At 31.0% G+C, this 115,693-nt stretch overlaps 2 protein-coding genes across 4 annotated transcripts; one reads left to right on the forward strand and one right to left on the reverse strand.

Moving 5' to 3' along the window:
- Positions 1–16,108: 16,108 nt before the first annotated feature.
- LOC148309123 (uncharacterized) lies at positions 16,109–73,620 on the reverse strand. The gene is made up of 4 exons (XM_088260591.1): positions 73,205–73,620; positions 27,897–28,035; positions 21,540–21,597; positions 16,109–18,881 (listed from the first exon to the last, which is right to left on the reverse strand). The coding sequence occupies exons 1-4, from the start codon at positions 73,284–73,286 to the stop codon at positions 17,052–17,054; spliced, it is 2,109 nt and encodes a 702-aa protein (XP_088116717.1). The 5' UTR covers positions 73,287–73,620; the 3' UTR covers positions 16,109–17,051.
- Positions 73,621–101,650: 28,030 nt separating this feature from the next.
- On the forward strand, positions 101,651–112,519 carry LOC148309124 (torsin-like protein). 3 transcript variants are annotated; one of them, XM_088260600.1, is made up of 6 exons: positions 101,651–101,964; positions 103,297–103,568; positions 104,922–105,076; positions 107,940–108,079; positions 109,849–109,996; positions 111,458–112,519. In XM_088260600.1, exons 1-6 carry the CDS (start codon positions 101,784–101,786, stop codon positions 111,579–111,581), a joined length of 1,020 nt encoding a protein of 339 aa, XP_088116726.1. In that variant the 5' UTR covers positions 101,651–101,783; the 3' UTR covers positions 111,582–112,519. The 3 variants fall into 3 exon arrangements, with proteins under 3 accessions (XP_088116726.1, XP_088116727.1, XP_088116728.1); XM_088260602.1 differs by having other exon boundaries at positions 101,850–101,964; positions 103,490–103,568; XM_088260601.1 differs by lacking the exon at positions 109,849–109,996 and having other exon boundaries at positions 111,458–111,587.
- Positions 112,520–115,693: the final 3,174 nt, after the last annotated feature.

Below are 115,693 nucleotides of genomic sequence, written 5' to 3' on the forward strand. Positions count from 1 at the left end.
ATATAACTATATAATTTGTGCGGTAGGTATCATTTTTTAAGTAATATTTTTTTCATTCTGTTGAAAATAGCCACTTACAAATTTCTCTCCGGTATGCGGATGTTATTTTTCAAAACCAATCACGATTACATCGAAATATATTAGAAGGTATTCGTACAAAAATATTTAGGTACCACGATTTTTCCATGAAATATTTTATTCTTATTAATCGTTTAATTTTTACGACTGGTATTCTTAGTGATGAAATATTATCGTATCGATATCATGTAGTGGTGTATTACTTATATACATACTTCTTATTACAACGTTCATGCATTACATCTTCCATATTCTTCCTTATCTACATATGTTGAGTACATTTCATATAATGGTTAGCGTGTTTTGACACCGTGCTAAGTCCCGGGATCGATTCCCAGGGAGGGGGTTGAAAATAAATATTAGTAATATTATACTCTAATATTTATTCAATATCACCCTGGATTGGTCTATGGAGCTCAGGAGTGATCACATTGCCTTCATTAAAGTAACGATTTTTTATGAATTTGTATGAATTTTATTATGAATGGAAATGAGATACTTACGTGAAAATTTTATGATCAATGAAGGTTTACAACATTTTAAGTGTGTCCAAATACTTGTTCACAAAATCTGGATTATCTCCAATTACAGGAGTTATCTTCATATTATTTTTGACATCTCATCAAAAATGAAGAAGAATATGGTCTAAGTCTGAGCATTTACGGGGCTGAGAACCGTCATAAGCTGGTTTAAGTGATCACTTTACACACGTGTAACATTCACCAATTCTACCCATTACTGACAACCACACTACTCAAATTCTTGGAAGTCGTATATATAAAAACCAATTTTGAAACATTATTCTTGAATCACTAGAACTTCACTAAAGACATCTATTGGTGAGATGAAAAGATGCTTTTTATAGAGCAGAAACTCTTTTATTCGTATATAAGATCTAAACCCTGGATTATAATGACACACATGAGAAACGCCAGAAAATGTCATTTTCATTTTCATTTTTTAAGCCTAAAATTTAACCAGATAATTTCTGTACAGCATTTTGAGTGTGTCCAAATACTTGTTCACAAAATCTGGATTATCACCAATTACAGGAGTCAGCCCCGTAAATGCCCGGACTGTTTTTATTTTTCTTCATCTTTGATAAAATGTCAAAAAATAATATCAATTGAGGTAAGATAGTTAATTTTTAACCACCCTTTACATTAATATAAATTAATACTGTATAAAATATCCAATTAGTGAATAAATTTGGTAGCATATTTCCTAGTAATATGCAACTAAATCTATAAAGTATCTCTATATCCATATATTATATATTTAAAATTTTGATCTTCAAATACTTTAAATTTAATATAAATTATACTCAGTAAGTACCACCTTTTCTAAAAATCTTTTGGAACACATGTTTCCATGCATTCAGCATCATTTTCAAACATTATATGAAAATGGATAGATTTTACCGTGAAGTGACTGGTGAATCGATTAATTAAATTAAATTTCATGCAATAATTGTTTTTTTTTTAACGAGAAAAAGTAATATACATTTGTATACTATCTTATGGGGTAACCAATAAAGTAACCGTTAGTTTTTAGTCACATCTAATCTGCCAACCCTGGTGATCAATGCTTGATGTGAAAGACATCTAATACCAACTTTTGGGGGGTCGAGGTTGTTCGACGAACGAGGCGGTAAGTCGGATGAAACGCCTAAGACGTCCAAGGCCTCTTCTACTTACCATACATGGCACTAGCAGCGAGAGGCCCTGAAAGTTCCTGAAAAACCTGAAAATATAGTAGCGCTTATTTCCAATTCCAGATCATGAAAATTTTAATTGTAAGAGTTTTTTCTTCGTTTTAATATGTTGGCATGAAATTACATGAATGTTTAACCTTGTGTTTGGATGTGTGCGTAACTATAATTTCACTTTAGTTATTACTATTAGAATTCTGTTACATTAAATATTTTTTATTTTTATTTTATGACATCTCATCAAAGATGAAGAAGAATATGGAAGTCTGGGCATTTGCGGGGCTGATTTCTTCATCTTTGATGAGATGTCATAAAATAATATGAAAATAACTCCTGTAATTGGAGATAATCCAGATTTTGTGAACAAGTATTTGGACACACTCAAAATGTTGTAAATAGATTATCTGGTCAAATTATAAGCTTAATAATAAAAATGGAAATGGTATTTTCTGGCGTTTCTCATGTGTGTGATTATAATCCAGGATTCGGATCTCATGTACTAATATAAGAGTTTCCGCTTAATAAAAAGCTTCTTTTCATCTCACAAATAGATGTCTCTAGTGAAGTTCTAGTGATTCAAGAACAAGGTTTCTAAATTGGTTCATATATATAGAACTTCCAAGAATTTGAGTAGTGTGGTTGTCAATAATGGGTAGAATTGGTGAATGTTACACGTGTGTAAAGTGATCACTTAAACCAGCCTATGACGGTCGTCAGCCCCGTAAATGCCCAGACTTCCATATTCTTCTTCATCTTTGATGAGATGTCATAAAATCATATGAAAATAACTCCTGTAATTGGAGATAATCCAGATTTTGTGAACAAGTATTTGGACACACTCAAAATGTTGTACATTAAATATTTATTTGCTTTCAATTTCACTTTCATTAAATAACCTTTCTATTCTATTTCTATTCATACCAGGGCGCCAAAAGGGAAAAGGTAGCTTTAAGCTGGAGATTAACTCATAAAAAAGCTACAGAAATCTTTCTCCGATATATTGAAACATACTCGTATTACGAAGTCATCGTACTTCTGTCACTGGCTGACCTACACTTAACTGAATCAGTATTTTGTCACATCAACAAGTAACTGTTCTTGTCGATTATTATAACGTTTGAACACACATAATATCACGCGTCAGTATCAGGGTCATACCGTCTAGTTGCGCTGACATCCGCCCAAAGCGGTAATGCATTATGACATGTACACCTTTTGCTTAGAAATACAAGTATTAAAATATTTATTTAATTGATCCAACCAACAGTTTATCAGAGGGAACAGACAATTGTATTAATTTTATTCTGTAAAAATTGGTAAAACATTTGTATAAGACCACTTTTAAGATCAATTAAAACAGTACAAAAATTTGAGTGTCAAAATATTTGTTCACAAATGTGGATTAACTCCTATAATTGGAGATAATCCAGAAGTGAAAAAGTATTTGGTGACACTTAAAATGTTGTAAATAAATCTAATGGTCAAATAATAAGCTAAAATAATAAACTTATAAGGATATTTTCTATCATTTCTCGTGTATGTGATTATAATCCAGGATTCGGACCTCACATACTAATAAAAGAGTTTCTGCTCGATTAAAAGCTTCTTTTCATCTCACCAATCATTGTATCTAGTAAAGTTCTAGTGATTCAAGAACAACGTTTTGAAATTGGTTCATATATATATAGAACTTCCATAAATTTGAGTAGTATGGTTGTCAATAATGGGTAGAATTGGTGAATGTTACACGTGTGTAAAGTGATCACTTAAACCAGCTTATGACGGTCGTCAGCCCCGTAAATGCCCAGACTTCCATATTCTTCTTCATCTTTGATGAGATGTCAAAAAATAATATGAAAATAACTCCTGTAATTGGAGATAATCCAGATTTTGTGAACAAGTATTTGGACACACTCAAAATGTTCTTAATTTTCACTAAATCCTATAGATCCTATAGATATTTTTGTCAACTGAATACCTTTTTTTTAAAAATAAATACCTTATAAATAAGCAAAACAATAAAATAAATACTCAGTGATATGAAGATCTAACTTTTATTGAAGTTTTTTCGTAATAATAGTTTATATTTACAGTACAACAAAATATAAAAAGAAAAGCTGAAGTACAAATATTTACACAAAAAGATAATTATTACATTGTATTACATTTTTAATTTGTATACAAAACATCCAAAAGCTGTTTACATTTTAGCTACTTTCACATATCGCTCACTCCTTTCAAGAACGTCATAAATCAAAAATCGTCAATTTTCATCTGTGCATGTGTTTGGAATGCCCAGAAAATGTACTATATCCCAGCAAAAGCGGCATATTTTTAAATTAATATTTACCCGCTACAGGGCAGAAAGTGTCGTTTTTACATTTTGAAGAAAAGGTATTGTTTAATTATTTTTTTAAATATGTTAAATATTTTTTAAATGGAGAAAAAACCTTCAGGTTTTACCTAAAAAGATCTGTTGCACAGTAAAAAGTTCAATAAGTGGCTTGATATTTATTTTTGATAGATTGTATTATATTTTTAAACATCAAAAACGTTCTCCTGAGAAATCAAGTTTTTTGATTTATGACGTTCTTGAAAGGAGTGAGCGATATGGCTATATTTTCATTACGTTTTTTGACACAATTTTTCATTTAAATATCTTTAGAATTATACGCATTAGCTTTTTAACACATTTTTACAGAATTTATATAATTTTAAATATTTAGCGATACTTTATATTATTTAAAAATAAGGTGTATAAATGTTTTACATATTTTGTAATTGTTTTAAGGAATAAATCGCAAACCTTCTACTTTTAAAGTCTTGTCTGCAGGTAGGAAAGTAAGGATGGGGAAGGCTAATGAGAAAAATATATCAAAACACCAAGACCAATTGGATTATAAATCTTTCTTGAATTTATTTTGCGTTTGCTTGAATTGGTGGGAAGAGAACCCACGTCGCCAGTTTCGCAGTCGAGCGTCTATCTAACTACACCACGGCGTCAGTTGATACAATTAATGTATCAAATATGGAATAATTCAATAATGTATGTTTTGTACCGACATTTCATCATGGAACTACATTTTATATATTTTAATAAAACAACCACTATTTAGATTTTTCCACTTTCATTTTATTTGAACTATTGGTCCAACTTTTACCCAAATTTGACAAACTGATGAAGTGAAATCAAGGTGGAAAAGACTGATCAATTTCTGACAAATATTGATGGAAAAAAATTACACTCCATTAGTTCATAAAATAACTCACAAAATATTTTCATTTTGGGGTCATTATTTCGCTAATTCTTCCCCCAAACGCATCAGGATTCGCTATTGATAGATCTTATTTTGTCAAGGTAAGCGATGAATAAAGTACCGTTCGCATCACAAAATACAGAGATCTTGCAAGTTGACTTGTGCTGTATACAACATTGCCCATCTACAGTGCCTTAAGCACCATTGAGATAAGAGTTAGAAGAAGGAAGATAATAAATATCTGTAAGCATAATATTAGAATGCCATGGTTGCATATTCTTCTCTGCCTCATTAAAAAAAATGTAAAATTGTTATGTTATTCAGTTACGACTATTTGTAAACAAAAAGAAAGAAATATTACTTTTGTTCAAACATATTCACACCTTATTGATAATAGTAGATAAATTTAATTCATTGATTTGACTGTACAAAATTATATATATATATATATATATATATATATATATATATATATATATATATATATATATATATATATATATATATATATATATATATATATATATATATATATATATATATATATATATATATATATATATATATATATATATATATATATATATATATATATATATATATATATATATATATATATATATATATATATATATATATATATATATATATATATATATATATATATATATATATATATATATATATATATATATATATATATATATATATATATATATATATATATATATATATATATATATATATATATATATATATATATATATATATATATATATATATTTATATAACTATATATATATATATATATATATATATATATATATATATATATATATAATTTTGTAGTCAATTGATTTTTTAAATAAATTTAATTAAAATTATCAACTACATATAAATATTTTACACATAAATAAGTATTCATGTACCCATTTTATCGCTTTTAAATGTTTTTACTTTTATATATTTCAATTTATTTACTTTTTTCTCTTCATTATCAATAATATTTTACATAATGCATTACTTTTTTGCTCAGGTATTTTTAAATATAAAAAAAAGATAATTTCATAACACATCCCCTTATCAGCGTTGAATAATAAAATAAATAATTTAACGTAGGTAAGAATCTAATAATTAAAATATTCCAATGGTTCGAATACTGAATAACTGATTATTTTGATTAGAACAGTGATTGTTACACATGTATAAAGTGATCACTCAGACCAGTCTATTACATGCCTTGTAAATATTTAGACTTCCAAATTCTTCTTCGTCTATGTTGAGTGTCAATATAAATAACTCCTTAGTGGAGAAACCCAGATATGTGAACAAGATATTAGACACAAAATGTTGTGAATAAAATAACTGGTCAAATTATAAATGATATGAAAATGGAAAATTATGTTTTTTGCCTCTGTCAGCATGTAAAATAATTCGTGAATAATATCAGATACATTTCACAAAGGTCTCTGTTAAATAAAAAGCTTACTGAACTCAACCATAGTTGTTCTTGTAGTTTTATTCTTATGACCCTACATTTTTAAGGAATGTGATATTCACGACAGCATTGTTGAAATTTGTATGGACTTCATTATTGACAATATTGGATGAAAAATGCCAATGAAATATATGTAAACGGTTACTTACCTTTTACAAGGTAAGAACATATATTTTTTATTTGTTAGTAGTTTCGTTTTAAAGCGGGATGTAAAAAATAAACAGTTAAATAACACATAATTATTGGAATGGCTGATGGGTGATCAAAATGGCTCTTTCGACTACTGACAGATGTTCAATGCCCCTAAAATGATTGATGACAAATGTCCCTTTCAAGCTACCCAGAGTCTGTAGCGAAAACTTTTAAAAATCAGCTTGGAAAACTATTATATAACGCATTGAATATGTCAAATGTTGAAAGTACTAGGAATAAATCAAAATTCACCATGTTTTAGTTAACAGTAGTGACATCTGTTGATGAATGATTTGACTAAGATCATTGGAAGTGCGGAAATTATTTGGTAAAATGATTGTAAGGGTTATATTTGAATATTATTATAAATTATTATAGTATTTTATTTTGTAATTTTTTTATTTTGGTGTTTTGTACATCAAATCCGTTAATTTTTTGTTAAACAAAACACTGCATTAACCTTCTTTGTAAACCTTTTTGACAGAGGTAATAACTGTAAATGGCAGTGTGTTTTCACATTGTCATGTCCTCTGTTAACGATGTACATTATATTTCTTTACGTTCTTTCTCGTCAAATAAAACAAATATTCTTATTTTTTGTATATTCATCAGCTAAAAGGTGATTTGATTCTCCTTTTTTATTACAGAAGTACATTTATGAAAATATAAAAAATATCTGATAATGTTCTTTTTAAAGGAATTGAAAATCTTGCCAATAGATGGCAGTATGTTGAACTGTCACATTGCACTTGACTGTACATAATATTATCTTTGTACTAAATGTATTCCTTTACAAATACTTATGGTGAATTCGGAATGAAAAAAAAAAATTTCTGAAATAAATAAACAAATAATTTAAAGTAAAACTTATATTTCAAAAAATGACAAGATGCAGTCAAAATAATATCATTATTCATCCAATATTGTCAAATTATACAGGTAAATTTTGTGATATTTATGGACTGCATTATTGATATTTACATAGCAATAAATTAACTCATTGACGGAGACATTTCACATTGTATTAAAAAGATAACAAAACACTTTAATATTAGTAACAGTCTCTAATAAAGGTTATAGGAATTTCCAGTCATAATCTACATAAAAAGGTACATCCATTATTACTTTACATAGATACATTTGTTTTTACATATAAATATAAAAGTTTTGATATCTAAAACAGCACTCACTACATCTACAGATATATTTTAGGGTATACAAATTAATTTGAGATTAAAATAGCTCACGGTGGGGTAAAGAATAGCATTTAAGTAATATTTATCCTATTATTATACAATTTCAAAGACGAAAGGAGGAATGTAACATAGTAAAAATATTTTTGTTTGAAATGAATATCTAAGGATATATTTTTCACTTGTATTCAGGTATCCGTAAACAACATTTGAATTATCTAAAGACAGTTAAAATAACGTCTTTATTAATTTAAGTTTTACTCAGTTACCATTTTTTTTTTAATCTACTGTGACGGGTGTTTCGGTGCATTCCGCATCATTTTCTGAAGATTTACCAAGTAAAACTTAAATTAAAAATGGATAGATTTTACCACAAAGTTACTGCCGAATCAATTAATGAAAATATAATTGTTTGCAGTAAATTGGACGAGCAGCTCATTTGGGCAATTTTTAAGAAACAGAAACCACACCGATACTTTTTCTCACTGTGCAACTCTACGCTGAAGGTTGGCATCATCTTTCGTTTTGTCTGCAGCCGCTCTAACCATCAATGTATGATACTCTCAAGTCTCAAGTTTTTAAGCAATTTTAAACTTAGATTTCGGGGCATACGTAAAATTTACGACGGATATCCAATCTGTGGGGAGGACCGAAGCAACATATGTAAAGAATGTAGCGACAACTAGAATGAATCTTAGTTTTGTATCAATATTTTTTGTTCCTATTTTATAAAGTTCTCAGAAAACATGTAGCACTTATTTTAAAATGTTTTTTAGTCAAACTTGAGTTATTCTTGGCGTTGTACATTTTACGACAGTCCTGTAGTAAGGTACATTTTTTTTTTAAGATAAATATTTGTTTTTTTATTATTTATACAAATATTTATATTTCATACTATTTCTATGAGCCTGAGCGGCTCATTATTAGAAATAGGTATCAAATTGTGGTAGAGTGGGTTCGAACCTAGTAACTCTGACTTAAGAGTCCGCGACACTAACCACGGGACCACAACCCGACACATAGAAACAAGTTTCACCCTAGGGTTCAGAGTACATCTCTACTTCTTATGCTGTGTTTATCTCGGACTTTCCCTTGTAGTATAATACATATCCCTTTGAAATAAGTACTCTAGCTTTCCTTTCTTTTAGTATCTTATCATTTTAGTATGGAATGTACTCCGCCATAATATTTTGAACATTCCTCCATAGCACCACATTTCTTCATGGTAGTACTGTTTTCAATTTATTTGCTTTTATTTATTATAACTATATTCTGCAGGTAGTTCATTAATAAAAAGTTCAACATAAAATGAATGCCATCTTTCTGCGTAGAGTGCGAAGAATGCGCTTGGATTTATAAGGAAACAATTGAGTTTTTAAATTTGAGTTTTCCTTTAAAGAAGTCTGGAAAGAATTATTAATATATGTATTTAGAAAACTCTTGAAGCTGATAAATTAATATAAGTAGTATTATAAATGGGAAAATATTTTTATTGAACGAGGAATAATTGAAAAGATTGGGAAGAGTTCTTTACGGTGGTATGGACATATGGAGCGAATGGATAGCAAGAGAATGACTAAGAAAATATATGTGGCGAATGTGAGAAGGAAAAGAGAACGAGGACAATTGAAAAAGACTTGGCACGATCAGATCAATCAGAACCTAAAATCTGGCGTTGTCAAAAGTCTGCGTAATCGGAGGGCATGTATGACTAGATGTATGGATGTGAAGGAGGCGAGGAGTGTATGTCAGGACCGAAGAGTGTGGTGTTCCATCCTCTCTGCCTACCCCTGCGGGGAAACGGCATGATGGTAGTAGTAGTAGTAGTAGTATTTTTATTCAAGATAATGAAAGTGGATGAATTTTAATACATAGTAATAATTTATTAATAATTTGGTCAAGGTATTGAAGGAATGATAAGAAATTAAGGTCATCAAATTGCCTAGCATATGTATGTACATATTCATTTATGTAATGTAAATATTCAAGCATTTGGAAGCCCTCTAAAAAACAGTAATCTAAATTAAATGTAAGGCTTCGTGTACATTTTCAATTGGAAAAGTAATACTTGTGTTTTTATAATATACACAAATATGACTATTTCTTTCAGGCCAGTCTAAGCAGATTAAGTTTGAAAACAGAAATCAAATTGTAGCATAGTGGAAGTCGAACTTACAGGCACTGACCATGAATAAGACAATGTGGCTCAAACACAATGCATTGTGAGTGTAAAATAATTTTTTGCGAAGAATAGAAGGAATGATAGAAGGTATTTATTTTGTAAATTTATATAAAAATTTTAACGTACATGCATTAAAAAACTTACTGCAAATTGTAATTTTAGTATTCATTTTATATTTCTTTTATAAAAATCTTATTTTTGATCTTTTTTAATGGTATTATAAAGCTGTTAACAATGTCGTGTAGATGAATTTAACATTAATTTGAGACGCTTATTTCCAATGATTTTTGCATTTTAAAACGGATTATCGTTTCATATTGTAAGATATTAAAGTCGGTATTTTTTTACAGAATGAAGTGATGTTAATTTTATCTACCCTTGAATTGATAATACTGTCATAATTCCATCCCTGGTACATGTATCATTGGCCTCTGAGGTAAGATATGAATATTTGTTAGGACTTTGGTATTTGGTGAGACTTTGTATCTTGATTTATAATTTATTGTGATTCTTCTTTGGGCCACTTAAGAATTATCTGGAAATATAACCTATAAATACAAATGTGACAAATGAATTACAGTATATAAAAGGAAAGATTACTGAAGTCAATCTTAGAAATGTAACAGCTGTGAACAATCATAATTACTATATGTTTCTATATGGGTACTTATATGAATTTAATATGTTAATATGCAAAACTTTGCAAAAATACAGCAGATATATGTAAATACATTTGCCTGCCATCTATGTAAAAATAGGTGTAATAATTATAGCAGCCATCTTTGTTTATATTGTGTCCAGTTCCATACTAACAAATATTGTATATTGTTTTGGTATTAGTGTCTCTTCAATGATTATCTTTTCTTAGATGTTTTTTGGCAGTTATTTAATATTTTCTGTCCTATGCGACTTTGAGACATAACACCTTATAAAAGGCCAGAGCAGCCGTATACTCAAACAGTTGCCTGCAAAGAATTTTAGTTATGTGGTGGTTCTATTTTGTGAAAAGTGAGAAAATACAGCGTAGAATGCAGCAACTTATATTAACAATAGTCTACAAGAAGCCAATTTAGTTAGCTAGGCCATGAACTCTGCATGCCTCCTGAGAGCCACCATATTAGCTTGCCTTTTTACAAGGCATGAGGTTCCTGTGCCTAGAACGTCTGCTGATACTATTTGTGAGCAGTTCTTGTCTGAACATAATGCGAAGGAGCTGACAGTTGGCAGAAGAGTCCCAGGTAGTTTGTGGACTTTATATACTACCCATAGGGAGAATATGTAGATAAGAAGTATCAGTATTATGGCACAGGGTTTATGACAACTTTGATAATGACCATCACATGTTCGGCACACAATTTGAGACAATGCAGTACCAAAGATAAAAACTTCAAATTGTCTAGACTGAGTATTCAGATCGAAATGATTTTTGGCTAAAATCATAACCTTTACCTACTAATGACATCTGTGAAAATTATCTCCAAGGAAAATGTCCTGTTTTGATTGGTGTAAATGTCACAGCTGGTCAAAATATTTACTAACACCTAACCAACAGATAGCGCTCTATGTGCAGCGCAGTCAAGGGATAACTGGAGAAGAGTCATTGCTTCTGGTCACAACCCTCAGCAATGAGGATTAAGACGGAGACGAAGAACCAACAGATGGCAATCTACCGTTGTCGCTCAGTACTCTGATACAAAATCGGACAAGTTTTGCATATTAACATAAGAAAGCATTTGGTATTATCATGACTTACATAATGTTATATTGTAACCTATAATTTACAGATTAATTAGAAACATATGTGTGTTTTTCATGGCTGGATGCTATACGTTGTCTTCCTTGAAGAAATCTCATCTTGTAACATTGATAACATTTTGAAATTCAAGACCTACATTGGTCAGTCAACTGAAATATTGAAATTGAGAATTTTTTAAATATATATTAGATATATATATATATATATTAGATATATTTGATGAGATAATTTTAAATGTAAATAACAGTTGTATAGTTTGTATACAAAAACATGGTAATTTTATTTATTATAATACCCTTTTTGCAACTAAAATTGTAGATCAAAGATTTTTATGTTGTTTTCATATTTTTGATTATTATATGGGATGAAGATCGTCAATAAAATTAAATATACGAAACTTGTGTGTGACCCATCATGACATGTGGGATCGAATGCAGAGTGGACACCGCAGTAACAAAAAACGCGCTTAGAGTGTCAGAAATAAAGACTTTAAGCAGCATATATGCAAGAGTCTACAAGATAGAATACAGAAAACCAGGATAAGAGAAATATGTGAGATGGAAGATGTTAGGTGGGGAAGGCAACGAAGAAGACAATGGTATGCGCGCATGTGAGGAGAATGGAATAATCCAGACTCCCCCACATTGCATTTCACAGCTAACCCTTAGGTACATGATTCCCGGGTAGACCACCAAAGAGACGGGTCGACAGCTGGGAATCGACATCGCAGGAGGTTTATCTCTATTAAAAAAAGACCACAATGCCTTTACCAAGAAGATGAAGAAGAGAGATTATTACACGGATATCTGCCTCTGTAATGATCAGCCAATTTGGCTACCACGCTGGACCATTTTATTTATTACTCAAAAGTGTTTTTTTCTTGTTGTTTTAGTTGAAAAAGTGAATTATAAGCCATGTTACTGTAAACTTACTGTAAAAATAAGATAAATAAATATGCATAGATGAACACAAGATTGGTAAACTAATTAAAATACATATTGGTGGGAAATTTACCACAACACATTGCGTAGTTATAATAATTTAAATGTTTTATTTTGGTACATGGGACCTGTAAAAAAAAATAGTACTTATTTATTTTTAAAGGATTATTTAATTCATTTCATAAAGTATGCAACGTGTATTGAAAATTTATGTACATCCACATTTGAAAAAAAACAATATTTAATAATTTAACTAATCTACATTTGAAGAGAGAAAAGCATCTCTTTCATACTGTTTACACAGGTTTTTATTTCATATTGAACGATTTACGAACCAAATTGGTTATCTTATGGTGGGGACTCACCGGAGCATTTCGATGTAACGTAATGTCGTAACATCGCTCACGGCGAGCGTCGGCGAGCATCCAAAACTATGGATGGAGCGCTCGGGTCACTGTACTGATTATAGAAATGCTCGCATCGTAACGTGTTACGTTACGACGAAATGGCTCCAGTCAGTCCCTACCATAACAGATCAAATTAGACGTTTAAATCAAATTAGATGCTACATTGTATTTTATAAAAAACAAATAAAAAATAAAATATTTAAAGTAGTAGGTACTCATGACTCAAAGCAGTATTGTAAATCTTGTCAGAAAACTTAAGTACACATGGCGCAGGCTTGCCAACTTGACGAGTAATGCACTTGCTAGTCTTAAGAATAAAAGATGTGGGCAGGTATTCACACTCACAGTATATGTAGTACAAATATGAATATATTTTTTTTTATTTAAATTTTTTTTATTAACTACAATATAACATCCAATTTGTTTTGTAAAACATCAGAATTGATTGGCTAAACATCCAATTTGATTTGTTAAATGTCCAAATTGATTTGTTAAACGTCAAATTGGATTTGTAAGGGTTAAAATTTGGTTTGTAAAATATCCAATATGAAGTGAAAAACCTGTATAATAATTATCAGAATTAGGACGCTTGTCCACCACCCGGAATTTTACCGTCCGGTTTTGAAAAATGAAAGCGACTACGACAGTTTAGCGTGATCGAATTTACGCGCAACGCGTTCACGCACCGATCAAGAGCTCCGATCCGAAGAAAGAGTTACCAAATCAGAAGCCAATCCAAACGTGCCGTACGGTAAAATTCCGTGTAGTGGACAAACGCCCTTAGTACCAAATAATAAATACTATAATTTAAACAAGCGTATATTGCAACAATGATTGATTTAAGATATAACATATGGTATATATGTAATTCACATTTAATTTTACTAATTTATGAATCCTAAATTATTCTATTTGTATACATTTATGACCAATATTATATATTTTTTGTCATTCAATTAGAGTCGGTGGAAATTGCAAAGCATTGAAAATAATGATTCTGAATTTGGCACAAACAAATCGATTATCACAAAAGCTTTTCATACTTGTAAAAAACTAACTAATGAACCATCACGCCACCTCTACGCAGGGGTAGGCAAAGAGAATAGAACGTCACACCAGTCAGTCTTTGCAACCAATCTTCACCTCTTCCACATACATGCATCTCCTCATACATACCGCCAATGATTCCGACTATTGACCTGACCACTTTCAAGTATTTGAAATACTTGATCATGCCAAATTTTCCTCGGTCTGTCTTTGCATGTATTTCTAACTACATTCGCCTCATAAATTTCCATTGGTTCCACATGTCCAAACCATCTCAACACACTTTTCTTAAATTTGTCGATAATGCGTATCTCACAGCCTTGCATTCTTTTCTTATATCACCATTCAAACATCTATCATACATCGTTTGCCGCACATTTATCTGAAAGGTCGTATTTAGACACCATTCACTCTAATTTCATTCTTCTTTTGCCAACACCATGCTTCACTTCCAAACATTACAATTGGAACCAGGACTCGGCTTAGCTTTCGCTGAACGATTTTTAAATTCATATTATTTTTTGACATCTCATCAAAGATGAAGAAGAATATGGAAGTCTGGGCATTTACGGGGCTGACGACCGTCATAGGCAATTTACACAAGTGATCACTTTACACACGTGTAACATTCACCAATTTCTACCCATCATTGACAACCACACTACTCAAATTCTTGGAAGTTCTATATATGTGAACCAATTTTGAAACATTATTCTTCAATCACTAGAACTTCACTAGAGACATCTATTGGTGAGATGAAAAGAAGAAATCCAGATTTTGTGAACAAGTATTTGGACACACCTAAAATGTTATAAAGATTTTAAAATTGCTACAACTGATTACAGTGCACTATTTACTCTGTTCCCAGCATTCACTGTCCTTCCTTTATGTATATCATTATCAATCTTTCCAACTATAGAAAACATGCTTCCCAAATATACATATCACCTCACAAAATTTCCCTATTTGCTACTATTTTACTTCCAGAACTACATTCGTCTCTTTCGAATACCATGACTTTAAATCTGTCAACATTCATTAGCAAATCACTTTCCTTATACACATTTTTTTTGCATACTTCTTTATGTATATTTTTTAACATAAATGGCACTTTTGGTTCTAAAAGTAACAGAAAAGAAAATATTATTATTATTTTGAATATCAATACAGCATTATAAATAATATGGCACAGATATCTTGACACAAGCATAAAGAAATAGTTAAATAATTGGAAATACATAAATCAATTTAGTATTATCGAATAAAAATAATTAGTTTGCATATTTCCACCTCCTAAAATCTAAGAAACTAAAGTCGTTGGGATCGTTCTGCCATATTTGGTTTGATCAATTAGTTTTAATGTTCAGATTGAGTAATTCCATAAAACTGTGGGAGTCCAAGATGGAGGGCTTTGTTCAGTACTGGACACAAAAGAAGGCTGAAGTAAGGAAGTAAGTAATTCCATGTTTTTGGCTTATTATTTGCATATTAACACATTGATAGCGGGCGGTTTTTTCATCAACCCCGATCCTAATTAGTAAACTTATTAGGATCGTATATGGTACTCATCACAAGTGACCGTAAACCCAACTCTGATCTATATAATGTTTTTTGGCATCTCTCGCACTCTAACCAATGTAAGCAAGTAGAACGCTTATAAGCGTCTCCCTCTCTCTACCAACAATATGTTAAAGATGCTATTAGCGTTTCCCGCAAACAGGGTGTTAATAATAATAATAATAAAACCCTTATCCGCACCCCAATGGTGAATAGGGCACTTTGTCATATAAACGCAGTGTTATCTTGATCGTTTAAATATGAAGGAAAGGTGATCAGCCCTCGCTTCAAGTACCAGTCCATGGTAATATTGAATAAATATTACAGTGAAAAAATCACATATATTTTATTTTACCCCCCTTGGGAATCGAACCCGGGACCTCCAGAACGATAGCCGAGCGTGCTGACCATTACACTACGGAGGCGGACAAGTTAATAATTTTAGGCAGATGTAAACTTTAACAGCATTATTGCATAAAGGTCTAGATACACATGCTCATTATTAGCACAAAAGCATGCTATTATTGAGCAGTTGCTACTTAGTAGCATGTGTGTATGTATTTTGCTAGAAATAAGCATGGTCATTTCAAGCATTCTTAAAAATCGACAGTCGTTAGATTTTTAGCATGCTACTGCTCTGACATGCTTATGAGCATGCTAGTATCGATGTTCGTAAACAAGCATGCTTATTTAAAGCAAATGTATACAGCTAGAGAGCATATTATATTATGCATGGTTTATTAGTAGCATGTGTACCTTTAATATTTTCTTTTACATTATTGTCTCATTGAAATTCATACAAATTACTTTCTTACTTTGGCCATATTGCCAGGATGAATCAAGAGAGTTGGCCAAGGAAGGATGAAAGTAGACAGAATGCAGTCGAAATGCGATCCCTCAAACGAATGTGCGGTAAAAGGGTGTATGATAGATGTTCGAATGACGAAATAATGAAAAATGGAAGGGCGATATAAGCATTATCTCAGCCTTGCATTTTTCAACCCTTTTTACCTTACCATTAGGGCGTCCAGTTAATACTATTAATTTTATTTATTATATCGGACACTGGATTATTCACCCTACGGATGAGATGAGAAGAGCGATACATGTTTCATATCAAGTTGTGACACATTTAAATTTACCCAGTTTATATATGTATGAATCTGTACAATCAAATGAAATGACAGACCTTTCCCAACAACTGATTACATTTCAATTTACTAAAACCAAGATCAAAGATATTCTGTGGAGTTTTCTAAAGAATTTTTATTTTGGACTGGCGGTCTTCCACCTTTCAAAACATTGTCACTAACACCTTTTTTCAAGGAGGAATCACCCGAGTTTACACTGTAGCTTGAAGAATTGGCGGATTTTTGTTCACTGGCCGACACCACTTGGCTGTAATACACTTGCCTGCCTACAATATTTGAACCTAAATGTTGTTTTGACACGGATTTCATTTCAGACATTGTCTGCCCACCCATTTGGCACATTTCCCCACTGGTGAAGAAGTTCTCTCTCCCCTTGCTGTCCTGTATTCCTTGTACTCCTTCATTGGCTACTGTACTATTACTTGGATTATTAACTCTCTGATCCACGGCTGCAGCAGCTCCGGTAAGGTTCTGGTAAATCACCAAGTCCTGATTACCTACGGGAACTATCTGGCCGACAGTCTTCTGGGTTACAATGTTCAAGCTTTGGCACAAGTTGTTTCGAATCGCAATGTTGTTTTGCGGATTGTTCACACTTGTTGCGGGGTTACATATTCCATATCTCTCGGCGGTCATGGTATCCTTCTGACTCAAAGACTGGTGTCTTCCTAATGAGGCAGTGCATCCTGGTTTATTTTGAAAGGCATTCGGGTTCGGGTTTCTTTGGATTATGTTTGCATATTGCTGCACGTTGGGCGTGACTCCGACGCTTTGTTGCAATTGAACTACACCTGGTGAAGGTTGATGTAGAGTCTGCGTTTGAAGAACGGCCTTTTGCGGTCTTCCGACTGTCATGAAGTTCAGAGAATAGCTCTCGTCCGTTCTCTCGTAGAGTTTTCTATTGTAATTTCCCGGTGATTCACTCGGCGATGGACAGTACTGACCAAAGTCATGGATAGTTTGTCCGCCGGGTATTCTCTGAGTGTATCCCATAGCCTGTTGGGCTTGCTTCATAGCGACATACTGCTGTAGGTGAAGAGCCGTTTGTTGCTTGGGAGTCAAAACCTGTTCTTGCATAGGTGGAACGATGGCAGTTGGAGCGATGTAATATATATTTGGTTGAGCTTGGGGAGGACCCGATTGAGCTCTTCCCGGATACCTCTGTGCTGGAACTGAAGGTCCCGGCTGTTGCTGATATGTCGGAGTCTGAGATATGTACTTTTGGGTTGCGTTCTGATAAGCCACTGCTTGTTGAGACATTGGATATGTTATGATCTGAGCAATATACGGTTGAGGATTCATCGGTTGCCCGACTGCAGACTTGTTTGGAACGTGCGAAGGGCTATGAGATTGGAATGTAGGGTTGTAAGTAATCTGAGATGTTTCTCTATTTTCTAAATACTCTTGCGAGACTCCGTACGACTGGTGTATCTCTCTTTGGGTTAGTAGATTCGGACTGTAGCACCTTTGGTCTTCGCACGGGTCCATCTTTGGTGTGAATTGAGGGATCTTTTGGTTGCCTTTCCAATTCGGAGCCGGTATTTGAGGTCGTTTGATGGGTGATCCCGTTCTGTTGTCATACTGGACCTTTTGATCTTGCTTGTCAGATTCTTGGCTAGACTGATAAGTCAGCTGTGGTCCGTGGCATCTTCTGGACGGTGGTGATGCTGGGGAAGTCGGTTGCGAAGGCCGGCCCGGTTGTCCTTTGATGTACCTCCTTAGATCCGGACTTCTTGGTTTTTCTAGAGATGACTGCTTTACGTTCTGCCTTCTCCGCGATGGTGTAGGAGGGGAGGAATGATTGCACTGGGATGAAGTCTGAGAGGCCGATTCCCAGTGCATGAGAAGTGATGAAATTCTTGCTTGCTCCATTTGTATTTCTGTCTCACTGGATGAGTCATAATCTCTTCCCTGAAATATGAGAAGACGAATAAGACAACAAAAAAACCAGGTAACAAATATTTATTGATATAAGATATTGAATTCATTCTATCTTTTGTATATTGTTATGGGATCAACCTTATTTATTTATTATTTACTATACATATTCATTATCATTTAATAGATTTATTGCTATGAATCCTTATATGCAATAGATAAAAATAATTTTCTTAGGCAACTAATAGATATTATGTTTAAAAAAACTCTGAAACCATCGTTACATTTTTTTTCTTTTGATTTTTGAAACATATTTTTTTCAAGGCATAAATTTATCAACTCAATAAGTTTACTGCTTATTCACCTATCTCGATGAGTCGAATGAACGTAGTGATCTCAAAAAACGTAACTATATATACTCTATAAAATAAACAAGTTTGTTTAAACCACTTTTTCAAAAAAAAATAAAAAATTACAAAAATGTTAATATTAACCACTCACCATTTTTTTTTATAAAAAGTGGTTAAAACAAAGTTGTTTTATTTTATAATGTTTATAAAATGTGCCACAAAGTATCTACGAAAAACATTCAAGAAAAAGTAATTATATATCATTTTAATCTGATTTCAGTTCGATGTAAATAAACAGTTTGTGTAACATGAAATTAAGTGATGAAACCTTTGAAAAGCACGGTTACACCACAGAACCCATACAAATACGGGATATTTAAAATGTAATTGAAGTCATATACAAACGAGAACCCAATATTGATCTATGACATGTAGTGTGGTCCAAAAGTTTCCGAAATGATGGTATTTAAAAAAATAATGTAATAACCCGCAATGCCTCTACTTTTAGAGGCTTATCTGCAGGGAGGATAGTAAAGATTTTTTAATTTTCATCATTTTATTTTTTTATTTATTTTTCAAAACAAATTACATACATAGATAAGTCATATATATAATGTTCTCGATGAGTAATTTCTATTTCTCATTTTGGGACATGGGATTAAGGTTAACAAGACTGGAACACTTCAGTTGTACATGTTTTCGGAATGCCCAGAAAATGTACTATATCCCAGCAAAAGCGGCATATTTTTAACTTAATATTTACCCGCTATAGGGCAGAAAGTGTTGTTTTTGCATTTTGAAGAAAAAATATTGTTTAATTGTTTTTTCAAATATACTAAATATTTTTCAAATGGAGAAAAAACCTTCAGCTTTTACCTAAAAAGATCTGTTGCACAGTAAAAAGTTCAAAAAGTGGCTTAACATTTATTTTTAATACATTGTATTATAATATTTAACTTTAAAAACGCTCTCCTGAAAAATCGAGTATTTTGATTTATGACGTTCTTGAAAGGAGTGAGCGACATGTAATAAAGTTACAAAAAAATATTTTTTTTTTAAATAACCAAAACTAATACATGGAAAAATTTAAAAACAATAAACAGGAGAAAAAGAAGCATATTTAACAGAAATAAATGAGAAAAACATAAGGTAAGAAGCAAATTTAAAATAAACAAATGAGAAAATATAAAAACATTTTTTGTTTTCTGTTAAAATCAAATATTTGCATATTTTGTATATTAAAAGCATTGTTAACTTTGTGGTACGGTAATATAACACTCTCCCTATCATTCATAATTCACTTTGCGGAATTCCACTTTTATAAACACATTTAACTTCGAGTCCACTTTTGAAAATATTCCCATTGTGATTCATTTGTCACCTTTCTCTCTTTCAATTTTTTATACAAATGAAAAACCGCAATTATTTTATTTTAATGACCTGATGTTGGAATGATTATTCCAAAATCGGTAATCATGAATAAGTGTTTATAAAAGTGGTATTACACAAAGTGAACGATGAATGATAAGGAGGTGTTCAAATATTTGTAGTTTATATTAGCACTTTTAATCTACATATTTATATTTCTGATATCCATTGTATTCTTTCCATTATCCTTTATTATAACCTAAAATAAAATGTATACCCACACACAGGCGATGCCTTTGTGGGATCTTTTTTGTTTGAATTCAATTTATTTTTTTGTTCTTATAATTATAATATATCGCTCACTCCTTTCAAGAAATGTCATAAATCAAAATTTGACAATTTTCAGTTGCCCAGAAAATGTACTTTATCCCAAAAAGAGGCATATTTGAAACATAATATTTACCCGCTACAGGGCAGAAAGTGTTGTTTTTGCTTTTGTTAAAAGGTTTTGTTTAATTATTTTTTTAAATACACCAATTATTTTTCAAATGAAGGAAAAACCTTCAGGTTTTACCTAAAAAGATCTACTGTACAGTAAAAAGTTCAATAAGTGGCTTGATATTTATTTTTATTACATTGTATTATATTTTTAAACTTTAAAAACGTTCTCCTGAAAAATCAAGTTTTTTGATTTATGACGTTCTTGAAAGGAGTGAGCAATATGAGAAGGGCAAAAAATTATAAAATAATGAAAAAAGGGTAGGGAACGTGAATGTGAAAAATACATCAAAAGTTTATATGAACTCTTTCCTGAATTTATTTTGCAATTGGTGAATCAAACTCATGATGTCTGTTTCACAGTCGAGCGTCTACCCAACTACGCCACGGCACCTGTCTTTATAAAAAAAAAATCTCACCAAAATGTGTGCCGTATGAATTATGTTTCTTAATTTAATTTAAATTCATAAATTACCTTCTCGATTTTTTCATCCAGCATCTTGAAAAAATCTTGTTGGCTTGCTGATATCTCCCTAGAAAGAGAAGAAGAAAATACTAGAATTTTATTTGTAAAATGTAATAATTATACACTAAAGATTTACATTGATACATATATACTCAGCTGTCTGGTTAAATAGAAAATAAATAAATGAGACAGCACAGTTGTTATATATTTGATTTCAATACTTATAGATTTACAATACTGTAGCAGCTGTCAAGAAGCAGGCTGTCAAGGCCATGAGCAATGTTTAGTATTGCGTGTATTGATGTTACCTTCAACTGCTATTATTTTTGAATTTCGGCATCTCGACAAAGATGAAGAAGATTATGGTAGTCTGGGTCCTGTCATGATAAGAGACAATTAGGAGACCTGTTATAGGCTGGTTAAAATAATTAAAAGTCTTGTTTTCAGGCGTCTCCCAGTAGGTAAAATAATTCGGTATGGTACATATAAAAGAGTCTCTTTAAAAACTAACCATAGATATTGCCGCAAACTCGCTCATAAAGCGACGTACGAATTAAATATGTAGATCTGAGTTTTTTACAAAATGCGATACCTCAGACGAATCTGTGGCAAAACGGTGTTTGATAGATGTTCGAATGATGAATTAAGGAAAGAATGCAAGGTTGAGATAAGCATTATCGATAAAATAAAGAAAGGTGTGTTCAGATGGTTTGGACATGTGGAACGTATGAGTGAGGAAATAACGATTAAACAAATTTATGAGGCGAATGTAGTTGGAAAAAGAAGTAGAGGAAGGCCGAGGACAACCTGGCACAATTAGGTATGTCAAATACTTAAAAGAGGCCGGGTCTGGAGTCGTAATAATCGTCGGGCATGTATGAGGAGATGCGTGAATGTAGAAGAGGCGAAGAATGTTTGTAAAGACAGAGTGGTATGGCGTTCGATTCTCTCTGCCTACCCCTGCGTGGAAGCGGCGTGATGGTTAGTTAATTAGTTTGTTAGCTTTTTACAAAAATTTTAATAGTGTGGTTGTCATTCATGGGTAGAGTGGTTAGTGTGATCACTTAAACCCACTTATGACAGATCGTAAGCCCTATGAATACCCACACTTTAATATTTATATTGAGATGTCAAAATGTACTGCTAAACTTGCTTACCTTGTAAGACCAACGAATTTATAATTTCATCCCACCATAAATAACATTAGGGTAATTTTGGGACCGCTATTTTTGGAATTTCAATGAATATTAAATGAGAAACCATCAGGGCTTTGATATAATTAAATAAAACATCTCCTGCGGGACTCGCTATACGCTCGTTCCAGACTTTTAAAAGGGAATATTTTATCATTTTTTAAACGCTACAAAAATTAGAGATGAAGACATATTGTTTGTTCTCAATATTATTCATATTCAAAGCATTTACTTTGTGGTAAGTCCGCCTCCGTAGTGTATAAATCAGCACGCTCGGCTACCGTTCTGGAAGTCCCGGGTTCGATTCCCAGGGGGGTCAAATAAATATAAGTGATTTTTTTCACTCTTGTATTTATTCCATATAACTCTGGACTGGTACCTCAAGCAGAGGGCTGATCACCTTTCATTCATGTGTTAACGATCAAGATAACACTGCGTTTGTATGATGCAGTGCCCTATGCACCATTGGGGTGAGGATTAGGGTTTGAATGAAATGAAGTCATTTTTACTTATTTTTTTAACAAAAATTTAATATCTCTATATATATATATATATATATATATATATATATATATATATATATATATATATATATATATATATATATATATATATATATATATATATATATATATATATATATATATATATATATATATATATATATATATTTTATATATATATATATATTATATATATATATATATATAAATATATATATATAAATATATTTATATATATATATATATAAATATATATATATATAAATATAATATATATATATTTATATATATATATATATATATATATATATATATATATTTATATTATATATATATATATATATATATATATATATATATATATATATATATATATAAATATATATATATATATATATATATATATATATATATATATATATATATATATATATATATATATATATATATATATATATATATATATTTATATATATATATATATATATATATATATATATATATATATATATATATATATATATATATATGTTATATATATATTTATATATATATATATATATATATATATATATATATATATATATATATATATATATATATATATATATATATATATATATATATATATATATATATATATATATATATATATATATATATATATATATATATATATATATATATATATATATATATATATATATATATATATATATATATTTAATTGTTTTTAAAGTTAAAAATATAATAAAATGTTTTAAAAATTAATATCAAGCCACTTATTGAACTTGTGCAACAGATCTTTTTAGGTTAAACCGGATGGTTTTTTCTCCACTTGAAAAATATTTAGGATATTTAAAAAAAAATAATGAAACAATACCTTTTCATCAAAATGCAAAAACACTTTCTGCCCTGTTGCGGGTAAATATTAGGTTTAAAATATGCCGCTTTTGCTGGGATATAGTACATTTTCTGGGCAATCCGAAAATATGCCCAACTGAAAATTGTCGATTTTTGATACATGATGTTGTTCAAAGGAGTGAGCGATGTGGTAATTGTTTGACTGTCACAAGCATATATCGCCCACTCCTTTCAAGAACGTCATAAATAAAAAAAACTTGATTTTTCAGGAGAACGTTTTTAAAGTTTAAAATTAAAATACAATGCATTAAAAATAAATATCAAGCCGCTTTTTGAACTTTTTACTGTGCAACAGATCTTTTTAGATAAAACCTGAATGTTTTTTATTCATTTGAAAAATATTTAGTATGTTTAAAAAAATAATTATATAATAACTTTTCTTCAAAATGCAAAAACAACACTTTATGCCCTGTAGTGGGTAAATATTAAGTTAAAAATATGCCTCTTTTGCTGGGATATATGTAGTACATTTTCTGGGCATTCCGAATAGATGCACAACTGAAAATTGTCGATTTTTGATTTATGACGTTCTTGAAAGGAGTGAGCGATATGTAAGTATGTGAAAAATATTTTATTTTTCTGTTTTCAATTTCCAGCTTTGTTTTTTTTCTCTTTTCTCGTATCCTTTGTTTTTATGACCTTTTTTCTTCGTTACAGCCAAAATCACTCGTAAACGAGCGAAGGCATAAAAAATGCCATAAATTAAGAGCATTGGAAGCAATCCAATCTCTATGTAAACCATTTTGAGCAATACCATTTGAATATCTAATTATTTCTGGAAATCGAATTCGGAAAATGGATGTAAGTGGCTGGGCGATTCATCAGACGCTTTGTTTTAACCCACAATCGATATAAATACAATTGTTAATGTTCGTTTATTCAAAACCTTAAACCTCCTTAAGTTTTAACCTTTGAATTTTTAACCTGAACTAACTAACTAACTAACCATCACGCCGCTTCCCCGCAGGGGTAGGCAGAGAGAATAGAACGCCACACCACTCTGTCTTTGCAAACATTCTTCGCCTCTTCCATATTCATGCATCTCCTCATACATACCCGCGCCGATAAATATGTTATTATTCAAAATTTATTTTGTTTTTGTCTATCTATATAATTTCAAATATAATTGTTCGTTTAAAGATATATATATATATATATATATATATATATATATATATATATATATATATATATATATATATATATATATATATATATATATATATATATATATATAAATATATATATATATATTTATATATAAATATATATACATATATATAAATACATATTTAAATATATATATATATATATATATATATATATATATATATATATATATATATATATATATATATATATATATATATATATATATATTATATATATATATATATATATACATATATATAAATACATATTTAAATATATATATATATATATATATATATATATATATATATATACATATATATATATACATATATATATATATATATATATATATATATATATATATATATATATATATATATATATATATATATATATTTATATATATATATATATATATATATATATATATATATATATATATATATATATATATATATATATATATATATATATATATATATATATATATATATATATATATATATATATATATATATATATATATATATATAAATATAAATATATATATATATATATATATATATATATATATATATATATATATATATATATATATATATATGACGTTGTTGAAAGGAGTGAGCGACATGTGCTTTCTATTTCCTTTGTTTTCCATTTAGCCAGACTTAGTCACAACAACGCATGGCCGAGAAGATTTAGTTAAAAAATTAAAATAAATTATAATCACCCACCTAAAAACACAATTTTTCTTCACAATTTTTTCAACTGACTTCAAAATCACTGAGGAATGCGCGGAGTGAATTGAATGGAAGCGAGCACTCCCTTATATACGAGTAAAACAAAGGGAACTTAATTAATTGTGTCGCACGAAGGGGTTAGGTACTTCTAGCATAATTGGATATAGTCCTGTATACACCATGCCACAATAATAATACAGAGAGGGTGCTACATGTATACTTAGAATTATCCACTAAAATTTAATAATGTATGTGTGTCGTTCTTAGTAGCGAGTCGTTCGATAAAGTAACCATTAGTTCAAATGATTACAATGTTAAAAAATATTTACATCGTTTTTTACAGAAAAGAAGACAGTTTTACGTTTATGAACTTTGAAATGAATGTTTATATGTATTTATATATCGACGTCCCCTACGTAAAGTGCTCTAACTACATTTTTGTAAATTTTTAAATATTTGGTATATGTTATCAACTGACCGTCATCTACACATATAAAAAAAGAAAAAAACAACAAAAATATATAAAATAAATTACGCCTAGTTTTCAGGCGTATAAGACACTATCTACATCGAGTTTTCGAAATGAACTGAACTCCTAAAACGCTAACTACTTAATTTTGACAAAGCATAAAGTTTTACAACGAATTAATACATTATTTTATCGTGTTTTATAATGTATAATACCAGTTTATAATTTCAGATAAAACCGTTAATTAATAAAAAAGAATACGTTGAAAAAATCTTTTAATCTCTCTCCTGTGAAGTAACAGATTTGCAGATAGAGTACTTTACGTAGAAGCCGTCGATATATATACATATGCATACATATATATTTATATATATATATATATATATATATATATATATATATACACAACGATTTAATACATAATTTAATCGTGTTTTTTAATGTATAAACTAGTTTCGAATGTCAGATTAAACCGTTAATTAATAAAAAAGAATACGTTGAAAAAATCTTTTAATCTCTCTCCTGTAAAGTAACAGATTTGCAGATAGAGTACTTTGGTTTTAGGGGCGATTGTCCACTACCCAGAATTTGGAAAAATGAAAGCGACTACGACAGTTTAGCGTGATCGAATTTACGCGCAACGTGTTCACGCACCGATCAAGAGCTCCGATCCGAAAAAATATGGATAAAAGCACATGCCAATCCAAGCCAATCGTCGTTTTAAAACGCTAACTGACGTGCCGGACGGTAAGATTCTGTGTAATTCCGGGTAGTGGACAATCGCCCTGCGATGGTGATATTACGAATGCGTGTGAAACTAAACTGGCAGTGCACAACGGAGTCCTGGTTCCAACTCTAATGTACGGAAGTGAAACACGGAGTTGGCAAAAGAAGGATGAAAGTAGACTGAATGCAGTCGAAATGCGATCTCTCAGAATAATGTGCGACAAAACGATGTATGACAGATGTTCGAATAGTGAAATAAGGAAGGATTGCAAAGCTGAGATAAGCATTATCGATAAAATTAAGAAAGGTTTGTTGAGATGGTTTGGACATGCAGAACGAATGAGTGAGGAAAGAACGGTAAAACAAATTTATGAGGCGAATGTCAATGGGAAGAGAATCAGAGGAAGACCGAGAAAAACATGGCACGATCAGGTATGCCAAATACTTGAAAGCGGTCAGGTTAGGAGTCGTAACAATCGGCGAGTATGTATGAAGAGATCCATGAACGTGGAAGAGGCGAAGAACGTTTGCAAAGACAGAGTGGTGTGGCGTTCTATTCTCTCTGCCTACCCCTGCGGGGAAGCAGCGTGATGGTTAGTTAGTTAGTTTAAATGTGTGTGTTTTGTATGGAAATTAAAGTCTAAAGGTGTGCTCACACTGTCGCGTGGCCGAGAGCGTGCGGCGGCGCGGGCGGCGGTCGCGGTTTGCCGCCGGCCGCATCTCCGGCCGCAGAGCGTCCGTCGGCCGCAGTCCCGCTGGTCTCGTCTTCCTCCCCATCCTTGGAATCTGCTCCGACTGAAATGAAACGTAAAAATAAGCTGACGAGACAACAATGCTCGCGACAACGCTCCAGCCCATTCGGGCTTCAGAACTCGTGAGCTTTTAGCCGAACGCTCGATCGCTGTTCTTCCTCGTCCAACCTACTCCAGGTGAGTAGGATGGATGGATCCGCCGCTTATTATTTGTTCCCCAAACTCAAAAGACCTTTGAGAGGAAGAATATTTTAGACACAACATTTTGAGTGTGTCCAAATACTTGTTCACAAAATCTGGATTATCTCCAATTACAGTTGTCCTACAAATTAAACGCCAAATCTATAAATACATAGTCATTATTTTTTGACATCTTATCAAAGATGAAGAAGAATATGGAAGTCTGGGCATTTACGGGGCTGACGACCGTCATAGGCACTTCACACAAGTGATCACTTTACACACGTCTAACTTTCACCCATTCTACCCATTATTGACAACCACACTACTCAAATTCTTTTAAAAAAAATAATATGAAAATAACTCATGAAATTGGAGATAATCCAGATTTTGTGAACAAGTGTTTGGACACACTCAAAATGTTGTAAATAAATTATCCGGTCAAGTTATAAGCTTAAATAATAAAAATTTTAATGATGTTTTCTGGCGTTTCTCATCTGTGTGATTATAATCCAGGATTCGGACCTCACATACTAATAAAAGAGTTTCTGCTCGATTAAAAGCTTCTTTTCATCTCACCAATCGATGTTTCTAGTAAAGTTCTTGTGATTCAAGAACAACGTTTCGAAATTGGTTCATATATATAGAACTTCCAAGAATTTGAGTAGTGTGGTTGTCAATAATGGGTAAAATTGGCAATTGTTACACTTGTGTAAAGTGATCACTTAAACCAGCCTATGACGGTCGTAAGCCCCTTAAATGCCCAGACTTCCATATTCTTCTTCATTTTTGATGAGATGTCAAAACTGGCTTCTTTCGAAACTGGCGTTTCGGGCTCGATTCCCTCCAACTGCAAAGTGAGATGATGAAAAATTTATTTTCAATTGGCCTGGGTATTTGATGAATTAAAAATGATTTAAAAAATATTTATTTTTAATTGGCCTGGGTATTTGCGATGTATTTTTCGCATTTACCTTTCCTATCCTTGCTATCCTACGACGCTTTGCGGGTTATTTCTTTTAAAAAAATACAAAATAACAGATTTTCGACATTAACGGACACCCCCCCCCCCCAATGAGTCGGTTATATCGTGGTTTTACTGTACATGTATATGTGAAGTAATACATTTTATAATTCACATACCGTACGTGTTATAGGTAACTATTATTACACACTGTGATCGAATTTAATAGGTATATAGTTAACCCTCAATTGGTAAACGGCGTCTATGAAATACTTCGGAAACATGAACATATTGTGTATTTAATTCAAATAAAATAATATAATATTTTTTAATGATGCATGTGAAATGATGTTTGTTAGATGTTCGAATAGGAAAGAATGCAAACACATCGGGGTTCTGGTTTCTTAACGTTTTGAAGTGAAGCATGGAGTCGGCAATAGAAGTATGAAAGTAGACTGAATACAGTCGAAATGGGATCTCTTAGACGAATGTGCATTTAAACGATTTATGATTAGATGTTCGAATGGCGAAACAAGAAAACAATGCAAGGCTGAGGTAAGCATTATCGATCAAGTTAAGAAAGGTATGTTGAGATGATTTGGACATGTGGTTAGTGTCGCGGACTCTTAATTCAGAGTTTCTCGGTTCGTATCCACTCTACCACAATTTGATACCTATTCCTAATAATGAGCCGCTTAGGCTCACAGAAATAGTATGAAATTGAAATATTGGTGTAAATAATAAAAACAAAAATATTTCTCATTTAAATAAAAATAAAAATGAATGAGTTTACAAAGAACGGTTAAACAAATTTATGAAGCAATTGTAGTTGGAAAAATACCGAGGAAAACTTGCTATCATCAGGTTTGTCGAATACTTGAAAGCGGTCACCCGCGGTTTACCCGCCACAGGGCAGAAAGTGTTGTTCCTGCATTTGTTGTATTGTTTAATTTTGTTTAAATATCCTTAATAATTTTCAAATGTAGAAAAAACATTCAGGTTTTACCTAAAAAAATCCGTTGCACAGTAAAAAGTTCAATAAGGGGCTTAATATTTATTTTTAAAACATTTCATTATATTTTTAAACTTTAAAAACGATCTCCTGAAAAAAAATGTTTTTTTGATTTATGACGTTATTGAAAGGAGTGAGTGAATTGTCAAAATTGTCCAAAACAAAAAGGATATAAAAAATGAAACAAATCAAAAAGGCGATTTGAATATCGGCGTCTGAGAGACGCCGCTCACCAATTACGTAATTATTTGCGTGCATACCAGCTGAGGGTTAAATCAATATGGTGCGAGAGCAAACAGCTGATAATGACAGCCATACGTCACGCTGACAGCTTGTGACATGACGGCATTGTATTTACGATTGAATAAACATTTCTTTCATACACAACAGTAGTATGTGAGACACGTGTTTGAAAATTAGATTGATTTCGTCCCGAGTTTCGATCAACTATAATGAAAAAAAATTTAAAATTATATTTCCTCAATTATACTGAATCTCTGAAATTTGTGAGTGAAAAACTTATGGTTTCTTGTAAGAAGTTAAATAGTACATGATATTGGTTGACTTTCTTAAACATTTATTTTTCTACACCATTTTGAGAGTGTCCAAATACTTGTTCACAAATCTGAATTATCTCTAATTATAGGAGTTATTTTTAATATTATTTTTTGACATTTCATCAAAGATGAAGAAGAATATGGAAGTCTGGGTATTTTCGGGGGTCGTCAGCCCCGTAAATGCCCAGACTTCCATATTCTTCTTCATCTTTGATGAGATGTCAAAAATAATATGAAAATAACTCCTGTAATTGGAGATAATCCAGATTTTGTGAACAAGTATTTGGAAACACTTAAAATGTTGTACTTTAGTATTGAGTAAGTACCTGTTTTTTTGCTGGGATGTTTTTTCCAGATACAATTTTTTATATTATTTTTATTTATTCAGGAAAAAAAAGTATATTTTAAAAAATAGTTACATTAATAAAAATAGAGCCAATTACACAATTCCACAAATTCTAATTGAGTAGTCCACTTGCAAACCACGTTATGTTAAAAAAATTAAGTTTTTTTAGTTTCGTCCGCCTCCGTAGTGTAATGGTCAGCACGCTCGGCTACCGTTCTGGAGGTCCCGGGTTCGATTCCCAAAGGGGGTAAAATAAATACTAGTGATTTTTTCACTGTCAAATTTATTCAATATTACCCTGGACTGGTACCTGAAGCGGAGGGCTGATCACCTTTCCTTCATGTGTAAACGATCAAGATAACACTGCGTTTATATGACGCAGTGCCCTATGCACCATTGGGGTGCGGATAAGGGTTTTATATTATATATATATATTTTTAGCCAATGGCGGCAGCCTGTGGAATATTAAAGCTTCTACCGATTGGAGCTTTTTTGAGAGATTTTAGAAAGTGAACTGTCGATCGATATAGCGAGTTTTGCAAGAATATTGACTTTTCTATTCTATTTTATTCTTAACTTTATAATTAACGAGTTTCGGCAGATTATATTAAATATGGAGTGTATTAAATATATCGTGGTACGTGAACCAAAATAAAATTTCTTACAGTCAGACAGTGTCTGGTTTAGGTAATCACTTTATTAATTGCGTAGCATACATCTTTCTGCCAGTGATTGATTCATATTTACTCTGATATCGAAACATTACATCACACGGTAATTACTGTAACTAGGTTACTCTTGAAAAAGCTTTGTTGAAAAGTTGAACAGTTTGATTATTATTATAATAGTTTTCAAGAGAAATATTTGTGTTATATTTTTATTTTCAAAAATATTTCTTTTTCATACTATTTTCATGAGCCTAAGCGGCTTGATATTAAATATACGCATCAAGTTGTGGTAGAGTGGTTCGAACCCAGAAACACTGACTCAAGAGTCCACGACACTACCCACGGGACTACAACCCGACACAGTTAGTTTCAGTACTTATAAAATACATAAGAAACACGTGTATAATATATCCGCCGTCCGCCTCCGTGGTGTAACGGTTAACGTGTATAACTACCGTGCTCGAGGTCCCAGGTTCGATTCCCAGGGAGAATAATAACAAATATTTGTGATTTCAAACACTAATATTTATTTAATATTACCCTGGACTGGTGCCTGAAGCGCAAGAGTGATCGCCTTGCCTTCATGTGACGATCAAGATAACACTACTTCAATACGATGCAGTGCCCTATGCACCATTTGGTGCGGATAAGGTTTAGAAGAAAAATGTTGAAACCGAATTTTATGATGTCACAATAGTTGAATATTGTGAACAGATCCAGTTTATGTATATACATACATATATTCTTATAATATATATTAAATATATATTGTTTCTTTTCGACCCTTTTCATACTTTATACATTCAGACATTTCATTATACATTTTAAACCCTTATACATAATACAATTTTTGCCATACCGATTATTTTTATTGATGTCTTATTCTACCCGTATTCCTAGGGACATGCTAATGATTTTTATTAAAATTTATTTTAAACAACCTTATTCTTTAAATATTTAGACATTCTTTCATCAAAAAAATCAATTATTTGAAAATGTTATTGCATTATAATAAAATCGATATGCAAACTAAATTAGAACGGAGATCACCGTAATATGGGGTAAGTGTGAACGATATATCTGGGTGGTGATAAAGCCGTATTATTAGGTTAATGCATAAGTTACGTCGTATTTTTACGTAATCTGTGGCTTTTTTTTTACCAATTGTGCTAACAGTTGTTCTTTATGTTGTTTTTGTATCATATAAAAGAGGGTTTTTCTAACATTTAATTAATCCGAAAGTTTATATTCAAATGGGATAAAAAAGTTGATAGAAAGATGGAAGAAAGTCATTTAAAATGATTGAAAATATGTAAATAACTAAATTAGTAAAGCAGACTGATGGCTGATGACTGATGACGGCATCCCAACATAGATGAAGAAGAATATGGTAGTCTGGGTCCTGTCATAGTAAGAGACAATTAGGAGACCTGTTATAGGCTGGTTAAAATAATTAAAAGTCATGTTTTCAGGCGTCTCCCAGTAGGTAAAATAATTCGGCAAGGTACATTTAAAGAGTCTACCAAATTAAAAGCTTAATCAAACTAACCATAGATATTGCCGTAAACTCGCACATGAAGTGACGTATAAATTATATATGTAGATATGAGTTTGTTTACAAATTACATTGCAAATAAAAATGTGTCCATAGCTAGCGGTTCACAACGGAGTGCTGGCGTACCGACACTAATGTATAGAAGTGAAACATGGAACTGGCAAAGGAAGGATGAAAGCAGAGTGAACGCTGTTGAAATGCGCTCCCTCAGACGAATGAGTGGAAAATCATTGTATGATAGAATTAAAAACGAAGATGTAAGAAAGGAATGTAAGGTTGAACGAGGAATAATTGAAAAGATTAGGAAAAGTTCTTTACGGTGGTATGGACATGTGGAGCGAATGGATAACGAGAGAATGACTAAGAAAATATATGTGGCGAATGCGAGAGGGAATACAGAACGAAGACGACCGAAAAAGACTTGGCACGATCAGATCAATCAGAACCTAAAATCTGGCGGTGTTAAAAAAATAATAATAATAAAAAATGGTGTAAAACATATATGGCTACTAAGTATTGCACCCACCACTTAGTCAAGCTGGAATAAAGAGTTATTATTAAATTATTATTATTATTAAAAGTCTGTGTAATCGGAGGGCATGTATGACTAGATGTATGGATGTGAAGGAGGCGAGGAGTGTATGTCAGGACAGAAAAGTGTGGCGTTCCATCCTCTCTGCCTACCCCTGCAGAGTAACGGCGTGATGGTAGTAGTAGTAGTAAAGTATTTGCCAAAAAAAATTGTTGTCATGAAAAAATACGACGTTATTTATGCATCATTCTAATAGTTTTCTTTCACAATGTAATGACTCGATGGTCGTTGTTCACATTCACCCCCAACAGGCCACCACTCTGCCGCCTGTTCGCAGGTGAGTAGCGGGAAATGAAAAATCGATACGGCGAGACTGTACCTCGACGTCTAAGGCTTACAAGGGATACGTATCTGTCCCATTTCGCACTGGGGTTAGAAGGAATTTCTCCCCTACCTGCTACGAAGGACTTTCATTCGTTAACCGGGTCTCGACCCCTAGCTTTTCGTTTTAAGTGTGGCAGCAATTTATTTATCTTTATTGCAAACCTTGATGTGCAAAAATCTCTATGGCACATAAGGCATATACATTAAATATACATAGGGCACTGCATTATACAAACACAGTGTTATCTTGATCGAAGGAAAGGTGATCAGCCCTCCGCTTCAGGTCCCAGTCCAGAGTGATATTGAATAAATATTAGAGTGAAACACTATCATATTTATATTTATTTAACCTTTCTCAGAATTGAACCCGGGACCTCCAAAACGGTAGATGAGCTTGCTGGCCATTACACTACAGAGGCGGACAAATATACATGATATATACAAATTTATATATATATATATATATATATATATATATATATATATATATATATATATATATATATATATATATATATATATATATATATATATATATATATATATATATATATATATATATATATATATATATATATATATATATATATATATATATATATATATATATATATATATATATATATATATATATATATATATATATATATATATACATATATATATATACATATATATATATATATATATATATATATATATATATATATATATATATATATATATATATATATATATATATATATATATATATATATATATATATATATATATATAAATATATATATATATATATATATATATATATATATATATATATATACATATATATATTATTTACTTAATACTAGATACGCTGTTTCTCTCCAATAAAGAGACAAAGCTTTTGTGCTTGGAGAGGGACTTAACTCATTGTTTATTGTTTCTACTTCTGTATGATATGATAGTTTTTTCCTTCGTATTATTTATTTAAAGAAAAAATTCGATCAACATGTATAAAGGGCTCTTAATTAATTTTTTAGAATTTTAACACCTTCTTTTTTTTATATTTGTAGGAAGATTATTAATATATTTGGTTTTCAAATATTTTAAGTTCCTATCCTATTTTTTTTTTGACATCTCATCAAAGATGAAGAAGAATATGGAAGTCTGGGTATGTACATTAAAAATATTATGAAAAATAACTTCTATAATTGGAGATAATCCAAATTTTCTAACAAGTATTTGGACATTCAAAATGTTGTATATTTAGTTCTGTTAAAATTGTTTGGTATTGCATTAAGCTTTTGTATAATCGCTAAGCTTTATATACGGTTTACAACATTTTGAGTGTGTCCAAATACTTGTTCACAAAATCTGGATTATGTCCAATTACAGGAGTTATTTTCATATTATTTTTTGACATCTCATCAAAGATGAAGAAGAATATAGGAGTCTGGGCATTTACGGGGCTTACGACCGTCATAGGCTGGTTTAAGTGATCACTTTACACACGTGTAACATTCACCAATTCTACCCATTATTGACAACCACACTACTCAAATTCTTGGAAGTTCTATATATATGAACCAATTTAGAAACCTTGTTCATGAATCACTAGAACTTCACTAGAGACATCTATTGGTGAGATGTAAAGAAGCTTTTTATTAAGCAGAAACTCTTATATTAGTATGTGAGATCCGAATCCTGGATTATAATCACACACATGAGAAACGCCAGAAAATACCATTTTCATTTTTATTATTAAGCTTATAATTTGACCAGATAATTTATTTACAACATTTTGAGTGTGTCCAAATACTTGTTCACAAAATCTGGATTATCTCCAATTACAGGAGTTATTTTCATATTATTTTTTGACATCTCATCAAAGATGAAGAAGAATATAGGAGTCTGGGCATTTACGGGGCTTACGACCGTCATAGGCTGGTTTAAGTGATCACTTTACACACGTGTAACATTCACCAATTCTACCCATTATTGACAACCACACTACTCAAATTCTTGGAAGTTCTATATATATGAACCAATTTAGAAACCTTGTTCATGAATCACTAGAACTTCACTAGAGACATCTATTGGTGAGATGTAAAGAAGCTTTTTATTAAGCAGAAACTCTTATATTAGTATGTGAGATCCGAATCCTGGATTATAATCACACACATGAGAAACGCCAGAAAATACCATTTTCATTTTTATTATTAAGCTTATAATTTGACCAGATAATTTATTTACAACATTTTGAGTGTGTCCAAATACTTGTTCACAAAATCTGGATTATCTCCAATTACAGGAGTTATTTTCATATTATTTTTTGACATCTCATCAAAGATGAAGAAGAATATAGGAGTCTGGGCATTTACGGGGCTTACGACCGTCATAGGCTGGTTTAAGTGATCACTTTACACACGTGTAACATTCACCAATTCTACCCATTATTGACAACCACACTACTCAAATTCTTGGAAGTTCTATATATATGAACCAATTTAGAAACCTTGTTCATGAATCACTAGAACTTCACTAGAGACATCTATTGGTGAGATGTAAAGAAGCTTTTTATTAAGCAGAAACTCTTATATTAGTATGTGAGATCCGAATCCTGGATTATATTGGTTGTCAATAATGGGTAGAATTGGTGAATGTTACACGTGTGTAAAGTGATCACTTAAACCAGCCTATGACGGTCGTAAGCCCCGTAAATGCCCAGACTCCTATATTCTTCTTCATCTTTGATGAGATGTCAAAAAATAATATTTATATACGGTGTTTGAAAATGGTGCGGAATGCATCGAAATACGTGTCACAATATATTTTGAGAAATAGTGGTACTTACCAAGTAAAACTTATATTAAAAATGGATGACTACCACAATGTGAATGCTGAATAAATAAATAAAATTTACAATTATTGTTTGAGTGTTAGTCATTAGTTTGATTGAGTCGTGTGATGATAATATATACGAATGGCCCTAGATACGATATTTTTCTATCAACCCAACTACATTATCCAATCATAAATATATATATTTTTTTAATTCTTTTATTAGAATTTATAAATACTGGGGTTTTTTATTATTAATTTTTGTTATTTCTCAGCATAGATAAAGAAGAATATGGAAGTCTGGGCATATAAGGGACTTACGACCCTCATAGGTTAGTTTAAGTGATCACTTTACACACGTGTAACTTTCTCCAATTCTACCCATGACAACCACACTACTTCAATTCATGGAACTTCTAAATAAATTGTTAAATTCAAAACATAGTGCTTGAATTCACAAAAATTTCACTAGAGACACCTACGGTGAGATGAAAGAAGCTTTTGACAGAGCTTAATTGGCAACATATAAATTTATCGTGAAATATAAAAATTAAATTGTCTCGGTCTATTAAACTGAGCTTTTTGAAGGCAATTTAACACGGTACCCTTGTTTCGTACATTCAATGGTGATCTTTATACAAGCCTATACAGGTTGAATGCCAAGGGTGGTTCGAATAAAGCAGGTAGCCGAGAACAATGCTTGGGGCATTATATTTGTATATAAGGGTGATTTTCAGCAGTCGTCTCGGAGATAAAAGGCGGTAGGGGTGAGATCTCGCGAGGGGGTGATGGAGAATTAACGAGCTAGGTTTTCAGACATGCTAATTGGAAAAATAAGGGTTGATTGTTCTAGAACAATTTCCATACTTTATAAGACAAAAACAATTATCTCAAGGTTGTCGTCTGTATAAAATGCATAACTAGAAAGAATCAAATGAACAATATAAAACACAACGCAATCCATTTTTTTGACCACTTTTATTTTTATGATTTATATTTGAAGCAATAACTTTGTGACTTTCTATTTTATAATTAAAATGTAACTTTGTTTTAAAATCACTATAAATATTTTATTATAACTTTATTATAATGTATAATTTAATAATAAATATAAAATTACAATGTTAGTGCTTAAAATATAAATTATACTCTCCTTATCATTCATTGTTCACTTTTTAGTACAAAAAGTGAGCGATGAATGATAAGAAGAGTTACTTCCAAATGCGTCCAAATTGGACACACTCAAAATGTTGTTAGCATTTTACTATACCTACTTATTTGTATTCTTTAGTCTTTGCTCGTCTTTAGAGGCGCCTTCGCTTTAATTTTCAGTGCGTCAGAAGTGATATTAATTATTCATCAGCTTTTTCTCGGCACATTATCAAGTTTTCAGATGAAAAGTTCAGAACGCTGGTTCTTATCGAGAGAAAGGGAGGAATTACAGGACTCTAGGAACTTTGGGCAGATTTGGGGAGAGAGGAAGGATGTGGTGAGGGTAAACTATTTGAAACTTTTCTCATTTCAAGACAGGGTTGCCGAAACCATGTACATATTCAAGTCTTCATCAAAAAGTCATATTTCCAATATTGCACATAAAAATCCTTTAAATGCAAATCTGTTCTGTTGGCTGTATTCTATCGAAATTTTAATTAAAGTTGCGACAAAACGTGACCAATCCTATGTTAAATCATTTTTAATTAATGTTTTACCTAGCAATTTTCAAACAACGTAACGGTGTTTGAAAATGATACGGAATGCATCAAAACACGTGTCACAGTAGATTTTAAGAAATAGTGGTATTTACGAAGTAAAACATTAATTGAAAATAGATAGATTTTGCCACAAAGTGACTGCCGAATCAGTTAATGAAACTATGTTAAACCAATATGAAATCATTAAATTGCACCAAAACGTAACAATTTTACAAGCTAGAATACCTGATTACTTAAAATCATTTTTAATGGAAATGTAACGTTTTGGTGAGGACCTCCACATAAAGTATAACGGATTTTTTACATGGGAATTGCATTTATTATTTACCTTGCTTATTATGTACAAGGTTTGTAAATCAAAACGTGGATTTTTATTTATTCTAGCTAAAAGCATATTTTATTTTCATCTGTGTTGGGAACAGGAAGGATAAACTAGAGTGGGCCAATCAGGAACATCTCATCGTTCTGATTGCTGGGAGGAAACCACGTAAAACTCTTTAGGAGAATCCGGACTTTTGGCAGTCGTCAACATACATATATTTCAGATCCTTATATGCACTTAATGGTATATAGGGCACTGCATCGTGTGAAATCAGTGTTATCTTGAAAAGCTTTCCAAGGTATGGAAAAAGTTTAACAGTGAAAAATCACTGTTACCTAGAACGTCAAATCACTCTATCTTTGCAAATAATAAATAAATAAAACGCAAAATAGAAAGTCGACGAAGTAGGGCCAGAAGAGAGATCTCCTGGCTCCGGAATATACGAGATTGGAAGGGGATCAGGACCGTCGAGGCGCTGTTTAGAGCTGGCCAAGACAAGGACAATTACTCTCAAGTGGTAGTCGACGTCAGGGGGACCTGACATGACAAGCACAGAAGAAGAAGAGGAAGTTTCACAATGAATGCAGAATCCAAACTGCGTATACAGAAATATTACAGAAGAAATAGATTTACAACATTTTGAGTGTGTCCAAATACTTGTTCACAAAATCAATATTTTGTGAGTATTTGGACTCACTCATAATAAAAATGAGAATGATATTTTCTGGCGTTTCTCATGTGTGTGATTACAATCCAGGATTCGAACCTCACATACTGATAAAAGAGTTTCTGCTCTATAAAAAGCTTCTTTTCATCTCACCAATAGATGTCTCTAGTGAAGTTCTAGTGATTCAAGAATAATGTTTCAATATTGGTTCATATTTATAGAACATCCAAAATTTTGAGTAGTGTGGTTGTCAATAATGGGTAGAATTGGTGAATGTTACACGTGTGTTAAGTGATCACTTAAACCAGCCTATGACGGTCGTCAGCCCCGTAAATGCCTAGAATTCCATATTCTTCTTCATCTTTGATGAGATGTCAAAAAAAATATGAAGAAATATATTTTAGAATGTGAATAGATGTTTGAATGATACAAGGATAGAATGCAAGGCTGACATTGCATTATCGATAAAACTCCTGACATGATTATTATTTTGAGTTTTGGCAGCCCTGATGATGAAAATTCCGGAAATAGGCATAACTTTTAGTATCGCCTTTTAGTCGCAGAATTGTATTATGTACATATGGGAAATGTGTCACAAGGCACAATCAAGTTTATTGGGGTCGATATATAAACGACATGACCTAAATTTAATGTGGTTATAAGCATAATAGGGTTCCATCGGTCGTAACATATGTCATATAAAATATAAATACAAATTGTATTCACAACATTTTGAGTGTCTCCAAATATTTGTTGACAAACTTGTTTGTTTCTGGGTTTTCTCTGCTTTTTGGAGTTATTTTAGATTTTGATATCTCAATATAGATGTAGAATATGGAAGTCTAGGTATTTACAGGGCGTATAACTTGTCATAGGCTGGTTAACCCTTTCAGGACAACTGGTTACTGCTGCTAACCACAAATTTAAAATAAATTATCTAAGTGCCTACAGGTTTCTAGCTAAAACCATAGTGCTATATGTGTTGCCTTTGTAACAGAAATAGTACTTGTATAGATTTCATGTTGGTATCATTGTCTTATTTCAGACTATTTATTGTAGCGATGTGCACATGTCGGGATATTTATAGGTTATCTGTATCTTAGTTTATCAATTTTGTGAGGTTATTGAACGAAATAAACAAAATGACACGTGAGTTATAGTCATAATAATACTAAAAATAAGTAGTGTTATACATTACCTCATATTTTCAAGAGTAAATGCTTTTATTTATACTTTATAAAATATGATCTTTTTTGCTAGCCACCAGGCACACAATGTGTATTTTTTTTTGAGGGATACATATTGTATCAATCTGTGTGCACAATTTTCAGTAAATTTTCAGTTGCTGTAAACACTTATTTTCAAATAATTTATAGAAATAAAAATGTGTTCTGTAAAATATTTTTAATTCTGTCCTCAAAGGGCTAAGTGATCTCTTTTCACACGTGCAATAAACCCTGATTGACAATCACACTACAATTTTTTTTGGAACTCCTACACGTGTGTATCATAAATCTCACGATGCTTTATTTGTTTTATAAGTTCTCTGTGGTTGATTCGAAAGAAAATACGCAGGGATCTTTTATTTAGATGTATGCAAGATCTTAATCAGATTTTTAACATGTTGGGAAACGCCTCAAAGCATGATTTAATTTTTTTTATTCGGCTCAAAATTTTACCACATTATTTTTATTAACAACATTTTTAGGTGTGTCCAAATCTTTGTTCATAAATATGGGATTCTCCACTCGAAGTGGGATATGAATGTCTGTTTACAGGGCTTATCTATCATAAGCTGGTTAAGTGATCACTTTACACACGTCAATATTCACCATTCTACCCATGATTGACAACCACACTTCTCAATTTTTTGAACTCCTACATATGTATATCACAAATCTCATGGTGCTTTTTTCGTAAGTTCACTAGAGCCACCTATGGTTGGTTTGAAATCAAATTAAGCAGAGATCTATTATTTAGATGTATGCAAGATATTAATTAGATTATTTAACATATTGAGAGACGTCTGAAAACATGATAAAAAAAATTATTGTAGCTTAAAATTCGACAAATTATTTAATTTCACTACATTTTTGGTGTGCACATCTTTCAATGATTAAAGAAAACACTTCGTTTTTTACCACGTGAGTTTTATTATAGACTACATGTTTCAGAAGTTAAACTTCCATCATTCAGGTCTGTATAGTAACTAAAATATAAAATATAAATTTAATATATATTTAGTTATTATACAGACCTGAACGATGGAAGTTTAACTTCTGAAACATGTAGTCTATAATAAAACCAAGTGGTAAAAAACGAAGTGTTTTCTTTAATCATTGTAACATGTCTTACCACAAAGTTAATGCCGAAACAATAAATAAAAGTGCACATCATTGTTTAAAAATATGGGCTTCTTCTTTTTTTTAAATGGAATATGGAAGTCTGGGTATTTACAGGGCTTACCTTTCATAGATTAAGTAATCACGTGCAATTTTCACCATTCTACACATGATTGACAACCACACTACTCAAATTTTTCACACTACTCAAAAACTCCTACATAAATCATTAATCTCATAACGCTTTACATTTGAGTTCACAAAAGCCATCGCATATGTATATATTCACAATATAAGATATTTTGGATCAAAAAGCTTTTTTTTAACAGAGACTCTTTTCTTAATATACCTGAGTTCTAATCCACATAAAATTAATGTAATTTTTTTTTCTTCATTTTAAATTCTTTTGCATTTCACAATATATTTCACAAGTACCTACATAAAATATATATAATATTAATATGAAAAAAAGATCCCACAAAGGCATGGCCTGTGTATGGGTATACATTTTATTTTAGGTATTATAAAAAGGCACTGGCAAGAATACAAATAGATGTCCTTGTTTAATTTTTAATTCAATTCATAAAAAAGCTTCGTATTAAACCCAAACATATTTTATTTATTGTTTCGGCATTAATTTTGTGGTAAGACATGTTACAATGATTAAAGAAAACACTTGTTTTTTACCACTTGAGTTTTATTAAAGACTACATGTTTCAGAAGTTAAACTTCCATCATTCAGGTCTGTATAGTAACTAAAATATAAAATTGTTCTATAAATACAGAGAGGGGAAAGTAAGGGGAAGGGGTTAGTCAAGGGACGGAGTTTGAAAACAAAGGAAAAATGGAAAGCAAAGGTGAAGAATTTTGAAACAATATATTATTTAATAAATTACTATAAGAATTTAGGTTTTTTTGGATTTCTAAATTTTCAAGATAATTTATAATTTGGCTTTTATACCCAAACATAGCTTTAAAGCATACGCCTCTGTGTGCTTAAGACAGACGCAGATTAGAGTGTGTCTATTAAATATATGTATTTATTAGGGTAATGTCCGTTTTCGAGTTTAAACATTTTAAATTTTAATTTTACGATCGGCATCTGTTTTGTTAGGTATATATTAGGATTTTATGTAAGATATTATCAAAATGTTTGTGTTTATTTGCGTATTTGAGAATATTTAATAAACATCGCTTCTCAAATCAGTAAAAACATCATAAATACAAGTCTTTTCATAAGTGTGTCTCTCGGCTGGCGTATGGCTGGTATCTTTGGCCAACGAAACTGACATTCCGTAAACATTGATGCTATTTTCACTTTTGATTCATTTCTCAATATATTTATATTAAAAATACTCTGTGTTTCTGGGCATAGAACATCGAAAAAATAAGGAAATCATTAAAATAACATCAAATTTATAATTAAAATCTAACTTTGTTCAAAAATCGCTACAAATATTTAATTATAACATAGTTATAATGTCTACCGGTTTCGAAGCTAGCCGCTTCTTTATCAAGACTGATTAATACTAAAACACTATGTGATAAAACCCTTATCCGCACCCCAATGGTGCATAGGGCACTGCTTCGTATAAACGCAGTGTTATCTTGATGGTTTACACATGAAGGAAAGGTGATCAGCCCTCCGCTTCAGGTACCAGTCCAGGGTAATATTGAATAAATATGACAGTGAAAAAATCACTTATATTTATTTTACCCCCCTTGGGAATCGAACCCGGGACCTCCAGAACGGTAGCCGAGCGTGCTGACCATTACACTACGGAGGCGGACACTATCTACTAAACAATATCCGAAATATTTTGACTAACTAACTAACTAACTAACCATCACGCTACTTTCCCGCAGGGGTAGGCAGAGATAATAGAACGCCACACCATTCTGTATTTGCGAACATTCTTCTCCTCTTCCACGTTCATGCAATCTCCTCATACATACCCGCCGATTTTTACGACTCCTAACCTTACCGCTTTCAAGTATTTGGCATACCTGATCGTGCCATGTTTTGACGGTTAGGGAAATAAGCTTAGGTAGATCTCAAGTCGCTTTATTTTTTTGTGTATATGTTTCCAATCACTCATCATCCCTGATCCCTTTTCACTGTGACTGTCAATCAACAAAAAAAAATTATAAAGATATAAAGCATTATCGATAAAGTTGGTAAATACTACTTTACGTTAAAGTTACGATAAAGTTGGTAACGTTAAAGTTACGATAAAGTTGGTAAATACCACCTTACGTTTACGTGGTAAATACCACTTTACGTTACGTCTTTAATTTTGAAACGTGTTTCGATGCATTCTGCATCATTTTCAAACACTTTACAGTTTTCACCAAGTAAAACTTAAATTAAAAATAGAAACATATTACTACAACAAAGTGACTCCCGAATCAAAAAATTAAATTATTATCGATAGAATTAAGAAAGGTGTGTTGACATTGTTTGAGCACGTGAATCAAATGAGTGAAGAATGAACAGTAAAACAAATTTATGAGGTGAATATGGCTAGTAAAAGAAGCAGAGGAAGACCGAGGAAAACATGTAATAATCAAGTATTTTAAATACTTGAGTATTGTCAGGTCAGAAGTCAAAATAATCCGCATATACATGCAAATATACATTTGAGGAGATGCATGAATATGGATGAGGCGAAGGTTGTTTGCAAAGTCAGTTTGGTATGGCATTCTATTCTCTCTTCCTACCCTTGCGGGGAAGCGGCGTGATGGTTGGTCAGTAAGTTAACTTAAATGAAAAATAAATATTTTTGTTTCGAATATTTTACAAACCCTGTTTTTAAGCATTCTTAATGAACTATTTGCATATATACTATAAATACACAAATCCGAAAATACAGCTGTCAACAGTAGTATGCTGTGACACTTCGAATGCTTGTTTAACCCCTTGAGATCTACATGAGCTAAAAATAATGAAAAAAATAAAATAAAAAAATTATGAAATAAAAAAAAACATTGATATTTTGACTTTTCGGGATGATTACCGAAAAAATCATAATTGAAAGGAATTTAAATAAAAAAGACAAGTTATTCATAATTGAAAGACAAGTTTAATACATACATTATTTTTTTTATCTATTTTTGAGTTTTTTTTTATCCTTATGGAACACATATGATGCATAAGGTATCGCATTTTACTGATAATTACACAATGCCAAGGTGATCAATCCTGCGTTCAAATTTATTGGTTATGTATGTATCAGGTAAATGTAGTAGGAAATAGAAGCAGGGAAAGACCGACGAAAACTTGGCATGATTAAACGCACTGTTATCTTGATCTTTAACATATGAAGGAAAGGTGAGCAGCCCTCCGCTTCAGGTACCAGTCCAGGGTAACAATGAATAAATATTAGAGTGAAAAAAATCACTTATATTTATTTGACCCCCCCCCTGGGAATCAAACCCGAGACCCCCAGAACAGAAGCCGAGCTTGCTGACTATTACACTACGGAGGCAGATAAATGTGGTTATATACAATTTTTTTAATGTGGTAATATACAATTGTTTAATTTTTAAAATAGTCATCATGATATTCCACAAATTTAATGCCGAATTAATAAGTAATATTTTTTTTATATATTTATAAATGTAGATTCAAAGGGTTAATAGTGTCATGTTTTGACGTTTGACATTTTGCTTACATTTGCATAATATACAATTACACATATCAATTTCCAAGTGGTATTTAATAACTTAAAACGTACTACGCATAACTCATTCACATCGTTGGATTTATGATATGTAATATAATATACATACATATATATTTGTATGACTGAATTAAATCATTGCATGACAGAATTAAAAACGAAGATATAAGAAAGGAATGTATGGCAGAACTAGGGATAATTCTAAAGATTAGGAAGACTTCTTTACGGTGGTATGGACATGCGGAGCGAATGGATAGCGAGAGAATGACTTAGAAAATATATGTGGCGAATGTGAGCGGGAAAACAGAACGAGGACGACTGAAAAAGAGTTGGCACGATCAGATCAATCAAAACCTAAAATCTGGTGGTGTCAAAAGTCTGCGTAATCGGAGGGCATGTATGACTAGATGTATAGATGTGAAGGAGGCAAGGAGTATATGTCAGGACAGAAGAGTGTGGCGTTCCATCCTTTCTGCCTACCTCTGTGGGGTAACGGCGTAGTAGTAGTAGGTAGTAGTAGAAGTAGCAGTAATATACACGTATGTTTGTATAACAAATACAAAAAAACAAATACCAATCTATTTTTCTATCTTTATAAATATTAATGTAGATTTTTAATAAAGTTTTACTTGGTAAATACCAGTTTTTATACAAATCTAATGTGACATGTGTTTCGATACATTACGGATCATTTTCAAACACCAAGTTTATGAAATAGTGGTATTTGCCAAGTTAAGTTTTGATTCAAAATGGATAGATTTTACTACTAAATGCCGAATCAATTAATAAAAAGATGTAAATATTCGTTTCTTCATATTCTAAAATCACCTTAAGTAATTCAGTTTTTATTGTATACAACTGTGACAGATGTCTTTACTTGAAACAGATAAAATTCTGCTTCATAAATCTTGATGTCAGCGCCATCTCTTCAACGTGACATCAACACACGCATAGGTAAACACGCATAGTTCATGGTGGACGGCGTACTTCTTGACAGCTGCCGTCGTTTAGCATTTTTTAATATTTTTCAACTTACGTTATTCAAAGCATTTGTACACTTCTGATGGAATAAAGTGTAAGAATAAGATAATGATATGTAAATATAAAAATAAGAGCGTCAATCATGGGTAGAATGGTGAATGTAACACGTGTACATATAAACTGATTACTCAAACCAGTCTATGACGGGTCAAAAGCCCTGTAAACACCCAGAAATTCGTATTGTTCTTCATCTTCATCACTTCAATATATCGTTTCGAACATTTTTAATTTGTTGCCGACGGAGGTTAGAGGTCAAAATAAAATATGAAACAAAGGTAACATAAAGGAATGGGTGAATGATCAAGAGTTAATTTTATGAAAATTGTAAAATAGTTTTTATTTTATAATTTTTTTATCTCTCTCTTTTGTGTGTATATTAGGTTAATAGACACGTAAGGTGGCTTGGTGGGTCTCTGCGAAGAAAAAAATATTTTAAATATATTAAATAATTGTTCTATGAAATAAATGTATACAATTGAATTTTTTTTTTTTCAAAAATTTAAAAATTAAAATCTTTTAATTTATATTTGAAGCACTAAGTCTGTGATTTTCCATTTTAAAATTAAAATGTAACTTTGTTTCAAAATATGCTTAGTATTACTCAGTCTTGATAAAGAAGCGGTTAGCTGCAAAACCGGTAGATATTATAATTAAGTTGTAATAAAATATTTATAGTGATTTTAAAACAAAGTTACATTTTACTTATTTATAACCCTTTTGTTCGCCTCCGTAGTGTAATGGTCAGCACGCTTGGGTACCGTTCTGGAGGTCCCGGGTTCGATTCCCTGGGGGGGTCAAATAAATATAAGTGATTTTTACACTGTAATATTTATTCAATATTACCCTGGACTGGTACCTGAAGCGGAGGGCTGATCACCTTTCCTTCATGTGTAAACGATTGAGATAACACTGCGTTTATATGAAGCAGTGCCCTATGCACCATTGGGGTGCGGATAAGGGTTTTATTATTATTATTATTATTATTATAACCCTTATCCGCACCTAATGGTGCATAGGGCACTGCATCAAATTAACGCAGTGTTATCTTGATCATTACTTACATGAAGGCAAGGTGATCACTCTTGCACTTCAGTCCAGGGTAATATTAAATAAATATCCTGTCCGCCTCCGTGGTGTAATGGTCAGCCTGTTTAGCTACCGTGCTGGAGGCCCCGGGTTCGATTCCCAGGAGGGGTGAAAATAAATATTAGTGATTTAAGCTACATTTTAATTATGGTAATTATTAAAATCTTAGTTGAGATGTCAAAATAAAATCAGAGAGCAGTAATATCATCATACCATAAATTATCTTCACTTAGTAAACGTAGGAATATATCAGATTTATGTTTTTTGTATAAAGTTATAAATAATATGACTGAGAGCCCCTATCTTCTTGCGCAGATACCTTTTCACTGTCCAATTAGAATCAATAGGCATAGTCATACCTTTTATAATCCAGCACCAACAAAGAACTATTCAAAAAATTCCTTTATTTATCGAAGTTGTGGGAAATTTAATGAATGTTGTACCCACCTTGATATGTTCTACTCCAATCTTTCAAAATTTAAAGCTAAATTGTTCGAAATCTTATAAACCTAAAAAAGTAATTCTATTCCCTATCCTTTCCTTTTCTTCTTTTCCTATCACTGCCATCTCCTTTTCTCTTTATCCCATCCTTGTCTCATGTCTCTTCCTTTATATTGACCTCTCTTATGTATAGTAGTGAAAAACTATAATTGGTACTCATGATTTTATTTTTTGTATTCTGTATGTATCATATATTGTAACTGTTGTTCTTCCTTCCAATAAAATAAAATAAAATAAATAAATACCTACGAGCGTTTTTCAAAGCATTTTGTACACCGATGTTATGAAGTGTAAATATAACACTCCCACTGATAAACATGTAAATGATTCGATTCCGAAAGATATCATCAATTACGAATATCTCCACTTGACATGGGCTAATTTGTTATTTAAACGCTACACTCCTCTCTTCAGGGTTTGCGTAAACGTTGATAAATATTATTTTGATAATCTGGTGAAATATTAATACAATATATGATGAAATACTTTGTATAATATCGGCTGCTTAGTATCAAATAGACGTGGATCGTTCGCGGACGACCGGGTTTTAATGATTCGTTCAGAAGAACTGGTTAAGTGATCGGGTTTCACCCACATTCGGATTTATATTGAGAAACAATTTGCATATTAGAAAGATGATATTCATATACAGGTATATAATAAGATATTTATATTTTAAAAGAAAAACACTTGTTTTTACCGCTGGAGTTCATTTTATTATAACGACTAGTTTCGGAAACTATGCTTCCATCTTCAGGTCTTTTAAATATTATATGAAGATGGAAGCATAGTTTTCAAAACTAGTCGTTATGATAAAATAAAGTAAGTGGTAAAAAACAAGTGTTTTTCTTTTACGATTTCATCATGTCTTACCACAAAGTGAATGCCCAAACAATAAATAAAATACATGTATATCTTTAAATTCACTCAATTTTATTTGTATTTTACTGTTATTATAAAGTATTTTTGTCAAATAATATTACTTATATTCGATGCAGTGCTCTATAACCATAAGAAATCGGTTAAAAGAAATATATTTTTTTAAATAAGTTACATGTGTATTAAGTTCTCATTTATACAGGGCTGTTTCGGAATGTTCGGTTCGTTTTCTATTGTTGTAGTGCATTTGAAAGAAGAATTTAAAAATACACCAATCAAAGTATTTCCATTGTACTATTTTTTGACATCAATTTCAATGCATTTTGTGAGATATATATTTACCATACGATTCTAAGTAAATTAGAATATTGGTCTTCAGATAAATAAATTATTTAACATACATATTTTTAACAATCAAAACATTACGATGGAAAGACTTAATAAAGAAATATAAATAAGAGAATGAACCGTAGAGGTATATCAATATAATCAGAAATTCAACGATTTTACAGCTTTTTAAAGCTTTTGTTTCTAGTATGTAATATCAAATGTGTGGAGATGATCTACATAAGAAATAACGATAGCGTAATATCTGACGGTCACACATACAAAGATTTTTCTACACATTCGTCTAAAGGATCGCATTTTCATTGCCAGTTAAAAAAAATACTATCACCATAGCTTACTAAGCTGTATAAATTCATCAGTCGTGTTCTGGTATTGGCGGGCACCACCTTTGATCATTTGAAAGGAAAAAATTACTCATCTTCAATGGACCGCAAATAAATCCAAGGACGGAATCTTGGATCACGTATCTAGCTGTCATTCAAAGGCAAATATAAATGGGTCAAGCCGACTCGGGATCAGGGGCGGGCCGTGAATATTTCAATAAAAAGGAATGTTAACAAAAATAAAAAATAAATCAGAAAAATATTTGCCTGTTATCAACATATCTATATATTTTATAAATTTATTCGGCATCAACTTTGTGGAATGATATGTAGATCATATTTTAAAAAAAATAAACAATTAAGTGTGTTTTATTTTATTATACACGACTAGTTTCGAAAACTAACAGATGTTTTCATCTACTGGTAAAAAATAAAACTGATTTTAATTTTCCAGTTTATATTTTAACATGTAGATAAAAAAATATGTTAGATTTCGAAACTAGTCGTGTATAATAAAATAAAGCTTATTAAGTGGTTTATTACAAGCGTATAATTAAAATAACAATAATTATATTTCTTAATATGATCCTTGGAAGTCACGTTATGTTTTAGTTAAGAACACAACGACTCCCCACTGAAAAATTTAATATTATTTTTGAAATTAAGATATTTTATTTTTTATGAACGTTAGGTATACAAAATTGTTTACATAATGCAACAAACGATCTCATTGGTCTTTCAAACCCTAAAATCCGTTTTTTTCTATTCTTTACAGTTTTTCGGTTTGGGCTCACGGCCAAAAGGAAATCACAGTTTACGTTGGGTCTTTTATTGGGGTATTAATAATGAATTATGACACAGTAATACTGAATGAGTGATTCACACGTTTCTTAAAAGTCCCGCGAACAATTTTATACCGATAAAATCGATTTTTTTTACAAAAAACAATATATATATATATATATATATATATATATATATATATATATATATATATATATATATATATATATATATATATATATATATATATATATATATATATATATATATATATATATATATATATATATATGTATTTAAATATATATATATATATATATATATATATATATATATATATATATAATATATATATATATATATATATATATATATATATATATATATATATATATATATATATATATATTGGGTTGATGCAAAAGTAATGACCGTTTTTTATGATCCCAGGTAAAAATGTTTTTTTTCATAAATTATGAATAGTATCTTCTTTTTTATGATTCCATTGTATAAAAGATGCTTTCTTTCTACTTTCTATTTAGTTTTGGCCTAGCCAGAGTTCAGTAATGGCCCCTTGTATTTTTTCAAAATGTCGTTCGATAAAGTGCATTTACGTCATTGTTTACTTTATGAATTCCGTAAAGACAATACCGCGAGTGTGGCAACCAAAAACATTTATGAAGTGTATGGAGCAGATGTCATCAAAGTTCGACAGGTACGAAGATGTTTTACAAAATTCCGATCAGGAGATTTTTCACTCACTGATAAACCCGTACTGGGCGGCCATTGAAGTCTGATGACGACAAGTTAAAAGTCATAATTGACTCCAATCCACGTCTAACCATCAGGGAGATTGTGTTAATGATGGGAGTCAACCAAATAATCGTATTAAGACATTTGAAGCGTATGGAAATGGTTTCGCGGTACGACGTTTGGATACCTCATCAATTGTCGGCTGCCAATTTATTGGATCGTGTTTCAACGCGCGTTGCTTTGAGTGCGAGACAAAAACATGAACCTTTTTGCATTGTTTGGTGACGGAAGATGAAAAATGGGTCGTGTACTACAACGTGACAAGAAAAAGACATTGGACTATACCTGGACAAGCCCCATTAACAACTTCGAAGGCCAAAATCCATAAAAAAAAGTTATACTTTGTGTTTGGTGGAATAATGAGGGTATTGTGTATTTTGAACTCTTGGAACATGATAAGACAAGTACAGCAGAACGATATTGTCAGCAATTATCCAAATTGAACATGGACCTTCAAAAGGATAGACCAGAATTGGTAAACAGAAAAGGGGCAGTGTTTCATCACGACAACGCGCGACCACATCTGGCTATGATGACCCAACACAAGCTAAATGAGTTAAAATGGGATGTTATCAAGCATCCACTGTATTCTCCAGATCTTGCTCTTTCTGATTTTTATTTATTCCGATCACTGCAAAAAAATTTAAATGATGAAAAAAAATATTCAATAGAGCAGGTAAAAACATCCCTTACTTCATTTTTCGCATCAAAATCCACGGAATTTTATGCTACTGGTATAAATAAGTTGATAAAAAGATGGGAGAAGGTTATAAGCACTGATGGAAATTATATAATTTATTAAATAAATAATATACAAAAAAATAAATAAAAAGTAAAAAATGTGTAAAAAACGGTCAAAACTTTTGCATCAACCCAATATATATAGTGAGTCATGTAGCTCACGTCCTGTCTTGGTGGTAGGAGCTTCACCTTCTCGGAGTCCAGTAGAGGTCCTCCGAGGATGTAACTTCGTTTGCGAGCGAGTGCGTCATAATTATAGAGAATGTGGATAGGTTTTTCGTTATCCTCCGTATACTAAAATAATCCTTTTTCTCCTGAGTAGTGCGCCCTATCATCCTTTCTAGGACATCGCCGTCATAAAATAATGGGACATAACCTGGAAATAAGATCTCATTGTATGGGAACACAACACCCTGATCTTGTAGCATTACTCCACCGTGCCGTAATGAGTTCCGTAACTTCGCACAGCTCGTAAATTCGCTACCCCTCCTCGCTTCCCGTTCCCCCCGACCCCACTCCTTCATATGTGCTATTACTACATAACAAATGAATAATACTTTACCCACATATTGTATACACTGACTGTTTAAATTATTACTAGCCCACCATAGAAGGTGTTTTTTTTTTATTATAAGGCAAAAAAAAATTTAATAAATATTCATATTTTTTTTTTTTACATCTCATCAAAGATGAAGAAGAATATGGAAGTCAGGGCATTTAAGTGTGTAAAGTGATCACTTAAACTAGCCTATGATGGTCGTCAGCCCCGTAAATGCCCAGACTTCCATATTCTTCTTCATCTTTAATGAGATGTCAAAAAATAATATGAAAATAACTCCTGTAATTGGAGATAATCCAGATTTTGTGAACAAGTATTTGGACACACTCAAAATGTTGTAAATTAGTTAATATTTTATATGTTTAAATAAAAATCGTTTTCATTAATTGATTCGGCAGCCACTTTATGGTAAAATATATCCATTTTAAATTTAAATTTTACTTGGTTAATACCACAACCATTTTTATTAAAATCTATTGTGGCATGTCCCTCACTCCTTTCAACAACGTCATATTTAAAAAAAAAAACTTGATTTTTTAGGAGATCGTTTTTAAAGTTTAATAATATAATAAAATGTATTAAAAACAAATATCAAGCCACTTATCGAACTTTTTACTGTACAACAGATCTTTTTAGGTAAAACCTGAATGTTTTTTTCTCCATTTGAAAAATATTAAGTATATTTAAAAAAATAATTAAACAATACCTTTTCTTCAAAATGCAAACACAACACTTTCTGCCGTGTAGCGGGTAAATATTAAGTTAAAAATATGCCGCTTTTGCTGGGATATAGTACAATTTCTGGGCATTCCGAAAACATGCACAATTGAAAATTGATGATTTTTTATATATGACGTTTTTGAAAGGAGTGAGCGATGTGTTTCCGTGCATTTCGTATATGAACACGTGTCAAAATAGATTTTAAGAAACAGTGGTATTTATTTACCAATTAAAGTTTAAATTCAAAATGGCAGTATATTCTTTTGGTGTCGAAAACACCAGTAGTTCGAGAACTAGTCGTGTTTACATTAATAAATTCAAAAGTGGTATTAAACGAGTGTTTTATTTTTATCTTATTGGTTAATATAAGAATCACGTCACGTTATGCATGACAAAAATCATTATTTTTTATCGAAACATTTTTTATTAGAGTTATTTTGAACAGTTTTAATTTTTATGTCTATATGTAACATATGTATTGCTATGAAGCAATATCTTTCAACCAACCAAAGATAGACTAGGAATACTGATGAAATTTGAACCTTACACAGACATTTTAAATTAAAGAAAAGGTATTGCTCGCACAAAAACAAAAAAATTATAATCGCAGTATAAATGAACAAATTATTATATTTATATATATTTTTTTAATTAAACACTTGAATATACCACATTAATGAGTTTTATTTAAATATACAACTAGTTTCGAAAACTACAAAAGTTTTCATCTTCTGGTAAAAATTAAAACTAACTAACAAAAATATATTTAGGTGTTTATATAGGTTAATAAATATAGGGAAGGGAGGGGGGTTAAGGAACAAGATTTTTGTAAAAGGAAACAATGATAATAATGGTGACGTATTTTGAAACAGTATATTATTAATTAACGTTTTATCTGAATTTAATTTTTTTTGTATATCTTAATTTTCTAAATTATTCATGACTTGGCCTTTATTTGTAACAGAGTGTGATAATTTAAGTATATGCCAAATGAGTGGTTAGTTTCCATGATATGATTTGCAAATTCCGAAAAATAATTACTTGTTAGTTAGTCCACGACGATGTTCTCTTATTCTAATTTTTGGACTTCTCGCAGTTTGGCCAATATATTTTTTATTAAGTGTTTAATTTTAAAAAATCATCATGTCGTTCCACAAAGTTAATGCCAAACCAATAAATAATTACATCATATTTTGATTAAAACAAGGAAGGTAAAGACAGTAGGATGAGGTGAGGGTTTGAAGGGGGATGTGAAGGATGTGATACTAGCATGGTCAAGTTTTAACATCTATTTATTAACAGTTTTCTGTCTAGATTTTCAGTCTAGATTTCTGAAAAATATTCGATGAAAAAAATATTAATTTCTTCACTCATTATATCCAGCATTAAAAGACACCACAGTTCTACCAAATTTCTATATTTCACTTTATAAATATCTTTAATACCTCGTTTTACTGTACGTTTATCTATGTTTAACCAAGTTAATGTAGCATTTCAAGTGCATTTGATCTGAGAACTAGATGTTCAAGCCCAAAGAAGAAATGAAACGATATATAAAATGCTCCGAAGTAAAATTCTGCTTCGCTTGATAAAAATATATCTTTCTTGTATAATATATATGAATATTTTGAATATATAATTTAAAACGCACAAAGGATCACATTTAAATATAACAATTTCAAGTACCTGCGATGAAAAGTAAAATTTCTCCCTCGATAATATTCCTCGCAAAAACAGTTGGAAAACTTTGTGTTGAAAAATTCTCGGAGGATATTTTTTCAGCGAAAATTTCCCAGAACTCTTGCTTTATAATTTACCAACAACAACGCCTTGTGAAAACCGAGACCTAGGGATGGTTTCAGAGTATAAAGAAAAGAGATGAGGAGGGCAGAGGGTGGTTTGGGTAGGGAATAAAGGTTGTCAAACTTTAGAAATAACATGCTGCCACACTTTTATAAATTACATTTTTTTTATATAATGTATATTTATGTCTGCCTCCGTGGTGTAATGATCAGCGTGTTAAGCTACTGTGCTGGAGGTCCCGAGTTCGATTCCCAGGGGGGGTGAAAATAAATTTAAGTGATTTTACACTGTAATATTTATTTAATATTACCCTAAACTGGTTCCTGAAGCGCAAGAGTGATCACCTTGCCTTCATGTAAGTAATGATCAAGATAACACTTCGTCAATTCGATGCAGTGCCCTATGCACCATTAGATGTGGATAGGGTTATAAGTAAGTAAGTATATTTATGTACAACATTTTGAGTGTCCAAATACTTGTTTACCAAATACTGGATTTTCTACGATTATTGGAGTTATTTTTCATATTATTTTTTGACGAAAAAAAATTATAGGAAATTTTAATGATTTTTTTTGACGTTTCTCATGTATGTGATTATAATCCAGGATTCGGACTTCACATACAATTAAAAGAGTTATTGCTTAATTAAAAGCTTCTTTCGTCTCACAATAGATGTCTCTAGTGAAGTTCTAGTGATCCAAGCACAATGTTTCGAAAAAATCATATGTTTATATTTATATAGAGCTTCCGAGAATTTGTTTAGTGTGGTTGTCAATCATGGGTAGAATAGGTGAATGTTACACGTGTGTAAAGTGATCACTTCAACCAGCCTATGACGGTCGCAAGCCTCGTAAATGCCCGTGGCTCGGATTCATAAGTCATATTTTTTAGTTTGAACCCCTCTACCGCAATTTGATACCTATATCGAATAATGACCCGCTTAGGCTCACAGAAATAGTATGAAATTAAAATACATATTTGTGAAAATAATAAAAACATAAACATTTATCTTTTTTTTAAATAATATGTAACATTAAATTTTTTTTTCGGGAGTTACTGAATGTTAATATCTTTTAATTTTTAATTTAGTTTTTTGGTAAATACCATTATTTCTTAATTATTTCTATATTATTACAAATGCTTCGTTGCATTCCACACCATTTTCGTTCGGTGTTTTTAATGGTGTTTAATGCATCAAAATACGTGTGAAAAAAGATCTTTTGAAATAAAGCTATTTTCCAAGAAAAATTCAAATTACAAATGAAATAATATACGTTTGAGAGAAAAAATATTTCATTTCATTATTTTTAATGGTTGATCGTTCGAGAACAATTTCCATACTTTAAAGAAAAAACAATTATCTCAAGGTTGTCGTCTGTATAAAATGCATAACTAGAAAATAATCAAATGAACAAAATAAAACAATATTATTTTTAAAATCTCATCAAAGATGAAGAAGAATATGGAAGTCTGGGCATTTATGGGGCTAACGACCGTAATAGGCTGGTTTAATTGATCACTTTACACACGTGTAACATTCACCAATTCTACCTATTATTGACAACCATATTACGTCACTTTTACATATGCCATCATCGGGCGTTTCGGTACGTGTACGTTTATGAGGGTCATGTAAGAATTTGGCTGTGGCTAAGTTTGAAACTTAGCCACGTTTCCTTTGAAACAATGAAACTTCGGAAAACTTATCGTGGGAGGCAAACTATCCCTTCACAAAGCAGTGCTAGAACTTGCTTTATACTAAACTTAATATTTACTCGCTACAAGGCAGAATGTGTTGTTTTTGCATTTTGAAGAAAAGGTATTATTTAATTTTTTTTAACTAAACTACTTATTTTTCAAATAGAGAAAAAACCTTCAGGTTTAACCTAAAAAGATCTGTTGCACAGTCGAAAGTTCAATATCAGGCTTGATATTTATTTTTAATAAATTGCATTATATTTTTAAACTTTAAAAACGTTCTCCTGAAAAATTAAGTTTTTTGATTTATGACGTTCTTGAAAGGAGTGAGCGATATATGAACCAATTCAGAAACATTCTTAATGAATCACTAGAACTTCATCACATACAGTCATCTATTAGTGAGATGAAAAGAAGCTTTTTATTGAGTAGAAACTCTTATATCAGTATGTGAGGTCCGAATCCTGGATTATAATCACACACATGAGAAACGCCCGAAAATATCATATTCTTATTATTATTAGATTTTAATAGGAGATAATCCAGATTTTAAAACAAATATTTGGACACACTCGAAATGATGTGAAAAAATATTTATTTACATAATGATTTCTAATGGAAACGTTAAAAAATGAACATGTACTTATAGTTCGGGCTATATGCGGAGTGATGTGGGTATTTTAAGCAACAGTCTTTGAGCCTGAGGCGGGGAGAGAAATGGAACATTCCGTCGGGGTTAAATACTTCATACAACCCCTAAACCCTTACACTAACGTGGGTCTAAAGGTACGTCGCCGAAAGGGAGATACCTCCACACACTAAGTAGTACACCTAGAGCTAGACCAGGGTGAACCAAAAAATATTTGTTGTATGAATAATGTTGTAAGTTTCAAGAATTTAGTTTCAATCATGGGTAGCATTGGTGAATGTTATACATGTCGCTCACTTCTTTCAACAACGTCATATATCGTCATATAGCATGTTTTCGGAATGCCCAGAAAATGTACTTTATCTCAGCAAAAGCGGCATATTTTTAACTTAATATTTACCCGCTACAGGGCAGAATGTGTTTTTTGTATTTTGAAGAAAATGTAGTGCTTAATTATTCTTTTAAATATACTAAATCTTTTTCAACTGGAAAAAAAAATATTCAGGTTTTACCTAAGAAGATCTCTTGTACAGTAAAAAGTTCAATAAGTGGCTTGATATTTATTTCAAATACATTTTATTTTATTCTTAAACTTCAGAAACAATCTCTTAAAAAATCAAGGTTCTATATATATGACGTTGTTGAAAGGAGTGAGCGATGTGTAAAGTGATCACTTTACCAAGCCTATGACAGTCGTAAGTCCTGTAAATACCCGGACTTCATACTCATCTTCATCTTTGTTCAGATGTCAAAAATGTAAATAATTACAATGCATTATTTATTCTTTCGGCATTCACTTTGTGGTAAGACATAATAAAATTAAAAAGAAAACACTCGTTTTTTTCCCCTTGAGTTATATTTATTTTATTTTGACGACTAGTTTCAGTAGCTACAGATGCTTCCATCTTCGGGTCTAAAATAGTAAAAATACAATGTGGTGTTTTCTTTTAAATTTAATATTAGACTTCCATATTCTTCTTCATCTTTGATGAGATGTCCAAAAATAATATGAAAATAACTCCTGTAATTGGAGATAATCCAGATTTTGTGAACAAGTATTTGGACACACTCAAAATGTCGTTAATTATTGTGCATTTAGAAAAAGGGTTTTTTGGTTATTTTTTGTATTTACAACATTTTGAGTGTGTCCAAATACTTGTTCACAAATCTGGATTATCTCCAATTACAGGAGTTCATTTCATATTATTTTGTGACATCTCATCAAAGATGAAGAAGAATATGGAAGTCTGGGCATTTACGGGGCTTACGACCGTCATAGGCTGGTTTAAGTGATCACTTTACACACGTGTAACATTCACCAATTCTACCCATTATTGACAACCATATTACGACACTATTACATATGCCATCATCGGGGCGTTTCGGTACGTGTACGTTTATGAGGGTCATGTAAGAATTTGGCTGTGGCTAAGTTTGAAACTTAGCCACGTTTCCTTTGAAACGATGAAACTTCGGAAAACTTATCGCGGGAGGCAAACTACCCTTTCACAAAGCAGTGCTAGAACTTGCTTTATACTTTGTAATATGAACCATTTTCCGGCACATCACATATTAAATTATATCTCATATTTATAATTATTTATTCACCAAATAAATCCGATATGCTTTACAAAATTAAACAATTTTGTTTCAACCACTTTTTTATTATAAGTACACTTTAACCTACCGGTTTCGACAAGAACCTTGTCATCATCAGGGTTCATTAAATTCTAAAATATTGAAATCATTAAAATACTCATAATTAATTACGTTCCCTTACCAAAAACTAAATCCTTTTGGATTTCAATGATTGAAGAAAACACTTCGTTTTTTACCACTTGAGTTTTATTATAGACTACATGTTTCAGAAGTTAAACATGTAGTCTCTAATAAAACTCAAGTGGTAAAAAACGAAGTGTTTTCTTTAATCATTGTAACATGTCTTACCACAAAGTTAACAATAAATAAATTATCCTTTTGGATTATTGAAGATATGATAGTCAAATAAATTTATGAAGCGAATGTGGTTGATAATAAAAGTAGAGTAAGACCGAAAAAAGCATGCCATGATCCAGTATTTCAATAACAGAAGAAATTGGACGAAATAATCGGTGGGTATGTATGAGAAGATGTACGAATGTGTATGAATTGGGTGCAAAGACAGATTGATGTTGTGTTCTAATCTCTCTGGCTATTATATAATTTTAAATTCAATCTCCTTTAACGTTGAGATAGGTATTGCGTTATCGGAGGGAACGTTATAGGGGATAAATGTTTTTACTTTGTATTTGTACTTCGTATTTGAAAAATGGAATTAATATAAAAACGGCACTTGTTTTATTATTAATTAAAGTAATTAGTTAAGCTTGCTGACGCTTTCTTCCGCGTTTAGCGGTACCTGCCTTAAAGTACTGCTCAAATAAGCTCCTTTAATGCGTCCTATTGAGCCCTATTGTAGAATTTAGGTCACTTTAGTACGTGTTCCAGTGGTGGAATATTGAGACATAATCTACATTTTCATCTTTGAGATTCCAAAAACGATTTTATAATAGCATAATGCAATACCAAACAATCCTACAGTACTTCAACTAATTCAATAACCATCCTACAGATAAAAAAAAATAGAAGATACTCGTATGTGTGTAGAAATTATGTATTTATGCGGTTTAACAAGTTAATTCAATTTTAAGTTTAATAGCGGGTATTTTATTCAGTCCGCCTCCGTAGTGTAATGGTCAGTACGCTCGGCTACCGTTCTGGAGGTCCCGGGTTCGATTCCCAGGGGTGGTCAAATAAATATAAGTGATTTTTTCACTGTAATATTTATTCAATATTACCCTGGACTGGTACCTGAAGCGGAGGGCTGATCACCTTTCCTTCATGTGTAAACGATCGAGATAACACTGCCTTTATATAAGGCAGTGCCCTATGCACCATTGGGGTGCGGTAAGGGTTTATTATTATTATTATTTTATTCAGGCTAAAAGCTTTAAATAACAGGGATTATTCAAACAGGTATTTTAGAGCTAAAATTTTTTGTCAGCATACCCAAGATATGTGTCGCCTACTTTCAAAATCCGCCAGATAGAATTTTGTAAGGTTTTAAAATGAATATACCAACTTTGCAACAATGCAATAACTTTGTTGATTTATTTTACCGTTCTTACTCCACTATTCCTTCCATATGTCGAAACCATCTTAACACACTTTAGTTTTCTCAATACTTATCTTCGCCTTTTTTTTTTCAGGTTCAGTGCTGCAGAACAGCGTTTATTATTTAATATAATTTTGTACTTAAGTTATACATATTATGTGTATATATATATATATATATATATATATATATATATATATATATATATATATATATATATATATATATATATATATATATATATATATATATATATATATACATATATATATATATATATTTATAATTTTTTTAATTGGACACTGTCTATCCTCACTAGGTATTTGGAGATACCTGTTCTGAGGTAGGCAGGGTATGCTTATTCTTTTTATAATACAGCTTTATATATTTTTAATGATAATATAAAAGCGGTAAGACTGAAATAATATGAAATAATAATTATAAAATGAAAGCAAATAGAGAGTTTAACTAAAAGAAAAGTAAAATCTAAAGGAGTAATATTATAAAATTAGAAAATAGGATTATATAATTATTAAACACTGACACATAGTTCAATCACACACAAGTTTTTATTTGCTGCTCCAGCTGGGATCTTCCAATTTTTAGGAGCCATTATTTTGTGTGCATTTTGAATTTATTTCCAACTGAACATAATATTTCTTGTGGGAGCATATTATAAATTCGAGGGCCTATAAAATTTGAATGTCTTTGGGCAAACGAAGATCTCACACGAGGAATATTTATTTTGCCTTGCATTCTCCCCGTATTTCATCATCAGAAGATCTGTCTTACATCATTTTGCCTCACATTTTTCTGATAGTACGCATTTTGACTGCATTATTAAATGCTTTCATGATTCTTTTTCTTAATATTATATTTGTTTTCTTTGGCAAATGTGCGCGGGAGAACAGAACGAAGACAGACAAAAAAGACTTGGCACGATCAGATCAATCAGATTCTAAAATTTGGAGTGTCAATAGTCTACGTTACCGGAAAGCATAAATGACTATCCGTGTCGCCTACTTTCGAAATCCGCCAGATCCATGTACCTAAGTCGATTTTACAAAAATTGCAAAATTCTCCGGGTAACATTTATGTTTCAAAGATTTGTCTATCTTTATATAAAATATTATTAAATAGGGAATTTTCCCTTCTTTTGGATTTTTTTTCATTAAAAAAAAAACACGTCACACAAACCGATAATGACGTCATATTAATTTTGACCTATCCCCGCTCTTTGATTGGCCGATGTGGGTCAGAAGGCAAGTTTCATGAATATATTGGAATTTGAAATACAACGCTGTTTTTAAGTATTTTTTAGCAGAGTTTTCAAGTATATAAATAATTTAAACAATAAAACCCACAATTGGCATTCCGATAGAGTATTTATTTTAAAATCTTATAAAATTGGATCTGGCGGATTTTGAAAGTAGGGGACACATATGTATGAATGTAAAAGAGTCTAGTGTATGTCAGAGTACGCCAAGAAAGACGAGTGTGGCGTTCCATCCTCTCTGCCTACCCGTGAAGTGAAACGGCGTGATGGTAGTGGTAGAAGTATGTTTTGCTTTTGTACATAGGGTTAGTACTGAACTCTGTTGTACACTGCTAGATGAGTTTTTACAGGTAGGCTTTTTCAGTACACCATTCACTCTGCTACCAACGTTCACCCTCCTTTCAATATCTTTCACAATCTTTTCATCCTTCTAGAACAGGTATGGGCAACCTTTCCTAAGTGTGGGGCCAGATTATCATTTTGTCTCCAAGTCAAAGGCCGGACTAAATTAATAAACATAATAATAACATAATAATGTGTATATTAGGTTAAAATCGTTAAAAACAATAAAAAATGTATTCAAAAAGAACTCCACCGACAAGACACACAAGGTGGCTTGGTGGGTCTCTGCAAAAAATTGTTTAAAATATGTTTAAAATTGTGATTTAAATAAATGTTTACAACTTATATTAATAAAAAAATAATAAGAATATAAAAATATTATTTAATTAAATAAAACATGTTGCTACTTCTTTTAACATTTAAAACATAATCAGGAAAGAAATATAAATTGAGAAAATGTAACGAATGCCATTTTAATCCTAACTAGAGAAGTAACAATCACTCATTAGTCACTTCTTCTTCTTCTTCAAACCCTTGTCCACACCCGATGGTGTATAGGGCACTGCATCATATAAACGCAGGGTTATCTTGATCGTTAACACATGAAAGAAGGGTAATCAGCCCTCCGCTTCAGGTACCAGTCCAGGGTAATATTGAATAAATATAACAATAACTTTTAAGTCACTTCTTTTTCAAACCCTTGTCCACACTCGATGGTGTATAGGGCACTGCCAGTCCAGGGTAATATTGAAAAATATTAGGGTAAAAAATCACTTATATTTATTTGACCCCCCTGGGAATCGAACCCGGGACCCCCAGTGCGGTAGCCGAGCGTGCTGACCATGAAGGCGGATGCTAGTCACACCTCATATATATTATTACTTTTTTACAAAGCATGTTTTATTTTTTCATAAACTTGGCAGAGCCAGCTACGAGACATTTATTCACATTCCAAAAAATATTATTTAAGTAAAAAATATAAAATAAAGTTAAATTAACAAAATAACATATTGACACATATATTGGCACTAATATTACTTAAGGATAATCACATTCAAATTTCAAGCTATCCTGGTTCCAATTTTGGATTCAGTGTGTTTCTTCATCGAAAAAACTGTTCACACGTATATCTGTCACTCCTTTAAACAACGTCATATTTCAAAATTCGCCAATTTTCAGCTGTACATGTTTTCAAAATGTCCAGAAAATGTACTATATCCCAGCAAAAGCGGCATATTTTTAACTTAAAATTTACCCGCCACAGGGCAGATAGTGTTATTTTTGCATTTTGAAGAAAAGGTATAGTTTTATCATTTTTTTAAATAAACTAAATATTTTTCAAATGGAGAAAAAACCTTCAGGATTTTGCTAAAAAGATCTGTTGCACAGTAAAAAGTTCAATAAGTGGCTTGATATTTATTTTAATCAATTTTATTATAATCGTAAACTTCAAAAACGATCCTGAAAAACCAAGTTATTTGAGATATGACGTTGTTGAAAGGAGTGAGCGATATGTTTGAGTTCATAAAGCGTGTAAAGCAATGGAAATATCAAAAATGCTTGAAACAACAATGTAATAAAAATTATCAAAAATGATAAGTAATAGCATCTGTTAAGAAGCACGATGTCCGCCATTCAGCATTTTTTTTCGTATTACGTGCGTGTTCAAGTTTTTTGATATATGACGTTGTTGAAAGGAGTGAGCGATATGTGCTACCAAAATACAGATAATTTTTCTTGCGAATGATTGAATTTGTATTTTTGTATAAACTTTTTATATTATTAGCTCGAAGGGCCGACGATTGCCCATATATGTTGTAGTACGTACTTTCCGAATGTACAAATCCTCCATCTTTCACAGACTTCACCCTATCTCACACTCAGACACATTCGTACATACATATATAACTTTGGATGTTTCAAAATTTACCAACAAATCACTCTCTTTGCGTATGTCCTTGTGTTTTCTTTTGTCACCATATATGCAAGTCCTCTTTGTTATAAAAAAGAAACACTGTGCCATCGGCATACAATAAACGGCAGACTGTCAGATATTTATTATCTAGGTTTATCTTTTTTTTATTAAAAAAGTAATTGGATGGAAAGATTGATAAAGACATAGAAAGGAGAGTGAATGCTGGGAACAGAGTGAATGGTGCACTAAAATCAGTTTTTAGCAAATAAAAATCTATCAGCGGAAGCTAAACTGGCAGTACACAATGGAGTTCTGGTTCCGACCCTTATGTATGGAAGCGAAGCATGGAGTTGGCAAAAGAAGGATGAAAGCAGACTGAATGCAGTCGAAATGCGATCCCTCAGACGAATGTGTGGCAAAACGATGTTTGATAGATGTTCGAATGATGAAATAAGGAAAGAATGTAAGGCTGAGATAAGCATTATCGATAAAATTGAGAAAGGTGTATTGAGATGGTTTGGACATGTGGAGCGTATGAGTGAAGAAAGAAAGGTTAAACAAATTTATGGGGCGAATGTAGTTGGAAAAAGAAGCAGAGGACGACCGAGGAAAACTTGGCATAATCAGGTATGTCAAATACTTGAAAGCGGCCGGGTCAGGAGTCGTAATAATCGTCGGGTATGTATGAGGAGATGCATGAATGTAGAAGAGGCAAAGACAGAGTGGTGTGGCGTTCAATTCTCTCTGCCTACCCCTGCGGGGAAGCGGCGTGATGGTTAATTAGTTAGTTAAGTAATTGAATGTTTACTGTTAATTGTTCAAAATCAACTCATGTTACCCTATTTAGACCTATTCAACATTATTCTTATGTACGGAAGTGACTGATTGTAATCAAAATGCGATCTCTCAGACAAATGTGCAGTAAAATGTTTTAAAATATATGTTCGAATGGTGATATAAGGAAACAATTCAAGGCTGAGATAAGCAATATCGATCAAATTAAGAATGGTGTATTAAGATGGTTTGGGCATTTGAATCGAATGAGTAAAGAAATGATGGTAAAACAAATGAAGAAAAGAGGGGAATGTGGTTGGTAATGGAAGCAGAGGAAGGCCGAGGAAAACTTGACATGATCAAGTATTTAAAATAATGAAAGTGATCAGGTAAGGAGTTGGAATAATTAGCGGGTTGGAATAATAATTAACAAATAAGGAGATGCATGAATGTAGTCGAAACGAAGATTGTTCACAAAGATATTGATGTGGCGTTCTATTCTCTCTGCCTACCCCTGCGTCGAAGCAGCGTGATGGTTAGTAAGTTAGTTTTAAGAAAATAATATATGTCTTATATATTTTCTTCTTCTTACCCTTATCCGCACCCAATGGTGCATAGGGCACTGCATCGTAGTGACGCAGTCTTATCTTGATCGTTAATTGCATGAAGGCAAGGCGATCAGCCCTGCGCTTCTTGTACCAGTCCAGGGTGATATTAAATAAATATGAACGTGAAAAGTATATTTGATATTTTAATATTCCACCACTGTGTGTGCTATAATATGGCTACGTATGTACATAGAATGGAGCTTTATTAAATTTTACTTAAGGGATTATGCCCAAAATTTTATGGAGATTCTTAAAACTGTATTATTTTTAGAAAAAAAACGGAATTAACGAATTATATTTTGAATTGTACTTGGCCATGCGTTGCTGTGGCTCAGAATGGTAAACTGAAAATGGAATAAAAAAGGATGAAAGTAGACTAAATGCAGTCGAAATGCGATCTCTCAGAAGAATGTGCGACAAAACGATGTATGATAGATGTACGAACAGTGAAATAAGGAAGGAATGCAAAGCTGAGATAAGCATTATCGATAAAATTAAGAAAGGTGTGTTGAGATGGTTTGGACATGTAGAACGAATGAGTGAGGAAAGAACGGTAAAACAAATTTATGAGGCGAATGTTAGTGGGGAAAGAAGCAGAGGAAGACCAAGAAAAACATGGCATGATCAGGTATGCCAAATACTTGAAAGTGGTCAGGTTAGGAGTCGTAACAATCGGCGGGTATGTATGAGGAGATGCATGAACGTGCAAGAGGCGAAGAATGTTTGCAAGGACAGAGTGGTGTGGCGCTCTATTCTCTCTGCCTACCCCTACGAGGAAGCGGCGTGATGGTTAGTTAGTTAGTTTTTTGGAATAAAATAGAAAGCCGTGATAGCGGCTGTCAAGGATCCGATGTCTGATAGATCCTCACCCAGGCTTTAGCAACGCATTTTTTTTGCAAAACTGTTGACTTTGAAAGCTGAATGAGGTTCAAGTCATCTTTAAGGCTAGATTATCAATAGCCTGCAACTTAATTTTCTTTAAACACAGGTAATATTTAACGTTATTGCATTTTTATACTTAAAACTTCGTTTTTAATAAGTTTTTTTTTTTAAAGAAATTCCTCTGTCGTTGAAAAGTTGTCAGCGGTCTTCTAGGATTATTTAAAAAAAAAAAAAAAACATTTTTACTATACCACTTAATGATTTATTGTAACTGCAGACATTTGGAAGAATTCCATGTTAAATTGTTGTGTAATATATCCAAAATAAAACAAGGTTTGTTGGATTGAATTGTACATTTATTTATGTATACGTTAATACGTGGCGCGATCCGTCTTCTTAGGACATTATCAAACGCGCGTCACGTATTAACATATACATAAATATATATACATTATATAGTTTTAATTTGTACCAGAAGATGAAAACAATTCGTTTTCGAAACTAGTCGTAAATAAAAATAAAACTCGATAAAGTGGATTATTTAGGTGTTTAATTTTAATAAAATATACATAAGTAAATGTAGAATTCAATCCAACAAACCTTGTCTTATTTTGGATATATTACCCAACAAACCACTTAATGAATTTTATTTCATTATACACGACTAGTTTTGAAAACTACTGATGTTTATATGCAGGTGAATAGTAAAACTAACGAGAGAAAAATATCCGGTATATAAAGAGGGTAGTAGGGTACAAAAATAGAGGGGGTGGATTAAGCAACGTTAATTAATATCATGCTTTTTCAAAATAAGTCACCATTATTATCTTTTTCCTTTTATAAAAACTACCAATTTTTTACCCCCCCCCCTATATTTATAACCCTACAACATTAATATATACCTGAATATTTTTTTGGTCGTTAGTTTTACTATAATTTATATTTGGAGCAATAACATTGTGATTTTCCATTTTATTATTAAAATATAACTTTGTTTTAAAACCACTATTAATATTTTATCATAACTTAATTATCCGCCTCCGTAGTGTTATGGTCAGCACGCTCGGCTACCATTCTGGAGGTCTCGGGTTCGATTCCTAGGGGGGGGGTCCAATAAATATCAGTGATTTTTTCACTGTAATATTTATTCAATATTACCATGGACTGGTACCTGAAGCGGAGGGCTAATCACCTTTCCTTCATGTGTAAACGATCAAGATAACACTGCGTTTATATGAAGAAGTGCCGTATGCACCATTGGGGTGCAGATAAGGGTTTTATTTTATTATTATAATTTATATTTGAAGCAATAATTTTGTGATTTTCCATTATTTGATTAAAATATCACTTTGTTTTAAAATCACTATAAATATTTTATCATAACCTAATTATAATGTCTACCGGTTTCGAAGCTAACCGCTCTTTTTCAAGGTGATTCAGTCAAGTATTAATCAGTCTTGAAAAAGAAGCCGTTAACTTCGAAACCGGTAGAAATTATAATTAGGTTAAAATAAAATATTTATAGTGATTTTGAAACAAATATTTTTTCAAGTTTTATTTTAATTATATATTAGTTTTTTTAATAGATTTATATTATCCACTGACACTTCGTGATGGAATTGCATTTTTAATATATTATTAGATTAAAACCAATATTTTTAGCTTTTCCACTTTATTTTTATTTGACCAGCGACCGGGTTTCGTCGTTACAGACACCAGTCTGATGATGTCTGTAACGACGAAACCCGGTCGCTGGTCAAATAAAAATAAAGCGGAAAAGCTAAAAATATTGGTTTTAATCTAATAATATATTATATATTAGTTTTACTATTCACTTGTAGCTGAAAACATCTGTAGCTTTCGAAAATAGTCATCCAGGGTATCGAAATACTTTTGAAAATATTTTAACAGTACCTTATCAAATATTAGGGGATATGTTGCCATGGTTTTCGGCCTATTTTCCTTATTCCACAGTCCGTTGAATCCCGAGGGTAGCGGGCCAAAAATAAAAAAATAATTCGACCATTTGTGACTTTTCCCAAGCGATGCCTTATCCTATTATCCCTGATATTGAGCTGAAATTTTGGCAACTGGCTTGTGATATAATTTTCCCTTATATATTTTTTTCTTTTTAATCATAATAACGGTTAATTATTACAAAAGTAAATTGCTAAACTGGCAATACACAACGGAGTTCTGGTACCAACTCACTGTCTATTGACTTATATTTAATATTTCGTTGGTACAATAGCACCTTAAGTGTTATTGTACTCGTATATGTTAAGCCTGATAAAACTAATTATTACTTAAGTACCTAGGGTTCTATAAGGACCCTCAAACTATTTCATATTCGCAGTAGTTTTATAATGCCCTAACAAGGCGAAACAATGTTTATGAATTATATTTAAAAAAAATAAAATTAAATAAAATACAAAACTTTGTAGGAAAGTTGACTCTAGATACAGTGTTAAAATATTTAAAACATCAATATTTACCTTTCAATATTTCTTTAAACCCATATCCGCACAGAGCACTGCATCATATAAATGCAGTGTTATCTTGATCATTAACACACGAAGGAAGGTGATCAGCCCTCCGCTTCAGGTACCAGTCCAGGGTTATATTGAATAAATATTATTTTGAAAAATCACTTTTGTTTATTTGACCCCCCCACCTGGGAATTTTGTAAAAACACGTGAGAATGTGTCGACATGTCGGCTGTCTAAACTTAAAACACAGTAACGGACATTTTTTTGTGGTACGTTTTTTTTTGCATTTTTGGACTAAGTAGAATCTACTTAGTCCAAAAATGCAAAAAAAAACTACTTCAAAAAAATGTCCCTTACTGTGTTTTGAGTTTGGACAGCCGATGTGATATTCAAATATTAAAATATAGCTTCTTAGCAAAAAGTCCAATATTTTGAGTGTTTTCAAATCAGGGTTTTGTCCACGTGGAGGTTATTTTTTTAATATTTATTTCTCAATCTAGAGTCTACATTGTAGATGAATATTTCAGGAAGGTTACTACAAATTAAGATATAAAAAATAAAAATTTAACTAAACCATAGATGTATCAATTGAAAGGTCAAAACAACATCCTATTTTTCTTCTTAATTCAGAATTTGAGTAGTGTGGTTATTTATTTATTTTGCAAAACATTTTTTTTTTATTTTATTGGCAAAGCACCCAATTTTGGGTGATACCTTTGCAAAACATATTTACATACATAAGTCATATATATAATATTCCCGATGAGTAATTTGTATTTCTCATTTTGGGACATGGAATTAAGGTTAACAAGACTGGAACACACATAATAAAGTTACAAAATATTTTTTTTAAATAACCAAAACTAATACATGGCAAAATATAAAAACAATAAACAGATATTATAAATAGGCGTAAGAGCATATTTAAAAGAAATTAATGAGAAAAACATAAGGTAAGAAGCATATTTAAAATAAACAAATGAAAACATATAACAAATGAGAAAATATATAAAAAACAAAAGGTAAAAACAAAATAAGAAACAATGACTAAACACTACATGTATATCTTTCCATAAAGTATTTTTTCAGATCATTTATTTTGGATCCCCGAATGGGTTCTATTTTATATATGTGTCAGGCAGCTGGTTAATTTGGCTGTCTATCATGGTAGAATTGGTGAATATTTCACGTGCGTAAAGTGATCACAAACCTGTGATAGGTTGTAAGCCCTGTAAACACCCGGATTTCCATATTCTACCTCTTAACATGTCAATGTAAATAAATATCTCGTTCTGATTAGGTTATTCCCGGGCAGCGTTCGGAAAATCGAATCGATCTAGCAAGGACGGGGCTTCCTTCGGCGGTGAATGGTCTACTAACATTTGAGCACAATGGGACACTGATTATGCGGACGAACGGCTCCTTACAATCAATCTAGATTTCCTGGATTTACTGGATTTCCTGGATTCCTGGACTCCTCTGTCGACAGATTGGCTCGCGAATGAAAACCAACCGGGGTTTTTGACGATTATATTATCGTCTGCCCGAAGCAACAGGAACGCAAATATTTTTTTTAGTAAAGGAACAAACAAATCATTTTTTAGTAACGAGTACAAGCAAATATTTTTTTGGTTAAGGGTACAAGCTAATATGTTTTCAGTAAAGGGTACAAGCGAATATTTTTTTAGTAAGGGGTACAAGCTAATATGTTTTTAGTTACGGGTACAAGCAAATAATTTTTTAGTAAGGGATGCAAGTAAATATTTTTTTTGTTAAGGGTACAAGAAAATCATTTTTTAGTAAACTTAGACTAGATAAAATTTTAAGCGTGTTCAAAGACTGGTTCATAAATCCTTCTTGATTTGTATTACAAACAAGGAGATGCCTGAACTCAATAATTTAATTTTTTAAAACTCAACCATAGACGGTGCCGAAGAAATAGAATAAACAAGAAGGTGAAAATTGAAGCATAAATTCAACTTTGAAATTTGACTAGTGTGGATGTCAATCATGGCTAGAATGGTGAATGTTAAACGTGTATAAATTGATCACTTAAACTATCCCATGACAGATTGTAAGCCAATTTAAGCGATGTTAAATGTATAATTTGATCTGTAAAACGTCAAATTTGAAGTAAAATCAAACCTGTACTAATGTTTGCGCATACTAAAATTCACTGCCGTTGATAGACTTTGAAAATGGATAAACAATTTATTCAACATACTATCGGCTATTAACCGAGCCGTTTCCCTCAATTTAAGAGGAATGGAAAATCGATATAGCACATCATTTTCTCTAGTGGGTCCATTAAAGGAGATAGCTTAACCCTTGCGTAATTTAATATATCTACATCCTTGCGTATGTGGATCTAACCCTTTTTCATTTTAACACGTCATACTCTGGTTGTATAGGGCAGGGGTTCCCAAAGTGTGCGCCGCGACGCCCTGGTGCGCCGTAGAAAGTAAAGAGGGGCGCCGTGAATCGATCCTCTATCATTATCCGAAACCACAAATATTCTCGGGTACCTATAAAGCAACAATTTATTTTTTGAGACCTAACATCTTTCTACCCAACTACTATTATTGTAGGTACCTATTTTTTTCGACTATAATAAATCTATATACATATATAGTTACATTATCTATCCCAAATAGCTTACTAAAGTAGATCGCCGTGACAAAATACTAAACATGTAAGTGCGCCGTGGGCTGAAAAAGATTGGGAACCCCTGGTATAGGGTGTTTTTTTTTAGATGTATACAAATTCAAATTTCTCGCAATAAATTAATCGTGTGGCATGTTGCGCCATCTTGTTAAAACCACAACTCTGACACATCAATGCCATTCAACTGAGGTACGAAAAAGTCAGTAATCATGGTTCTGTATTTGTAATAATGCCAAATATTCATTTACCCCATTTAGGGTAATTTACCCCGGTCCCCTAGATAGTTGACATCATACCAAAATGTTTTTTACATTTCAAAATAGATGAAAAAGAATATGCCATAAAAATAGTCAGTAGTATTCATATTGACAAGGTGACAAGGTTCTTGTCGAAACCGGTTGGAAGTGTACCAATAAAAAGTGGTTAAAACAAAGTTGTTTTATTTTATAAAGTTCATAAAATGTGCCACAAAGTATCTGCGAAAAACATTCAAGGTATATATATTTCAGTCAACTTGATAAAAAGGGATATAGTGTTATTTTGAAAAAAATATAAATATCCAACAAAATTATTATTTACAAAATTTCAAGTCCCAAACATAGAAAACCATTTATAAAAAAACCGCAATTTTTCAAATACTAAAGGGTGACAATTATTTGAATTTAAAAAACTTTATCTTTGAGATTCTTAAATGATTTTTCAACTCCAAAATGCAATACTAAGCAATTTCAACGAAACTTCAAATATTTGGGAATCAAATATTTCAATAAACTCCCTAAACAAATAAAAAAAAAGAAGATATAAAAATTCTTAAGAAAAAAAAATATGCCATTACATATAAATCTTGAAAAAATATATTTAAAAAAATACTGTTTCACCATTAATTATACATATAAAACATTAAACCATTAATGTAAGTCCCTCTCCAAGCACAAGAGCTCAGTCTCTTTTTTGAAGAGGCACAGCAAATCTAAAACTAAAAGTTTGCCATATGTATTAATATTTAGAAAATGTGTTATGTTGTACTTAAAAATGTAACTATATTAAATAAATAAAGATAAATAAAAAATAAAAATGTATGTACCCAAATAAAAATAAATACATGCACATAATATGTAATGGATACCTTTATTCAAATTCAGATGAGAATAAAAAGGAACCTTCATGAATTGGTGACCTATTATTGCGATAAAGCAATGGTCATATTTGAGGAGGTAAATGACATTCGTACTAGTGTTCTGGACGTTTTAAAGCCATACATGGCTTTTCATCGAGTAATTAACGGTGTGGATTACAGGTATATTTGTAAAACAATACAAATCATTTTTAAATGTTTGGAAAATGTATTATGTTGTGCTTAAAAATGAAACTATATTAAATAAATAAAAAATATCAACAAAAAAAATTGTGAACTCACCTGACTTTTTACTCCCTTGACCTTTACTTCCACTCTTGTTCCTTCTGGGGTACAAATTGATCTTACTCTGCCCGCATCCCATCTTCCTTATTTGTCTACGGCTTCATCTCTACGTCTTCACCATCGTCTTCCACAGCTTTCACTTCTACTTATCTCTTTAATCATCACTTTAATTTTACCATTTTACTAAATTGGCGTTTTACCTCCCCGTTTCAATATCTTTCACTAAGCATTTGATCCAATACTGTTAATTAATTTCAACACAACTTCACTTTCATTATGTTCCACATCTTCATTTTCAATTGCTTTATATTATAAAATTCCAAATATTTTTTTTTTATATTTTTTTTACGTCAATTTCTTTATTATTTAATTTTTTAAGGTTCACAAAAGAATGTTTATTTAAATTTATTTAATTTTTTTCATCCTTTATTTTTTTATATAATTTCCTTTATTTTTATACCTTCATCGCTTTAAAGATCAATTGATTTATTTTGATTTTAAAATCAAAAAAGTAAATTTTCAAATCAACACAGATTTTTTTTTAAATCTATTTTTGACACTATATATTTTGGTTATTTTGTTCCCATAAAGAGGTTCAATTATATTTTCTTAAAAAAACAACAAATAATTATTATTACATGTCCTTTTATAACTGATTTATAAAATTTCTTTATTTATACCCTTTCATCACTTTAAAGATCGATCGGTTGATTTATACGTATATTTTAAAATAAAATAACCAATTTTTAAATCACTAATGCTTTAAGTATTTTAATAATGTATTATATATTTTTTAGTTCAGTTTTCTTAATGCTTGAGAGGAATTACTTAATCAATTTTGTTCTTTATTTTCTAAGCTAAACTTCTAAGCATAATTATGCTTTCGAGCTTCGATATATCTAAACTAATCTTTATTGTTAATACTTTCATTATTAATATCTGAAATGATTATCTTTTCTAACGTAAAACGTGGTTTTTTCATAATTGCAGCTGATTTTGATATTTGATATTCGCTTTCCAAATTCGCACTTAAGTATTTGTTCTTTATATTAGTTTAGTGTGTGTCTTCGATTAGCACTTTCGTCTTGTTGATGTCAGTAATACCTGAAAAGGAAGTTCAATAAACTTTAGTTGGTAAAATCTTATTCAATAAATATTACAGCTGAAAGAAAGTGCTTGCCCAATATCTGTAATGTTTTTTTCTTAATTTTTCGTAATTGTATGGTTTTAGTTAATTTTCTAGAAATATTTTAAACAAATTGTAATATAATAAAATAACAACTTCATAGTTATTTTTCACGTGCAGTTTCACGAAGAAATGTCATTACAAAACCTAACACTTTTTTTTTAAATTCTTTTTGTTAGAAAAATTATAAAAACCATAGTTTTCAGCCATTGGCTAGTTGAGTATGGAACATGATTTTTTTTAAAGCCTTCCACCAATCTGATAATGTCGTTAACGACATAACTCAGTCACAGGTCAAATTAAGAAAAAAAAAATAAGTTGGCCTTTAAATATTATATATTATGATACTTTAAATATTATAAAAAGTCACTTTCCCACAACTACCCTTAAGCGCCGGCACTATAGAAACTCAGTCTCTAAACATAAATACAATTTCCTCATATTAGCAGGAAATGGCCAGTAGCCAAATCGAGCAGTCCACCCAGTAATTGGGAATACGGAGGTCCTCGCCAACAGCAGCTGGGGGATGTTTGGAATCGAATTACCCCCCAGTGACGTACGAGGCAGACATAGGGGGGGGGGGGCCGGAGGGATAATTCACGTGGTTTTTATTAACCCTTCGCTAGTCGTTCGCGCACAAATGTGCTCGGAAATAATACCGAGACGCGATTTTATCCCGGATTTGTAACGTGTACGATAGTAAATATAATAGGTGCTCGGAAGAAAATTGGATCGGGTGGATATCGCTACTCTAACGGAGCAATACTACCTCAAAATAAGAAGTAATTGCCATCTTGTTTCTTACAATAACACCAAGATTCTTTAAGTACTTCGTGCATTTATTTTTATTTCAACGTACTCATTAAAATAAATTACAAATTAAAATCACAAGTTTATTCACAGGCAACAAGTCTATTGTACTCGAACGACTTGTCTATTGGCCAAACACATACTGAGGCGATAATTCTATAGCCAAACATGCACCCAGGCGACAAGTCTATTGGCCAAATAAGTATTCAGTTGAAAAATCTTTCGCCCAAACGTGCACTTCGAAAATTCGAAATTCGATCGGCCAAATATGCACACAAGCGACAAATCTATTGGCCAAATAAGTAATTAGTCTACAAGTCTATTAGCCAAGCATGCACTCAAGCAACAAATTTATCGCCCAAGCTTGTACTCAAACGACAAATCTATTGGCCAAATATGCAGTCAGTCGACAAGTCTATTAGCCAAACATGAACTCAGTAGATAACTCTATCGGCCAAACCTGCATTAAAGCGAAAAGTCTAAAGGCCAATCACGCACTTACGCGACAGTTTATAGCTAAACTTGCACACACACGACATATCTCTTAGCAAAAACATGCAATCAAGCGACAAATCTATCAGCCAAACGTGCACTTGTGCGTGCGTCTGGTCTTTTACCCAAACACGCACAAAGACGAAAAATCTATTGACTAAACACGTACTAAAGCGACAAGTCTATTGCTTAAATATGCATCTAAGCAAAAAGTCAATCAGGCAATCATGCCCTTAGGCAATAAGTTTATTAGCCAAACATGCACACAGACTACAAACCTCATAGCCAAACATCCTATCAAGTGAAAAATCTATCGCTCAAACATGCACTAAAGTGAAGTCTTTTGGCTTAACACACACTGAAGCAACAAGTATATCGGCTAATCATGCACTTAGGCGACAAGACTATCGGCCAAACATGTACTTGAGTGACAAGTCTATAAACCAAACATGCATTCAGACGACAAATATATTTGCTAAACACGCACTCAAGTGACAAGTCTATCGGCTAATCATGCACTTAGGCGACAAGACTATCAGCCAAACATACACTTAGGTGACAAGTCTTTAGACCAAACATGCATTCCGACTACAAATATATTGGCTAAACACGCACTCCAGCGACAAGTCTATCGGCTAATCATGCACTTAGGCGACAAGACTATCAGCCAAACATACACTTAGGTGACAAGTCTTTTGACTAAACATGCATTCAGTCGACAAATATATTAGCTTAACACGCACTCAAGCGACAAGTCTATCGGCTAATCGTGCACTTAAGCGACAAGACTACCAGCCAAACATACACTTAGGTGACAAGTCTTTAGACCAAACATGCATTCAGACGACAAATTTATTTGCTAAACACGCACTCGAGCGACAAGTCTATTGGTCCAATGAGCACTCGGGAACCTTTTTGAAGTAATGAAGTAGAAAGGTTATATCTATGCTCAAGGTAAACCGTTTCAAAATTGTTCTCCAAACTGGTAAATTTGGGTAAATTTGATAAAATCGGATGGTGGTCTCAGAGTCAATATCCTTCCGTAGGGTTCAGATTATTTTTAGATCAAAAAGGGGCGAAAATACACAAATCAAAGTTAATTTCAAACGAAAACACATAAGATGTGTATTTACAACAATTTTGTTTAGTCTATATTTTATACTGTGCTCACGAATCACTCACTCCTTTCAACAACGTCATATATTAAAAATCGACAATTTTCAGTTGTGCATGTTTTCGAAATGCTCAGAAAATGTACTATATCCCAGCAAAAGCGCCATATTTTTATCTTAATATTTACCCACTACAGGCCAAAAAGTGTTGTTTTTGCATTTTAAAGAAAAGGTATTGTTTAATTATGTTTTTAAATATACTCAATATTTTTCAAATGGAGAAAAAACATTCACGTTTTACCTAAAAAGATCTGTTGCACAGTAAAAAGTTCAATAAGTGGTTTGATATTTATTTTTAATACATTTTATTATACTTTTAAACTTCAAAAACAATCTTCAAAAAATTCAAGTTTTTTGATATACTTATGACGTTGTTGAAAAGAGTGAGCGATATATTCCTTTACTAGATGTGGTATCTACCAGTGCTTCTGAAATTGAAATATTTGTGTTAATAATAAAAACACAAGTATTTCTCTTTTTTTTTTAAATACTTCGAAGAAAGACTTACTTTTTCAACGTAAAAACGGTGTTTTAAGAAAAGGTCAATTACGTAAAATGTTACCTGGATTTAGGTAAAATTAAGTTGCGATTCAACGAATAATGGCCTTAAAAAGTAAATTTCTAACTTTCAGGGTCATTGTTGGTCGCTTCACGACGAAACGGTGCCAAGTCAAGCGTGACGCGTCCACGTTTTTACGAATCGTAACAAAATAACGTGTGTCGTGTACCCATCGTGATATACGGATCGTGACGTCGCACGCCAACAATGGATCTCGGCCGATCTCAAGTGACCAACAATGAGGCAATGAATCCGAATTGACATCAAATGGACTCGGAGGAAAATAAGCGAAACTTCTCTCCCAATCTTCTGGTCCAGAACTAACTAACTAACCATTGCACCGCTTCTCTGCAGGGGTAGGCAGAGAGGATAGGACGCCCAGCCACACCACTCTGTCCTTGAAAAACACTCTTCGCATCTTATACATTCATGATCTCCTCCTACTTTCTCGGCAATTATCCCGACTCCTAACCTGACCACGCCCAAATATTTGTCATACCTGTCAAATTTTCCTCAGTCTTCCTCTGCTCCTATTTTCAACTACAGTGGCCTGATATATTTGTTTTACATTTATTTTCTCAATTATTTATTTATTTAAACTTCTTCATCTTCATTCTTCAAATCGATCGATGATCGTTAACACATGAATGAAAGGTGATCAGCCTTCTGCTTCAGGTACCAGGTCCAGGGTTATATTGAATAAATATAAGAGTGAAAAAATCACTTATATTTATTTGACCCCCCGATTCTATAATCTCTGCCTACCCCTGCGAAGAAGCGACATGATTACTGGATAGTTTTTTTATTGATTTATTGATAATAATTTTTGGAAAACTGAAAAACAAATATAATCGCACAGATTTTTTATATCTGTTGCGAAATACTTTGTATTTTTTTTTTCGTTTAAAGTAAGTTTGTTGAAAAGGTCCTTCAGCGTTATAAGAAAGTTCATCGATCACTTTTAAAAGCTGCCATCAATCTCAATAATAGAGAAAATATTAAAAATACAGGATGTACACTTTGAATCTTTCAATATATATACATATATATATATATAATATATATATATATATATATATATATATATATATATATATATATATATATATATATATATATATATATATATATATATATACATATATATATATATATATATATATATATATATATATATATATATATATATATATATATATATATATAAATATAAAAATATATAGGTATTCAATAGCAATAGATTTTTATGATTTGTCATTATATTTCTAATAACGTGATTTAAATATTTTAAAAATAAACCCTTATATAGACCCTTATAACTTTTTTTTCCATCAATTCAATCAATTTCAATAAAAAAATTGACATTTCTTCAAAACCAATTTTGAGTTAAAAACACGATAAGTTTGGAGAACTACAAACGTTTTAATCAAATTAATCAATTTCAGTGTACAAATAAAACACTTGTTTACGACCAATTTTTAGTTTATTATTGTAAATAGGGCTAGTTTCGAGAACTAAAAATATTCTCATCAACAGGTGAAAACACAAATCAATTCACCTGTTGATAAAAACATCAGTAGTTTTCTCAACTAGTCGTTGTTATCAACAAATGTTTTATTTTTATATTCAAATTGAATTCATGAAATCATTTGTAGCACTCGAAACTAGTCGTGTTTACATACATAAACTCAAAATTAGTATTATATAAGTATTTTATTTAAAAAATTAAATTGTAAGATTTGATGAAAATATTTGTTGATCTCGTGTTTATATTATTTTTTGACATCTCATGAAAGATGAAGAAGAATATGGATTTCTAGGCATTTACGAGGCTGACGTACGTCATTAAATGATAACTTTACATACGTGTAACATTCAATATATATATATATATATATATATATATATATATATATATATATATATATATATATATATATATATATATATATATATATATATATATATATATATATATATTTATATATATATATATATTTATATAAATATATATATATATATATATATATATATATATATATATATATATATATATATATATTATATATATATATATATATATATATATATATATATATATATATATATATATATATATATATATATTTATATAAATATATATATATATATATATATATATATATATATATATTTATATATATATATATATATATATTTATATATATATATATATATATATATATATATATATATATATATATATATATATATATTTATATAAATATATATATATATATATATATATATATATATATATATATATATATATATATATATATATATATATATATATATATATATATATATATATATATATATATATATATATATATATATATATATAAACCAATTTCGAATCACTGTTCTTGAATCACTAGAACTTATTTATTTAAGTGATCACTTGGACCAGCATCGTCAGCCCCGTAAATGCCTAGACTTCCATATTCTTCTTCATCTTTGATGAAATGTCAAAAAATAAAATGAAAAATAACTCCTTTAGTTGGAGATAATTCAGATTTGTGAACAAGTATTTGGACACACTCAAAATGTTGAGAGTCGTGTTTGCATTAATAAACTCAAAAAGTGGTTCTTTATAAGAGCTTATAAGTCAAGTGCTTCCTTGCTCGGTTTTGAATTTCTCGTATTATCTTTGTATTTTGTGACACCCTGTAGTTACATCAGGAGCTCAGAAGTAAGAAGAGATAATAGGATAGTGTTTCAGACCGAAGATTGATTGGCAGAGGGGCTTAGCTAACTAAAATAATAATTTTTGCTTAAGACAGGCACAGTGATTAATTATTAGGAACGAAGAAAAGGAAAGAGATATGCGTTCATATTTCTCAGATTAAGCTCTTGGAGTCCTGGTACCTATCGTAATGTAAGTGGAGCATGGAGATGGTAAAAGAAGGATGAAAGTAGATTGAATGTAGTCGAAATGCGATATCTTAGACAGATGTCTGGCAAAACAATGTATGAAAGATGTTCGAATAGTTGAAATAAGAAAAAAAAAATCTTTTCAAGTCTTACCACAAAGTGAATGCCTAAAAAATAAACAAAATATTATTGAATTTGTTTTGCAATTGGGGGGAGTCGAACCCGCGACGCTAGTTTCGCAACCGAGCGTCTATCCAACTACGCCATCTTCTTACTAATGATGGTTTAAGGGTCATCGACGAAACGCCGAAACACAGCAACACATGTGTAATGAAACACACCATACAATACGAATGTGTATTTTGAGGAAGAGATATCCCAAACTGTTTACAAATCTTTTGTTTTAAAGCCGTGAAAATTTGCCTTGGAATAAACAATAAAAAATATGTTTTTAAAAGTTTCGTACAATACACAACGTAAAGACGCCATTAAAGATTCGCTTTTCCTCAACGTAAATAAACTAATAAACGGTATTCCGTGAACATTGTACACAAACCGTAAATGTACAAGAAGGGTTCAGAGGCCGATCAGTGTAAGTTTATTTTTGCGTAAGTGGACTTATGCCACCTCTGACGTCATAGACGTCCGAAGGTGCATAGAGCACCACACTAAATGACTACGTTGAAAACAAAAACATTGTATTATTAAAATGTAACGCGGTTTTAAATCATAAACATATTTTATTATAACAATACTGAAGTATTAATCAGTCTTAAAGAAGCGGTTAGCTTCGAAACCGGTAGACATTATTTATTTTATTTATTCGGGAACTTTACAGCTTACATATAAAAAATGATACAGTAAACAATAGTTACTTACATAGTTAGTTACATTAACAATAATAAACATTACAATACATTAACAAAAAATAGTTACGTTAAAAAAAAGCCAATTAAACAATTCCACATTTATGTTATAAAACTATGAAAAAACATTCAGAGATTAAACAAAAAAAGGGTATTATATAAAATAACAGATTTAGCAGGAAGGAGAAGGAAAGGAGAGGAATAAATAAGGGTGGTTAAAGGATTTTTTTTCTAAGTAAGAAGTTTAAAAATATATTTATAAATATACATACATACATATACATACGCATACATACACACATACATACATTTATATATACCTACATATACACATATACATATACATTATATATACTTATATATACATATTATAATTAAGTTATAATAAAATATTTATTGTGATTTTAAAACAAAGTTTTGAAATGAAAAATCACGTTAGTGCTTCAAATATGAATTATAAAAAACATTGTGGCATTTAGTGATTTGCTATTAACTTTATGGAATAAGATAATGATTTAAATATTAAAAACAAGGGTGTCAATCAAGAATAGAGTGGTGAAGAATTTGAGTAGTGTGGTTGGCAATTATGGGTAGAATTGGTGAATGTTACACGTGTGTAAATTGGTCACTGATATAATCCAGATTTGTGAACAAGCATTTGGACACACTCAAAATGTTGTAATTTTATTTTTTTAAATTTCCAATCCGGTCCTTAAAACATATATAATTTTCCATCAAATTTCATCCCATCTTAATTCTAAATTTATCCTTCACGATCTTTTAATAAACACGACATCTAAAATGTTAAAATGTTTACACGGTGTCTGTTTCTCGGCCATTTTGTGAGCGTTATAGTCTGCGGACAGTTGAACTTGGTCCATCTGAAAGCGATTTTACAATAATAAACACTATTTATTGAATTGTTGGGTAATATATCCGTATTTTGTCCGCCTCCGTAGTGCAATGGTTAGCGTGTTTAGCTACCGTGCTGGAGGTCCCGGGTTCGATTCCCAGGGGGGAGTGAAAATAAATATTGGTGATTTTGCACTCTAATATTTATTTAATATTACCCTGGACTGGTCCCTGGAGCGCAGGAGTGATCGTCTTGCCTTCATGTAAGTAAAGATCAAGATAACACTGCGTCAATACAATGCAGTGCCCTATGCACCATTAGGTGCGGATAAGGGTTAGAAGAAGAAGAAGAATAGATCCAAAATTAAACACGGTTGTTGGATTGAATTCTACTTTTTTTTATTATTTACATATACATGATAAAATGTGACGCGTTTCGTATTATTAAGAAATTATCAAACACTCAATGATTGTTTGGTAATGTCTTAAAAAGTTTTTTAGTGTGTTAAAATATGTCTTAATAAGTGTTTGATAATACCCTAATAAGACATAAGTGCCTTAATTAGTATTTGATCATGTCATAATAAGACGAAACGCGTCACATATTATCATATATCGCTCACTCCTTTCAAGAACGTCATAAATCAAGAATCGTATATATATATATATATATATATATATATATATATATATATATATATATATATATATATATATATATATATATATATATATATATATATATATATATATATATATATATATATATATATATATATATATCTATATATATATATATATATATATATATACAATATATATACATACAATCTAGATATACAATCTATTTATGGCGTCAAAACTTTGATATGAACATGTAGTTAATATTCAAAATTCTAATTTACTATTGCAAGCTGATTTACGCTTTTGGAGGCTTCGTTCGTTTTTTCTCAAAGAAATTTCCAACCTTAAATTTTAATAATTCGCGAAACTTTTTCGCAAACTTTTTGTGATCAAATTTTCACAAACAAATTTCGGTGAGTATCAGAGGCAAAAAAACTCTAAAAAGATATGTCAGTGGTCGTCAAACTTAGTAGTCAAAGATCTAAATATTAAATAGAGATTTTTTAAAAATTGAGACAAATCTGTTTGCATAGTTTAGTACAACTTTATTATTATTAAAGACTACTACTACTACTACTACTCCTACTATCGTCACGACGTTACTATACGAGTAGGTAGAGAGGATGGAAAGCCTCACCCTTCTGTCCTTACAAACACTCCTCGCTTCCTTCACATTCATACATCTAGTCATATATGACCTCCGATTACGCGGACTTTTGACACAACCAGATTCTAGATTCTGATTGATCTGATCTTGCCAAGTCTTTTACAACTGTCCTCGTTCTGTTATTCCGTTCACATTTGTCACATATACTTTCTTCGTCATTCTCTCGTTATCCATTCACTTTACATCACCATACCACCTTAAAGAACTCTTTTTAATTTGTTTAATTATCCTTTGTTCAGCCTTACATTCCTGTCTAATATTTTCTTTTTTTTAATTCTGTCATTTAATGATTTTCCACACATTCGTCTGAGGGAGCCCATTTTGATAAATATAATTACGGGAATACTCAATCAAACTTGATTACACATAAACTCGTATTTAGGATTTCATTCATTAAAAAAATCTTTTGAACAGGTTTTAGGTTCATGGATCCTGGATTATAGATACCTTTATGTATCCATAATCCAGGATTCGGACCTCACATACTAATAAAAGAGTTTCTGCTCAATAAAAAGCTTCTTTTCATCTCACCAACAGATGTCTCTAGTGAAGTTCTAGTGATTCAAGAACAATGTTTCAAAATTGGTTCATATATATAGATTTTCCAAGAATTTGAATAGTCTGGTTTTCAATAATGGGTAGAATTGCTGAATGTTACACGTGTGTAAAGTGATCACTTAAACCAGCCTATGACGGTGGTCAGCCCCGTAAATGCCCAGACTTCCATATTCTTCTTCATCTTTTATGAGATGTCAAAAAATAATATCCATAAGCACACTACTTATTGCGAATAATGTCCTTGCATCTCCTTTGAGAGTTCGAACAAGTCAGGTTAGGATGTCGTTATTTTTATCTCGTTTCGATGTTCTCTTTTCACAATTTCTCAGTTTGCTTTTAGTAAGGTTTACGCTTCAAAAATATTGTCCGCATCAATACGCAGAGTTGAAGAGCCTTTCCGCGGATATTTGTGCCGGAGTCGCACTTAAAAGGTCAAAGTGCGGCTCCCGAGCCACGCTTTGACGACCTACGAGACAGGTCATTGGATAACTCTTTGAACTATGATAAAACTCTGAAAAAGTGCTACGTCGCGTAACAGCTGTAAAGCTGTCGAGTTGAAAGGCTCTTCCCACCATTTTGTGGCGAAACAAAAGGCATTTATTTATAAGTAGGGGGAAAATATGGGTCTCCGGAAATTCGTCTTTCCGCAACAACAACAAAAAACGTATTCACGAAGTGGTATTTCCGGTTATTAAGTCGTGAAATATCTGTAAAACCTTAAGGGTGATCTTGTACAAACGTTTTGTGTACGATGTTTTGTTTATTGCTTCCTCTAACCAAAACAGGAAATAAGCCGAAAATAAGCTTTCTTTGTTTTTCACACACAATAGTAGAAAAAAGCAGACTGAAAGCTCTTGCCATATTCTGAGATCTGGTTAAGAAAATCTCACAGTAGAAAAGCCATACATTTAAAGCTCTCGCCATATTCTCGGGTCTGGATTTAAAAAATCTTGTTTACAATATTTTGAGTGTGTCCAAATTCTTGAGCACAAAATCTGGATTATCTCCAATTACAGGAGTTATTTTCTTATTATTCTTTGACTTCTCAACAAAGATGAACAAGAATATGGAAGTTGGGGCATTTACGTTCTATGTATATGTTTTGTTAAAAAACCAATTTTTAAACATTATTCTTGACTCATTTTTCATCTCAACAATAGATGTCTCTAGTGAAGTTGCAGTGATTCAAGAACAATGTTTCAAAATTGGTTCATATACTTATACAGAACTTCCAAGAATTTGAGTAGTGTTACACGTGTGCAAAGTGATCACTTAAACCAGCTTATGACGGTTGTCAGCTTCGTAAATGCCCAGATTTCCATATTCTTCTTCATCTTTGATGAGATGTCAAAAAATAATTTAAAAAATCTTCTTATAGAATAGGCATACTTAAAGGTCTCGCCGGATCTCGGCTTAAGTTTAAAAAATCTGATAGTAGAAAAGGCACACTGAAAGCGTTGGCCATATGCTCGGTTTCTGGTTTAGAAAATGATATAGTAGAAAAAGCACACTAAAAGCTTTCGCTATACTCTCGGATCTCGTTAAAAAAATCTAAGCCTCTTTTTGTGCGTACCTTAAAAAAACTATACTAAACTAAACTAACCATCACGCCGCTTTCCCGAATGGGTAGGCAGAGAGAATTGAACGCCACACCACTCTGTCCTTGTAAACATTCTTTCTTGGTGGTATGATAAAAATGGTAAAATGGTAAATGGTAAAAACTATTATTATTCTTTTCTTGAATGATTTTCGCAGATACTTTGTGGCACATTTTTTAAACTTTATAAAATTAAACAACTTTCTTTTAACCACTTTTTTACCGAGTGTGTGGAAGTTTTGGTACGTGAATGTAATTGATTATGAGTATTTTAATGTTTTTAATGTTTTAGAATTGAATAAACCCTGAGGATGACAAGGTTCTTATCAAAACCGGTAGGTTAAAGTGTACTAATAATAAAAAAAGCGGTTAAAACAATGTTGTTTAATTTTATAAAGTTTATTATTATTCTTTTTATATTGATATCTCAACCAAATGAACAAGAATAAGAATGTCCGGGTATTCATAAAGCTGCGACTTGTCATAGGCTAGTTTGAGTAACCGCTTTATATACATGTAACATTCACCATTATACCCACGATTGACGAGTTACAAAAATTTAAGTCGTACATAGGTTCGTATTGTAAGCCCTGTGAATACCCATAAATCCATTTTCTTCTTCACTTATGTTGGGATGTCGAAATGTATTTAAATTGTAATTTTTAGCTTAACTTAACTACATCCGCTCCCTTTGTAGAGCATACAGAGTCCACAAACTGCCTCCAGGCTAAATTTTCTTCCTTTTGAATAAATAAAAAAAATTATATTAACAACATTTTGAGTGTGTTCAAATACTTGTTCACAAAATCTGGATTATCTCCAATTATAGGAGTTATTATCATGTGTGTGATTATAATCCAGGATTCGGACCTCACATACTAATATAAGAGTTTCTGCTTAATAAAAAGCTTCTTTACATCTCACCAATAGATGTCTCCAGTGAAGTTCTAGTGATTCAAGAACAAGGTTTCTAAATTGGTTCATATATATAGAACTTCCAAGAATTTGAGTAGTGTGGTTGTCAATAATGGGTAGAATTGGTGAATGTTACACGTGTGTAAAGTGATCACTTAAACCAGCCTATGACGGTCGTCAGCCCCGTAAATGCCCAGACTTCTATATTCTTCTTCATCTTTAATGAGATGTCAAAAGATAAAATTTATATTATTCGATAAAAGAGGTGACTTAAAAAATATTGATCAAACTTTTTTTTATTTTTACTCAAGCAACGTGTTTAATTATTCGGAAATGCTGAATACCCTTAGGCGAAATCGGAGAAAACCCTTTACAAGTTCCTTAAATGAATTTCAAATTAGTTATTCTGTCGAAACGTTTAATTTCAAAATCCAATTAAAACTTTTTTGCATTTCACTGAATATAATTGAATAATTAATTAATAAGAGCTTAATAGGAGCAGAGGGTCTACGATGGAGTTATTGACGTCTCAAAATGGTGAACATTACACAAGTGTACAAAGCGACCACTGAAGTCAGCCAAATGCCAGCTTTTTTCCATCTTCTTTCGTATAAATAACAAGAGAAGCTTAGTCTTATTTAAGACACTTTAAAGAAAAAAAATATAATAAAACTAACGAAATCGAAAATATAAAAAAATCGTCAATCGAACAACAAACATATAATATATATATATATATATATATATATATATATATATATATATATATATATATATATATATATATATATATATATATATATATATATATATATATATATATATATATATATATATATATATATAATGCTTTTGTGTGTGTGTTCGTAGATGTGTCCTTGTTCACAAATTTTATTCATAGGAGTTATTTTTACATTTTTTACATCTCAACATAGATAAAAAAGGAAGTCTGGGTATTTACAGGGCTTGCGGCCCGTCATAAACTTAACTGATCGAAAGTTTTGTACTGACATTTTTTGATGGAATTGCATTTTATAGGATAAAATAACATGCGGAAAAAATAAAATTGTTATTTTATTGTACTTAAATTATTGTTTACTCCTAATACACGTGTTACATTCTACCCATGATTGATAACCACACAGAACTCGTGTATAAATATCACACAATTCACCCGTCATTCCGTGTGTGAGTTCTCGGCACCATCTACGGCTGTTATGTGAGCTTTTTATTTAGCATAAACCCTTATACTAAATAAATGTAAAATTCATCTACGCTTATTTTACACATAGTGCTGGTAGACGCCTAAAAATATGATTTTAAAATTTTGTCGATCGTATAATTTTATCAATTATTTTAATTACATTAATAACATACTGTTAAAATTAAAGGCAACCATCAGAATTGAATTACCTCTTAATAGGAAAATAACAGTAATTCCGTATTCCTTTAAAAGCCAAAGGTCACATGGGTCAGATATTTTAATGGAAATGGTATATTTACCGTTATACAAAACATTAATTTCAAAACAAAGCGAATTCGGGAAACGTTATGTACTCCAAAATGGGGAGAGGCAATTATTTATTGGATAACTTTCTACGTATATTACAGTATTAGGTACACAACCATAGACTTGAGGTTCGTTCCCCTGACTGCGGCTACCGCGGTCGGCTGACGCTCCTGTTTTTTTTTTATTTTAACATCATAAAATAACGTTTTTTCAATGGAATTTACTGATTGTATAAATCACATGAAACCGTTTTTGTTTTTTTGTTTTTGTTTTGTAAATTAAAAGCATTGATAACTTTGTGGTATGGTAATAAAACACTCTCCTTACCATCAGTTGTTTACTTTGTGTAATACCACTTTTTTAAACAATTATTTTTGACTGCCGGTTTCTGAAAATTATTCTCTCTTTCAAAATATTATTTTTTTACAAATGTCAAATCGTTATAATTTAATTTTAATGACTTGATGCTGGAATAATTTTCCGAAACCGGTATTCACAAATAAGTGTTTAAAAAAGTGGTATTACACAAAGTTAACAATAGATGGTAAGGAGAGTGTTTTATTTTTATTTGTATAAATCACCCAAAATATTTTCAATTGATTGTTATTGTAAAAATCACATTTAAATGTTTTAAGGTGGTAAGGCCAGCAATCGGAATAATTGGCGAATATGTATGAGACTATGTATGAATGTGAAAGAGGTGAAGATTGTGTGCAAAGATAGATTGGTGTAGCATTCTAATCTCTCTGCCTTCCCCTAAGGGGAAGTGGCGTGATGGTTATTTAGTAAGTTAGTTTACTTAAAACTTTTTTTGATAATTTTTTTTATAAATAACACGATAAAGTTTTTTGTGGTTTTTAATGTACCTAGATATATATTAAAAAAAACGTTTTTTGTGATTTTTATTGTTCAAATTGCTTTAAAAAGTTTTAGTATGATTTTTATTGCATTTATCAAAAGGAAAAGTTTTTTTGAATTTTATTGTAAAAACTCACAAAACATTTTTTTTGGCTAGGAAATAAATATATTTCTGAATATCACAACACGAGGGAGAGTATTTCTGTTAAAAATTTATTTTTTAAATGGTGGCACCATAATTTGATACCTATTTCTAATAAAAGTCCGCTTTGGCTCATAGAAATAGTAATTAATATAAGTATTTTTGCAAATAAGAAAAACACAAAAATACTTCTCTTTAAAAATAAAAATAAATTAACTTTAATTTATTCGAAATCGAGTGCGTCCATTTCTGCTGTCACCGCTGCATAGGAATCTCACCAGTGATATCTGATCCCTAAGGGTCACAAATTGTAAACTGAAAAAAATATAAACTAAATTTTGAACTTAATTTCTTCTTCAAGGGTTAATTTTTTAACCAACCTACTAACTAACCATTATGCCACTTCGCCACAAGGGTAGGCAGAGAAAATATAGAACGCCACACCACCCTGTCTTTGCCATCAATCTTCGTCTCTTCCGCATTCGAGCATATCTTCATACATACCCGGCGATTATTCCGACTCCTGGCCTGACTACTTTCAAGTACAAATTGACATACTTGATTATAGAACGCCACACCTATCGACAGATTTGGCATTATTTTTTGCAACTTCCACATTCGTGCATCACCCCATACATGCCGGCCGATTATTTCGACTCCTGGCCTGTCCACTTTCAAATGTTTAACATACTTGCTCATGTCATGTTTTCCTCGGTCTTCCTGTGCTCATAAATTATGCATCACTACATTCGCCTCATAAATTTATCCCAACTTCTAATCTTTCACGTTTTTCCAATGAAATATTTGTTTCTTACCTTCATTGGCAAAAAATGGTGCATAGGGCACTGCATCGTATCGGTGCAGTGGTAACCTGCCAGTCCAATAGATGAAGGAAAAGTGATCAACCCTGCGCTTCAGGTATCAGTCCAAGGTAATATTAAATAAATATTGGAGGGAAAAATCACTTACATGTATGTATGTGTTTGTGATTATGATTATAACCTTAAGAAACTTCTATGTGTAAAATTAGAAGAACTAACACAACCTTGCTCGAGTGCGGGTATGTAATCCTGAGTTCCCTAGCCATTACCGCAGTTATCTTTTCCCTTTTCCTCATTAAAAGTGCCTACTTTTCAGCATAAATATCCGTAAAAACGTTGTATAAACGGCAAGGTTTTTAAATGACCCAGATCTTATTTCGACCTCGTTTTTCAAACGAATCTACCTTCCCTTAATTACACCCACGAGACACCTAAACATTGTAACACTTAAGTACTGACATTATTCTCTACTTAATGAGAAATCAATGTTTTCCAATTATACATAACATTTTAGGGGCTAGATCCCAATACTACCTCGCTGCGATACAATTGTAAAAAAAGCAATATATTTTTACAACATTTTGAGTGTGTTCAAATACTTCTTCACAAATTTGTATCATCTTCAATTATGAGAGTTATTTTTCATATTATTTTTTAAAATCTTAACAAAGATGAAGAAGAATATGGAGAAAAAAAAAACACTCTCCTTATCATCCATTGCTCACTTTGTGTAATACCATTTTAAGAATATGTAAGTCTGGGCATTTACGGACTATAAGCTAAAATAATAAAAAAATAAATTGATATTTTCTGGCGTTTCTCATGTATGTGATTATAATCCAGGATTCGGTCTTCACATGCTAATAAAAGAGTTTCTGCTCAATAAAAAGCTTCTTTACATCTCATCAATAGATGTCTCTAGTGAAATTCTAGTGATTCAAGTGCAATGTTTTGAAATTGGATCATTTTTATAGAATTTCCAAGAATTTGAGTAGTGTGGTTTAAATCATGGGTAGAATTGGTGAATGCTACACGTGTGTAAAGTGATCACTTAAACCTGCCTATGACGGCCGTAAATGCCCGTACTTCCATATTCTTCTTCATCTATGTTGAGATGTCAAAATATAATATGAAAAATAACTCCTATAATTGGAGATAATCCAGATTTGTGAACAAGTGTCCAAACGCATTCAAAATGTTGTATACTACATACATAATTGTTATTTTATTATGTAAAATGCAGTTCCACCAAGAAATGTCAGTGTAAAACCTTAACACTTATTAGAATTTCATTCATTGATTCGGCAGTCACTTTGTGGTAAAATCTATTCATTTTTAATTAATGTTTTACTTAAAAATAGTGGTGTCCACCAAGTAAAACATTAATTAAAAATGGACATATTAGAATTGTTTATTTTGTATTTCCTTTGTGTTCTATAGAACCAGACTGAAGCCGAGACAACACGTGGCAGGGTACAGGTAAAAAATTCCGATATTTAAAGAGCGGCATTATTTATTAGACAATTATATATGTTCGTTTTTGTGGAAATATTTATATGGTGGATTTGGTATGTTACAAGGGGTGATTTTGGCGCGCTTCATATAATGTGAAATTCAGCGTGAATTTCATCGAACACTCGGAATAAGGGAACGCAAAAGTCACCCCTAATTACGTATTCGCAATCAATTGGGTCTATTCTGAGCGCCTCCCTTATAGTCAAAAGTATTCAATAATTTTGATTCGGGAGTCACTTTGTAATAATAATAATAATTTGGATAGTTTGTATGGCGCCATTTTCGAAAAATACTACTTCAAGGGCGCTTATAAAGACTTGGATATAATAGGATGATGATGATAATGAAAAACAAAAAATTAATATGATAAAATGCCATCAATTGGTCTCGGGACGTCGAGTGGGCTGAGTCTGGAACAGGGAAAAGATGAGCCGACAAATTGTAACGCCTTCCTCTCGATCCCCATGGGACAGACAAGATGTTGGCTAGGACGCTTCCCTGAGCGATGGATGTAGTAATGTCGTTTAGTTGGTAAATACCATATTTTTTTTTATCTATTGTGACATGTGTTTCTATGCATTCTACATAATTTTCCAACACCGTATAACCGCTTGTGCGCTACACGAAATTTTACCGTCCGGCAGTCCGGTTTTTTTTAGTAAAAGCGTCTACTACGGTTTAGCGTGCTAACGGACTGGTGGACGGTAAAATTCCATGTATTGCACAAGCGCCTCAAAAGCTTTTATTAAGTTTTATAGTAACCATATTTTGAGTGTATCCAAATACTTGTTCACAAATCTGGGTCATCTCCAATTATAGGAGTTATTTTTCATATTATATAAGAGTTTCTACTCAATAAAAAAGTTTCTTCATCTCACCAGCCTATGACGGTCGTAAGCTCCGTAAATGCCCAGACTTCCATATTCTTCTTTACTTTTACCATGATTAAAGAAAACACTTGTTTTTTACCACTTGAGTTTTATTATAGACTACATGTTTCAGAAGTTAAACTTCCATCATTCAGGTCTGTATAATAACAGATTATACAGATTATTTATATTGTCTGTTATTATACAGACCTGAATGATGGAAGTTTAACTTCTGAAACATGTAGTCTATAATAAAACTCAAGTGGTAAAAAACGAGTGTTTTCTTTAATCATTGTAACATGTCTTACCACAAAGTTAATGCCGAAACAATATATAAAACTTCTTTACTTTTGTTGAGATGTCAAAAAATAATAAGTATTTATTTTAAGATTCTCTCTCTCTCTCTCTCTCTCTCCCTATGTTACACTAAATCTCTCTTCTTCTTCTTCTTTATTTTTTAAGAAGCTTCATTTCTATCGCAATTTTTTTCATTTAATTAATCGAACTCTAGTACACCCCTGGTGTGATATTTTAGAGTACGAGCGAATCTATCGCTGAAAAATGTTGTTGAAAAATGATTTATTTTCATGAAAGAAAAAACAAACAAGAATATACCCGTCAGATTATTTTTATATCCAGATTTGTTTTTTCCCGACTACGTTGTTTAATTAAAAAATGCTAAATATCTTTCTCCGGCAGTATTATCGACTGTTGAAATGTTTTTCAAACAGTCATAAGAGCCGTTTCGCACCGGTTCGCTAGAACCAGTGCCTAAAATTTTTAGAGTTCGCCGAATCGGTCCATAACCCTTTGTTGTCACACAATTTTCCGGTTGAGATCGTCTTTCGAAGATAAAAGAAGTCGCCTTAATATTAATAAAGTAGCTAATTTGATAACGATTGATTTGATAGGTCCATCATTTGATACCTGGGACCCAGTTCCATCAGTACAAATTTAGTTAAAAAATTGTTACCACACAGTTGATGACACTAATTAAAAAAGTATTAAAAAAAGAAAATCAAATCATATAGACGACAACCAAAAGGCAAGTTGGAAGTATTTAATAAAACTGACTGAATTATTTTTTAGTTATTTTCTTTTGTGTAATCTATATATCGCTCACTCCTTTCAAGAACGTCATAAATCAAAAATCATCAATTTTTAGTTATGCATTTTTTCGGAATGCCCTGAAAATGTACTATATCCCAGCAAAAGCGGCATATTTTTAACATAGTATTTACCCGCTACAGGGCAGAAAGTGTTGTTTTTGCATTTTGAAGAAAAGGTACTATTTAATAATTTTTTTGATATACTAAATATTTTTCAAATGGAGAAAAAACCTTCAGGTTTTACCTAAAAAGATCTGTTGCACAGTAAAAAGTTCAATAAGTGGCTTGATTTTTATTTTTAATACATTATATTATATTTTAAAACTTTAAAAACGTTCTCCTGAAAAATCAAGTTTTTTGATTTATGACGTTCTTGAAAGGAGTGAGCGATATATATTTTAGTAATTTCATGTAGGATGTAGATACCTACTTGGTTACAGAGGTTTTATATATATTATGATTTATGTTGTACAACATTGTTACATTACTTTTTATTGACTTAAATCTGTACCTACTATTATAATAGGAGCATTCTCAGTTCTGAATGTGAAATTTCTGTTTATGTACAAAATAAAAAACAAATAAATGAATAAATTTAAAAAGTATTTTTTTATAGGGGGAAGGGATAGAGGTACTACCTAAAGGGCGAACGGGTTCTGGAAAATTTTGAATGCCATCACTGGTGCAATGGTTAGAATTTGCTATATGTACGAGGTTCAGTATTAAATTCCCTAACTGTCTTACTGCCCATCTTTTCATCATACCTTTCACGAATTCTCACCTTCTCTTTTTCAGGTTTTTTACCCACCCATTCTCGATCCTACTTATTATATATCTTGTCTTCTTATTGTTATCAGGTAACTCATTTTTAATTTCATTAATTGATTCGGCAGTCATTTTGTGGTAGAACAGAACTAAAATATTTACAGTCATAACTAAAATATTTACTTCAATCACCGTTACATCTTCACTCTCCCAACGTACTGCCGTGTCTGGCATCATTATGGAATTTCAAACACTCTGCTAATTTAACTTTTATCATGTATTTTGCCGTTATAGGCATTTTTGGGTATTCAAGCATTTTTGTACCAGTTTTTATAATTAATAATTATAAAAATAAATATTATATTTCCCACTCTAAACACAAGTATCTACTTTATTAGAGAGGTAGAAACGTTATATTTTTAATATTTTGTATATTTACCAACTATTTTGTATATTTAAATATGTATTTTGTAAAAAAAATTCAATAAAAAATAAGAAAAATAATAATAAAAATACAAAGTTTACTACCAAATTGTATTGATCAGACCACAGAGCGCGTAGTTGAGGTTAAAAAATAAATTTATGTTTATAATTGACTAACTTTAATTAAAAATATCAAATTTATTAAAGAATTCATTAACATATGCATAAAATATAAATACATAAATTTATTAATAAACAGTACATTTGATGCCTTATTCTTAAAAATGTGTTCAAACGCCGATACGACAGTTAGTGCGAAAAGCGACGATAGTACATGTTTATAATTAATGCATAGTATTAAAAATAAAAATATTGCCTCAATGCATACACGTGTGTATTTTAGTAGTTTATACTCATGAATATCTATATCAAATGCACGCATTTATATATTTCATATAATATAATAAAATACTGACCATAATTGGTTTATGTATATCCTTCCCACAGGTGAAAACGCCGTAAATGATTTCGTTTCAAGCGATTAGTTGTAACTCACTTAAAATTATAAGAACTTAACGTAAATACGGGTGCATCCAGTAACACCGTGCATTTTTAGGTTTATTCGACTTATATTCACTGTTAAAACAACAAAAAAACAATTCGAAATCAACAACACACAATACCGATCGAAATACGCGAAGATTTTTGCGTTATTTTCACATATTTTTAACACTTTTCACACACGTTTCGCTCACTACCCGAAAAACATGTCGCGAATGTAATTGGCCCTACTTTGTACCCAGAGAAGGGTTGGAAACGATCGCATTTTTCCTGTGTAATACTCAGAGTATTTTGCCTTTTTTGTTGTAAATACTATAGAAAGTCGTTTGTAATTATTAATTTATTTAAGTGGACGATGTTGCCTGGCGAATGAATATTATCGTATGGTATTTATTTAAATTTCGGAGACGGAAACTACGAGACGTTATCACTGGCCCAATTTACGAGCGCAATGCCTGAGGAAACAGCGCCGCGCGCGGCTTTCCCGGGAACTGCAATAACAAGATGGCCGCCGCAGCTGTCATAAGAAAATATTCTAATGCCACTGGTCAATAAACCGCTAAACCGACCAAATTATGTTATATTCATGCCTTGTAAACATAATTATTTAATTTAGATATATCTACTAATCAACTTCTTTAAAGTTTTCGCTTGTAAAATGCAATATTTTGAATTTTCCGATGAACTCTTTGCGCAAGCGCCCTGCTATTCGACATCCCTATTTATTAGACCCAATAAGAATAATTACAATGTTTGTGTGCGTATATAGTTAAATTTTAATCAAATTACCTAACGATTGCAAATGGATAAAGTAATTGTAACATTAAACTAATTTGAATTTCATTAAGTGATTCGGCAATCACTTTGTGGTAAAAATCAATGCATTTGTAATTTAAGTTTTTTTTTTTCACAAAATACATATTTAAATAATACAAAATAGTTGGTAAATATACAAAACATTTCAAATTTAACGTCTCTACCTCTCTAATAAAGTAGATACTAGTGTTTAGAGAGGGTGTTCGTTTTACAATTTTTTTTTTATAAACAAAATAAATAAAAACTAAGTAAATTAAAAATATATTTCTTGGTATGGAGTCTAGATAGGGATGATTCTTATGTTTTTTTTTTAAATTTAGTTTTACTTATTAAATACCACTATTTCTTAAAATCTATTGTGACACGTGTTTGATGCATTTCACATAACTTTCAAACACCGTATACAAAGCTAATTCTAAATTTTAGAGTTGTGTCCTTGGGACGTTGAATGTTGAAGAGGAGGTTAAATTATGGTTTATACTATCAGGGATTTTTTTGGTTATTTTATATGATATTTTATTTTTTTGGTAACATAAATTTGTAAATGATTATTTTCAATGGAAAGTTATTAACAATGAAATAGATCTATGAAAATATAAATAATAATAAACCATTATCAAAAATTTGACAATGACTAAAGCTTCCTCTATTTTGTCTATGTTCCCACTGATAAGAAATAATAAATACATAATAAATAAATGAAAATAAAAATAACAGCTCCAACCCCCTCCGTGTCCGACCACAACAATTTCATTTTAATCTGCATTTGACCTGATGACGGAATGATTATTCCGAAACCGGTAGTCACGAAGTAAAGTTTTTATTTAAGTGGTATTACACAAAGTAAACGATGTATTAATAGGAGAGTGGTAAATATATTATTTATAAAAATAAAAAATTATCACAGTGGCAGTGCCATCTGTTGAACGTAATAGCAACAATTTAAAACATAATAGGTCAAAAGCCATGTAAATACTTGGAATTCCATATTGTTGTTTAAATAAGTTGAGATATCAAAATGCAAATTTATTTACAACATTTTGAATGTGTTCAAATAATAAAAATGAAAATGGTATATTCTAGCGTTTCTCAAGTATATGAATATAATCCAGGATTCGGACCTCACATACAAATGAAAAAGTTTCTGATTAATAAAAGGCTTGCCTCATCCCGCCATAGATGTCTCTCGTAAAGTCTATCGAGTTCAAGAACTGTGAATCGATTTATGTACTTATTGCAAAATCAAACACTGATTTTTTTAGACTACCTACTTAGTTTTTTTTCAGTCACTTTATACCATTTTTTTATTCATTTAATATATTAACATTTTTATTAATAACATAATACATTTGAATCATTTATACATATGGAGAACTTTTATATTTCGATTCGCTGTGCTTCTCCATAAAAGAGACTGTGCTCTTGTGCTTGGAGAGGGACTTACACTCGTGGTTTAATGTTATATAATAAAATATATAATTGTCTTTTTTTGTATATTTTTTCAAGATTTAAATGTATAAAAAGTATTTCTTATATCATCTATTTTTTTATTTCTTTAGGGAGTTTATTGAAATGTTTGATTGCCAAATATTTGAAGTTTTGCTGAAATTGCTTGGTGTTGCATTTTGGAGTAGGAAAATCGTTTGAGAATCTCGATGATAAATTTTTTGTTAAATTTAAATAGTTGTCACCCTTTAGTATTTAAAAAATTGCGTTTTTTTATAAATGGATTCCATATTTGGGACTTGAAATTTTTTAAATAATAATTTTGTTGGATATATGTTTTTTTTCAAAATAACTTTAATTTAGTTTTCTGTACTATTTTCACTGAGTTCAGTATGTTGTTGTATGAGCCTCCATATATCCCTATCTTGATCCTCGCATTAAGCGATTTCGTTTCAGAGTGTGTTCAATATAAAATGGCTAGCGCGGCTAATTCTGTAGATCAAGCACTCGATTCTTTGATGTATAATATTTGTAAACATCGGAGGCGATGACCATGCGTAATGCATCCGTTGAATTATAACTATTTACAAAATAACTCGAGTTTATGGGATTTCTCCGGCTCACGCATTTTTATCGATTGTTGCGTGGTATGATCGATAATCCTGAAATTATCCGGAGCATTGGTCCGTATGTTCCCGATAGTTACCTAAGACAGCGTCGGCATAGATTGTTTCACATTCCTATACACAGGACCAACCTGCCGATGGTTATACCTGTAGAAAGAGCTATCGCTATGTTGAACAATATCTCATTGGATATTGATCTGTTCCATGTGTCTGTAGGAGTTTTCCGAAGCGGGATTCTTCTACCCCCTTAGCAATAGTTCATGCATAATTTCGATTTTTATGTATACGCTTTAATTTTTTTTAGTTATATTGTATATGTTAATTGAAAATAAATAAGTCTAATTAAAATTTAATTAAATTGAATTGAACATATATGATGAAGAGTATGGAAGTCTGAGTATTTACGGGGCTAATGTCCTGTCAGACTAGAACACAATCAAAGTGTTGTAATTAATAAATCAACTAATGTATTCAGTGAAGATTACTTTAACAATAATAATATCGTCTGAGAAATTACTATCTATTATTAGAAACTGTCCATCAAACCTCCTCCCTTAGTTTTTCCCTGTACCTCCTCCCTAACCTCCCTTTATCCCTTGCCTTCCGTATTATCATCAATTTGTAATTTATGTTTTTTTTAATGTTCAAGTACTACCTACCCTCTGATTGCAAACAGCTATGTATTAAATGTGGAAGTCCTCACCAAAAAAGTTACGTTTTCGCAATATTGCACAAAAATTCTTTAAATGCATCCCTGTTCTGTTTACATATTCTATCAAAATCTGAATAACTTTTGCGACAAAACGTGACCAATCCTGTGTGTTAAACTAATATGAAATCATTAAATCGTACCAAAACGTAACATTTTTACAAGCTAGAATTCCTGATTACTTAAAATCCACATACATATGTTCGAATGGCGAACCTTTTGACCAATATCACTAGTCTATTTTTGATTGGTTGGAAGATAATGCTTTTTAGCACTAAGCCCGCCAATGTACTTTTTGCCTTTCTGTACATAAGGTTAAAATAAATAAATATCATTCATTATATCGTACTCTGGATTGTTCACCCTACGGATGAAATGTCAATTTTAAAGGTGTCTCAACTTTATATAAAACATGTATCACTATCGTTCTTATTTATTGTAGTAGAATTCTATTTAAAATTTTTGTGATATATATTTAAAATTAAACAGGGTTATTGGATTGAGTTCTCCTTTTATTTACATACTCGTGTATTTATGTACATATATATATATATATATATATATATATATATATATATATATATATATATATATATATATATATATAATATATATATACATATATATATATATATATATATATATATATATATATATATATATATATATATATATATATATATATATATATATATATATATATATATATATATATATATATATATATATATATATATATATATATATATATATATATATATATATATATTTATACATGTATTAATATACTTATATCGGTAGCGTAAAGGCAAAGGGGTATATCTGTCTCAGACCAAATTTTACAGGAGAGCAAAAACAAACTTGTGAAATTAAATATTTTGTTCGGACGACATATGTACATATCTTAATAAAACTAAATAAGTATTACAATTACAGATATATTCTTTTGCTAGAATATGGAATACATATGTAATGAAAATATGCGACCCGTTTTGTCTAATTAAAACATTATCAAACTGACTAAAAATATTTACAAATTGTCCTTGTAGGTACTAACAATAATTGCTATTATTAAATATTATTTGGTCCAGGGGTACATATAATGGTGGGTATTTCAGTTGGTAATGTGGATTTCTATAAAAGCCAAGATAAGTAATTAAGTTAAATATCAATTAGGGTATAATGAATACATTTTGTAGGGATATGATAAAAATTGTAAAAAAATTATAATTTTTCCCTTTTTTATGAAAGAAGATGGAAGTCTGAGTATCTTACCTTAACGGTACACGGAGTATCCAAGACCGTGCATATATATATGCTACAGGTTTACAAAATTAATGCAACATGGATGTTCAATAATGGGCAGAATGGTGAACGTTACACTAGCGTATAAAGTGATTGGTTAAACCAGCCAAATGCCAGGTCATAACCCCTGGGATGCTTGGACGTCCACCTTTGAGACAATTTTTAAAACTTTAATTTTATTTGGCATATATATGAACATAAAATGTGAACATACTATAAGGTGTATTTTCTGTTTTAAAATTTAATAATTTGTAATATTTTTGTCTTCCTTTGTAATGTGTTCATCTGTGTATATCAGATGAAGTTAGAAAGTTTACGGATTAAGCCGACAAAATGCTTATCTTATCTTAAGATAAGCTATCGAATTAGTTCAACATTTTGACTGAAAAACCTAAATATTCATAAATAATATATGTATATATATATATATATATATATATATATATATATATATATATATATATATATATATATATATATATATATATATATATATATATATATATATATATATATATATATATATATATATATATATATATATATATATATATATATATATATATATATATATATATATATATATACATATATATATATCATTAGTTTCTTCTTCTTCTTGTAACCCTTACTCGCATTCAAAGACAATTGGTGACGCGTTGCAGGAGCCTTGGTGAAAAACTATCCGACATCGGATCCGGGTTAGTTCATAAGGAATTCTCACGAGAGGTGGTATCGTACATGATAAAAATAGTGTACGACATTGGTACCATAGACCAAGCTAGGACATAAAATGCTGAACTCTCTTCTAGTGGAACGGAAGGTCTGCTGATGACAGTCAGCAATGAGCAAATGCTGAGAAGTTCCTTTTTGGCACACACTAGATTATCCCTCCTGTTTCTATCACAGATTGAAATATAACATTTTTTGTATTTAGAATAAACAAAATTCCACTTAATGATCTATAAATCTTATACGGTGTCGGGTTGTGGTCCCGTGGTTAGTGTCGCGGACTCTTAAGTCAGAGTTTATCGGTTCGAACCCCTCCGCAATTTGATACCCATTTCTAATAATGGGCCGCTTAGGCTCACAGAAAAAGTGTGAAATGGAAATGTTTGTGAAATAATAAAAACACAAATATATCTCTTTTAAAAAATAAAAATAAAAAATATACAAGGTAAATAATAAATACAACTCCTATCTAACGATGTATAGAACACTGCATTATCATATTAACGCAGTGTTACCTTGTTCGTTACATGAAGGCGAGGTAAATTTTACCATTTGTTATTTTACCTGTGACAGACAAAAACATGTTATTATTTCTTGCTTTTTTTTTACTGCAGTGAAAGCTCCATATGTTGAACGTGACAGCAACACAAACAAAACTCAATATTGCTCATGGAGCACAGCATGCTTCTTGACACCTTCTGTCACCTAGAATTTTCTATGTACATCGTTGTCTTAGAGGTTTTTAATATTTTTGTTTCTTCACAAGCATCGTGAAATGATGCACAATAAAAATATTTAGTGTTTATTTTAATTAGTTTTCATTTGCCAGGCTGAGCCACGTTCGTCTCAATTAATTAAATATTTATTATTAAATCGATTCTTAAATTGGCACAGACAGTTTTTTTTTTTTAAATATACATTTCAGTAAGTAGGAACCTTATTTGTGTATTTTATCGATAACGTATCAATTTTTATCTATGATTTATTTTTTAAGTAAGTTTTTTCTGTCAAGTCATTACAAAACCAACATACTGGTAAACGGATATTATTATTCTCTATATTTTCTGATTTTTTCGTTCACTCATATTTTCGTATTATACGAGGTATAGAGTCGGTTGTGTATCTTTTTTTTTCTTCGTAAATTTAATTAATAAAATGAAACTTGCCAAATTATGTTGGCTTGTGATATTTTTAACTAATTTTCTATCAGTTTTCTCGGAATTAATCACTTTAGCTGTCGTTTCTGCAGGTGTTGGTGTGGTTTCTGCAGGTTTTTTCGCTTATTGTAAAATATATGAGTGTTGCAACGATGATTACGTTCCATACAACGTAACAGGTAAGTGCATTTTGGCTATCCATTGATAAAATCCTTAACGGGGTGTAGGAATAGTAAATTCACTTTTCCAAGAGCGTTTCATCAGTCTGGAATCCTTCAGGCTTCGGCATTTTGTTTCCTAGCTTGGTTTATCGTACCAATGTCCTTATTACTATTTTTATCATCAATTTTTATCACTATTTTTATCATGTACGATACCACCACTCATGAGAGTTCCTTATGAACTCACACGGATTCGATGTCGGAAAGGTCTTCACCCAGGCTCCAGTAACGCGCCTCTAATTGTCTTTGAGTGCGGGTAAGGGTTGGAAGAAAAAGAAAAAACCGATGAAATGGAACAAAAAAAGGAAGAGAATCAGATAAATATGTATATATATGTATATATATGTATATATATATATATATATATATATATATATATATATATATATATATATATATATATATATATATATATATATATATATATATATATGTATATATATATATATATATACATATTTATCTATATATATATATATATATATATATATATATATATATATATATATATATATATATATATATATATATATATATAAAATTCTTATCCGCACCCCAATGGTGCATAGGGCACTGCATAATATAAACACAGTGATATCTTAATCGTTTTACACATGAAGGAAAGGTGATCAGCCCTCCGCTTCAGGTACCAGTCCAGGGTTATATTGAATTAATATTACAGTGAAAAAATCACTAATATTAATTTGACCCCCCCTGGGAATAGAACCCGGGACCTCCAGAACGGTAGTCGAGCGTGCTGACCATTACACTACGGAGGCAGACGTTTATACATATATGTATATATATATATTTTTTTATATATATATTTATATATTTATATTTATATATATAAATATATAAATATATATATATATATATATATATATATATATATATATATATATATAGACATTTATACATATATGTATATATATATATTTTTATATATATATTTATATATTTATATATATATATATATTTATATATATAAATATATAATATATATATATATATATATATATATATATATATATATATATATATATATATATATATATATATATATATATATATATATATAAATATATATATAAATATATATATATATACATATTTATATATATATATATATATATATATATATATATATATATATATATATATATATATATATATATATATATATATTTTTTTTTTTTTTATATATATTCATAAAGGGTGGAGCGTGTTCACTTCCTTGTTTGAAACTCGCACCACGAAGTACAATAAATGAAAATATTGTTATTTTAGCACTTAAAGAAAAGTTGGATGCTTCTTTCTTCGGCCAGCCGCTTGCTATGGACGTGGTGAGTGTGCTCGAAGGAAATCGGTATGTGATCCAACACGATCTCCCCAAAAAAGCTCTGAGTATAGCTTTGTACGGTTGGCCGGGGACTGGGAAAACGTTTTTAAGCTCTCTTATCGTTGAATCTCTATACCTCAGGGGAATGCGAAGCCACTACGTGAAACGGTACATAGGACGCGAGGACTTCCCCGATGTCAACAATATAGCTTTTTACCAGGTAATTTTATCTTATTATCCTTGGCTCTACCTGACCGAGTTTCTCCAGGGTATGCTTGACTACAATAGTTTAGAGAGTAGAAGGAATATGTATTTGATGACGCATTTTTATCGATTTGTAACGATCGATAATCCTGAAATTATCCGGAACATTGGTCTGTATGTTTCCGATAGTTACCTAAGACAGCGTCGGCATAGATTGTTTCACATTCACACAGGACCAACCTGCCGATGGTTATGTCTGTAGGAAGAGCTACCGCTATGTTGAACAATATCTCATCGGATATTGATCTGTTCCATGTGTCTGAAGGAGTTTTCCGAAGCGGGATTCTTCTACACCTTTAGCAATAGTTCTTGCGTATATTTTATTTAATTGTATTTTTAATGCATACGATTTAAATTTTTTATAGTTTTTCATGTATATATTAATTGAAAAAAATAAATTGAAATTGAAGTTGAAAAATTGAAAATCTCATAGATCCTCTGGATCTGTTTGTGCCTCCGCCTGTCGCTTTTGGGATGCTGACTGCCAGCTATCTCTCCACTCTTTTTGGAGGTCTTCCTGGGGGTCTGCCTCCTTCAGGGTTTCCTTGGAATACGATGCGTGGTAGTCTGTCTTCTGACATTCTGTTTATATTCAATTTTATCAAATATCAAATGACGAATGTGCGCCAAAACGACGTTTGTCCTCATCAAAAAGTTACATTTTCAATATTGCACAAAAGAATCCTTTAAATTGCAAATCTGTTCTGTTTACTGTATTCTATCGAAATTTTAATTGAAGTTGCAACAAAATATTACCAATTCCGTGTTAAACCAATATGAAATCGTATCCCACCAAAACGTAACAATTTTACGTTTTGGTGGGATACGATTTCATAGCTAGAATTTCTGATTACTTAAATCATTTATAATGGAAATGTAACGATTTGGTGAGGACCTCCACAGATGTTCGAATGGCGATATAAGGAAATGATGCAAAGCTAAGATATTAATTATTTTTTAAAAAAAAAGAGAAAAATCTGTGTTTTTATTACTTATAAAGTATAATTAAAATGTAATTTTGTTTAAAAATCATTATACATTTGCATTTATTTGTATATTTATAATTTGCTTATAGTGATTTTGAAACAAAGTTAAATTTTAATTATAAAATGAAAAATCACAAAGTTGTGCTTCAAATATAAATTATACTTTAAAGTACTTCGATTTCATACTTTTCCTTTTTCTTTCTTTTTGTTTAATTTAAAAAAAGAGTTATTTACTAAGCGGCAAATTACCTGTATGTGTATGTACCCAAATAAAAATAAATACATGCAAATAATATGTAATGGATACCTTTATTCAAATTCAGATGAGAATAAAAAGGGACCTTCATGAATTGGTGACCTATTATTGCGATAAAGCAATGGTCATATTTGAAGAGGTAAATGACATTCCTACTGGTGTTCTGGACGTTTTAAAGCCATACATGGATTTTCATGGAGTAATCAACGGTGTGGATTACAGGTATGTTTGTAAAACAATACAAATAATTTTTAATGGGTCCTCACCATTATATTGACGTTCGAATTACACAAATTACCTTGTACAGGGTGGCGCCAAATTAATAACCCTATCGGAAGATTTTATTTTTTATTTATTTTATTTTATTTTATTGGGAATTGTACAGCTTTACATATAAAAAAGTATATATTAAACAATAGTTAAATTAACAATAATAAACATTATATTACATTAACAAAAAAGTTGCAATAAAAAAATAAAGCCATTTAAATAATTCCACATTTATGTTATAATAACTATTAAAAACATACGGAGATTTAAAAAAAAGGGTATGGTATAAAATAATAGATTTTGCAGGAAGGAGAAGGAAAGGAGAGGGATTAATAAGGGTGGTTAAAGGATTTTTTTCTAGGTAAGAAGTTTAAAGTTGCTAATTTTTTTCGCAATTGGCATCGTACGTCAATCATATCTGAGTCGTACAGGAGAGAGTGATCAACTAACAAAACGTAAAATGTTCAGGAGGCCATTTAAGTCACATTTTTCTTGTCAAGAAAATAAACATCAATGCAATTAGTCATTTTTAACGAGTCAATGTATTATACTTCCAAATTTAAAATCCCTTGGGATTTTTTTCAGGGCAATATTAAAATAGTAAGATATCAAATGGTCAGTGATTACGTTTTTGTAAAAAATGCACTTGGTCACTTAATGTCAGTTAATGAAATTAATCTGAATAGATTTAGGTTTTGTATTATTTTTGACATCTCATCAAAGATGAAGAAGAATATGGAAGTCTGGGCATTTACGGGGCTGACGACCGTCATAGGCTGGTTTAAGTGATCACTTTACACACGTGTAGCATTCACCAATTCTACCCATTATTGACAACCACACTACTCAAATTCTTGGAAGTTCTGTATATATGAACCAATTTAGAAACCTTGTTCTTGAATCACTAGAACTTCACTAGAGACATCTATTGGTGAGATGTAAAGAAGCTTTTTTAGGTTTTGTACTTAATTTTCTTAGTGGAACAAATCGTCGTATATGGCATTTCCCATTTTAATTTAATTTGTCTGTTGCTTTCTGTTGTATGGAAGTCAAAGTGTTTATTATTGTATTATTTTTGACTTCGCAACATAGATGAAGAAAATTATGGAAGCCTGTGCATTTACGGGGCTTACGACCGTCAAAGGGCTGGTTTATGTGATCACTTTACACACGTGTAACATTCACCAATTCTACCCATGATTGACAACCATTTACTCAAGTTCTTGAAACTTCTATATTTACTCGTATTGGTCAAATTCGAAACACAGTGTGCGAGAGTTCCTAGAGACATCTATGTTGGGATGAAGAAAGCTTTTTTTAAGAAGAAACTCTTTAATTTGTATGTGAGGTCCGAATTCTGTATTATATTCACATACTGGGGAAACGCTAGAAAATATCATTTTAAATTTTAATTTAATCTTTTGATTTGACAAGTTAATTTAACTACATCATTTTGAGTGTGTCCAAATAATTGTTCACAAATTTGTATTACACCGGAACCTCTCATAACGAGCATAATTCGTTCCAGAATCTTAATCTCGCTAAGCGAAACATTTTTCGTTTTGACTAGCTCAATTCACAAGTGAATGTCGTGAAAAGGTGACTTGCTCTTTCTCTATTACTCGTTTTGCGAAATATTTCTCGTTAAGGGAGCAACTTTCTCACGCTTGTTTTTCTCATTTATTTATTTATTTATTTATTTATTTATTGTAAGGCCAACAGACAATTTAGTATAACATAAATATACATTCAATTAAGTAATATTTGTAATGTCCAATTACAGGCTTTAACATAATTGTTACAAATAAGTAAGGTACCTTTTTGTTTCTGTGCGCATACATACCAATGTTCATAATTACATGTAGAAATGCATACACCATTCACTGGTATGATAGTGCCTTAAATGAAAAGTAGTGTAACTTATTTTTTCCATAAACATAATTAAATTAAATTTCGTGAACGTGATATGCATGCGCATGCGCACATAGGTACACGGTACACATACATATATATATACAAATAAGCAATAATAATTACATACTATTTTCAAGATTAAAGGATTCTTTAATTTCTTTCTTAAAGGATTGTAGTGTAATATTGAATATATCTGTATTCTCATATTTATTATTAATTAAATAACAGGTTCTGTTAATGAAAGAATTTTGATTTGACTTGGTATTACATTTCGGAACGTGAACAATACTTTTGTTTCTTGTCTGGGTCCCAGGAACCCTAAACCCAATCTGTGACAAAAGCTGTGGACAGTCAACAAGATTATTAATGATTTTGTAAATATATATAATATCGGCCATGCTTCGTCGGAATTTAAGTGATTTTAGGTTAAGTTTAGTAATAAAGTCACTTGCTTCACTTTCTGGAACTTTCATCGCAAATTTACAGTATGATATAAATTTTGATTGAATAGATTCAACTCGATCGATGTATTTTTTATATTGAGGGTTCCAAACGGGGGAAGCAAATTCCAAATGGCTCATTATGTGAATTACCCGTTATGAGAGGTTTCACTGTATCTCTTCTATCTGGATTATTTACGAGTGTATTTTCTCGACGATTTTATCTACAATCTACGATTTTATTCACGATTTTTATATTTTCATATATTGGTGACAACATCATTAGTTTTCGAAACTAGTCGTGTTGACATTTATAAATTAAAAGTGGTCTTATACAAGTGTTTTATTTGTATATTTGAATCATCGTGTTATTCCGTATAATTAAATTAATATTATTTACATATTTATAGACTGTAAATTAGTGACATTATCTCATTTTTAATATAATAATTTATTTTTAGGAAAGTTGTTTTTCTTTTCATAACCAATGTCAATGGAGAAGAAGTGACAAATCATTACCTGAATTTAAATAAAGATCGGAATTTACTAAAAATGGCAGATTTCGAACCAATCTTAAAGAAAGACGCTGACGAAGCTGAAGGTAATTATTTAAACCCAGTGGTATTTGAAATCGTCACGTTCATTAGGCACACTTCGTTACACGAGAGAGAAGAAGATATAGCATAGAGAGAAGGAGCTATACATTCTGATGGGGGAAAAGAAAGCGACGCATTACAATGACACAAAGCGTAGGAATATGATATATGTTGTATATCTACACGTCAGACGCTATATATGAACGGATGAGGTACTACGCGTTGTGCAACTTATATTTATGACCGTGTTTTAACAAACCCAACGAAATAACAATGAAATCCGGAAAGCATGCAATTTTTTCTTGTTATTTCAAAAATATTGAATCACGGACATATCGCTCACTCCTTTCAATAACGTCAAATACCAAAAAACTTAAATTGTATACATTTATTTAAAGAACAATTTTAAACATACCATTTTTTTAAATTACAAAGACCCACCAAGCCACCTTGTGTGTCTTATCAGTCGAGTTCTTTTTCCATAATTTTTTTATTGTTTTTAACATAATATACACACAAAAAAGAGAGAAAGAATTAAGAATATGAACTATTTCAAAATTTTCATAGAATTAACTTTATTTTGCCTTTGTTCCATATTTTATTTTGACCTCTAACCTCCGTCGGCAGCAAATTAAAAATGTTCGGAACGATATATTGCAGTGTTCGACTCCCACATTTATTGTTAATTCTTGGGATTATTTTGTTTATTTGTTTATTTGTTCATTTGTTTATTTGTTTATTTATTTATTTCATTTCATAGATACAAAGATACATCCATAGAAACATATTTATTTCATAAATATATTTACTATATGTATTACGGCTCTTTGGGCATGGCCTGTGTTGATCCGAAATACTAACATGTTAATACAATTTTTTTTTTAAATATTTTTTTATTTTTTTATTATTAGATTATAAACATTACATACAAGAGATACAATAATTATTTACAGTATAAAGGTTTTACAATAAAATAATTTCACCTGGACTTTACATTAAATCACTATCAAACCTTCGTTTTGTGTAAATCGTGTATCATGGTTGTGTACTAGAAGATTTCGATATTTTTGTCCAACGTTTGTTTGTTGTTCAACGATGATACTCATCCACAATGTTTCAAGTACCGGAATTAACTGTTGTTGTAATCAAATCTTCATAAATATAAAATGTTTATATATCAATATTTGACTGTCCCTTTGATTATATATCGCTCACTCCTTTCAAGAACGTCATAAATCAAAAATCGTCAATTTTCAGTTGTGCATGTTTTCGGAATGCCCAGAAAAAGTACTATATCCCAGCAAAAGAGGCATATTATTAACTTAATATTTACCCGCTACAGGGCAGAAAGTGTTGTTTTTGCATTTTGAATAAAATGTATCGTTTAATATTTTTTTTAAATATTCTAAGTATTTTTCAAATTCAAACACAGTGTTTGATAATGTCCTAAGAAGAAGAATACGCGTCACGTATTAATATATCCATAAATAAATGTAAAATTCAATCCATAAAACCGTGTTTTATTTTGGATATATTACCCAACAATTGGAGAAAAAACCTTCAGGTTTTACCTAAAAAGATCTGCTCCACAGTAAAAAGTGGCTTAGTATTTATTTTTAATACATTGTATTATATTTTTAAACTTTAAAAAACGTTCTCCTGAAAAATCAAGTTTTTTGATTTATGACGTTCTTGAAAGGAGTGAGCGATATTGATGAATTGTATTGGGTATGAATTGTCTATTATTTATCGCTCTACTATGGATTTATTTTAGGCGGTTTTAAAGGAGCGGATTTATTGTACCATCATCTTATCGACCATTACATACCCTTTCTTCCGATGGAACAAATTCACGTCGAGAAATGTATCAAAGCAGAATTCAAAAATATTGGTGTTTTGAGCCCTTCTAAAAATATGACCGAGTGAGTGTTTTTTTTTTTAATATTTTTTCATATATAGGTACCAATTTTCACAAACAAATATCTTTTACATAACAGGGCATTTCCATTTTATTTTAATACTATCTAAACTAAACCAGTCGATTCAGTCTGGTTTAATGTTAAAGAAAGAACATAGAAAACATACATTTTTAACTAATATGAACAATTTCACAGTGCTTTTGAACCGATGAAAATATTTAAAATATATGAAAAAACAATGCAATAAAATAAATAGAAAATACTATGTAACAGCATCTGTCAAGAAGCGCGCTGTCCGCCATTAACAATGCGTAAAATGATTTTGTGTTTTTCACATATGTATTTTTTATAAAGGTACCAATTTTTAAAAACAAACATCGTTCACATAACAGTATCTTCCAAATATTTTTTAAATACTATCTATACTATACCATGCGTTGCTGTCGCTCAAAATTGTTTAATGTAAAAGAAAGTAGAAAACATGACATCTCATCAAAGATGATGAAGAATATGGAAGTCTGGGCATTTATGGGGCTTGCGACCGTCATCGGCTGGTTTTAGTGATCACTTTACACACGTACACGTGTGTAGAGCCGTACGGCGGTATAATTAGTGAATGTTGCAACATTCGCTAATTATACCCATGATGGACCACCATTCTATATGTTCTGTATGAAGTTAGTTCTATATGGTCCAATTTCTAAACATTGTTCTTGAATCACTAAAATTTCACTAGAGACATATATCTATTGGTGAGACGAAAAGGAGCTTTTTATTGAGCAGAAACTCTTTTATTAGTATGTGAGGTCCGAATCCTGGATTATAATCACATACATGAGAAACGCCAGAAAATATCATTTTCGTTATTATTATTTTAGCTTAAAATTTGACCAGTTAATTTATTTACAACATTTTGAGTGTGTCCAAATACTTGTTCACAAATCTGAATTATCTCGAATTACACTGGCCAAAAATGATTTTGTAACTGAAATTTTGATGACTGATTTGGACTAAGTTAATCGTTCTTATTCAAAGTCTATATGGTGACAAACTTGTATCACGTCAAGTTTCGTTGTTACAGTCATATTATTGTTTGTATGGACCCCATACGTTGAAACCGTAGTGTAGTATAGTGGTTGGTATCTAAACATGTTTTAGTCTAAGGTCTAAGGGATAAAAAAAATATAATTATGGAGTAACAGTGGAAATATATTTAGTTATTAATATTTAATACGATAGCATTATATATTTATATTTATTTATAAATAAATAATATGATATACTTTAGTCAATATCAGAATTTAAAATATCCATAACTAAAAAATCAGACGTAAAAAAACATGCCAGTTACAAAAAAAAATGGAAATTGTTGGCCAGTGTTATAGGAGTTATTTTTCATGCTGTAAAATTTTTGTAATGCTAATTTTTTTTTAATAATATTAACTTTTTAAACGTTATTTTCAGGGATGTGATGTCAATTATTGTATTCGGACCGGAAGAAAAACCGATATTCGCTAATTCCGGTTGCAAGAGGATACGAAATCAAGTCTCGTATGTAAATTCTAAATATCAAAAAAAAAAGAATTAAGTGCTGTGCTGATATTTCTTGGTAGAATTGCGTACATTTTTTTTACTATTTATATTTATTATTTTTTTCTATGTACATATTTTTTTAAATATTTTAGTTACATATGGTAGATACAGTTTTTTTAAAATGACATGTATCACGGTTCTTTAGGCATAGCCTGTGTTGAGCCGAAATACTAAAAATGTTTATAAAAAAATTACTAGATTATTTGACCAGAAGACTTTTTTATTTTATTTGATTTATTTATGGTTCACAAACAATGAAAAACATATAAAAAGAAATGAAATACAGTGCAATAAATTGTTTGAATGTTGTTTATCAATTAGTTGAGAACACAACAAACTTACAGAAACAAATAAAGGTGCAGGTTAAATAAAAATATAAAGAATAGAAATTTGGTCGTAAAAAAAGAGTAATAAAAATAAAAAGTAAAAAAATAAAAATTAGAAGTAAAAATTAAAAGTGAATTTAAACTATGCTACAAAAGGTACAAATTTCAAGACTGGTGAAATCAATTTCAAATTTATTTCAGCAATCTGGTAATAAACCTCTTGTATTTCTCCGTGCCATTATTAAAAATGTCTGTGATGACGTTATCAGTATTTTCTAAATTAATATACAACCTTTAGCATCCTAGAAATGGAGTTCTGGTGTGCCATATTATTGTTATATACTGGAAGACAAAATGTGCTGTGCTATTTGACCAGTAACTTATCTTTATTTGGTCAGACTGGTCTAATGATGCTGTTATCGACGAAACCCGGTCACTGGTTGAATAAAATGTGGAAAATACTATTTGGTTGTTATTTTATTATGTAAAAGGAAGTGACTGAAATCGCATGTAAATCTACTAACAAAATCACTCTTATACTCAATTCAAAGTATTGATTCATTAAGCATATATTTACAACTGTTGTCTTTTATTATAAATAAACCATATATTTACAACTGTTTTCCTTACTTTATTTATTTATTACCCCTCCGCCATCATTGCTTTATTATTGTATATTAACGCCATATTAATTAATATATTTATTAACTTGTTTAAATTTATAACCTTATTTTGGGTGCAAAATATTAGCGCGTCATTGTATGATAAATATCATGGATTTTTCGAGGATACATCCAACTAGTATATTTGTATATATATTTAATAATAATAATAATAAAAAAACTGATATGCGGAAATGGGTTAAAAAAGAGGAAATTATACAAAAAATATTATTTAGAACCCACGCTCAAGTAAGCGTCCACCTAATTACACTACTACGCTTATCCTTTTGAACAAAATAAGATTTAATACAAATAATTAATGTTCTGTACAAGAATGTAAAAATATAGTGTATTAACCGGTTCGCTGCCACGAGCGCGTTAACGCGCTCTCCAATTACGTGCTCGCCAGGCCGGGCATACAAAATGCTCTCTGTTAAGCTTGTCGCAAGCCTATATCAAATGCAATTTAAATATTTTTATTAGAATATATCGTAGTCATACAGGAGAAAGTGACCAAGTGCATTGTTTTACAAAAACATTATCATTGACTATTTGATATCTTACAAGCTTAATATTGCCCTGAAAAAATCCCAAAGGATTTTAAACTTGGAAGTCTAATATATTGACTAGTTAAAAATGACTAACTGCATTGGTGTTTATGCTCTTGCTAAGCAATAGTGACTTAAATGGCCCTCCTGAACATTTTACGTTTTGGTAGTTGGTCACTTTCTCCTGTACGACAACGATATAGAGACATCTATTAGGACGATCAAGAAATACTAAAATATTACAATTTACCGATATTATCAATGTTAAAGTCATCTTTCTAAAAGCTTTCACTGTCTCTGATACCGACGTCAGTTTTTTTTTTAATTTATATTTTTTTTATTTTATATTTTCGTACAACATTAACACCTAAAGCGCGATGGCCTCAAACAAAACGCGCCCAGCGGTGGTGGGTCTGATCTGACCCAGTACAGAAATCGCCTTTTAGGCGTTTTTCGTCGGGTTTTTATATTTTATATATTATTCAAAATAGCCTACATAGCAATAGGATAATGTGTCATAAGTTTTGTATGAGAATTTTCAAGTTTTTGATAGTTTTGAAATTAAATTATCCAAGCGCATTATTTTACATCCAAACGCGACAGCGCGCTGCGGCTCACTACCACAGACTAACTAATTTATATACTCGCTACTACCGCGGAGCATGTCACACGCGCATGTAGCATGGTTGGCAATAAAGCAGTGATTGTAAACATTTTTATTTTTACTGAATTCAAATAATTAGTGTTTTTAATTTTATAACTATATTTTAAGTCAACATCATAACAGATAGAATTATTAACAAAATGCAACTAAGTAATTATCTTCAAATATAAAACGTGGCAGTTAGCTCCAAAAACCACAAAATGATTCTAGGATTTTGAGTTAATGTTTCAAGATAAATTTTTGTCCATAATGCAATTAAAATTCATTTTAAATACAGTGAAAATATTTAAATTTTCATTGAAAAATATATACGGAATCGCCCAAAATGGTGTAAATATTCATTTAAAGTTCGCCATTTCTTACATTAACATTTTGCGGGTTTTAGAAATTATGAATACAATTTTGTACGAAACCAAATAAAACTAATTATTATAAAAATTTTATATACAAGTTCGTTAGACATAATAGGTATGATATTTAATTTTATTATTGACCAATAAATTATTACCAAAAAATAAGAGGACAATCGGTACTTTTCTTGTTAAAATCGATGTTTTTATCACTTACTGACATTTCTTATAAAACCACGTTTTCCGTTGCACTTTCAAATTCTGAATCTAAGGTTTTTGAATTCTAAATCACTGTCATCTGCACTATTCTCTCACTTTTCTTTCACTTTTAGAACTGTCCAAAAGTCGTTCAATCTCGTCATGAGATAATTATTTTTTTCCTGCCATTGTGGTAAAGTGTCGAAAAGATTTAAAAAAAATAAAACTATAAATCGTTCAAATATAAAACAGTTTATTGTGAAGGTCTGTGTTTTGTAATATTAATATTTTTTAAATGTAGATTTACCTTATAGTCTATATATATGATATTTAATCCGTCATACAAGTAAACAAATAAATCAGTTAAAAACAAATATTAAAAAAAAAACAATAAACGGAAACAATCGCCAAAGATTGACAATGTATGCTTTTGTTTTTGGGATTTCAAAATCACGGCAGACGGCACACTAACACATTGATAGCGAACAACTGACCTTACTCAATATGATTTTTGATATTTTATTTGTTCTTTTTTTTAAATAACTCATTTGAATCTGGTCCAATAATTTTCGTTTGTATCTCAATTTGTAGGTAATTTTTTGAAGAACGATTACACTTAAGGAAAACGACGTAAACAAATTACCTATTACGTAATTAATAATTTTCCGCGATGGTGGGTCTGACCAGACCCACCATCGCAGAGGAGGTGTTAACGTTTATTGTAATCCTTTTCTTATCTAAGTTAAAATAAATAAATAAATGAAAAAACATATTACATAAACACAGAAAGCAAAGACAGAGTGGTGTGGCGTTCGATTCTCTCTGCCTACTCCTGCGGAAAGCGGCGTGATGTTTAGTTAGTTAGTTGTAAACACAGTCATATTGCGCTATAATTATAAGTAAATGTGTTTTATGTATTAAGTTGTGACAACCCTGAATATTTAAACGGTGTATGTATTTAGTAAGTTTTTATAATAACCTTTACATCTGTGAACAAAAAAAAAAAATTATGTTTAATTTTTATTAAAATCACTGCCTGCTGGGTAAGGCCAAATTAATACCTTCTTATAAAATAATATATACAAAAATAATTATATAATAAAAAAAATATCTACTACTACTGGTCTTCATGAAATTTCATTTTGAAGTAAGCAACATAAAATTATAATAAAAATATATAACAAGCTGCCCCGGTATTATGAATAAAAATAAGTAGGTTCTATCACAATCTAGACCATTCGGTGTATATTAATGAAGATTCTAGAAAATCAATGCGCATGCGCTTGCGCACATTGCTGTTTTGGATCGTTGCAACATTTCGCTTGTCAAACAATCAGGGGGGGTCGACTCGTAAACGTC

Source organism: Brachycentrus maculatus, unplaced genomic scaffold (assembly GCF_059751285.1).
Source record: "Brachycentrus maculatus isolate JH-2025_06_01 unplaced genomic scaffold, ASM5975128v1 h1tg000139l, whole genome shotgun sequence".
Classification (NCBI taxonomy): domain Eukaryota; kingdom Metazoa; phylum Arthropoda; class Insecta; order Trichoptera; family Brachycentridae; genus Brachycentrus; species Brachycentrus maculatus.

Excerpts from the sequence above, each read along its gene's own strand:
- LOC148309124 (XM_088260600.1), top strand. The coding sequence starts at position 101,784 with ATGAAACTTGCCAAATTATGTTGGCTTGTGATATTTTTAACTAATTTT. Across the intron at positions 101,965-103,296 it reads CGTTCCATACAACGTAACAG|CACTTAAAGAAAAGTTGGAT; the intron begins GTAAGTGCATTT and ends TTGTTATTTTAG. Across the intron at positions 108,080-109,848 it reads AGACGCTGACGAAGCTGAAG|GCGGTTTTAAAGGAGCGGAT; the intron begins GTAATTATTTAA and ends GATTTATTTTAG.
- LOC148309123 (XM_088260591.1), bottom strand. The coding sequence starts at position 73,286 with ATGGGATGCGGGCAGAGTAAGATCAATTTGTACCCCAGAAGGAACAAG. Across the intron at positions 21,598-27,896 it reads GCTCTCGGCCACGCGACAGT|GGAGATATCAGCAAGCCAAC; the intron begins GTGAGCACACCT and ends TTCTCTTTCTAG. Across the intron at positions 18,882-21,539 it reads TGGATGAAAAAATCGAGAAG|GGAAGAGATTATGACTCATC; the intron begins GTAATTTATGAA and ends CTCATATTTCAG.